The sequence below is a fragment of the Oncorhynchus keta genome, chromosome 4 (genome assembly GCF_023373465.1).
Source record: "Oncorhynchus keta strain PuntledgeMale-10-30-2019 chromosome 4, Oket_V2, whole genome shotgun sequence".
NCBI classification, from domain to species: Eukaryota; Metazoa; Chordata; class Actinopteri; order Salmoniformes; family Salmonidae; genus Oncorhynchus; species Oncorhynchus keta.
In genome coordinates, this window is record NC_068424.1 from 23,666 (window position 1) to 167,844 (window position 144,179).

At 48.5% G+C, this 144,179-nt stretch overlaps 1 protein-coding gene and 2 long non-coding RNA genes across 3 annotated transcripts; 2 read left to right on the forward strand and 1 right to left on the reverse strand.

Moving 5' to 3' along the window:
- Nucleotides 1–5,824: 5,824 nt before the first annotated feature.
- On the forward strand, nt 5,825–101,701 carry LOC118382476 (mitogen-activated protein kinase kinase kinase 3-like). Its single transcript, XM_052498110.1, has 19 exons — nt 5,825–5,965; nt 6,072–6,175; nt 34,136–34,338; nt 35,093–35,211; nt 39,880–39,917; nt 43,186–43,285; nt 57,811–57,915; nt 60,688–60,802; nt 60,954–61,087; nt 62,233–62,306; nt 64,705–64,977; nt 65,784–65,916; nt 75,426–75,468; nt 78,562–78,633; nt 83,675–83,842; nt 87,822–87,970; nt 88,058–88,189; nt 99,711–100,090; nt 101,571–101,701. The coding sequence occupies exons 3-18, from the start codon at nt 34,320–34,322 to the stop codon at nt 99,957–99,959; spliced, it is 1,923 nt and encodes a 640-aa protein (XP_052354070.1). The 5' UTR covers nt 5,825–5,965; nt 6,072–6,175; nt 34,136–34,319; the 3' UTR covers nt 99,960–100,090; nt 101,571–101,701.
- Nucleotides 101,702–104,339: 2,638 nt separating this feature from the next.
- On the forward strand, nt 104,340–110,674 carry LOC127916487 (uncharacterized). The gene is made up of 8 exons (XR_008095016.1): nt 104,340–104,706; nt 105,479–105,680; nt 105,841–106,236; nt 107,156–107,711; nt 108,195–108,624; nt 109,124–109,221; nt 109,510–109,801; nt 110,563–110,674. It is a non-coding gene; the product is annotated as an uncharacterized LOC127916487 (long non-coding RNA).
- Nucleotides 110,675–119,333: 8,659 nt separating this feature from the next.
- Nucleotides 119,334–120,906, reverse strand: LOC127916488 (uncharacterized). Its single transcript, XR_008095020.1, has 3 exons — nt 120,187–120,906; nt 119,974–120,142; nt 119,334–119,606 (listed from the first exon to the last, which is right to left on the reverse strand). It is a non-coding gene; the product is annotated as an uncharacterized LOC127916488 (long non-coding RNA).
- Nucleotides 120,907–144,179: the final 23,273 nt, after the last annotated feature.

Here is a 144,179-nt window from a genome sequence, read left to right on the forward strand (position 1 = left end):
GTTCGGGAAGGCATGTTCGGGAAGGCATGTTCGAGAAGGCATGGTTGAGAAGGCATGTTCGGGAAGGCATGTTTGAGAAGGCATGTTCGGGAAGGCATGTTCGGGAAGGCATGTTCAAGAAGGCATGTTCGGGAAGGCATGTTTGGGAAGGCATGTTCGGAAAAACATGTTCGGGAAGGCATGTTCGGGAAGGCATGTTCGGAAAGACATGTTCGGGAAGGCATGTTCGGGAAGGCATGTTCGGAAAGACATGTTCGGGAAGGCATGTTCGGGAAGGCATGTTCGGGAAGGCATGTTCGAGAAGGCATGTTCGGGAAGGCATGTACGGGAAGGCATGTTCGAGAAGGCATGTTCGGGAAGGCATGTTCGGAAAGGCATGTTCGGGAAGGCATGTTCGGGAAGGCATGTTCGAGAAGGCATGTACGGGAAGGCATGTACGGGAAGGCATGTACGGGAAGGCATGTACGGGAAGGCATGTTCGAGAAGGCATGTTCGGGAAGGCATGTTCGGAAAGGCATGTTCGGGAGGGCATGTTCGGAAAGACATGTTCGGGAAGGCATGTTCGAGAAGGCATGTTCGGGAAGGCATGTTCGGGAAGGCATGTTCGAGAAGGCATGTTCGGGAAGGCATGTTCGGAAAGGCATGTTCGGGAGGGCATGTTCGGGAAGGCATGTTTGAGAAGGCATGTTCGAGAGGGCATGTTCGGGAGGGCATGTTCGGGAAGGCATGTTCGGGAAGGCATGTTCGAGAAGGCATGGTCGAGAAGGCATGTTCGGGAAGGCATGTTCGGGAAGGCATGTTCGAGAAGGCATGTTCGAGAGGGCATGTTCGGGAGGGCATGTTCGGGAAGGCATGTTCGGGAAGGCATGTTCGAGAAGGCATGGTCGAGAAGGCATGTTCGGGAAGGCATGTTCGGGAAGGCATGTTCGAGAAGGCATGTTCGGGAAGGCATGTTTGGGAAGGCATGTTCGGAAAAACATGTTCGGGAAGGCATGTTCGGGAAGGCATGTTCGGAAAGACATGTTCGGGAAGGCATGTTCGAGAAGGCATGTTCGGGAAGGCATGTTCGGAAAGACATGTTCGGGAAGGCATGTTCGGGAAGGCATGTTCGGGAAGGCATGTACAGGAAGACATGTTCGGGAGGGCATGTTCGGGAAGGCATGTTCGAGAAGGCATGTTCGAGAAGGCATGTTCGGGAGGGCATGTTCGGGAAGGCATGTTCGGGAAGGCATGTTCGGGAAGGCATGTTCGGGAAGGCATGTTCGGGAAGGCATGTTCGGGAGGGCATGTTCGGGAGGGCATGTTCGGGAAGGCATGTTCGGGAAGGCATGTTTGGAAGGCATGTTCGGGAAGGCATGTTTGGGAAGGCATGTTCGTGAAGGCATGTTCGGGAAGGCATGTTCGGTAAGGCATGTTCGGGAAGGCATGTTCGGGAAGGCATGTTCGGTAAGGCATGTTTGAGAAGGCATGTTCGGGAAGGCATGTTTGGGAAGGCATGTTCGGGAAGGCATGTTCGGGAAGGCATGTTCGGTAAGGCATGTTCTGGAAGGCATGTTGACTGACTGGTTAGGGAAGGCATGTTCGGTAAGGCATGTTCGGGAAGGCATGTTCGGGAAGGCATGTTCTGGAAGGCATGTTCGGGAAGGCATGTTCGGGAAGGCATGTTCGGGAAGGCATGTTCTGGAAGGCATGTTCGGGAAGGCATGTTCGGGAAGGCATGTTCTGGAAGGCATGTTCGGGAAGGCATGTTGGGAAGTCATTTTTGCCCAAAAACTTTTTTCAGAGAACATTCCTAGAACATTACCAACATTTGAAATGAACCATGTTAGTAAACTGCTCTGTTGACTGACTGGTTAGTAGACTGCACTGTTGACTGGTAGACTGCTCTGTTGACTGACTGGTTAGACTGCAAGGTTGACTGACTGGTTGGTTAGACTGCAAGGTTGACTGACTGGTTAGACTGCTCTGTTGACTGACTGTTAGACTGCACTGTTGACTGACTGGTTAGACTGCACTGTTGACTGACTGGTTAGACTGCTCTGTTGACTGACTGTTAGACTGCTCTGTTGACTGACTGGTTAGACTGCTCTGTTGACTGACTGTTAGACTGCACTGTTGACTGACTGGTTAGACTGCTCTGTTGACTGACTGGTTAGACTGCTCTGTTGACTGACTGGTTAGACTGCACTGTTGACTGACTGGATAGTAAACTGATCTGTTGGATGACTGGTTAGACTGCTCTGTTGACTGACTGTTAGACTGCACTGTTGACTGACTGGTTAGACTGCTCTGTTGACTGACTGGTTAGACTGCTCTGTTGACTGACTGGTTAGACTGCTCTGTTGACTGACTGGGTAGACTGCTCTGTTGACTGACTGTTAGACTGTTCTGTTGGCTGACTGGTTAGAAGATTGGTCTGTTGACTGACTGGTTAGTAAACTGTTCTGTTGGCTGACTGGTTAGAAGATTGGTCTGTTGACTGACTGGTTAGTAAACTGCACTGTTGACTGACTGGTTACACTGCTCTGTTGACTGACTGGTTAGACTGCACTGTTGACTGACTGGTTTACAGTCTGTTTGTGGTCAAGAGGTGAACTGAAGTTGGTTCTGACCGGAGGGCGACCAGGTGCGGTCGTGTCCAGTCTGTGGGTCATGTTCAGCTGTTGCTTCGGCTTTAGAGGTCACCTTCAAGGTGAGAGACTGCTGACAATATGAATATTGACTTTGAACATTATATAGTGTTGATTTTTAAATGTTTTTTTTAATGTTCATTTTGTCAACCGACAACAGAAGCGATCAGGACATGCAGGTTAAAATATCAAAACGAACTCTGAACCAATTATATTAATTAGGGGCAGGTCGAAAAGCATTAAACATTTATGGCAATTTATCCATCTAGTTGCTGTTGCTGTTTTTTCTCAATGATCGGCTATGAAAAGCCAACTGACGTTTACTCCTGAGATGCTGACCTGTTGCACCCTCTACAACCACTGTGAGTATTATTATTTGACCCTGCTGGTCATCTATGAACATTTGAACATCTTGGCCATGTTCTGTTATAATCTCCACCCGGCACAGCCAGAAGAGGACTGGCCACCCCACATAGCCTGGTTCCTCTCTAGGTTTCTTCCTAGGTTTTGCTTATAGGGAGTTTATCTGAGCCACAGTGCTTCTACACCTGCATTGCTTGCTGTTTGGGGTTTTAGGATAGATTTCTGTACAGCACTTTGTGATTTTAGCTGATGTAAGAAGGGCTTTTTAAATAAATCATCATCTACCTGTTCACTACACCTGAACCATGGTGGGTCACCTACCTGTTTACTACACCTGAACCATGGTGGGTCATCTACCTGTTCACTACACCTGAACCATGGTGGGTCATCTACCTGTTCACTACACCTGAACCACGGTGGGTCACCTACCTGTTCACTACACCTGAACCATGGTGGGTCACCTACCTGTTTACTACACCTGAACTTATTTTCCACCATAATTTGCAAATAAATTCATAATTTTTTTTTTTCTAATTTTGTCTGTCATAGTTGAAGTGTACCTATGATGAAAATTACAGGCCTCTCTCATCTTTTTAAGTGGGAGAACTTGCACAATTGGTGGTTGACTAACTACTTTTTTGCCCCACTGTAGCTCTGGTTCATTCTACAGTCCACTTAGAAAATGATCTCATTCGTCCTAATTTTTCAGAAAATAAGCCTGAAACAATGTCTAAAGACTGTTGACATCTAGTGGAAGCCATAGGAACAGCAATCTGGGTCCTAACTCACACACACTATACAGGCATTCAATTGAAAACTACACACATCAAAAATATCCCACTTCCTGGATGGATTTTACTCAGGTTTTTGCCATTTCAGTTATTTTATACTCACAGACATTATTTTAACCGTTTTGGAAACTTTAGAGTGTTTTCTATCCAAATCTACCAATTATATATCCTAGCTTCTGGGCCTGAGTAACAGGCAGTTTACTTTGGGCACGCTTTTCATCCAGAAATACTACCCCCAAGACATAACAAGATAACTGATGAGAATTATTTTTGGTAAAATGGCCGGCACTTGATTATAAGGAATTCTTGCTCAGGTGTGCAGTAACAGGGTTGTTTGAGTAGTAGCATGCTGTAGTAGCATGCTGTAGTAGCATGCTGTAGCTTGTCAAAGACACATCATGGACTTTATGGCCTTTTAGGCTGCTGTGCGTCCTTTGGCCAATTAACAATCATTATGTCATTTTCCAATGACAATGTGTGTCTTCTCTCCAGCCCTGGATTAGACGATGTGTGTCTTCTCTCCAGCCCTGGATTAGACGATGTGTGTCTTCTCTCCAGCCCTGGATTAGACGATGTGTGTCTTCTCTCCAGCCCTGGATTAGACGATGTGTGTCTTCTCTCCAGCCCTGGATTAGACGATGTGTGTCTTCTCTCCAGCCCTGGATTAGACGATGTGTGTCTTCTCTCCAGCCCTGGATTAGACGATGTGTGTCTTCTCTCCAGCCCTGGATTAGAAGATGTGTGTCTTCTCTCCAGCCCTGGATTAGACGATGTGTGTCTTCTCTCCAGCCCCGGATTAGAAGATGTGTGTCTTCTCTCCAGCCCTGGATTAGACAATGGGTGTCTTCTCTACAGCCCTGGATTAGAAGATGTGTGTCTTCTCTCCAGCCCTGGATTAGAAGATGTGTGTCTTCTCCAGCCCTGGATTAGAAGATGTGTGTCTTCTCTCCAGCCCTGTATTCAGATTAGAAGATGTGTGTCTTCTCTCCAGCCCTGGATTAGAAGATGTGTGTCTTCTCTCTAGCCCTGGATTAGACGATGTGTGTCTTCTCTACAGCCCGGATTAGAAGATGTGTGTTTTCTCTCTCAGCCCTGGTATTTGAAGATGTGTGCCTCTCTCTACAGCATTTCACTGTGAGGTCTACTACACCTGTTGTATTCAACATTTCACTGTGAGGTCTACTATACCTGTTGTATTCAGCATTTCACTGAAAGGTCTACTACACCTGTTGTATTCAGCATTTCACTGTAAGGTCTACTACACCTGTTGTATTCAGCATTTCACTGTAAGGTCTACTACACCTGTTGTATTCAGCATTTCACTGTAAGGTCTACTACACCTGTTGTATTCAGCATTTCACTGTAAGGTCTACTACACCTGTTGTATTCAGCATTTCACTGTAAGGTCTACTACACCTGTTGTATTCAGCATTTCACTGTGGGGTCTACTACACCTGTTGTATTCAGCATTTCACTGTAAGGTCTACTACACCTGTTGTATTCAGCATTTCACTGTAAGGTCTTCTACACCTGTTGTATTCCGCTCATGTGACAAATATAATTTGATTTGATCAGTCCCAAATGTAAATGGGCAAGGCCAATAATTTATAGCATTTCAAATAAATAATATAAAGTGATCAAATGACTTGTTAGTCTAAACTTGAACTTGAATTAAAATGTTTGTCTGTCTCTACTCTGTCTGGGGCCCCATGCCATTCATTCACTGGAGGGCAGCAGATACCACAGTTTGTGGATTTTGTCCTCAAAGTGGATCCATCCACGTCGTCATTACACATTCATGTTCTTGCGGACATCAGGGGTGTATTCGTTACGGAAACCGTTTAACGAATCAGCAAGTCGGAATTTTCCTAATGTCCTAGTTCCAACTAGCATGTGAATGCGGCACGACTTGCTGCTCTGTGTTGTGAGAAAGGGAAGAGAACACAAGAGTTCTGTTTTTACCCCATCCAGTAGGTGGCGGCAATATACCGTTTCGGATGTAGTCCGCCAAAATAAAAGCTTTAAAAAGTAGAAGAAGAAGAGAAGACAAGCGGGGAGATACAGAAACTTTCTTCTCAAAGAGAGCTGATCTTTTGAAGCTTTCGAGGGACGTCCAGAGGTCACCAGTGGATTATTTATTTACCTGGGAGAGAGCACATTATATTTAAAGGTTTTACCAGGGTGAATAGAAGCTTTTTGTTTTGCAGTTTTATTCGATAACTGTACATGAACTGAGCGCAGCTTCCGGATGTAACTGTTTAGGGTTTGGGTCTTCTTCTCTCTGCAGGTTTTCGCCATTATTCCTGTCTGTCCATGGTGGTTTGTAACAGCAATACGATCGATAATCCTCATGAAGTGTTTTCAGAAGAATGAAGACACCCGGGTAACAAGGTGAGCATTCATGCTGAATAAAAACTGTAGCCTTTTGCAATATCCATCTTTCATGTCGCCTATTTGTTTAGTAAGTCTGGATGGAAATCAACCCTCCCAGTTTTTAGGGTCAGATTGCCCTCACCTCTCCTCCACAAGCCACGGACCAGTTGACTGTTGCCATTGGCTGTGGTTCTGTTCGATTTAGTTGTCATTGGCTGCTGTGTTCCCCAACCAATACCTGCCCTGTGGGGTTGTATTAAAAAAAAATATGTTCCAACTCTTCTCTTCTGTCTAACCCCTTTCATACTGTCTCCTCTCCTCACTGAGAACTGTCTAACCCCTTTCATACTGTCTCCTCTCCTCACTGAGAACTGTCTAACCCCTTTCATACTGTCTCCTCTCCTCACTGAGAACTGTCTAACCCTTTTCCTACTGTCTCCTCTCCTCACTGAGAACTGTCTAACCCTTTTCCTACTGTCTCCTCTCCTCACTGAGAACTGTCTAACCCTTTTCCTACTGTCTCCTCTCCTCACTGAGAACTGTCTAACCCCTTTCATACTGTCTCCTCTCCTCACTGAGAACTGTCTAACCCCTTTCATACTGTCTCCTCACTGAGAACTGTCTAACCCTTTTCCTACTGTCTCCTCACTGAGAACTGTCTAACCCTTTTCATACTGTCTCCTCTCCTCACTGAGAACTGTCTAACCCTTTCCTACTGTCTCCTCTCCTCACTGAGAACTGTCTAACCCCTTTCATACTGTCTCCTCTCCTCACTGAGAACTGTCTAACCCCTTTCATACTGTCTCCTCTCCTCACTGAGAACTGTCTAACCCTTTTCCTACTGTCTCCTCTCCTCACTGAGAACTGTCTAACCCTTTTCCTACTGTCTCCTCTCCTCACTGAGAACTGTCTAACCCCTTTCATACTGTCTCCTCTCCTCACTGAGAACTGTCTAACCCTTTTCCTACTGTCTCCTCACTGAGAACTGTCTAACCCTTTTCCTACTGTCTCTCCTCACTGAGAACTGTCTAACCCCTTTCCTACTGTCTCCTCTCCTCACTGAGAACTGTCTAACCCTTTCCTACTGTCTCCTCTCCTCACTGAGAACTGTCTAACCCTTTCCTACTGTCTCTCTCCTCACTGAGAACTGTCTAACCCTTTTCCTACTGTCTCCTCTCCTCACTGAGAACTGTCTAACCCTTTACCTACTGTCTCCTCTCCTCACTGAGAACTGTCTAACCCTTTACCTACTGTCTCCTCTCCTCACTGAGAACTGTCTAACCCTTTTCCTACTGTCTCCTCTCCTCACTGAGAACTGTCTAACCCCTTTCATACTGTCTCCTCTCCTCACTGAGAACTGTCTAACCCCTTTCCTACTGTCTCCTCTCCTTACTGAGAACTGTCTAACCCTTTTCCTACTGTCTCCTCTCCTCACTGAGAACTGTCTAACCCCTTTCATACTGTCTCCTCTCCTCACTGAGAACTGTCTAACCCTTTTCCTACTGTCTCCTCTCCTCACTGAGAACTGTCTAACCCTTTTCATACTGTCTCCTCTCCTCACTGAGAACTGTCTAACCCTTTTCCTACTGTCTCCTCTCCTCACTGAGAACTGTCTAACCCTTTTCATACTGTCTCCTCTCCTCACTGAGAACTGTCTAACCCTTTTCATACTGTCTCCTCTCCTCACTGAGAACTGTCTAACCCTTTTCCTACTGTCTCCTCACTGAGAACTGTCTAACCCTTTTCCTACTGTCTCCTCTCCTCACTGAGAACTGTCTAACCCTTTTCCTACTGTCTCCTCTCCTCACTGAGAACTGTCTAACCCTTTTCCTACTGTCTCCTCTCCTCACTGAGAACTGTCTAACCCTTTTCATACTGTCTCCTCTCCTCACTGAGAACTGTCTAACCCTTTTCCTACTGTCTCCTCTCCTCACTGAGAACTGTCTAACCCTTTTCCTACTGTCTCCTCTCCTCACTGAGAACTGTCTACCCCTTTTCCTAGTGTCTCCTCTCCTCACTGAGAACTGTCTAACCCTTTTCCTACTGTCTCCTCACTGAGAACTGTCTAACCCTTTTCCTACTGTCTCCTCTCCTCACTGAGAACTGTCTAACCCTTTTCCTACTGTCTCCTCTCCTTACTGAGAACTGTCTAACCCCTTTCCTACTGTCTCCTCACTGAGAACTGTCTAACCCCTTTCCTACTGTCTCCTCTCCTCACTGAGAACTGTCTAACCCTTTTCCTACTGTCTCCTCTCCTCACTGAGAACTGTCTAACCCTTTTCCTACTGTCTCCTCTCCTCACTGAGAACTGTCTAACCCTTTTCCTACTGTCTCCTCTCCTCACTGAGAACTGTCTAACCCTTTTCCTACTGTCTCCTCTCCTCACTGAGAACTGTCTAACCCCTTTCCTACTGTCTCCTCTCCTCACTGAGAACTGTCTAACCCTTTACCTACTGTCTCCTCTCCTCACTGAGAACTGTCTAACCCTTTTCCTACTGTCTCCTCTCCTCACTGAGAACTGTCTAACCCTTTTCCTACTGTCTCCTCTCCTCACTGAGAACTGTCTAACCCTTTCATACTGTCTCCTCTCCTCACTGAGAACTGTCTAACCCCTTTCCTACTGTCTCCTCTCCTCACTGAGAACTGTCTAACCCTTTTCCTACTGTCTCCTCTCCCTCACTGAGAACTGTCTAACCCTTTTCCTACTGTCTCCTCTCCTTACTGAGAACTGTCTAACCCTTTTCCTACTGTCTCCTCTCCTTACTGAGAACTGTCTAACCCTTTCATACTGTCTCCTCTCCTCACTGAGAACTGTCTAACCCTTTTCCTACTGTCTCCTCTCCTCACTGAGAACTGTCTAACCCTTTCCCTCTTCATACTGTCTCCTCTCCTCACTGAGAACTGTCTAACCCTTTTCCTACTGTCTCCTCTCCTCACTGAGAACTGTCTAACCCTTTTCCTACTGTCTCCTCTCCTCACTGAGAACTGTCTAACCCCTTTTCATACTGTCTCCTCTCCTCACTGAGAACTGTCTAACCCTTTTCCTACTGTCTCCTCACTGAGAACTGTCTAACCCCTTTCATACTGTCTCCTCTCCTCACTGAGAACTGTCTAACCCTTTTCCTACTGTCTCCTCACTGAGAACTGTCTAACCCTTTTCCTACTGTCTCCTCTCCTCACTGAGAACTGTCTAACCCTTTTCCTACTGTCTCCTCACTGAGAACTGTCTAACCCTTTTCCTACTGTCTCCTCTCCTCACTGAGAACTGTCTAACCCTTTTCATACTGTCTCCTCTCCTCACTGAGAACTGTCTAACCCTTTTCCTACTGTCTCCTCTCCTCACTGAGAACTGTCTAACCCTTTTCCTACTGTCTCCTCTCCTCACTGAGAACTGTCTAACCCTTTTCATACTGTCTCCTCTCCTCACTGAGAACTGTCTAACCCTTTTCCTACTGTCTCCTCTCCTTACTGAGAACTGTCTAACCCCTTTCCTACTGTCTCCTCTCCTCACTGAGAACTGTCTAACCCCTTTCCTACTGTCTCCTCTCCTTACTGAGAACTGTCTAACCCTTTTCATACTGTCTCCTCTCCTTACTGAGAACTGTCTAACCCTTTTCATACTGTCTCCTCTCCTTACTGAGAACTGTCTAACCCCTTTCATACTTTCTCCTCTCCTTACTGAGAACTGTCTAACCCTTTTCCTACTGTCTCCTCTCCTTTACTGAGAACTGTCTAACCCTTTTCCTACTGTCTCCTCTCCTCACTGAGAACTGTCTAACCCTTTACCTACTGTCTCCTCTCCTCACTGAGAACTGTCTAACCCTTTTCATACTGTCTCCTCTCCTCACTGAGAACTGTCTAACCCTTTTCCTACTGTCTCCTCTCCTCACTGAGAACTGTCTAACCCTTTTCATACTGTCTCCTCTCCTTACTGAGAACTGTCTAACCCCTTTCCTACTGTCTCCTCTCCTCACTGAGAACTGTCTAACCCTTTTCCTACTGTCTCCTCTCCTCACTGAGAACTGTCTAACCCTTTTCATACTGTCTCCTCTCCTCACTGAGAACTGTCTAACCCTTTTCCTACTGTCTCCTCTCCTCACTGAGAACTGTCTAACCCTTTACCTACTGTCTCCTCTCCTCACTGAGAACTGTCGTCCCCTTTTCCTACTGTCTCCTCTCCTCACTGAGAACTGTCTAACCCTTTTCATACTGTCTCCTCTCCTTACTGAGAACTGTCTAACCCCTTTCCTGCTGTGTCTCTGTAGGGACTGTGAGCCTGGCTATACTATACAGGACCAGTGCAAAGTTTGGACACATCTACTCATTCAAGGGTTTTTCTTTATTTTTACTATTTTCTACATTGTAGAATAATAGTGAAGACATCAAACTATGAAATAACACATATGGAATCATGTGTTCTAATTTTGGATTGGAGATGCTTAATGTGAGTCTGGAAGGAGAGTTTACAGTCTAACCAGACACCTATGTAATTGTTGTTGTCCACATATTCTAAGTCAGAACCGTCCAGTGTATTGATGCTAGTCGGGCGGGAGGGTGCGGACAGCGATCTGTTGAAGACTGACTTGTCTAGTTCAATAAAAAACAAGAGCCAGAGTAGTGATGCTGGTTAACTGTCCAGGATGGAGAGTTGAATTGTCAAACCGCCTCAGTCAAATGACATGACAACCAAAACAGTCCATTTAGCTGATAACAGTGGTAGGTCTGCAATTACACACTAGGACAGAGATGGAAACAGAGGTTTCTAGTGCTGTTTTGATGGATGAGGACAGTCCCCTACCCTCTGACCTCTACAGAGTCTCCCAGCAGGCCACACCTCTACCAAGATGGTGTTCTCTAGACTCCCTGGTCTCAGTGAGGTGGGGTTCTCCAGACTCCCTGGTCTCAGTGAGGAGGTGTTCTCCAGACTCCCTGGTCTCGGTGAGGAGGTGTTCTCCAGACTCCCTGGTCTCAGTGAGGAGGTGTTCTCCAGACTCCCTGGTCTCAGTGAGGTGGGGTTCTCCAGACTCCCTGGTCTCAGTGAGGAGGTGTTCTCCAGACTCCCTGGTCTCGGTGAGGAGGTGTTCTCCAGACTCCCTGGTCTCGGTGAGGAGGTGTTCTCCAGACTCCCTGGTCTCGGTGAGGAGGTGTTCTCCAGACTCCCTGGTCTCAGTGAGGAGGTGTTCTCCAGACTCCCTGGTCTCAGTGAGGTGGGGTTCTCCAGACTCCCTGGTCTCAGTGAGGTGGGGTTCTCCAGACTCCCTGGTCTCGGTGAGGAGGTGTTCTCCAGACTCCCTGGTCTCGGTGAGGAGGTGTTCTCCAGACTCCCTGGTCTCGGTGAGGAGGTGTTCTCCAGAATCCCTGGTCTCGGTGAGGAGGTGTTCTCCAGAATCCCTGGTCTCGGTGAGGAGGTGTTCTCCAGAATCCCTGGTCTCGGTGAGGAGGTGTTCTCCAGAATCCCTGGTCTCGGTGAGGAGGTGTTCTCCAGAATCCCTGGTCTCGGTGAGGTGTTCTCCAGAATCCCTGGTCTCGGTGAGGAGGTGTTCTCCAGACTCTGGTCTCGGTGAGGTGGGGTTCTCGAGGAGGGCAGACTAGCTCTAGGCTAGTTAATAGTTAGGACCTTGTCATCTTTTCTTGTTTAAACGAATGGCTGGACTTGACTCCGTTGTCCCTTCCCTGAACAAAAATATAAACGCATCATGTAAAGTGTTGGTCCCATGTTTCATGAGCTGAAATAAAAGATCCCAGAAATGTTTCAAATGCTCAAAAAAGCTTATTTGTCTAACATTTTGTGAACAAATTTGTTTACATCCCTGTTACTGAGCATTTTTCCTTTACCAAATAATCCATCCACCTGACAGGTGTGGTATATCAAGAAGCTGATTAAAGAGCATGCTCTTTACACAGGTTCACCTTGTGTTGGGGACAATAAAAGGCCATTCTCAAATGTGCAGTTTTGTCACAGATGTCTCAAGTTTTGATGAGCTGTGCATTTGGCATGCTGACTGCAGGAATGTCCACCAGAGCTGTTGCCAGATAATTGAATGCTCATTTCTCTACCATTAGCCGCCTCCAATGTCGTTTTGGAGAATTTAGTAGAACGTCCAACTGGCTTCACAACCACAGACCATGTGTATGGCGTCGTGTGTTTTGCTGATGTCAACGTTGTGAACAGAGTACCCCATGGTATGGTCAGGCATAAGCTACAGACAACACAATCGCATTTTATCGATGACAATTTGAATGCACATGACGAGATCTTGAGGTCCATTGTTCTGCCATTCATCCACCACCATCCTCTTATTTCAGCATAATAATGCACGGCCCCATGTCACAAGGATCTGGGCACAATTCCCAGAAGCTGAAAATGTCCCAGTTCTGGCCTGCATACTCAGACAGGTCACCCATTGAGCATGTTTGGGATGCTCTGGATCGACGTGTACGACAGCGTGTTCCAGTTCCCGCCAATATCCAGCAACTTCACACATCCATTGAAGAGGAGTGGGACATCGTTCCACAGGCCACAATCAACAGCCTGATCAACTCTATGAGAAGGAGATGTGTCGTACTGCATGAGGCAAATGGTCACACCAGATACTGACTGGTTGTCTGATCCACACCAGATACTGACTGGTTGTCTGATCCACACCAGATACTGACTGGTTTTCTGATCCACACCAGATACTGACTGGTTGTCTGATCCACACCAGATACTGACTGGTTGTCTGATCAACACCAGATACTGACTGGTTTTCTGATCAACATCAGATACTGACTGGTTTTCTGATCAACATCAGATACTGACTGGTTTTCTGATCACACCGGATACTGACTGGTTTTCTGATCAACATCAGATACTGACTGGTTGTCTGATCACACCAGATACTGACTGGTTTTCTGATCCACACCAGATACTGACTGGTTTTCTGATCCACACCAGATACTGACTGGTTTTCTGATCCACACCAGATACTGACTGGTTTTCTGATCACACCAGATACTGACTGGTTTTCTGATCAACACCAGATACTGACTGGTTTTCTGATCACACCAGATACTGACTGGTTTTCTGATCACACCAGATACTGACTGGTTGTCTGATCACACCAGATACTGACTGGTTTTATGATCCACACCAGATACTGACTGGTTGTCTGATCCACACCAGATACTGACTGGTTTTCTGATCCACACCAGATACTGACTGGTTTTCTGATCAACACCAGATACTGACTGGTTTTCTGATCCACACCAGATACTGACTGGTTGTCTGATCCACACCAGATACTGACTGGTTGTCTGATCCACACCAGATACTGACTGGTTTTCTGATCACACCAGATACTGACTGGTTTTCTGATCCACACCAGATACTGACTGGTTTTCTGATCCACACCAGATACTGACTGGTTTTCTGATCCACACCAGATACTGACTGGTTTTCTGATCCACACCAGATACTGACTGGTTTTCTGATCCACACCAGATACTGACTGGTTTTCTGATCCACACCAGATACTGACTGGTTTTCTGATCCACACCAGATACTGACTGGTTTTCTGATCCACACCAGATACTGACTGGTTTTCTGATCCACACCAGATACTGACTGGTTTTCTGATCCACACCAGATACTGACTGGTTTTCTGATCCACACCAGGTACTGACTGGTTTTCTGATCCACACCAGGTACTGACTGGTTTTCTGATCCACACCAGGTACTGACTGGTTTTCTGATCCACACCAGGTACTGACTGGTTTTCTGATCCACACCAGGTACTGACTGGTTTTCTGATCAACACCAGGTACTGACTGGTTTTCTGATCAACACCAGGTACTGACTGGTTTTCTGATCAACACCAGGTACTGACTGGTTTTCTGATCACACCAGATACTGACTGGTTTTCTGATCCACACCAGATACTGACTGGTTTTCTGATCCACACCAGATACTGACTGGTGTCTGATCCACACCAGATACTGACTGGTTGTCTGATCAACACCAGATACTGACTGGTTTTCTGATCAACATCAGATACTGACTGGTTTTCTGATCACCGGATACTGACTGGTTTTCTGATCAACACCAGATACTGACTGGTTTTCTGATCAACACCAGAACTGACTGGTTTTCTGATCAACACCAGATACTGACTGGTTTTCTGATCCACACCAGGTACTGACTGGTTTTCTGATCACACCAGATACTGACTGGTTTTCTGATCACACCAGATACTGACTGGTTTTCTGATCCACACCAGATACTGACTGGTTGTCTGATCCACACCAGATACTGACTGGTTTTCTGATCCACACCAGATACTGACTGGTTTTCTGATCCACACCAGGTACTGACTGGTTTTCTGATCCACACCAGGTACTGACTGGTTTTCTGATCCACACCAGGTACTGACTGGTTGTCTGATCCACACCAGGTACTGACTGGTTGTCTGACCCACACCAGATACTGACTGGTTTTCTGATCCACACCAGATACTGACTGGTTTTCTGATCCACACCAGATACTGACTGGTTTTCTGATCCACACCAGATACTGACTGGTTTTCTGATCCACACCAGATACTGACTGGTTTTCTGATCCACACCAGATACTGACTGGTTTTCTGATCCACACCAGATACTGACTGGTTGTCTGATCCACACCAGATACTGACTGGTTGTCTGATCAACACCAGATACTGACTGGTTTTCTGATCAACATCAGATACTGACTGGTTTTCTGATCACACCGGATACTGACTGGTTTTCTGATCAACATCAGATACTGACTGGTTTTCTGATCACACCAGATACTGACTGGTTGTCTGATCACACCAGATACTGACTGGTTTTCTGATCCACACCAGATACTGACTGGTTTTCTGATCCACACCAGATACTGACTGGTTTTCTGATCCACACCAGATACTGACTGGTTGTCTGATCACACCAGATACTGACTGGTTTTCTGATCAACACCAGATACTGACTGGTTTTCTGATCACACCAGATACTGACTGGTTTTCTGATCACACCAGATACTGACTGGTTGTCTGATCACACCAGATACTGACTGGTTTTATGATCCACACCAGATACTGACTGGTTGTCTGATCCACACCAGATACTGACTGGTTGTCTGATCCACACCAGATACTGACTGGTTTTCTGATCCACACCAGATACTGACTGGTTTTCTGATCCACACCAGATACTGACTGGTTGTCTGATCCACACCAGATACTGACTGGTTGTCTGATCCACACCAGATACTGACTGGTTTTCTGATCACACCAGATACTGACTGGTTTTCTGATCCACACCAGATACTGACTGGTTTTCTGATCCACACCAGATACTGACTGGTTTTCTGATCCACACCAGATACTGACTGGTTTTCTGATCCACACCAGATACTGACTGGTTTTCTGATCCACACCAGATACTGACTGGTTTTCTGATCCACACCAGATACTGACTGGTTTTCTGATCCACACCAGATACTGACTGGTTTTCTGATCCACACCAGATACTGACTGGTTTTCTGATCCACACCAGATACTGACTGGTTTTCTGATCCACACCAGATACTGACTGGTTTTCTGATCCACACCAGATACTGACTGGTTTTCTGATCCACACCAGGTACTGACTGGTTTTCTGATCCACACCAGGTACTGACTGGTTTTCTGATCCACACCAGGTACTGACTGGTTTTCTGATCCACACCAGGTACTGACTGGTTTTCTGATCCACACCAGGTACTGACTGGTTTTCTGATCAACACCAGGTACTGACTGGTTTTCTGATCAACACCAGATACTGACTGGTTTTCTGATCAACACCAGATACTGACTGGTTTTCTGATCAACACCAGATACTGACTGGTTTTCTGATCAACACCAGATACTGACTGGTTTTCTGATCAACACCAGAACTGACTGGTTTTCTGATCAACACCAGATACTGACTGGTTTTCTGATCCACACCAGGTACTGACTGGTTTTATGATCCACACCAGATACTGACTGGTTTTATGATCACACCAGATACTGACTGGTTTTCTGATCACACCAGATACTGACTGGTTTTCTGATCCACACCAGATACTGACTGGTTGTCTGATCCACACCAGATACTGACTGGTTTTCTGATCCACACCAGATACTGACTGGTTTTCTGATCCACACCAGGTACTGACTGGTTTTCTGATCCACACCAGGTACTGACTGGTTTTCTGATCCACACCAGGTACTGACTGGTTGTCTGATCCACACCAGGTACTGACTGGTTGTCTGATCCACACCAGATACTGACTGGTTTTCTGATCCACACCAGATACTGACTGGTTTTCTGATCCACACCAGATACTGACTGGTTTTCTGATCCACACCAGATACTGACTGGTTTTCTGATCAACACCAGATACTGACTGGTTTTCTGATCAACACCAGATACTGACTGGTTTTCTGATCCACACCAGATACTGACTGGTTTTCTGATCAACACCAGATACTGACTGGTTTTCTGATCCACACCAGATACTGACTGGTTTTCTGATCCACACCAGATACTGACTGGTTTTCTGATCCACACCAGATACTGACTGGTTTTCTGATCAACACCAGATACTGACTGGTTTTCTGATCCACACCAGATACTGACTGGTTTTCTGATCCACACCAGATACTGACTGGTTTTCTGATCCACACCAGATACTGACTGGTTTTCTGATCCACACCAGATACTGACTGGTTTTCTGATCCACACCAGATACTGACTGGTTTTCTGATCCACACCAGATACTGACTGGTTTTCTGATCCACACCAGATACTGACTGGTTTTCTGATCCACACCAGATACTGACTGGTTTTCTGATCCACACCAGATACTGACTGGTTTTCTGATCCACACCAGATACTGACTGGTTTTCTGATCCACACCAGATACTGACTGGTTTTCTGATCCACACCAGATACTGACTGGTTTTCTGATCCACACCAGATACTGACTGGTTTTCTGATCCACACCAGGTACTGACTGGTTTTCTGATCCACACCAGGTACTGACTGGTTTTCTGATCCACACCAGGTACTGACTGGTTTTCTGATCCACACCAGATACTGACTGGTTTTCTGATCCACACCAGATACTGACTGGTTTTCTGATCCACACCAGATACTGACTGGTTTTCTGATCCACACCAGATACTGACTGGTTTTCTGATCCACACCAGATACTGACTGGTTTTCTGATCCACACCAGATACTGACTGGTTTTCTGATCCACACCAGATACTGACTGGTTGTCTGATCCACACCAGATACTGACTGGTTTTCTGATCCACACCAGATACTGACTGGTTTTCTGATCCACACCAGATACTGACTGGTTTTCTGATCCACACCAGATACTGACTGGTTTTCTGATCCACACCAGATACTGACTGGTTGTCTGATCCACACCAGATACTGACTGGTTGTCTGATCCACACCAGATACTGACTGGTTGTCTGATCCACACCAGATACTGACTGGTTGTCTGATCCACACCAGATACTGACTGGTTGTCTGATCCACACCAGATACTGACTGGTTTTCTGATCCACACCAGATACTGACTGGTTTTCTGATCCACACCAGGTACTGACTGGTTTTCTGATCCACACCAGGTACTGACTGGTTTTCTGATCCACACCAGGTACTGACTGGTTTTCTGATCCACACCAGGTACTGACTGGTTTTCTGATCCACACCAGGTACTGACTGGTTTTCTGATCCACACCAGGTACTGACTGGTTTTCTGATCCACACCAGGTACTGACTGGTTTTCTGATCCACACCAGGTACTGACTGGTTTTCTGATCCACACCAGGTACTGACTGGTTTTCTGATCCACACCAGGTACTGACTGGTTTTCTGATCCACACCAGGTACTGACTGGTTTTCTGTACCAGGTACTGACTGGTTGTCTGATCCACACCAGGTACTGACTGGTTTTCTGATCCACACCAGGTACTGACTGGTTTTCTGATCCACACCAGGTACTGACTGGTTGTCTGATCCACACCAGGTACTGACTGGTTGTCTGATCCACACCAGGTACTGACTGGTTTTCTGATCCACACCAGGTACTGACTGGTTTTCTGATCCACACCAGGTACTGACTGGTTTTCTGATCCACACCAGGTACTGACTGGTTTTCTGATCCACACCAGATACTGACTGGTTTTCTGATCCACACCAGATACTGACTGGTTTTCTGATCCACACCAGATACTGACTGGTTTTCTGATCCACACCAGATACTGACTGGTTTTCTGATCCACACCAGATACTGACTGGTTTTCTGATCCACACCAGATACTGACTGGTTTTCTGATCCACACCAGGTACTGACTGGTTTTCTGATCCACACCAGGTACTGACTGGTTTTCTGATCCACACCAGGTACTGACTGGTTTTCTGATCCACACCAGGTACTGACTGGTTTTCTGATCCACACCAGATACTGACTGGTTTTCTGATCCACACCAGATACTGACTGGTTTTCTGATCCACACCAGATACTGACTGGTTTTCTGATCCACACCAGATACTGACTGGTTTTCTGATCACACCAGATACTGACTGGTTTTCTGATCCACACCAGATACTGACTGGTTTTCTGATCACACCAGATACTGACTGGTTTTCTGATCACACCAGATACTGACTGGTTTTCTGATCCACACCAGATACTGACTGGTTTTCTGATCCACACCAGATACTGACTGGTTTTCTGATCCACACCAGATACTGACTGGTTTTCTGATCCACACCAGATACTGACTGGTTTTCTGATCCACACCAGATACTGACTGGTTTTCTGATCCACACCAGATACTGACTGGTTTTCTGATCCACACCAGATACTGACTGGTTTTCTGATCCACACCAGATACTGACTGGTTTTCTGATCCACACCAGATACTGACTGGTTTTCTGATCCACACCAGATACTGACTGGTTTTCTGATTCACACCAGGTACTGACTGGTTTTCTGATTCACACCAGGTACTGACTGGTTTTCTGATCCACACCAGATACTGACTGGTTTTCTGATCCACACCAGATACTGACTGGTTTTCATGAGGTAAATGGCGATCACACCAGATTCTGACTGGTTTTCTGATCCACACCAGATACTGACTGGTTTTCTGATCCACACCAGATACTGACTGGTTTTCTGATCCACACCAGATACTGACTGGTTTTCTGATCCACACCAGATACTGACTGGTTTTCTGATCCACACCAGATACTGACTGGTTTTCTGATCCACACCAGATACTGACTGGTTTTCATGAGGTAAATGGCGATCACACCAGATTCTGACTGGTTTTCTGATCCACACCAGATACTGACTGGTTTTCTGATCCACACCAGATACTGACTGGTTTTCTGATCCACACCAGATACTGACTGGTTTTCTGATCCACACCAGATACTGACTGGTTTTCTGATCCACACCAGATACTGACTGGTTGTCTGATCCACACCAGATACTGACTGGTTGTCTGATCAACACCAGATACTGACTGGTTTTCTGATCAACACCAGATACTGACTGGTTTTCTGATCAACACCAGATACTGACTGGTTTTCTGATCCACACCAGATACTGACTGGTTTTCTGATCCACACCAGATACTGACTGGTTTTCTGATCCACACCAGATACTGACTGGTTTTCTGATCCACACCAGATACTGACTGGTTTTCTGATCCACACCAGATACTGACTGGTTTTCTGATCCACACCAGATACTGACTGGTTTTCTGATCCACACCAGGTACTGACTGGTTTTCTGATCCACACCAGGTACTGACTGGTTTTCTGATCCACACCAGGTACTGACTGGTTTTCTGATCCACACCAGGTACTGACTGGTTTTCTGATCCACACCAGGTACTGACTGGTTTTCTGATCCACACCAGGTACTGACTGGTTTTCTGATCCACACCAGGTACTGACTGGTTTTCTGATCCACACCAGGTACTGACTGGTTGTCTGATCCACACCAGGTACTGACTGGTTGTCTGATCCACACCAGGTACTGACTGGTTGTCTGATCCACACCAGGTACTGACTGGTTGTCTGATCCACACCAGGTACTGACTGGTTGTCTGATCCACACCAGGTACTGACTGGTTTTCTGATCCACACCAGGTACTGACTGGTTTCTGATCCACACCAGGTACTGACTGGTTGTCTGATCCACACCAGGTACTGACTGGTTTTCTGATCCACACCAGGTACTGACTGGTTTTCTGATCCACACCAGGTACTGACTGGTTTTCTGATCCACACCAGGTACTGACTGGTTTTCTGATCCACACCAGGTACTGACTGGTTTTCTGATCCACACCAGGTACTGACTGGTTTTCTGATCCACACCAGGTACTGACTGGTTTTCTGATCCACACCAGGTACTGACTGGTTTTCTGATCCACACCAGGTACTGACTGGTTTTCTGATCCATGCCAATGCCATTTTTTTAAAGGTGCATACCTGTATCACCAGTCATGTAAAACCCATAGTTTAGGGCCTAATTAATGCATTTAAATTAACAGATGTTCTTAAGAACTGTAACTCAGTGAAATCTTAAATGTTTCATTGCTATTTTTGTTCAGTATATTTCCAGGGTCTTTGACTAGATTTAGTCTTTCTAGAGACGCTGACACTAACTTAACACACTCATGGAAAAGTGCTGTTCTCCCCTAGAAACTCTCCTTTAGCCTTGCTATGAACTCTCACCACAATCTCCCCGTGGCTCCTGCGTGAGTAACCCTCTGATTCAGAGGAAGAGAGCGCTCTGAGGAGTTAGGATAGTCATGAGCTGGAGTGTTTAGGCTTCTGTCTCCGTGGTAACAGTGTTTAGTTCTACTGCGTGTCCCCGGTACTGTAGCCTCTCCTCTGGTGACATCACCGGAGTCTGATCGTCCCTAGTGACCAGACACCACCCCCACGGTACTGGCATTGCGCTGAGACACCAAACAAAAGACATTGATTTCAAAGTTTAACAAACCACACAACTCCATGCACAAGGACGACTTTTAACAATTTAAACATTTTACTAAAATACATTTTACTGGAATGCATTTACTTGAAGAACTGTGCGAATTCAAAGTTTGATAACAGAATTTCAGTCCATGTTTTCTAAAAACCCTGTTTAAATATTTGCTGCGAATTAAGATTCATTTAAAGATGTCTGCAGAAGTAATGGGGTGTCAGCTATGACACGACACCTTGACTCTAACTACAGTAAGAGAGGTGGATTTACACCCAGTAAAGGAATGTCATCATGGGTTCCTGATCTGTAGAGTTCAGCATCACATAATGATGGATATGAATGTCATCATGGGTTCCTGATCTGTAGTTCACAAAACATGACCACATTCACATAATGATTTGGATCCGGATGAATGTCATCATAGATGGTTATACAAGTTCCAGAGTTCTGCAGAGTTCAGTAGTTCACAGCTAATGATGGCACATAGTTCAGAATGTCATCAGTTCAGCACAGGTCCCTGATCTGCAGAGTTCAGCACAGCAGAGTTCAAACAGAGTTGACAGCAGAGTTCAGCACAGCAGAGTTCAGCACAGCAGAGTTCAGCACAGCAGAGTTCAGCACAGCAGAGTTCAGCACAGCAGAGTTCAGACCAGAGTTCAAAGCAGAGTTCAGCACAGCATAGATGTTTAGAGTTACAGCAGAGTTCAGCACAGCAGAGCAGCACAGCAGAGTTCAGCACAGCACAGCACAGCAGAGTTCAGCACAGCTCAGCACAGCAGAGTTCAGCACAGCAGAGTTCAGCACAGCAGAGTTCAGCACAGCAGAGTTCAGCTCAGCAGTTCAGCACAGCAGAGTTCAGCACAGCAGAGTTCAGCACAGCAGAGTTCAGCACAGCTCAGCAGAGTTCAGCAGAGTTCAGCACAGCAGAGTTCAGCAGAGTTCAGCACAGCTCAGTTCAGCACAGCTCAGTTCAGCACAGCTCAGTTCAGCACAGCTGAGTTCAGCACAGCAGAGTTCAGCACAGCAGAGTTCAGCACAGCAGAGTTCAGCACAGCAGAGTTCAGCACAGCAGAGTTCAGCACAGCAGAGTTCAGCACAGCAGAGTTCAGCACAGCAGAGTTCAGCACAGCAGAGTTCAGCACAGCAGAGTTCAGCACAGCAGAGTTCAGCACAGCAGAGTTCAGCACAGCAGAGTTCAGCACAGCAGAGTTCAGCACAGCAGAGTTCAGCACAGCAGAGTTCAGCACAGCAGAGTTCAGCTCAGCAGAGTTCAGCACAGCAGAGTTCAGCAGAGTTCAGCACAGCTCAGCTCAGCAGAGTTCAGCACAGCTCAGCTCAGCAGAGTTCAGCTCAGCAGAGTTCAGCAGAGTTCAGCACAGCTCAGCTCAGCAGAGTTCAGCACAGCTCAGCTCAGCAGAGTTAAACTATTTTTCAAGGAAAGCAGCAGCTGGTAGCTCCATTTGTCTCTAGATGACGCCATGACGTAATAGTGGTGTCATAACGTTCATTTGCGCTTGAAAACCCCAAGCTGTGGAGTCATTTAACCACAAGGAACCCATTTTTCTGTACATGAATTTCACTGCAGCAGCAGAGACTAGAGCCACAGACCATCTGTTATATTGGCCAGATACTCCATTGGCCGCTCTAACGATGAAAATAAATAGCTTCAGAAATGTAAGGCAGTCAGGTGGAGGCAAGATCAGGTGGGAGGAGGCAAGATCAGGTGGGAGGAGGCAAGATCAGGTGGGAGGAGGCAAGATCAGGTGGGAGGAGGCAAGATCAGGTGGGAGGGGGCAAGATCAGGTGGGACCATTCTAGCCAATGAGAGGGCTGATACAAGTGTGATAACAGGCACAACTCAGATATGAAGGTTTTTTTGTTTACCAGTAGACTGGTAACAACCTAATAATTTACAAAACATCTATTCGATCAAATAAGCCACAAGTAGAAAATAAGCCATTACATTTTTGTTAACCAAATTCAACACTCTCACATTGTCCTGTATAGAAAACTCCTATCTTACACGGAACCAAACCGGCTGCACGCGTGCTCATCATGCATACGTGTATTTTGTCCCCCCACACCAAATGCGATCACGACACCCAGGTTAAAATATCAAAACAAACTATGTTAATTTGGGAACGGTTCGAAAAACATTTATGGCAATTTAGCTAGTTAGCTTGCTGTTGCTAGATAATTTGTCCTGTTTAGCTAGCTTGCTGTTGCTAGCTAATTTGTCCTGTTTAGCTAGCTTGCTGTTGCTAGCTAATGTGTCCTGGGATATAAACATTGAGTGGTTATTTGACCTGAAATGCACAAGGTCCTCTACTCTGCCAATTGATCCACACATAAAACAGTCAACCAAATAGTTTCTAGTCACCTCTCCTCCTTCCAGGCTTTTTCATCTTTGAACTTATATGGTGATTGGCATCTAAACTTTCATAGTATTACCATGACTACCGGCAAAACGTCTTTTAATCACCCACGTGGGTATAACCAATGAGGAGATGGCACGTGGGTACCTGCTTCTGTAAACCAATGAGGTGATGGGAGAGGCAGGACTTAATTTTTAAACAGTATATATGAAGGGGAGGAGACAGGTTAAAGAAGGATGTTCAAGCCTTGAGACATTTGAGACATGGATTGTGTGTGTGCCATTCAGAGGGTGAATGGGCAAGACAAAGTGTTTAAGTGCCTTTGAACGAGTTATGGTAGTAGGTGCCAGGCGCACCGGTTTGTGTCAAGAACGGCAATGTTGCTGAGTTTTTAATGCTCAACAGTTTCCCGTTTTGTTTCAAGAATGGTCCACCAACCGAAGGACATCCAGCCAACTGCGGGCCAGAGGTCGAAACGGGTCATTGATGAAATACGACAAAGGAGTTGTTCAGAGCAACAGACGGGTTGCAGTTAGTCAACTTGACAGTTCAGCACAACATTGGTGCCCAAAGACCCATAAAAGAATGCTCAACTTGTCGTACCTTGAAACGAATAGAGAAAAGCACGTGTATATACATCCATCATGCCGCGTGTCAATGTTGCAGGCTGGTTGGTGGTGGTGTGGGGCGTGTTTTCATGGCACACATTGAGTCCCTTGATAAAAGTGGAGCAACGTGGTCTCCCAGCAGCGGTCTAAGGCACTGCATCGCAGCGTTTTGAGACGTCACTACAGACCCGCGGTCGATCTCCGGCTGTGTCACAACCGGTGGTGACCGGAGGTCCGATAGGGAGGCGCACAATGAGCCCAGCGTCGTCTGGGTTTGGGGAGGGTTTTGCCGTAGGCTCATCGTGCTCTAGCGACTCCTTGTGGCGGGTCGTGCGCCTGCAGGTTGAACCCCGGTTGTTAGTTGAACAGTGTTTCCTCCGACACATTAGTGCTTCCGGGTTAAGAAGCGCGGTTAGGAGCGTCATGTTCAGGAGGACGCATGACTCGACCTTCGCCTCTCCCGAGCCCGTTGAGGAGTAGCAGCGATGAGACCGTGTATAAGCCGCTGCAGTAGGGTCAATTCAAGAAGTGATTTTGAATTTAAACTTCATAAATGGACTTTTCAGTTTATTGAAAAGATTGAAAAAATATGGCGCTTTTTTAAAAAAATAATATTTTTTTTGAATTTGTTAACCTTCCTGAAATGACTCGAGGATGAAGATAACTTGTCCTAAGCTGGGTATTTTTCCATGGGGAATCTTTCAAAAATAAACCGACTCATGAGACTGTGCCGTTCCTAACTAGCATCTCTTGTCACTGGAATTTACCCAAGTCCTGCTCTGCATGACTTAATATGGGAGGAAGAACACAATGCATGTGTTTGTGATAACATGTCACCAACATCCTAGTGTAATGGAAAGAACAGCTCTAATCTATAGATGGCCTGTTAGCTTCATCTCAGGGAAAGATGTTTCTACTCAGCCAGAGCGATGGTAGACAGCAGGGTTCTATCAGGGGGAGAGATGTTTCTACTCAGCCAGAGAGATGGTAGACAGCAGGGTTCTATCAGGGAAAGATGTTTCTACTCAGCCAGAGATGGTAGACAGCAGGGTTCTATCAGGGGGGAAAGATGTTTCTACTCAGCCAGAGAGATGGTAGACAGCTGGGTTCTATCAGGGGGAGAGATGTTTCTACTCAGCCAGAGAGATGGTAGACAGCAGGGTTCTATCAGGGGGGAAAGATGTTTCTACTCAGCCAGAGAGATGGTAGACAGCAGGGTTCTATCAGGGGGGGAAAGATGTTTCTTCTCAGCCAGAGAGATGGTAGACAGCTGGGTTCTATCTGGGGAGATATGGTAGACAGCAGGGTTCTATCAGGGGAGAGATGGTAGACAGCAGGATTCTATCAGGGGGAAAGATGTTTCTACTCAGCCAGAGAGATGGTAGACAGCAGGGTTCTATCAGGGGGAAAGATGTTTCTACTCAGCCAGAGAGATGGTAGACAGCAGGGTTCTATCAGGGATAGATGTTTCTACTCAGCCAGAGAGATGGTAGACAGCTGGGTTCTATCAGGGGAGAGATGGTAGACAGCAGGGTTCTATCAGGGGAGAGATGTTTCTAATCAGCCAGAGAGATGGTAGACAGCAGGGTTCTATCAGGGGAGAGATGGTAGACAGCAGGGTTCTATCAGGGGGAAAGATGTTTCTTCTCAGCCAGAGAGATGGTAGACAGCAGGGTTCTATCAGGGGGAAAGATGTTTCTTCTCAGCCAGAGAGATGGTAGACAGCAGGGTTCTATCAGGGGGAAAGATGTTTCTACTCAGCCAGAGAGATGGTAGACAGCTGGGTTCTATCTGGGGGAGATATGGTAGACAGCAGGGTTCTATCAGGGGAGAGATGGTAGACAGCTGGGTTCTATCAGGGGAGAGATGGTAGACAGCAGGGTTCTATCAGGGGAGAGATGGTAGACAGCTGGGTTCTATCAGGGGAGAGATGGTAGACAGCAGGGTTCTATCAGGGGAGAGATGGTAGACAGCAGGGTTCTATCAGGGGAGAGATGGTAGACATACACTGGTAGGGTTCTATCAGGGATAGATGTTTCTACTCAGCCAGAGAGATGGTAGACAGCAGGGTTCTATCAGGGGAGAGATGGTAGACAGCTGGGTTCTATCAGGGGAGAGATGGTAGACAGCTGGGTTCTATCAGGGGAGAGATGGTAGACAGCAGGGTTCTATCAGGGGAGAGATGGTAGGCAGCAGGGTTCTACCAGGGATAGATGTTTCTACTCAGCCAGAGAGATGGTAGACAGCAGGGTTCTACCAGGGATAGATGTTTCTACTCAGCCAGAGAGATGGTAGACAGCAGGGTTCTAGTCAGGGGAGAGATGGTAGACAGCTGTGTTCTATCAGGGGGAAAGATGTTTCTACTCAGCCAGAGAGATGGTAGACAGCAGGGTTCTATCAGGGGGAGAGATGGTAGACAGCTGGGTTCTATCAGGGGGGAAAGATGTTTCTACTCAGCCAGAGAGATGGTAGACAGCAGGGTTCTATCAGGGTTTTCAGATCAATCTTCTCCTGTATCTGACTGGATAACGTCTGTGTGATTATTGTGAATGTGTCTGTTACTATGATGATCTGCTAGCCTACTAGGTTCCTTTGTTATTCCGTCTGCCTCTTGACAGATGGGTTTTACTCCAGTCTGAGTTTGTTTTCCTATGAATGCTGCGAGATTAACTATTGTGCCGTACAACTGAATTGGTCATCTAATATTTAGACTTGTAATATAGTATTAATCACTGTCTGTAATAATACACTGGTAGGGCTCCAGTCTGTAATACACTGGTAGTTGGTCACCGGTCTGTAATAATACACTGGTAGTAGGTCTCCAGTCTGTAATAATACACTGGTAGGTCTCCAGTCTGTAATACACTGGTAGTAGGTCTCCGGTCTGTAATACACTGGTAGGGCTCCAGTCTGTAATACACTGGTAGTTGGTCACCGGTCTGTAATACACTGGTAGTTGGTCACCGGTCTGGAATACACTGGTAGTTGGTCACCGGTCTGTAATAATACACTGGTAGTAGGTCTCCCGTCTGTAATACACTGGTAGTTGGTCTCCAGTCTGTAATACACTGGTAGTTGGTCTCCAGTCTGTAATACACTGGTAGTTGGTCTCCAGTCTGTAATACACTGGTAGTTGGTCACCGGTCTGTAATACACTGGTAGTTGGTCACCGGTCTGTAATACACTGGTAGTTGGTCTCCAGTCTGTAATACACTGGTAGTAGGTCTCCAGTCTGTAATACACTGGTAGTAGGTCTCCAGTCTGTAATACACTGGTAGTAGGTCACCGGTCTGTAATACACTGGTAGGTCTCCAGTCTGTAATACACTGGTAGGTCTCCAGTCTGTAATACACTGGTAGGTCTCCAGTCTGTAATACACTGGTAGTTGGTCACCAGTCTGTAATACACTGGTAGTAGGTCACCGGTCTGTAATACACTGGTAGTAGGTCTCCAGTCTGTAATACACTGGTAGGTCTCCAGTCTGTAATACACTGGTAGTTGGTCTCCAGTCTGTAATACACTGGTAGTAGGTCTCCAGTCTGTAATACACTGGTAGGTCTCCAGTCTGTAATACACTGGTAGGTCTCCAGTCTGTAATACACTGGTAGGTCTCCAGTCTGTAATACACTGGTAGTTGGTCTCCAGTCTGTAATACACTGGTAGGTCTCCAGTCTCTAATCCACTGGTAGTTGGTCTCCAGTCTGTAATACACTAGTTGGTCTCCGGTCTCTAATCCACTGGTAGTAGGTCTCCAGTCTATAATACACTGGTAGTAGGTCTCCCGTCTGTAATACACTGGTAGTTGGTCTCCAGTCTGTAATACACTGGTAGTTGGTCTCCAGTCTGTAATACACTGGTAGTTGGTCTCCAGTCTGTAATACACTGGTAGTTGGTCTCCAGTCTGTAATACACTGGTAGTTGGTCTCCGGTCTGTAATACACTGGTAGTTGGTCTCCGGTCTGTAATACACTGGTAGTTGGTCTCCGGTCTGTAATACACTGGTAGTTGGTCTCCGGTCTGTAATACACTGGTAGTTGGTCTCCAGTCTGTAATACACTGGTAGTTGGTCTCCAGTCTGTAATACACTGGTAGTTGGTCTCCAGTCTGTAATACACTGGTAGTTGGTCTCCAGTCTGTAATACACTAGTAGGTCTCCAGTCTGTAATACACTAGTTGGTCTCCGGTCTCTAATCCACTGGTAGTAGGTCGCCGCACTGTAATTTTTTCAGTGATGTCATCTGTATATAATGTCTTCATCGCAAAACTCTCTGGCATCACTACTGGCACTCCCAACAGAGGTCTGGTTTCATTGGTTAGCGTCAACTCTCTCTCTCTCTGTCTCTCTGTCTCTCTCTGGTGTGTTTGTGTGTTGCAGGCTGCCTTATTGGAGAATGGAAACAGAGTGTTCTGGAGTTGTGACAAACATGTTAACTTTTATAATCAGAATAGATGTGTGTTGTCTTGGCTCTGGAGAGAGGGGAGGATAGGAGATATGTGTTGTCTTGGCTCTGGGGGGTAGATGTTGTCTTGGTTTTGAAGGAGAGGAGAGTAGAGAGATGTTTTCTTGGTTCTGGAGGAGGGCAGGGAGGGTAGAGATGTTTTCTTGGTTCTGGAGGAGAGGAGAGTAGAGATGTTTTCTTGGTTCTGATGGAGGGGAGGGTAGGGAGGAGGGGAGGGAGGGAGGGGAGAGGTGTTTTCTTGGTTCTGGCGGAGAGGAGGCTAGAGAGGGGAGGAGAGATGTCTTGGTTCTGGAGGAGGATAAAGAGGGGAGGAGAGATGTCTTGGTTCTGGAGGAGGGGAGGGAGGGGAGAGGTGTTTTCTTGGTTCTGGAGGAGGGCAGGGAGGGGAGAGGTGTTTTCTTGGTTCTGGAGGAGGGCAGGGAGGGTAGAGATGTTTTCTTGGTTCTGGAGGAGGGCAGGGAGGGTAGAGATGTTTTCTTGGTTCTGGAGGAGGGCAGGGAGGGTAGAGATGTTTTCTTGGTTCTGGAGGAGGGCAGGGAGGGTAGAGATGTTTTCTTGGTTCTGGAGGAGGGCAGGGAGGGTAGAGATGTTTTCTTGGTTCTGGAGGAGGGCAAGGAGGGTAGAGATGTTTTCTTGGTTCTGGGGGAGGGCAGGGAGGGTAGAGATGTTTTCTTGGCTCTGGGGGAGGGAGATGAGAGATTTTCTTGGTTCTGGAGGAGGGGAGGGAGGGTAGAGATGTTTTCTTGGTTCTGAAGGAGAGGAGAGTAGAGATGTTTTCTTGGTTCTGGAGGAGGGCAGGGAGGGTAGAGATGTTTTCTTGGTTCTGGAGGAGGGGAGGGAGGGTAGAGATGTTTTCTTGGTTCTGGAGGAGGGCAGGGAGGGTAGAGATGTTTTCTTGGTTCTGGAGGAGGGCAGGGAGGGTAGAGATGTTTTCTTGGTTCTGGAGGAGGGCAGGGAGGGTAGAGATGTTTTCTTGGTTCTGGAGGAGGGCAGGGAGGGTAGATATGTTTTCTTGGTTCTGGAGGAGGGGAGGGTAGGGAGGAGGGGAGAGATGTCTTGGTTCTGGAGGAGGGGAGGGAGGGGAGAGATGTGTGTTGTCTTGGCTCTGGGGGAGGGAGAGGAGAGAATGGAGGAGATATGTTTTCTTGGTTCCTGAGGAGGGGAGGAGAGGTTTTCGTGTGGCTCCTTCTGAGAATAATTATGTAAACATGATGTCATGGTGTTCAGTGCTGGTGGGGGATGCAGTTAAAGAGAACTAACTTGTTCTTTCTTTGTCGGTCTCTCAATCTATCTCATCTCTCTCTCTGCCTTTTGTCTTGCTTTCTCTCTCTCTCTCTGCGCCTCTCTCTCTGCGCCTCTCCTCTCTCTGCGCCTCTCCTCTCTCTGCGCCTCTCCTCTCTCTCTGCGCCTCTCCTCTCTCTCTGCGCCTCTCCTCTCTCTCTGCGCCTCTCCTCTCTCTCTGCGCCTCTCCTCTCTCTCTGCGCCTCTCCTCTCTCTCTGCGCCTCTCCTCTCTCTCTGCCTCTGTGTGTGTGTGTGTGTCTGCCTCTCTGTCTGCCTCTCCACTGTTCTGCTCTGATGAGAGGAGTGGGGAAATACCCTGAGAGACAGATAAAGAAATGTTTATTTAATGAGTGATGTAAGAGAGCTGAAAGAATGTGTGTGTGTGTGTGTGTGTGTGTGTGTGTGTGTGTGTTGGTCACCGTGCGCATGCGTGCACCCATGCATTTGTGTATGTGAGTGTGAGGGATGTGTGTGTGAAACCTTTTTATCCCCCTCGATCAATCCCATGTGAATCTATTCACTTTTTACTTTACTTTCTCAGTCCTTTTAGAGGCTCTCATGTCCCGTAACAAAACCACTTTCTTCAAATGACAACTCATTCCAAGTGGTGATGTCATCCCCGGCTGTCGGAGTGCAGCGCGGAAGGAAGCAGTCGGTGTGTGAGGTAGTGGTGGTCGCCAGAGTTCTAACCACACCCCTTACTAATGATTCCATTACGTTCTCCAGCTCTCCTTCCCGGAAGTGAAGCCCACGCTGATGCAGATTAGCGTCACATCTGGGCGATTCCACACCAGCTGGAGATGGAAATATTTTTGGTATCTCAGATTGTTCTGGCAGTTCGCTCACAGAAACTTAATTGGGAGTAAAGGATGTTTGAAATGTCTTTTACATTTGTATCACAAACCATTTCAATCCGGATGAAAGTGGCCATTTTAGACCCTTCTAGACCTACATATGCTGTATTATATATATATACACAGATTACATCAGTGTCATTATACCTCATGATCTGTTAACTATGTACAGTGGGGCAAAAAAGTATTTAGTCAGCCACCAATTGTGCGAGGAGGAGGAGGAGGGGGGGTCATGTCTGGTAAGGAGGAGGAGGAGGGGGGTCATGTCTGGTAAGGAGGAGGAGGAGGGGGGGGTCATGTCTGGTAAGGAGGAGGAGGAGGGGGTGGTCATGTCTGGTAAGGAGGAGGAGGAGGGGGTGGTCATGTCTGGTAAGGAGGAGGAGGGGGTGGTCATGTCTGGTGAGGAGGGGGAGGAGGAGGGGGCATGTCTGGTAAGGAGGAGGAGGGGGCATGTCTGGTAAGGAGGAGGGGGGGGCATGTCTGGTAAGGAGGAGGAGGGGGGCATGTCTGGTAAGGAGGAGGAGGGGGCATGTCTGGTAAGGAGGAGGAGGGGGGCATGTCTGGTAAGGAGGAGGAGGGGGGGCATGTCTGGTAAGGAGGAGGAGGGGGGGCATGTCTGGTAAGGAGGAGGAGGGGGGGCATGTCTGGTAAGGAGGAGGAGGGGGGGCATGTCTGGTAAGGAGGAGGAGGGGGCATGTCTGGTAAGGAGGAGGAGGGGGCATGTCTGGTAAGGAGGAGGAGGGGGCATGTCTGGTAAGGAGGAGGAGGGGGGCATGTCTGGTAAGGAGGAGGAGGGGGGCATGTCTGGTAAGGAGGAGGAGGAGGGGGGCATGTCTGGAGGAGGAGGAGGGGGGCATGTCTGGTAAGGAGGAGGAGGGGGGCTCATGTCTGGTAAGGAGGCGGGGGGGTATGTCTGGTAAGGAGGAGGGGGGTTATGTCTGGTAAGGAGGGGGGGTTATGTCTAAGGAGGGGGAGGAGGAGGGGGGGCATGTCTGGTAAGGAGGAGGAGGGGGGCATGTCTGGTAAGGAGGAGGAGGGGGCATGTCTGGTAAGGAGGGGATGTCTAAGGGGGGCATGTCTGGTAAGGGGGGAGGTAAGGAGGAGGGGGCATGTCTGGTAAGGAGGAGGAGGGGGCATGTCTGGTAAGGAGGAGGAGGGGGCATGTCTGGTAGGAGGAGGAGGGGGGGCATGTCTGGTAAGGAGGAGGAGGGGGGGGGCATGTCTGGTAAGGAGGAGGAGGGGGGCATGTCTGGTAAGGAGGAGGAGGGGGGCATGTCTGGTAAGGAGGAGGAGGGGGGCTCATGTCTGGTAAGGAGGAGGAGGGGGTTATGTCTGGTGAGGGGGGCATGTCTGGTAAGGAGGAGGAGGGGGGCTCATGTCTGGTAAGGAGGAGGAGGGGGTTATGTCTGGTGAGGGGGGGCATGTCTGGTAGGAGGAGGAGGGGGTAATGTCTGGTAAGGAGGAGGGGGGCATGTCTGGTAAGGGGAGGAGGAGGAGGGGGGGGTAATGTCTGGTAAGGGAGGGGGGTAATGTCTGGTAAGGAGGAGGAGAGGGGTCATGTCTGGTAAGGAGGAGGAGGGGGTCATGTCTGGTAAGGAGGAGGACGGGGGGGGTCATGTCTGGTGAGGAGGACGATGGGGGGGGTCATGTCTGGTAAGGAGGAGGAGAGGGGTCATGTCTGGTAAGGAGGAGGAGAGGGGTCATGTCTGGTAAGGAGGAGGAGAGGGGTCATGTCTGGTAAGGAGGAGGAGAGGGGTCATGTCTGGTAGGAGGAGGGGGAGGAGGAGGAGGGGGTCATGTCTGGTAAGGAGGAGGGGGGGTCATGTCTGGTAAGGAAGAGGAGGGGGGGTTATGTCTGGTAAGGAGGCGGGGGGCTCATGTCTGGTAAGGAGGAGGGGGGGCTCATGTCTGGTAAGGAGGAGGGGGGGCTCATGTCTGGTAAGGAGGAGGGGGGGCTCATGTCCAGGAAAGGAGGAGGAGGGGGGGTCATGTCTGGTAAGGAGGAGGAGGGGGGGGTCATGTCTGGTAAGGAGGAGGAGGGGGTCATGTCTGGTGAGGAGGACGGGGGGGTCATGTCTGGTAAGGAGGAGGGGGGTCATGTCTAGTAAGGCGGAGGGGGGGGTCATGTCTGGTAAGGAGGAGGGGGGGTCATGTCTGGTAAGGAGGACGGGGGGTCATGTCTGGTAAGGAGGAGGACGGGGGGGGGTCATGTCTGGTAAGGAGGAGGACGGGGGGTCATGTCTGGTAGTAAGGAGGAGGGGGGGTCATGTCTAGTAAGGAGGAGGACGGGGGGTCATGTCTGGTAAGGAGGAGGTCATGTCTGGTAAGGAGGGGGAGGGTCATGTCTGGTAAGGAGGAGGACGGGGGGGTCATGTCTGGTAAGGAGGAGGACGGGGGGGGGTCATGTCTGGTAAGGAGGGGGACGGGGGGTCATGTCTGGTAAGGAGGAGGACGGGGGGTGTCATGTCTGGTAAGGAGGGGGGTGGGTCATGTCTGGTAAGGAGGAGGAGGGTCATGTCTGGTAAGGCGGAGGACGGGGGGGTCATGTCTGGTAAGGCGGAGGACGGGGGGTCATGTCTGGTAAGGAGGGGGGGGGGGGTCATGTCTGGTAAAGGAGGCGGGGGGTCATGTCTGGTAAGGAGGCGGGGGGCTCATGTCTGGTAAGGAGGGGGAGGGGGTTTATGTCTGGTAAGGAGGCGGGGGGGCTCATGTCTGGTAAGGAGGCGGGGGGGCTCATGTCCGGTAAGGAGGAGGGGGGTCATGTCCGGTAAGGAGGGAGGAGGGGGGTCATGTCCGGTAAGGAGGAGGAGAGGGGGGTCTTGTCTGGTAAGGAGGGGGGGGGGTCATGTCTGGTAAGGAGGAGGAGGGGGGTCATGTCTGATGAGGAGGAGGACGGGGGGGTCATGTCTGGTAAGGAGGAGGACGGGGGGGTCTGGGTCAGGGGGGTCATGTCTAGTAAGGAGGAGGGGGGTCATGTCTAGTAAGGATGGAAGGGGGGTCATGTCTGGTAAGGAGGAGGACGGGGGAGGGTCATGTCTGGTAAGGAGGAGGACGGGGGGGTCATGTCTGGTAAGGAGGAGGACGGGGGGTCATGTCTGGTAAGGAGGAGGACGGGGGGGGTCATGTCTGGTAAGGAGGAGGACGGGGGGTCATGTCTGGTAAGGAGGAGGACGGGGGGGTCATGTCTAGTAAGGAGGAGGGGGGTCATGTCTAGTAAGGACTAGTAACACAGTGTAGAGCCGAAGAACATCGACAGAGGACATGAGATGAGCATCCTATTGATAAAGACCCTTGTATTGTAATGTGGTCCATGTACTTTACACCTGTGGGTTTGTCCTTTCTCTCAGGGTGAAGACTTTACCCCACTGGAGGAGTTGAGCTCGGAGCCGACCGGAGGAGTTGAGCTCGGAGCCGACCGGAGGAGTTGAGCTCGGAGCCGACCGGAGGAGTTGAGCTCGGAGCCGACCGGAGGAGTTGAGCTCGGAGCCGACCGGAGGATTTGAGCTCGGAATTCAACAAGATCACTTCCTGATGATGACAGTAAACATGGGTGAGTAGCATGACAACAACATGTCCTACAACACACACACACACACACACACTCAGCCTGTTTCCCATGTTATCCCATGCAGCAGCACACGCACTCAACACAAACACGTCTGTGCTTCACGGCTGGGATGGTGTTCTTCGGCTTCCCCCTTTTTCCTCTAAACATAATGATGGTCATTATGGCCAAACAGTTTCATCAGACCAGAGGACATACTTGCTGACCGGCCTTTCAGGTTATGTCAATATAGGACTCGTTTTACTGTGGATATAGTTACTTTTGTACCCGAGTCTGAAGGTAGGCCTTGAAATACATCCACAGGTACACCTCCAATTGACTCAAATGATGTCAATTAGCCTATCAGAAGCTTCTAAAGCTATGACATCATTTTCTGTAATTTTCCAAGCTGTTTAAAGGCACAGTCAGCTTAGTGTATGTAAACTTCTGACCCACTGGAATTGTGATACAGTGAAATAATATGTCTAAAGAATTGTTGGAAAAATGACTTGTGTCATGCACAAAGTAGATGTCCTAACCGACTTATCCAAAACCATAGTTTGTTAACAAGACACTTGTGTAGTGGTTGAAAAACGAGTTTTAATGACTCCAACCTAAGTGTATGTAAACTTCTGACTTCAACTGTATGTATGTAGGACATCTCTATAACATGTCTGTCTGTCTATTTGTTCCCTAATTGATGTGACTCCGTAGTAGAGCGTTGTTTGTAACATGTCTCTGTCTCTCTGTGTTCCTCTAGATGACGAGGAGGCGCTGAACTCCATCATGAAGGACCTGGCAGCTCTGGGTCGATGCTACGCCCAGAAACACGACAGCAGCAGCCACAAACCCAAGCCCAGGACCTTGTTGTACAAACAGGTACATATCTTACGCCCTTACCTTAGGCTCTACCCTAGACCCTGCCCCTACCTTAGGCTCTACCCTAGACCCTGCCCTTACCTTAGGCTCTACCCTAGACCCTGCCCTTACCTTAGGCTCTACCCTAGACCCTGCCCTTACCTTAGGCCCTACCCTAGACCCTGCCCTTACCTTAGGCTCTACCCTAGACCCTGCCTTAGGCTCTACCCTAGACCCTGCCCTTACCTTAGGCTCTACCCTAGACCCTGCCCTTACCTTAGGCCCTACCCTAGACCCTGCCCTTACCTTAGGCTCTACCCTAGACCCTGCCCTTACCTTAGGCTCTACCCTAGACCCTGCCTTAGGCTCTACCCTAGACCCTGCCCTTACCTTAGGCTCTACCCTAGACCCTGCCCTTACCTTAGGCCCTACCCTAGACCCTGCCCTTACCTTAGGCTCTACCCTAGACCCTGCCCTTACCTTAGGCTCTACCCTAGACCCTGCCCTTACCTTAGGCCCTACCCTAGACCCTGCCCTTACCTTAGGCCCTACCCTAGACCCTGCCCTTACCTTAGGCTCTACCCTAGACCCTGCCCTTACCTTAGGCTCTACCCTAGACCCTGCCCTTACCTTAGGCTCTACCCTAGACCCTGCCCTTACCTTAGGCTCTACCCTAGACCCTGCCTTAGGCCCTACCCTAGACCCTGCCCTTACCTTAGGCCCTACCCTAGACCCTGCCTTAGGCCCTACCCTAGACCCTGCCTTAGGCCCTACCCTAGACCCTGCCTTAGGCCCTACCCTAGACCCTGCCTTAGGCCCTACCCTAGACCCTGCCTTAGGCCCTACCCTAGACCCTGCCCTTACCTTAGGCCCTACCCTAGACCCTGCCTTAGGCCCTACCCTAGACCCTGCCTTAGGCCCTACCCTGCCTTAGGCCCTACCCTAGACCCTGCCTTAGGCCCTACCCTAGACCCTGCCTTAGGCCCTACCCTAGACCCTGCCTTAGGCCCTACCCTAGACCCTGCCTAGGCCCTAGGCCCTGCCCTTACCCCTCCCCTAGACCCTGCCTTAGGCCCTACCCTAGACCCTGCCTTAGGCCCTACCCTAGACCCTGCCTTAGGCCCTACCCTAGACCCTGCCTTAGGCCCTACCCTAGACCCTGCCTTAGGCTCTACCCTAGACCCTTAGGCCCCTTAGACCTTAGGCTCTACCTAGACCCTGCCCTTACCTTAGACCCTGCCTAGGCCCCTAGACCCTGCCCTTACCTTAGGCTCTACCCTAGACCCTGCCCTTACCTTAGGCCCTACCCTAGACCCTGCCCCCTTACCTTAGGCCTCTACCCTAGACCCTGCCCTTACCTTAGGCCTACCTTAGGCCTAGACCCTGCCTTAGGCTCTACCCTAGACCCTGCCCTTACCTTAGGCTCTACCCTAGACCCTGCCCTTACCTTAGGCCCTACCTAGACCCTGCCCTTACCTTAGGCTCTACCCTAGACCCTGCCCTTACCTTAGGCTCTACCCTGCCCTAGACCCTGCCCTTACCTTAGGCCCTACCCTAGACCCTGCCCTAGACCCTACCTTAGGCCCTACCCTAGACCCTGCCCTTACCTTAGGCCTCTACCCTAGACCCTGCCCTTACCTTAGGCTCTACCCTAGACCCTGCCCTTACCTTAGGCTCTACCCTAGACCCTGCCCTTACCTTAGGCTCTACCCTAGACCCTGCCCTTACCTTAGGCCCTACCCTAGACCCTGCCTTAGGCCCTACCCTAGACCCTGCCTTAGGCCCTACCCTAGACCCTGCCTTAGGCTCTACCCTAGACCCTGCCTTAGGCCCTACCCTAGACCCTGCCTTAGGCCCTACCCTAGACCCTGCCCTTACCTTAGGCCCTACCCTAGACCCTGCCTTAGGCCCTACCCTAGACCCTGCCTTAGGCCCTACCCTAGACCCTGCCTTAGGCCCTACCCTAGACCCTGCCTTAGGCCCTACCCTAGACCCTGCCTTAGGCCCTACCCTAGACCCTGCCTTAGGCCCTACCCTAGACCCTGCCTTAGGCCCTACCCTAGACCCTGCCTTAGGCCCTACCCTAGACCCTGCCCCTACCTTAGGCCCTACCCTAGACCCTACCCCTACCGTAGGCCCTACCCTACCCCTACCTTAGGCCCTACCCTAGACCCTGCCTTAGGCCCTACCCTAGACCCTGCCCCTACCTTAGACTCTGCCTTAGGCCTTACCCTAGACCCTGCCTTAGGCCTTACCCTAGACCCTGCCCCTCCCTTAGACCCTACCTCAACCCTAGTCCCTACCCTAAGACCCTAGCCTCTATCCTCTACCCAACCCCATCCCCTACCCTACGATCCTAGCCTCTATCCTCTACCCTAGCCTCTAACCTAGGCCCTACTCTAAGACCCTAGACTCTACCCAACCCCGTCCCCTATCCTAGCCTCTAACCAACCCCGTCCCCTATCCTAGCCTCTACCCAACCCCGTCCCCTATCCTAGCCTCTACCCAACCCCGTCCCCTATCCTAGCCTCTACCCAACCCCGTCCCCTATCCTAGCCTCTACCCAACCCCGTCCCCTATCCTAGCCTCTACCCAACCCCGTCCCCTATCCTAGCCTCTACCCAACCCCGTCCCCTATCCTAGCCTCTACCCAACCCCGTCCCCTAACCAAACCTGTCCCTGCCCTACCCTAGGACCCTACCCACTACCGCTAGCCTAATATCCTAGCACCATAGCCTTTACCATTTCTTCTAACCTAGCCCCTCCCTACACCATATAGCTTTACAGCAACACAACAGCCATACACCCAGGACCCTGCTATACAAACAGGCCTATACCCCTAATATACAGGGCCATACTCCCAGGACCCTGCTATACAAACAGGCCTATACCCCTAATATACAGGGCCATACTCCCAGGACCCTGATATACAAACAGGCCTATACCCCTAATATACAGGGCCATACACCCAGGACCCTGCTATACAAACAGGCCTATACCCCTAATATACAGGGCCGTACTCCCAGGACCCTGATATACAAACAGGCCTATACTCCTAATATACAGGGCCGTACTCCCAGGACCCTGCTATACAAACAGGCCTATACTCCTAATATACAGGGCTGTACTCCCAGGACCCTGATATACAAACAGGCCTATACCCCTAATATACAGGGCCGTACTCCCAGGACCCTGATATACAAACAGGCCTATACCCCTAATATACAGGGCCATACTCCCAGGACCCTGCTATACAAACAGGCCTATACTCCTAATATACAGGGCCGTACTCCCAGGACCCTGATATACAAACAGGCCTATACCCCTAATATACAGGGCCGTACTCCCAGGACCCTGATATACAATGTTACTAGTGGTAATGGTGGTAGTAGAGATATTAGAGGTATAAATACTACTAGTGGTAATGGTAGAGATATTAGAGGTATAAATACTACTAGTGGTAATGGTGGTAGTAGAGATATTAGTGGTATAAATATTACTAGTGGTAATGGTAGTAGAGATATTAGAGGTATAAATACTACTAGTGGTAATGGTAGTAGTGATATTAGAGGTATAAATACTACTAGTGGTAATGGTGGTAGAGATAATAGAGGTAGTAATACTACTAGTGGTAATGGTAGTAGTAGAGATATTAGAGGTATAAATACTACTAGTGGTAATGGTAGCAGTAGAGATATTAGAGGTATAAATACTACTAGTGGTAATGGTAGCAGTAGAGATATTAGAGGTATAAATACTACTAGTGGTGAGCCTCTCACGAACACGGATATATTGATCTCCTATCAATCCCCCTGTAGCAGTTAAAAACATATATGGAAGTATACAGTATATGAAGACTGTATAGTGCCAAAAATACATCAGATGGAAATAACCAATGTTTCCTGGTCTTTCTGATGTCTTTCAGATATTGGACAGGCACTTCAGAACAAACTTCCTTTTTAAAGGGTCTGAAAATTCAAGATCAAATAGAAAAATTATCCTTGGTATGACCTTAAAACAATTCCATACACACCCCCCTTCCCTTCCTGACTTCGACTGTTTAGTGCCAAAAATAAGGGGTTAAATATACATCGTTGTTTATATAACAAATGTTACCTGATATTTCCTATATATCCCCGGCTGAGACTGTTACTGTTTGGTCCTTCTGTAGCTCAGTTGGTAGAGCATGGCGCTTGTAACGCCAGGGTAGTGGGTTCGATTCCCGGGACCACCCATACGTAGAATGTATGCACACATGACTGTAAGTCGCTTTGGATAAAAGCGTCTGCTAAATGGCATATATTATATATTATTTAATAGGCTTTCTTTGTAAAGTAGTAATCAACTGTGAACAACAGAAGGTCAGTAATAATATCGTCATAGTTAATAACATCCATTTGGTTCAATAACTCACCTCGGTGTGCCCTTGAGCAAGGCACTAACCCCTCAGTATTTCAGGGCTGCTGTTCAGCTCTGTTCCCAGCCTGGTGGCTGTCCGGTTGGGTATTGTGACGGGGGGGGAAAAAATGAAACAGTATCCGTGCAAACGGACAAATAAATGAAGTATTATATATTACTCCCACTTTATGTCTCTGTCCCTGGATAATCAACACAGACACCATCACATTTCTCCCACTTGATCTTTCCAACCTTCATAATCTTCTCTGTTGCCATGCTTCCTTTCAACAGGATCTAAGAGTCAAACTGGAGCATGAGAGGGAGAAACGGTGAGTTGCAACTTCCACTGGTTTTCTACTTCTCTTTCCAGGGAGGGGGAGAAGGGGGGGGGGGGGGTTGTTATATCATAACTGAGTTCTCATGTCCAGGGAGGGGGAGAAGGGGGGTGTTATATCATAACTGAGTTCTCATGTCCAGGGAGGGGAGAAGGGGGTGTTGTGTTATATCATGACTGAGTTCTCATGTCCAGGGAGGGGGAGAAGGGGGGTGTTGTGTTATATCATGACTGAGTTCTCATGTCCAGGGAGGGGAGAAGGGGGGTTGTGTTATATCATGACTGAGTTCTCATGTCCAGGGAGGGGGAGAAGGGGGGTGTTGTGTTATATCATGACTGAGTTCTCATGTCCAGGGAGGGGAAGGGGGGGTGTTATATCATGACTGAGTTCTCATGTCCAGGGAGGGGAGAAGGGGGTGTTGTGTTATATCATGACTGAGTTCTCATGTCCAGGGAGGGGAGAAGGGGGGTGTTGTGTTATATCATGACTGAGTTCTCATGTCCAGGGAGGGGAGAAGGGGGGGTGTTATATCATGACTGAGTTCTCATGTCCAGGGAGGGGGAGAAGGGGGTGTTGGTTATATCATGACTGAGTTCTCATGACCAGGGAGGGGGAGAAGGGGGGGGGGGTGTTATATCATGACTGAGTTCTCATGTCCAGGAAGGGGGGTGTTATATCATGACTGAGTTCTCATGTCCAGGGAGGTGGGGGGCGTGTTATATCATGACTGAGTTCTCATGTCCAGGGAGGGGGAGAAGGGGGGTGTTGTGTTATATCATGACTGAGTTCTCATGTCCAGGGAGGGGGAGAAGGGGGGGTGTTATATCATGACTGAGTTCTCATGTCCAGGGAGGGGGGGGGGGGGGGTGTTATATCATGACTGAGTTCTCATGTCCAGGGAGGGGGTGTTGTGTTATATCATGACTGAGTTCTCATGTCCAGGAGGGGGAGAAGGGGGGGGTGTTATATCATGACTGAGTTCTCATGTCCAGGGAGGGGAGAAGGGGGTTGTGTTATATCATGACTGAGTTCTCATGTCCAGGGAGGGGGAGAAGGGGGGTGTTGTGTTATATCATGACTGAGTTCTCATGTCCAGGGAGGGGGGGAGAAGGGGGGGGTGTTATATCATGACTGAGTTCTCATGTCCAGGGAGGGGAGAAGGGGGGGTGTTATATCATGACTGAGTTCTCATGTCCAGGGATGACTGGGGGAAGGGGTGTTGTGTTATATCATGACTGAGTTCTCATGTCCAGGGAGGGGAGGGGGGTGTTATATCATGACTGAGGTGTTATATCATGACTGAGTTCTCATGTCCAGGGAGGGGAGAAGTTCTCATGGGAAGGGGGGTGTTATATCATGACTGAGTTCTCATGTCCAGGAAGGGGGTGTTATATCATGACTGAGTTCTCATGTCCAGGGAGGAAGGGGGGTGTTGTGTTATATCATGACTGAGTTCTCATGTCCAGGGAGGGGAGAAGGGGGGTGTTATATCATGACTGAGTTCTCATGTCCAGGGGGGGAGAAGGGGGTGTTGTGTTATATCATGACTGAGTTCTCATGTCCAGGGGGTGTTATATCATGACTGAGTTCTCATGTCCAGGAAGGGGGGGGTGTTATATCATGACTGAGTTCTCATGTCCAGGGAGGAGAAGGGGGTGTTGTGTTATATCATGACTGAGTTCTCATGGGGGTGTTATATCATGACTGAGTTCTCATGTCCAGGGAGGGGAGAAGGGGGGTGTTATATCATGACTGAGTTCTCATGGGGGGGTGTTATATCATGACTGAGTTCTCATGTCCAGGGAGGGGGGGAAGTGTTATATCATGACTGAGTTCTCATGTCCAGGGAGGGGAGAAGGGGGGGGTGTTATATCATGACTGAGTTCTCATGTCCAGGGAGTTGTGTTATATCATGACTGAGTTCTCATGTCCAGGGGGGGTTGAAGGGGGGTGTTGTGTTATATCATGACTGAGTTCTCATGTCCAGGGAGGAGAAGGGGGGGTGGACTGAGTTCTCATGTCCAGGGAGGAGGGGAGAAGGGGGGGTGTTATATCATGACTGAGTTCTCTGAGTTATTCTAACTGAGTTCTCATGTCCAGGGAGGGGGAGAAGGGGGTGTTGTGTTATATCATGACTGAGTTCTCATGTCCAGGGAGGGGAGAAGGGGGGTGTTATATCATGACTGAGTTCTCATGTCCAGGGAGGGAGGTGTTATATCAGACTGAGGGTCCAGGGAGGGGAGAAGGGGGGGGTGTTATATCATGACTGAGTTCTCATGTCCAGGGAGGGGAGAAGGGGGTGTTGTGTTATATCATGACTGAGTTCTCATGTCCAGGGAGGGGAGAGGGGTGTTGTGTTATATCATGACTGAGTTCTCATGTCCAGGGAGGGGGAGGTGTTATATCATGACTGAGTTCTCATGTCCAGGGAGGGGAGAAGGGGTGGTGTTATATCATGACTGAGTTCTCATGTCCAGGGAGGGGGAGAAGGGGGGGTGTTATATCATGACTGAGTTCTCATGTCCAGGGAGGGGTGGGGGTGGTGTTATATCATGACTGAGTTCTCATGTCCAGGGAGGGGAGAAGGGGGGGGGTGTTATATCATGACTGAGTTCTCATGTCCAGGGAGGGGGAGAAGGGGGGTGTTATATCATGACTGAGTTCTCATGTCCAGGGAGGGGGAGAAGGGGGGGTGTTATATCATGACTGAGTTCTCATGTCCAGGGAGGGGAGAAGGGGGGTGTGTTATATCATGACTGAGTTCTCATGTCCAGGGAGGGGGGAGAAGGGGGGTGTTATATCATGACTGAGTTCTCATGTCCAGGGGGGGAGAAGGGGGTGTTGTTATATCATGACTGAGTTCTCATGTCCAGGGAGGGGAGAAGGGGGGGGTTGTGTTATATCATGACTCTGTCCCGGATCTCTGTCCCGGGGTCTCTGTGGGATCTCTGTCCCGGGGTCTCTGTCCCGGGTCTCTGTCCCGGGATCTCTGTCCCGGGGTCTCTGTCCCGGGGTCTCTGTCCCGGGGTCTCTGTCCTGGGATCTCTGTCCCGGGATCTCTGTCCCGGGGTCTCTGTGCCGGGGGTCTCTGTTCCGGGGGGTCTCTGTTCCGGGGGTCTCTGTCCCAGGGTCTCTGTCCCGGGGTCTCTGTCCCGGGGTCTCTGTCATGACTGCGTCTCTGTCCCGGGATCTCTGTCCCGGGGTCTCTGTCCCGGGGTCTCTGTCTGAACCTTCAGGATGACCTCTATCCTCTGTTCCGCAGCATCATCCCGTTCCAGCGACCTCTGAAAATCAAGGAGCTGCTCCAGAAGGTCACAGAGGCCTTTGGACAACAGATGGACCTCTTCTACACAGACAAAGAGGTAGACAAGACAACACAATAACACATCACACCACATGACATAATGGTGTCCCACCACAGCATGACATAATGGTGTCACACCACACCACAACATGACATAATGGTGTCACACCACAACATGACATAATGGTGTCACACCACACCACAACATGACATAATGGTGTCGCACCACAACATGACATAATGGTGTCACACCACACCACAACATGACATAATGGTGTCACACCACAACATGACATAATGGTGTCACACCACAACATGACGTAATGGTGTCACACCACAGCATGACGTAATGGTGTCACACCACAACATGACGTAATGGTGTCGCACCACAACATGACGTAATGGTGTCACACCACACCACAGCATGACGTAATGGTGTCACACCACACCACAACATGACGTAATGGTGTCGCACCACAACATGACAATGGTGTCACACCACACCACAACATGACATAATGGTGTCACACCACAACATGACGTAATGGTGTCACACCACAGCATGACGTAATGGTGTCACACCACAGCATGACGTAATGGTGTCACACCACACCACAGCATGACGTAATGGTGTCACACCACAACATGACGTAATGGTGTCACACCACAACATGACGTAATGGTGTCGCACCACAACATGACGTAATGGTGTCGCACCACAGCATGACATAATGGTGTCACACCACAACATGACATAATGGTGTCACACCACACCACAACATGACGTAATGGTGTCACACCACAACATGACATAATGGTGTCACACCACAACATGACGTAATGGTGTCACACAACATGACGTAATGGTGTCACACCACAACATGACATAATGGTGTCGCACCACAACATGACGTAATGGTGTCACACCACACCACAACATGACGTAATGGTGTCACACCACACCACAACATGACGTAATGGTGTCACACCACAACATGACGTAATGGTGTCACACCACAGCATGACATAATGGTGTCACACCACAGCATGACGTAATGGTGTCACACCACACCACAACATGACGTAATGGTGTCACGCCACAACATGACATAATGGTGTCACACCACAACATGACATAATGGTGTCACACCACAACATGACATAATGGTGTCACACCACAACATGACATAATGGTGTCACACCACAACATGACATAATGGTGTCGCACCACAACATGACATAATGGTGTCGCACCACAACATGACATAATGGTGTCACACCACAACATGACATAATGGTGTCACACCACACCACAACATGACATAATGGTGTCACACCACACCACAACATGACATAATGGTGTCACACCACACCACAACATGACATAATGGTGTCACACCACACCACAACATGACATAATGGTGTCGCACCACACCACAGCATGACGTAATGGTGTCACACCACAACATGACGTAATGGTGTCACACCACAACATGACATAATGGTGTCGCACCACACCACAACATGACGTAATGGTGTCACACCACAACATGACATAATGGTGTCACACCACACCACAACATGACGTAATGGTGTCACACCACAACATGGCGTAATGGTGTCGCACCACAACATGACATAATGGTGTCACACCACACCACAACATGACATAATGGTGTCACACCACAACATGGCGTAATGGTGTCGCACCACAACATGACATAATGGTGTCGCACCACAACATGACATAATGGTGTCGCACCACAACATGACATAATGGTGTCACACCACAACATGACATAATGGTGTCACACCACAACATGACGTAATGGTGTCGCACCACAACATGACATAATGGTGTCGCACCACAACATGACATAATGGTGTCGCACCACAACATGACGTAATGGTGTCACACCACAACATGACGTAATGGTGTCACACCACAACATGACATAATGGTGTCACACCACAACATGACATAATGGTGTCACACCACAACATGACGTAATGGTGTCGCACCACAACATGACGTAATGGTGTCGCACCACAACATGACGTAATGGTGTCGCACCACAACATGACGTAATGGTGTCGCACCACAACATGACATAATGGTGTCGCACCACAACATGACATAATGGTGTCGCACCACAACATGACATAATGGTGTCGCACCACAACATGACGTAATGGTGTCACACCACAACATGACATAATGGTGTCACACCACAGCATGACGTAATGGTGTCACACCACAACATGACGTAATGGTGTCACACCACACCACAACATGACGTAATGGTGTCACACCACAACATGACGTAATGGTGTCACACCACAACATGACGTAATGGTGTCACACCACAACATGACGTAATGGTGTCACACCACAACATGACGTAATGGTGTCACACCACAACATGACGTAATGGTGTCACACCACAACATGACGTAATGGTGTCACACCACACCACAACATGACGTAATGGTGTCACACCACAACACAACATGACGTAATGGTGTCACACCACAACACAAAATGACATAATGGTGTCACAACACAACATGACGTAATGGTGTCACACCACAACATGACGTAATGGTGTCACACCACAACATGACGTAATGGTGTCACACCACAACACAACATGACGTAATGGTGTCACACCACAACACAAAATGACATAATGGTGTCACAACACAACATGACGTAATGGTGTCGCGCCACAACATGACGTAATGGTGTCACACCACACCACAACATGACGTAATGGTGTCACACCACACCACAACATGACATAATGGTGTCACAACACAACATGACGTAATGGTGTCGCGCCACAACATGACGTAATGGTGTCACACCACAACATGACGTAATGGTGTCGCACCACAACATGACATAATGGTGTCGCACCACAACATGACGTAATGGTGTCACAACACAACATGACGTAATGGTGTCACACCACAACATGACGTAATGGTGTCACACCACAACATGACGTAATGGTGTCACACCACACCACAACATGACGTAATGGTGTCACACCACACCACAAAATGACATAATGGTGTCACACCACAACATGACGTAATGGTGTCACAACATGACGTAATGGTGTCACAACATGACGTAATGGTGTCACAACATGACGTAATGGTGTCACACCACAACATGACATAATGGTGTCACACCACAACATGACATAATGGTGTCACACCACAACATGACGTAATGGTGTCGCGCCACAACATGACGTAATGGTGTCACGCCACAACATGACGTAATGGTGTCACGCCACAGCATGACGTAATGGTGTCACACCACAACATGACGTAATGGTGTCACACCACAACATGACGTAATGGTGTCACACCACAACATGACGTAATGGTGTCACACCACAACATGACGTAATGGTGTCACACCACAACATGACGTAATGGTGTCACACCACAACATGACGTAATGGTGTCACACCACACCACAACATGACGTAATGGTGTCACACCACAACATGACGTAATGGTGTCACACCACACCACAACATGACGTAATGGTGTCACACCACACCACAACATGACGTAATGGTGTCACACCACACCACAAAATGACATAATGGTGTCACAACACAACATGACGTAATGGTGTCGCGCCACAACATGACGTAATGGTGTCACACCACAGCACAACATGACGTAATGGTGTCACACCACAACATGACGTAATGGTGTCGCGCCACAACATGACGTAATGGTGTCACGCCACAACATGACGTAATGGTGTCACGCCACAACATGACGTAATGGTGTCGCGCCACAACATGACGTAATGGTGTCGCGCCACAACATGACGTAATGGTGTCGCACCACAACATGACGTAATGGTGTCACACCACAACATGACATAATGGTGTCGCACCACAACATGACGTAATGGTGTCGCACCACAACATGACGTAATGGTGTCGCACCACAACATGACATAATGGTGTCGCACCACAACATGACGTAATGGTACCGCACCACAACATGACGTAATGGTGTCACACCACAACATGACGAAATGGTGTCACACCACAACATGACGTAATGGTGTCACACCACAGCATGACGTAATGGTGTCACACCACAGCATGACGTAATGGTGTCACACCACAGCATGACGTAATGGTGTCACACCACAGCATGACGTAATGGTGTCACACCACAGCATGACGTAATGGTGTCACACCACAGCATGACGTAATGGTGTCACACCACAACATGACGTAATGGTGTCGCACCACAACATGACGTAATGGTGTCGCACCACAACATGACGTAATGGTGTCGCACCACAACATGACGTAATGGTGTCACACCACACCACAAAATGACATAATGGTGTCACAACACAACATGACGTAATGGTGTCACAGCATGACGTAATGGTGTCGCACCACAACATGACGTAATGGTGTCACAACATGACGTAATGGTGTCACGCCACAACATGACGTAATGGTGTCACGCCACAACATGACGTAATGGTGTCACACCACAACATGACGTAATGGTGTCACAGCATGACGTAATGGTGTCGCACCACAGCATGACGTAATGGTGTCACACCACAACATGACGTAATGGTGTCACACCACAACATGACGTAATGGTGTCACAGCATGACGTAATGGTGTCGCACCACAGCATGACGTAATGGTGTCACACCACAACATGACGTAATGGTGTCACACCACAACATGACGTAATGGTGTCGCACCACAACATGACGTAATGGTGTCGCACCACAACATGACGTAATGGTGTCGCACCACAACATGACGTAATGGTGTCGCACCACAACATGACGTAATGGTGTCGCACCACAACATGACGTAATGGTGTCACACCACAACATGACGTAATGGTGTCACACCACAACATGACGTAATGGTGTCACACCACAACATGACGTAATGGTGTCACACCACAACATGACGTAATGGTGTCACACCACAACATGACGTAATGGTGTCACACCACACCACAACATGACGTAATGGTGTCACACCACACCACAACATGACGTAATGGTGTCACACCACACCACAACATGACGTAATGGTGTCACACCACAACATGACGTAATGGTGTCACACCACAACATGACGTAATGGTGTCACACCACAACATGACGTAATGGTGTCACACCACAACATGACGTAATGGTGTCACACCACAACATGACGTAATGGTGTCACACCACAACATGACGTAATGGTGTCACACCACAACATGACGTAATGGTGTCACACCACAACATGACGTAATGGTGTCACACCACAACATGACGTAATGGTGTCACACCACAACATGACGTAATGGTGTCACACCACACCACAACATGACGTAATGGTGTCACACCACACCACAACATGACGTAATGGTGTCACACCACACCACAACATGACGTAATGGTGTCACACCACAACACAACATGACGTAATGGTGTCACACCACAACATGACGTAATGGTGTCGCACCACAACATGACGTAATGGTGTCGCACCACAACATGACGTAATGGTGTCGCACCACAACATGACGTAATGGTGTCGCACCACACCACAGCATGACGTAATGGTGTCGCACCACACCACAACATGACGTAATGGTGTCACACCACAGCATGACGTAATGGTGTCACACCACAACATGACGTAATGGTGTCACACCACAACATGACGTAATGGTGTCACAGCATGACGTAATGGTGTCACACCACACCACAACATGACGTAATGGTGTCACACCACAACATGACATAATGGTGTCACAACACAACATGACGTAATGGTGTCACAGCACGTAATGGTGTCGCACCACAACATGACGTAATGGTGTCACAGCATGACGTAATGGTGTCACACCACAACATGACGTAATGGTGTCACACCACACCACAACATGACGTAATGGTGTCACACCACACCACAACATGACGTAATGGTGTCACACCACAACATGACATAATGGTGTCACACCACAACATGACGTAATGGTGTCACACCACAGCATGACATAATGGTGTCACACCACAACATGACGTAATGGTGTCACACCACAACATGACGTAATGGTGTCACACCACACCACAACATGACGTAATGGTGTCACACCACACCACAACATGACGTAATGGTGTCACACCACACCACAACATGACGTAATGGTGTCACACCACAACATGACGTAATGGTGTCACACCACAACATGACGTAATGGTGTCCCACCACAACATGACGTAATGGTGTCGCGCCACAACATGACGTAATGGTGTCACGCCACAACATGACGTAATGGTGTCACGCCACAACATGACGTAATGGTGTCACGCCACAACATGACGTAATGGTGTCACACCACAACATGACGTAATGGTGTCACACCACACCACAACATGACGTAATGGTGTCACACCACACCACAACATGACGTAATGGTGTCACACCACAACATGACGTAATGGTGTCACACCACAACATGACGTAATGGTGTCACACCACACCACAACATGACGTAATGGTGTCACACCACACCACAACATGACGTAATGGTGTCACACCACAACATGACGTAATGGTGTCACACCACATGACGTAATGGTGTCACACCACATGACGTAATGGTGTCACACCACAACATGACGTAATGGTGTCACACCACACCACAACATGACGTAATGGTGTCACACCACACCACAACATGACGTAATGGTGTCGCACCACAACATGACGTAATGGTGTCGCACCACAACATGACGTAATGGTGTCGCACCACAACATGACGTAATGGTGTCACACCACACCACAGCATGACGTAATGGTGTCACGCCACAGCATGACGTAATGGTGTCGCGCCACAACATGACGTAATGGTGTCGCGCCACAACATGACGTAATGGTGTCACACCACAGCACAACATGACGTAATGGTGTCACACCACAACATGACGTAATGGTGTCGCGCCACAACATGACGTAATGGTGTCACACCACAGCACAACATGACATAATGGTGTCGCACCACACCACAACATGACGTAATGGTGTCACACCACAACATGACGTAATGGTGTCACACCACACCACAACATGACGTAATGGTGTCGCACCACAACATGACATAAGCACCACAACATGACGTAATGGTGTCACACCACAACATGACGTAATGGTGTCACACCACAACATGACGTAATGGTGTCGCACCACAACATGACGTAATGGTGTCGCACCACAACATGACGTAATGGTGTCACACCACACCACAACATGACGTAATGGTGTCGCACCACAACATGACATAATGGTGTCACACCACAACATGACATAATGGTGTCACACCACAACATGACGTAATGGTGTCACACCACAACATGACATAATGGTGTCGCACCACAACATGACGTAATGGTGTCACACCACAACATGACATAATGGTGTCACATCACACCACAACATGACATAATGGTGTCACACCACACCACAACATGACGTAATGGTGTCACACCACCACAACATGACGTAATGGTGTCACACCACACCACAACATGACATAATGGTGTCACATCACACCACAACATGACGTAATGGTGTCACACCACACCACAACATGACATAATGGTGTCACACCACAACATGACATAATGGTGTCGCACCACAGCATGACGTAATGGTGTCACACCACAACATGACATAATGGTGTCGCACCACAACATGACGTAATGGTGTCACATCACACCACAGCATGACGTAATGGTGTCACACCACAGCATGACGTAATGGTGTCACATCACACCACAGCATGACGTAATGGTGTCACACCACAGCATGACGTAATGGTGTCACATCACACCACAGCATGACGTAATGGTGTCACACCACAACATGACGTAATGGTGTCACACCACAACATGACGTAATGGTGTCACACCACAGCATGACGTAATGGTGTCACACCACAACATGACGTAATGGTGTCACATCACACCACAGCATGACGTAATGGTGTGTCATCACACCACAGCATGACGTAATGGTGTCACACCACAGCATGACGTAATGGTGTCACATCACACCACAGCATGACGTAATGGTGTCACACCACAACATGACATAATGGTGTCACACCACAACATGACGTAATGGTGTCACACCACAACATGACGTAATGGTGTCACACCACAACATGACGTAATGGTGTCACACCACAACATGACATAATGGTGTCACACCACAACATGACGTAATGGTGTCACACCACAACATGACGTAATGGTGTCACACCACACCACAACATGACATAATGGTGTCGCACCACAACATGACGTAATGGTGTCACACCACAACATGACGTAATGGTGTCACACCACAACATGACGTAATGGTGTCACACCACACCACAACATGACGTAATGGTGTCACACCACACCACAACATGACGTAATGGTGTCACACCACACCACAACATGACGTAATGGTGTCACACCACAACATGACGTAATGGTGTCACACCACACCACAACATGACGTAATGGTGTCACACCACAACATGACGTAATGGTGTCACACCACAACATGACGTAATGGTGTCGCACCACAACATGACGTAATGGTGTCACACCACAACATGACGTAATGGTGTCACACCACAACATGACGTAATGGTGTCACACCACAACATGACATAATGGTGTCACACCACAACATGACATAATGGTGTCACACCACAACATGACGTAATGGTGTCACACCACAACATGACGTAATGGTGTCACACCACAACATGACGTAATGGTGTCACACCACACCACAACATGACGTAATGGTGTCACACCACAGCACAACATGACGTAATGGTGTCACACCACAGCACAACATGACATAATGGTGTCACACCACAGCATGACATAATGGTGTCACACCACAGCATGACATAATGGTGTCACACCACAGCATGACATAATGGTGTCACACCACAGCATGACATAATGGTGTCACACCACAGCATGACATAATGGTGTCACACCACAACATGACGTAATGGTGTCACACCACAACATGACGTAATGGTGTCACACCACAACATGACATAATGGTGTCACACCACAACATGACGTAATGGTGTCACACCACAACATGACGTAATGGTGTCACACCACAACATGACGTAATGGTGTCACACCACAACATGACATAATGGTGTCACACCACAACATGACATAATGGTGTCACACCACAACATGACGTAATGGTGTCACACCACACCACAACATGACGTAATGGTGTCACACCACACCACAACATGACGTAATGGTGTCACACCACAACATGACGTAATGGTGTCACACCACAGCATGACGTAATGGTGTCACACCACAGCATGACATAATGGTGTCACACCACAACATGACGTAATGGTGTCACACCACAGCATGACGTAATGGTGTCACACCACAGCATGACGTAATGGTGTCACACCACAACATGACGTAATGGTGTCACACCACAACATGACGTAATGGTGTCACACCACAACATGACATAATGGTGTCACACCACAACATGACGTAATGGTGTCACACCACAACATGACGTAATGGTGTCACACCACAACATGACGTAATGGTGTCACACCACAACATGACGTAATGGTGTCACACCACAACATGACGTAATGGTGTCACACCACAACATGACGTAATGGTGTCACACCACAACATGACGTAATGGTGTCACACCACAACATGACGTAATGGTGTCACACCACACCACAACATGACGTAATGGTGTCACACCACAACATGACATAATGGTGTCACACCACAACATGACGTAATGGTGTCACACCACAACATGACATAATGGTGTCACACCACAACATGACGTAATGGTGTCACACCACAACATGACGTAATGGTGTCACACCACAACATGACGTAATGGTGTCACACCACACCACAACATGACGTAATGGTGTCACACCACAACATGACATAATGGTGTCACATCACACCACAGCATGACGTAATGGTGTCCCACCACAACATGACATAATGGTGTCGCACCACAACATGACATAATGGTGTCACACCACAACATGACGTAATGGTGTCACACCACAACATGACGTAATGGTGTCACACCACAACATGACGTAATGGTGTCACACCACAACATGACGTAATGGTGTCACACCACAACATGACGTAATGGTGTCACACCACAACATGACGTAATGGTGTCACACCACAACATGACGTAATGGTGTCACACCACAACATGACGTAATGGTGTCACACCACAACATGACGTAATGGTGTCACACCACAACATGACGTAATGGTGTCGCACCACAACATGACGTAATGGTGTCGCACCACAACATGACATAATGGTGTCGCACCACAACATGACGTAATGGTGTCACACCACAACATGACATAATGGTGTCACATCACACCACAACATGACATAATGGTGTCACACCACACCACAACATGACGTAATGGTGTCACACCACACCACAACATGACGTAATGGTGTCACACCACACCACAACATGACATAATGGTGTCACATCACACCACAACATGACGTAATGGTGTCACACCACACCACAACATGACATAATGGTGTCACACCACAACATGACATAATGGTGTCACCACACATGACGTAATGGTGTCACACCACAACATGACATAATGGTGTCGCACCACAACATGACGTAATGGTGTCACATCACACCACAGCATGACGTAATGGTGTCACACCACAGCATGACGTAATGGTGTCACATCACACCACAGCATGACGTAATGGTGTCACACCACAGCATGACGTAATGGTGTCACACCACACCACAGCATGACGTAATGGTGTCACACCACAACATGACGTAATGGTGTCACACCACAACATGACGTAATGGTGTCACACCACAGCATGACGTAATGGTGTCACACCACAACATGACGTAATGGTGTCACACCACAACATGACGTAATGGTGTCACACCACAACATGACGTAATGGTGTCACACCACAACATGACGTAATGGTGTCACACCACAACATGACGTAATGGTGTCACACCACACCACAACATGACGTAATGGTGTCACACCACAACATGACGTAATGGTGTCACACCACAACATGACGTAATGGTGTCACACCACAACATGACATAATGGTGTCACACCACAACATGACGTAATGGTGTCACACCACAACATGACGTAATGGTGTCACACCACAACATGACATAATGGTGTCACCACACCACAACATGACGTAATGGTGTCACACCACAACATGACATAATGGTGTCACACCACATGACGTAATGGTGTCCCACCACAACATGACGTAATGGTGCACCACAACATGACATAATGGTGTCACACCACAACATGACGTAATGGTGTCACACCACAACATGACGTAATGGTGTCACACCACAACATGACGTAATGGTGTCACACCACAACATGACGTAATGGTGTCACACCACAACATGACGTAATGGTGTCACACCACAACATGACGTAATGGTGTCACACCACAACATGACGTAATGGTGTCACACCACAACATGACGTAATGGTGTCACAACATGACGTAATGGTGTCACAACATGACGTAATGGTGTCACAACATGACGTAATGGTGTCACAACATGACGTAATGGTGTCACAACATGACGTAATGGTGTCACAACATGACGTAATGGTGTCACACCACAACATGACATAATGGTGTCACACCACAACATGACATAATGGTGTCACACCACAACATGACATAATGGTGTCACGCCACAACATGACATAATGGTGTCACACCACAACATGACATAATGGTGTCACACCACACCACAACATGACATAATGGTGTCGCACCACACCACAACATGACATAATGGTGTCGCACCACACCACAGCATGACGTAATGGTGTCACACCACAGCATGACATAATGGTGTCACACCACAACATGACATAATGGTGTCACACCACAACATGACGTAATGGTGTCACACCACAACATGACGTAATGGTGTCACACCACAACATGACATAATGGTGTCACACCACAACATGACGTAATGGTGTCACACCACAGCATGACGTAATGGTGTCACACCACAACATGACGTAATGGTGTCACACCACAACATGACGTAATGGTGTCACACCACAACATGACATAATGGTGTCACACCACAACATGACATAATGGTGTCGCACCACAACATGACGTAATGGTGTCGCACCACAACATGACGTAATGGTGTCGCACCACAACATGACGTAATGGTGTCGCACCACAACATGACGTAATGGTGTCGCACCACAACATGACGTAATGGTGTCACACCACAACATGACGTAATGGTGTCACACCACAACATGACATAATGGTGTCACACCACAACATGACATAATGGTGTCACACCACAACATGACGTAATGGTGTCACACCACAACATGACGTAATGGTGTCACACCACAACATGACGTAATGGTGTCACACCACAACATGACATAATGGTGTCACACCACAACATGACGTAATGGTGTCACACCACAACATGACGTAATGGTGTCACACCACAACATGACGTAATGGTGTCGCACCACAACATGACGTAATGGTGTCACACCACACCACAACATGACGTAATGGTGTCACACCACAACATGACATGATGGTGTCACACCACAACATGACATAATGGTGTCACACCACAGCATGACGTAATGGTGTCACACCACAGCATGACGTAATGGTGTCACACCACAACATGACATGATGGTGTCACACCACACCACAACATGACATGATGGTGTCACACCACAACATGACATAATGGTGTCACACCACAGCATGACGTAATGGTGTCACACCACAACATGACGTAATGGTGTCGCACCGCACCACAACATGACATAATGGTGTCACACCGCACCACAACATGACATAATGGTGTCGCACCACAACATGACATAATGGTGTCGCACCACAACATGACGTAATGGTGTCACACCACAACATGACGTAATGGTGTCACACCACAACATGACATAATGGTGTCACACCACAACATGACGTAATGGTGTCACACCACAACATGACGTAATGGTGTCACACCACAACATGACGTAATGGTGTCACACCACACCACAACATGACGTAATGGTGTCACACCACAACATGACATAATGGTGTCACACCACAACATGACGTAATGGTGTCACACCACAACATGACATAATGGTGTCACACCACAACATGACGTAATGGTGTCACACCACAACATGACGTAATGGTGTCACACCACAACATGACATAATGGTGTCACACCACAACATGACGTAATGGTGTCGCACCACAACATGACATAATGGTGTCACACCACAACATGACGTAATGGTGTCACGCCACAACATGACATAATGGTGTCACACCACAACATGACATAATGGTGTCACACCACAACATGACGTAATGGTGTCACACCACAACATGACATAATGGTGTCACACCACAACATGACATAATGGTGTCACACCACAACATGACATAATGGTGTCACACCACAACATGACATAATGGTGTCACACCACAACATGACGTAATGGTGTCACACCACAACATGACGTAATGGTGTCACACCACACCACAACATGATGTAATGGTGTCACGCCACACCACAACATGACATGATGATGAAAGCACCTTGTCTCAGAATTACTAAGGACTTTGTCTCTTACTTAATAACGGTTGGTGTCTCGTCTCTGACTTAATAACGGTTGGTGTCTCGTCTCTGACTTAATAACGGTTGGTGTCTCGTCTCTGACTTAATAACGGTTGGTGTCTCGTCTCTGACTTAATAACGGTTGGTGTCTCGTCTCTGGTAAAACGGTTGGTGTCTTGTCTCTGACTTAATAACTGACTTAATAACGGTTGGTGTCTCGTCTCTGACTTAATAACTCTGACTTAATAACGGTTGGTGTCACACCGTCTCTGGTCTCTGACTTAATTGGTGTCTCGTCTCTGACTTAATAACGGTTGGTGTCTTGTCTCTGACTTAATAACGGTTGGTGTCTCGTCTCTGACTTAATAACGGTTGGTGTCTCGTCTCTGACTTAATAACGGTTGGTGTCTCGTCTCTGACTTAATAACGGTTGGTGTCTCGTCTCTGACTTAATAACGGTTGGTGTCTTGTCTCTGACGTGATCGCGGTTGGTGTCTCGTCTCTGACGTGATCGCGGTTGGTGTCTCGTCTCTGACGTAATAACGGTTGGTGGATCTGGATAATAATATAATAATAATAATATATGCCATTTAGCAAACGCTTTTATCCAAAGCGACTTACAGTCATGTGTGCATACATTCTACGTATGGGTGGTCCCGGGGATCGAACCCACTACCCTGGCGTTACAAGCGCCATGCTCTACCAACTGAGCTACAGAAGGACCACGATATAAGACTATAATGTTATATAAATGTCTCTCTGCAGCGTCTGGTTCCTCTAAAGAGCCAGGAGGATCTAGACAGAGCTGTGTTCAACGTGGGCTCTAGCAGCCTGCTCCGACTACTGCTGAAAACTCCCAAGAACAACCACGTGAGTCTATATATTCACACACACACACGCCTTAGAAGACATTGTCCAAGCATATAGTATACATGCAACAAATACGAAGCCTCTACAGACGTTATGTATAAAAAATACGCAAGCTGTCCCACCAGAGACTCTGGGTTCGCGCCCAGGCTCTGTCGTAACCGGCCGCGACCGGGAGGTCCGTGGGGCGACGCACAATTGGCCTAGTGTCGTCTGGGTTAGGGAGGGTTTGGCCGGTAGGGATATCCTTGTCTCATCGCGCACCAGCGACTCCTGTGGCGGGCAGGGCGTAGTGCGCGCTAACCAAGGTTGCCAGGTGCACAGTGTTTCCTCCGACACATTGGTGCGGCTGGCTTCCGGGTTGGATGGCGCCGTGTTAAGAAGCAGTGCGGCTTGGTTGGGTTGTGGATCGGAGGACGGCATGACTTTCAACCTTCGTCTCTCCCGAGCCCGTACGGGAGTTATAGCGATGAGACAAGATAGTAGCTACTAACAATTGGATACCACGAAATTGGGGAGAAAACAGGGTAAAATTCAACATTTTTAAATTTGATTTTTTAACACCCCTGTTCTCTCCACTGTTTTACCTCCATGATTTGTGTGTTATAATTGTGTGAGAAATGCGCTAATGCGTATTATTGTGATTACATGGACAGAGCAGTGGTCACCGACCTGAGTCAAGGTCACTCAGTCAAAATGCAAGACGAGATCTACCGCTCAGATTGTTTTTTAACATGACTTAAAAAACGTACGCCTTTGCAACATTAACCAATTAGAAACAGTTCTGTAGCAATGAGGTCTGTGCAGTAAGCTATAGGCCCAGTACATTATCACTGCATATTGGCTCTGCTCCAATGAGGTTTGTACAGTAAACTATAGGCAGAGGGAGAGAGCAGCAGACTGAGGGTCAGTCTCAGCAGAGGGAGAGAGCAGCAGACTGAGGGTCAGTCTCAGCAGAGGGAGAGAGCAGCAGATTGAGGGTCAGTCTCAGCAGAGGGAGAGAGCAGCAGACTGAGGGTCAGTCTCAGCAGAGTGAGAGAGCAGCAGGCTGAGGGTCAGTCTCAGCAGAGGGAGAGAGCAGCAGACTGAGGTTCAGTCTCAGCAGAGGGAGAGAGCAGCAGACTGAGGGTCAGTCTCAGCAGAGGGAGAGAGCAGCAGACTGAGGTTCAGTCTCAGCAGAGGGAGAGAGCAGCAGACTGATGTTCAGTCTCAGCGGAGGGAGAGAGCAGCAGACTGAGGGTCTGTCTCAGCAGAGGGAGAGAGCAGCAGACTGAGGGTCAGTCTCAGCAGAGGGAGAGAGCAGCAGACTGAGGTTCAGTCTCAGCGGAGGGAGAGAGCAGCAGACTGAGGGTCTGTCTCAGCAGAGGGAGAGAGCAGCAGACTGAGGGTCAGTCTCAGCAGAGGGAGAGAGCAGCAGACTGAGGGTCAGTCTCAGCAGAGGGAGAGAGCAGCGGACTGAGGTTCAGTCTCAGCGGAGGGAGAGAGCAGCAGACTGAGGGTCAGTCTCAGCAGAGGGAGAGAGCAGCAGACTGAGGGTCAGTCTCAGCAGAGGGAGAGAGCACCAGACTGCGGGTCAGTCTCAGCAGAGAGAGAGCAGCAGACTGACATACAAAGCTCAGATTTCTCACTTCCTGTTTTGATTTCTCCTCAGGTTTTTGCCTGCCAATATGACTTGTTATACTCACAGACATAATTCAAACAGTTTTAGAAACTTCAGAGTGTTTTCTATCCAATATTAATAATAATATGCATATATTAGCAACTGAAAGTGAGGAGCAGGCCGTTTACTCTGGGCACCTTATTCATCCAAGCTACTCAATACTGCCCCCCCAGCCATGAGAAGTTTTAAACATGGAGTCACTCATAAAAACAGCATCTCTTGGCTGTGTTTAAACATTGTGAAATCTCACAGTATTAACGAGGCTGTGTTCTTTGACAGTCTCTCTCTAGTCATGGTTGTGGATTTATTTTACACCTGCTACGTTTCTGCAGACACGGTCGTCTCAGCCATCCAATTAGCCAGCGGTCGACCTCAGTGCCCTTGCTGTCCGGTCCCACCGGGAAGGCAGAGTTTGTAATATAGTGCAGCCCACTACATTCCCACTATACAATGAGACCGGGAAGGCAGAGTTTGTAATATAGTGCAGCCCACTACATTCCCACTATACAATGAGACAGGGAAGGCAGAGTTTGTAATATAGTGCAGCCCACTACATTCCCACTATACAATGAGACCGGGAAGGCAGAGTTTGTAATATAGTGCAGCCCACTACATTCCCACTATACAATGAGAATAACCAGAGGATTTCCTTGATTCCAACAGTTCAGTTAACTAGAGGCCTCGATGTGTTTGCCCATATAGTTAAATAAATATATCATGCTGCTTGGCACAACGTGGAAATAATAAAACGCAGAAAATAATTTTAGTGTCAAAGTCTCATTGAAATCACTTATAATGTATGTGTTGCCACCCTAAGGTCATGAACTACTCAGAAAGCAGATCTACTACTTGTATTATTCATTTATATTAACCCCATCACCACTCCCCCCCCCTCTTCAGAGGATAAATATCTTGTTTATTTTTTACATATATATTTTAAACATAAATTGCCATCGCATACCGTCAAATGTGAAAAATATTGTGATATGATGTTTTGGCCTTATTGCCCAGCCCAACGTTATTTGTTGTGACGTGCACAGAGATTAACTAACTGACAACAGTTACTTCCTTAACTGTCCTTCACTTTCTCTCCCGTCCACTTCCTGTGTGTCTAGTTCCTACAGGTGGGCAGCTGGGACAAACAGAGCGAGCTTAGGTCGTCCCGTTCTCTAGGGGATCTGAAGGGTTGTACACTCAAGAGCTCAGAGAGGGTCCGAAAACACTCCACAGGTTAGTCAATACACACACACACACACACACACACACACACACACCTCGCACTACCTTTCAGTGCCAAGCAAGGCAGCGTTACACTCAATTTCTGTGACTTCCTGTACTCACATCCACCTCTATAGGAATGACACCCACCTCCCCTCTCCAGGTTCTCTCCATGCAGGTCGTAGGTCCCCCCCTCCAGGCTCGGTCCCAGAGGAGCAGCAGCAGATTGCCAGGCAGGGCTCCTTCACCTCTATCCACACAGAGGGAGAGTTTATACCTGAGGGCCTGGATCATAAGGTAAGAGACAACATAATATTCTCTGTCACTAAGAGACAGTTTATACCTGAGGGTCTGGATCAGAGACAACATAATATTCTGTCACTAAGGGACAGTTTATACCTGAGGGCCTGGATCAGAGACAACATAATATTCCCTGTCTCTGTCACTAAGGGACAGTTTATACCTGAGGGCCTGGATCAGAGACAACATAATATTCCCTGTCTCTGTCACTAAGGGACAGTTTATACCTGAGGGTCTGGATCAGAGACAACATAATATTCTCTGTCACTAAGGGACAGTTTATACCTGAGGGTCTGGATCAGAGACAACATAATATTCTGTCACTAAGAGACAGTTTATACCTGAGGGCCTGGATCATAAGGTAAGAGACAACATAATATTCTCTGTCACTAAGAGACAGTTTATACCTGAGGGCCTGGATCAGAGACAACATAATATTCTCTGTCACTAAGAGACAGTTTATACCTGAGGGCCTGGATCAGAGACAACATAATATTCTCTGTCACTAAGAGACAGTTTATACCTGAGGGCCTGGATCAGAGACAACATAATATTCTCTGTCACTAAGAGACAGTTTATACCTGAGGGCCTGGATCAGAGACAACATAATATTCTCTGTCACTAAGAGACAGTTTATACCTGAGGGCCTGGATCAGAGACAACATAATATTCTCTGTCACTAAGAGACAGTTTATACCTGAGGGCCTGGATCAGAGTCAACATAATATTCTCTGTCACTAAGGGACAGTTTATACCTAGTTATTATTACTCAGTACTGGTACCCTGTGTATATAACCTGTTCCCTCAGTCAAATGTGTCTCAGTCATAGTAAGGTTAACAATGTGATTATTCTGTTCTCTCGTACATCTCTGTCTCAGTCATAGTAAGGTTAACAATGTGATTATTCTGTTCCCTCGTACATCTCTGTCTCAGTCATAGTAAGGTTAACAATGTGATTATTCTGTTCCCTCGTACATCTCTGTCTCAGTCATAGTAAGGTTAACAATGTGATTATTCTGTTCCCTCGTACATCTCTGTCTCAGTCATAGTAAGGTTAATAATGTGATTATTCTGTTCCCTCGTACATCTCTGTCTCAGTCATAGTAAGGTTAACAATGTGATTATTCTGTTGTTTTCTTCAGTTGCTGGAGCCCTTTCGGAGTGCAGGCAACTCTCTGTCCAGCAGCTGTCAATCAATAGACCAAGCATTGGACAGGTGAGACCCTTACTTCTCTGCGATATGAAACATCTATGTATGTAAATTAGTTAAGTTTGTTGTCAATAATGTGGAGTGTGTAGTGATTATACTGTTCAGAAACACATGAGGGGGGAGAGGAGGAGGAGTGGAGGTGTGGAGGTAGGGAGGAGGTGTGGAGGTAGGGAGGAGGAGTGGAGGTAGGGAGGAGGAGTGGAGGTAGGGAGGAGGAGTGGAGGTAGGGAGGAGGAGTGGAGGTAGGGAGGAGGAGTGGAGGTAGGGAGGAGGAGTGGAGGTAGGGAGGAGGAGTGGAGGTAGGGAGGAGGAGTGGAGGTAGGGAGGAGGAGTGGAGGTAGGGAGGAGGAGTGGAGGTAGGGAGGAGCAGTGGAGGTAGGGAGGAGGAGTGGAGGTAGGGGGAGGTGGAGGTAGGGAGGAGCAGTGGAGGTAGGGAGGAGCAGTGGAGGTAGGGAGGAGGAGTGGAGGTAGGGAGGTGGAGGTAGGGAGGTGGAGGTAGGGAGGAGGAGTGGAAGTAGGGAGGAGGAGTGGAGGTAGGGAGGAGGAGATGAGGAGTGGAGGTAGGGAGGTGGAGGTAGGGATGAGGAGTGGAGGTAGGGATGAGCAGTGGAGGTAGGGAGGAGCAGTGGAGGTAGGGGGAGGAGCAGTGGAGGTAGGGAGGAGCAGTGGAGGTAGGGAGGAGCAGTGGAGGTAGGGAGGAGCAGTGGAGGTAGGGGGAGGAGGAGGGAGGTAGGGAGGAGGAGTGGAGGTAGGGAGGAGGAGTGGAGGTAGGGAGGAGGAGTGGAGGTAGGGAGGAGGAGTGGAGGTAGGGGGGGAGGAGGTGGAGGTAGGGAGGAGGAGTGGAGGTAGGGAGGAGGAGGTAGGGAGGAGGAGGTAGGGAGGTGCAGTGGAGGTAGGGAGGAGCAGTGGAGGTAGGGAGGAGGAGGAGGAGTGGAGGTAGGGAGGAGGAGGAGTGGAGGTAGGGAGGAGGAGGAGTGGAGGTAGGGAGGGGAGGAGGTGGAGGTAGGGAGGAGGAGGAGTGGAGGTAGGGAGGAGGAGGGGCGAGGGGAGGAGGAGTGGAGGGAGGGAGGAGGAGTGGAGGGAGGGAGGAGGGAGTGGAGGGAGGGAGGAGCAGTGGAGGTAGGGAGGAGGGAGTGGGCGAGGGAGGAGGAGTGGGCGAGGGAGGAGGAGTGGGCGAGGGGAGGAGGAGTGGGCGAGGGGAGGAGGAGTGGGCGAGGGGGAGGAGGAGGTGGGCGAGGGGGAGGAGGTAGGGAGGAGGAGGAGGTGGGCGAGGGAGGAGGAGTGGAGGTAGGGAGGAGGAGTGGAGGTAGGGAGGAGGTAGGGAGGAGGAGTGGGCGAGGGAGGAGGAGTGGAGGTAGGGAGGAGGAGTGGGCGAGGGAGGAGGAGTGGAGGTAGGGAGGTGGGCGTAGGGAGGAGGAGTGGAGGTAGGGAGGAGGAGTGGAGGTAGGGAGGAGGAGTGGGCGAGGGAGGAGGAGTGGAGGTAGGGAGGAGGAGTGGAGGTAGGGAGGAGGAGTGGAGGTAGGGAGGAGGAGTGGAGGAAGGGAGGAGGAGTGGAGGTAGGGAGGAGGAGTGGGGGAGGGGAGGAGGAGTGGAGGTAGGGAGGAGGAGTGGAGGTAGGGAGGAGGAGTGGGGGTAGGGAGGAGGAGTGGATGTAGGGAGGTGGATGTAGGGAGGTGGAGTGGAGGTAGGGAGGTGGAGTGGAGGTAGGGAGGTGGAGTGGGCGAGGGAGGAGGAGTGGAGGTAGGGAGGAGGAGTGGAGGTAGGGAGGAGGAGTGGATGTAGGGAGAGGAGGAGATGGGAGGAGGCTGGAGAGAGAGAGGGGACGACGAGGAGGAGGGGGGGTGGAGAAGGAGAGGAAGAGCTCTAAAGGGCAGAGGGAGAGAGCAGGACCAGTCTATTAACTATAGTCTGTTGACTGACTGGTTAGTAGACTGATCTGTTGACAGACTGAATATTGACTTTGACCATTATATAGTGTCCAGACCGCTCGTCCGCGTGCACCATCGCACGCATGTTGGTTTTGTTTTGCTTCGGCTTTAGAGGTCACCTTCAAGGTGAGAGACTGCTGACAATATGAATATTGACTTTGAACATTATATAGTGTTGATTTTTAAATGTTTTTTTTAATGTTCATTTTGTCAACCGAAACCAGAAGCGATCAGGACATGCAGGTTAAAATATCAAAACGAACTCTGAACCAATTATATTAATTAGGGGCAGGTCGAAAAGCATTAAACATTTATGGCAATTTATCCATCTAGTTGCTGTTGCTAGCTAATGTGTCCTGGGATATAAACATTGGGTTGTTATTTTATCTGAAATGCACAAGGTCCTCTACTCCTACAATTAATCCACAGATAAAAGGGTAAACAAAGTTTACTAGAAACAATCTCTCCTCCTTCAGGCTTCTTCTTCTTTGGACTTTATATGGCGGTTTGCAACCAACTTTAAGGTGCATTACCACCACCAACTGGACTGGAGTTTGGACCTCAGTTCATCTATCAATCACCCACGCGGGTCTCCTAAAAATCAATGAGGAGTTGGGAGAGGCAGGACTTGCAGTGTGTCGAGCGTCACAAATAGAAGTTTGGGACACGAGCGGTGTGGCCAGCATGTTACTGAGAGAGACAGAGACAGAGACACAGAGACCTCTACCTACACAAGTGTTATCTAGACAGTGGACAGGGGAACAATGACAGGATACGTTACTGGAACTTTCCCCTCCAGTGGGCGCCGTGCCCTCTCATCCTGGGTCTCGTCTGCCTCACGACACACTGGTTCAGACACACACACACAGGGTTAGATGTGTGTTTCCGGACATATTCAATCTCTCCCTATCCCAGTCTGCTGTCCCCACTTGCTTCAAGATGTCCACCATTGTTCCTGTACCCAAGAAGGCTAAGGTAACTGAGCTAAACGACTACCGGTAGTGGTAGCACTCACTTCCGTCATCATGAAGTGCTTTGAGAGTCTAGTCAAGGACCATATCACCTCCACCCTACCTGACACCCCAGACCCACTCCAATTTGCTTACCACCCCAATAGGTCCACAGACGACGCAATCGTAACCACACTGCCCTAACCCATCTGGATAAGAGGAATGCCTATGTGAGAATGCTGTTCATCGACTACAGCTCAGCATTTAACACCATAATACCCTCCAAACTCATCATCAAGCTCCAGACCCTGGGTCTCGACCCCGCCCTGTGCAACTGGGTGCTGGATTTCCTGACGGGCCGCCCGCAGGTGGTGAGGGTAGGTAACAACATCTCCACCCCGCTGATCCTCAACACTGGGGCCCCACAAGGGTGCGTTCTGAGCCCTCTCCTGTACTCCCTGTTCACTCATGGCAGCATGGCCACACACGCCTCCAACTCAATCAAGTTTGCGGACGACACTACAGCATGATTACCAACAACGACGAGATCATTACTCAGTGGCGGAGTGGTTCCTGGAAAATAACCTCTTCCTTGACGTCAACAGAATAAAGGAACTGATTGTGGACTTCAGGAGACAGCAGAGGAGGGAGCATGACCACATCCACATCAACAGGGCCGTAGTGGACAAGGTGGTAACCTACACTGGCAGTCTGAAATGTTCCATCCACACAGACATGGTGAAGATGGCACAACAGCGCCTCTTCAACCTCAGGAGGCTTTAAGAAATTCAGCTTGGCCCCTAAGATCCTCTCAAACTTCTACAGATAAACCAATGAGAGCATCCTGTCGGGCTGTATCACCGCTTGGTACGGCAATTAAACCGTCCGCAGCTGCAGGGCTCTCCAGGGGCTGGTGCTGTCTACAGTATAGCACCTAGTGTCAAGATTAGAGAATATTTGTAAATAAGGTATTTCTGTTTTTAATTTTTAATACATTTGCAAAAATGTTAACCTGTTTTCTCTTTGTTATTATGGGGTATTGTGATGTCATTATGGGGGTATTGTGATGTCATTATGGGGTATTGTGATGTCATTATGGGATATTGTGATGTCATTATGGGATAGTGTGATGTCATTATGGGGTATTGTGATGTCATTATGGGGTATTGTGATGTCATTATGGGGTATTGTGATGTCATTTATGGGGTAATTGTAATGTCATTATGGGGGTATTGTGATGTCATTATGGGGTCACACCTTGTGATGTCATTATGTTACAGGGTATTGTGATGTCATTATGGTTTATTGTGATGTCATTATGGGGTATTGTGATGTCATTATGGGGTATTGTGATGTCATTATGGGGTATTGTTTGTAGATCGATGAGGATTTTATTTCCTTTAACCCATTTCAGAATAAGTCCGTAAGGTAATAAAATATGGAAAAGGGGAAGAGGTCTGAATCCTTTCCAAATGCACTGTTCCTTCACACCTCTTGATTTATTCCACATTGTGTTACAGCCTGAATTTAAAATGGATTACGTTGGTTTTTTTCTCACGTATCTCAGTGCAATACCCCATAATGCCGTTTCTCTCTCTCTCTTCATCGTCTTTTCTTCACTCTCGTTTCTCTTGCTCTCGTTTTGAACCAGGGTTTTCTCTCAAAATGTTTGCAAATTGATTGAAAATAAAATACAGAAATAATCTAGTTTACATAAGTATTTATACCCCTGAATCAATACTTTATAGAATCCCCCTTGGGCAGTGATTAGAGCTGTGAGTTTTCTGGGTAAGTCTAAGAGTTTTCCACTCCAGGACTGTACAATATTTATATAAGGTTATTTTCTAAATTATTCATTCTGTCAGGGTTGCCTGTGCTTCATGTCTCAGTGTCTGGTGGAAAGCAGACTGAACCAGGGTTTCCTCTGTCTGTGCTTCATGTCTCAGTGTCTGGTGGAAAGCAGACTGAACCAGGGTTTCCTCTGTCTGTGCTTCATGTCTCAGTGTCTGGTGGAAAGCAGACTGAACCAGGGTTTCCTCTGTCTGTGCTTCATGTCTCAGTGTCTGGTGGAAAGCAGACTGAACCAGGGTTTCCTCTGTCTGTGCTTCATGTCTCAGTGTCTGGTGGAAAGCAGACTGAACCAGGGTTTCCTCTGTCTGTGCTTCATGTCTCAGTGTCTGGTGGAAAGCAGACTGAACCAGGGTTTCCTCTGTCTGTGCTTCATGTCTCAGTGTCTGGTAGAAAGCAGACTGAACCAGGTTTCCTCTACCTGTGCTTCATGTCTCAGTGTCTGGTGGAAAGCAGACTGAACCAGGGTTTCCTCTGTCTGTGCTTCATGTCTCAGTGTCTGGTGGAAAGCAGACTGAACCAGGTTTTCCTCTGTCTGTGCTTCATGTCTCAGTGTCTGGTGGAAAGCAGACTGAACCAGGGTTTCCTCTGTCTGTGCTTCATGTCTCAGTGTCTGGTGGAAAGCAGACTGAACCAGGTTTTCCTCTGTCTGTGCTTCATGTCTCAGTGTCTGGTGGAAAGCAGACTGAACCAGGGTTTCCTCTGTCTGTGCTTCATGTCTCAGTGTCTGGTGGAAAGCAGACTGAACCAGGTTTTCCTCTGTCTGTGGTTCATGTCTCAGTGTCTGGTGGAAAGCAGACTGAACCAGGGTTTCCTCTACCTGTGCTTCATGTCTCAGTGTCTGGTGGAAAGCAGACTGAACCAGGGTTTCATCTGTCTGTGCTTCATGTGTCTGGTGGAAAGCAGACTGAACCAGGTTTTCCTCTACCTGTGCTTCATGTCTCAGTGTCTGGTGGAAAGCAGACTGAACCAGGGTTTCCTCTGTCTGTGCTTCATGTCTCAGTGTCTGGTGGAAAGCAGACTGAACCAGGTTTTCCTCTACCTGTGCTTCATGTCTCAGTGTCTGGTGGAAAGCAGACTGAACCAGGGTTTCTCTACCTGTGCTTCATGTCTCAGTGTCTGGTGGAAAGCAGACTGAACCAGGTTTTCCTCTACCTGTGCTTCATGTCTCAGTGTCTGGTGGAAAGCAGACTGAACCAGGGTTTCTCTGTCTGTGCTTCATGTCTCAGTGTCTGGTGGAAAGCAGACTGAACCAGGGTTTCCTCTGTCTGTGCTTAGCTCTGAACCAGGGTTTCGTTTATTTGTTTTATCTTGAAACTCTCCAGTCGTTGCCGACGACAAGCATACCCATAACACACTCCTCCATACCCATAACACACTCCCTCCATACCCATAACACACTCCCTCCATACCCATAACACACTCCCTCCATACCCATAACGCACTGAACCCTCCATACCCATAACACACTCCCTCCATACCCATAACGCACTCCCTCCATACCCATAACACACTCCCCTCCATACCCATAACACACTCCCTCCATACCCATAACACACTCCCTCCATACCCATAACACACTCCCTCCATACCCATAACACACTCCCTCCATACCCATCCCTCCACTCCCTCTCCATACCCATAACGCACTCCCTCCATACCCATAACGCACTCCCTCCATACCCATAACGCACTCCCTCCATACCCATAACGCACTCCCTCCATACCCATAACGCACTCCCTCCATACCCATAACGCACTCCTCCATACCCATAACGCACTCCCTCCATACCCATAACGCACTCCCTCCATACCCATAACGCACTCCTCCATACCCATAACGCACTCCCTCCATACCCATAACACACTCCCTCCATACCCATAACGCACTCCCTCCATACCCATAACGCACTCCCTCCATACCCATAACGCACTCCCTCCATACCCATAACGCACTCCCTCCATACCCATAACGCACTCCCTCCATACCCATAACGCACTCCCTCCATACCCATAACGCACTCCTCCATACCCATAACGCCTCCTCCATACCCATAACGCACTCCCTCCATACCCATAACGCACTCCCTCCATACCCATAACGCACTCCCTCCATACCCATAACGCACTCCCTCCATACCCATAACGCACTCCCTCCATACCCATAACGCACTCCCTCCATACCCATAACGCACTCCCTCCATACCCATAACGCACTCCCTCCATACCCATAACGCACTCCCTCCATACCCATAACGCACTCCCTCCATACCCATAACGCACTCCCTCCATACCCATAACGCACTCCCTCCATACCCATAACGCACTCCCTCATACCCATAACGCACTCCCTCCATACCCATAACGCACTCCTCCATACCCATAACGCACTCCCTCCATACCCATAACGCACTCCCTCCATACCCATAACGCACTCCTCCATACCCATAACGCACTCCCTCCATACCCATAACGCACTCCTCCATACCCATAACGCACTCCCTCCATACCCATAACGCACTCCCTCCATACCCATAACGCACTCCCTCCATACCATAAGGCACTCCTCCATACCCATAAGGCACTCCCTCCATACCCATAAGGCACTCCCTCCATACCCATAAGGCACTCCCTCCATACCCATAAGGCACTCCCTCATACCCATAAGGCACTCCCTCCATACCCATAACGCACTCCCTCCATACCCATAACGCACTCCCTCCATACCCATAACGCACTCCCTCATACCCATAACGCACTCCCTCCATACCCATAACGCACTCCCTCCATACCCATAACGCACTCCCTCCATACCCATAACGCACTCCCTCCATACCCATAACGCACTCCCTTCATACCCATAACGCACTCCCTCCATACCCATAACGCACTCCCTCCATACCCATAACGCACTCCCTCCATACCCATAACGCACTCCCTCCATACCCATAAGGCACTCCCTCCATACCCATAACGCACTCCCTCCATACCCATAGCGTTGTCTTTTTTTGCAGTATAACTTTAGTGCCTTGTTGCAAACAGGGTGCATTTTTATGAATATTTTTTATTCTGAACAGGCTTTATTCATTTCACTCTGTTATTTAGGTCAGTATTGTGGAGTAGCTACAGTGTTGATCCATCCACAGTTGTCTCCTATCACATCCATTTAACTGTAACCATTGGAAAGTCACCATTGGCCTCATTGTTGAAACCCTGAGCGGTTTCCTTCCTCTCTGGCAACTGAGTTAGGAAGGACACCTGTATCTCTGTAGTGACTGGGTGTATTGATACACCATCCAAAGTGTAATTAATAACTTCACCATGTTCAAATGGATATTCAATGTATTATTTTTTTTTTACCCATCTACCAATAGGTGCCCTTCTTTTCGAGGCATTGGAAAACCTCCTGGTCTTTGTGGTTGAATCTGTGTTTGTAGTTCACTGCTCGACTGAGGGACCTTACAGATAATAGTATGTGTGGAGAACAGAGATCAAATGTTAAACACTGTTATTGCACAGAGTCCATATGCAAATTGTGACTTGTTAAGGGACTTATTTTCCTTTTTATTATTTTGTAAACATTCTAAAAACATTATTCCACTTTGACATTTAATCCATTTTAAATTCGGCCTGTTTATTTTTTATTTTATTTAACCTTTTATTTAAACTAGGCAAGTCAGGGCGGCAGGTAGCCTAGTGGTTAGTGGTGCCAGTAACCAGCAGGTAGCCAGGCAGCCTAGTGGTTAGGCAGGTAGCCTAGTGGTTAGAGCAGGTAGCCTAGTGGTTAGTGTTGTGCCAGTAACCAGCAGGTAGCCTAGTGGTTAGGGGCTAGTGGTTAGTGTTGTGCCAGTAACCAGCAACTAGTGGTTAGAGCAGGTAGCCTAGTGGTTAGAGCAGGTAGTGGTTAGTGTTGTGCCAGTAACCAGCAGGTAGCCTAGTGGTTAGAGCAGGTAGCCTAGTGGTTAGTGTTGTGCCAGTAACTAGCAGGTAGCCTAGTGGTTAGGCAGGTAGCCTAGTGGTTAGAGCAGGTAGCCTAGTGGTTAGAGCAGGCAGCCTAGTGGTTAGGGCGTTGGGCCAGTAACTAGCAGGTAGCCTAGTGGTTAGAGCGTTGGGCCAGTAACCAGCAGGCAGCCTAGTGGTTAGGGGGCGTTGGGCCAGTAACTAGCAGGTAGCCTAGTGGTTAGGCATTGGGCCAGTAACCAGCAGGTAGCCTAGTGGTTAGAGCGTTGGGCCAGTAACCAGCAGGTAGACTAGTGGTTAGAGCAGGTAGCCTAGTGGTAAGGGCGTTGGGCCAGTAACTAGCAGGTAGCCTAGTGGTTAGAGCGTTGGGACAGTATCCAGCAGGTAGTCTAGTGGTTAGAGCGTTGGGCCATAGCCTAGTGGGCCAGTAACCAGCAGGTAGCCTAGTGGTTAGAGCGTTGGGCCAGTAACCAGCAGGTAGCTAGTGGTTAGAGCTAGTGGTTAGGTCTTGGGCCAGTAACCAGCAGGTAGCTAGTGGTTAGTGGGGTTCCAGCAGGAGCCTAGTGGTTAGAGCGTTGGGACAGTAACCAGCAGGTAGACTAGTGGTTAGAGCAGGTAGTTTAGTGCAGTGGTTAGGGCAGGTAGCCTAGTGGTTAGGGGCAGGTAGCCTAGTGGTTAGAGCATTGGGCCAGTAACCAGCAGGTAGCCTAGTGGTTAGATCGTTGGGCCAGTAACTGAAAGGTTGCTGAATTGAATCCTCGAGCTGACAAGGTCAAAATCTGTCGTTCTGCCCCTGAACAAGGCAGTTAACCCACTGTTCCCCGGTAGGCCATCATTGTAAATGAGAATTTGTTCTTAACTGACTTGCCTAGTTGTAAAAGTTGTACCCACCCCGGCCAAACCAGGACGACGCTGGGCCAATTGTGCGCCGCTCTTATGGAACTCCCAATCACGGCCGGTTGTGATACAGCCTGGATTCGAACCAGGGTGTCTGTAGTGACGCCTCGAGCACTGCGATGCAGTGCCTTAGACCGCTGCGACACTCGAGAGCCCAACAAAATATGGAAAAAGTCAAAGGGTGTGAATACCTTCTGAAGGCGCTGAATCATCTGTTTTATATTCAACAAAAGGATGTGAATACCTTCTGAAGGTGCTGAATCATCTGTTTTATACTCAACAAAAGGGTGTGAATACCTTCTGAAGGCGCTGAATAGTCTGTTTTATACTCAACAAAAGGGTGTGACTACCTTCTGAAGGCGCTGAATAGTCTGTTTTATACTCAACAAAAGGGTGTGAATACCTTCTGAAGGCGCTGAATAGTCTGTTTTATACTCAACAAAAGGGTGTGAATACCTTCTGAAGGTGCTGAATAATCTGTTTTATACTCAACAAAAGGGTGTGAATACCTTATGAAGGTGCTGAATAATCTGTTTTATATTCAACAAAAGGGTGTGAATACCTTCTGAAGGTGCTGAATAATCTGTTTTATACTCAACAAAAGGGTGTGAATACCTTCTGAAGGCGCTGAATAGTCTGTTTTATACTCAACAAAAGGGTGTGAATACCTTCTGAAGGTGCTGAATAATCTGTTTTATACTCAACAAAAGGGTGTGAATACCTTCTGAAGGTGCTGAATAATCTGTTTTATACTCAACAAAAGGGTGTGAATACCTTCTGAAGGTGCTGAAGTCATCTGTTTTATATTCAACAAAAGGGTGTGAATACCTTCTGAAGGTGCTGAATAATCTGTTTTATATTCAACAAAAGGGTGTGAATACCTTCTGAAGGTGCTGAATAATCTGTTTTATATTCAACAAAAGGGTGTGAATACCTTCTGAAGGTGCTGAATAGTCTGTTTTATATTCAACAAAAGGGGAATACCTTCTGAAATGCGCTGAATAATGTTTTATATTCAATCAAATGATAAACCTTCTAAGGCGCTGAATAATCATTTTATATTCAACAAAGGGTGTGAATACCTTCAAAATTGGCGCATTTCAATAACTGTTTTATACAGAAAAGGGTGTTTTACCTTCAGGTGCTGAATCATCTGCAGGGTGTGAATTTCTGGGAATCATCTGTTTTATACTCAACAAAGGGTGTGAATACCTTCTGAAGGTGCTGAATAATCTGTTTTATATTCAACAAAAGGGTGTGAATACCTTCTGAAGGTGAATAATCGGTTTATAAAACGTGGGAAACCTTTAAGGCGAAATAATTCTGTTTTATAAACGTTCTGGGAATACCTTCTAAAGAACTGAATCATCTGTTTTATACTCAACAAACGTTCTGGAACCTTTAAAGTGCTGAATAATCTGTTTTATATAAAACGGGTGGAATACCTTTGAAAGAACAGAATAATCTGTTTTATCAAAAAGGGTGTGAATACCTTTTAAAGAGCAGATGAATCATCTGTTTTATACTCAAAAACGTTCTGGAATACCTTTAAGGCGCTGAATCATCTGTTTTATACTCAACAAAAGGGTGTGAAAACCTTCTGAAGGTGCTGAATAGTCTGTTTTATATTCAACAAAAGTGTTATAAACCTTCTGGGAGCGCTGAATAATCTGTTTTATATTCAACAAAAGGTGTGAATACCTTCTGAAGGCGCTGAATAATCTGTTTTATATTGTGAATACCTTCTACAAAGGTGCTGAATAATCTGTTTTATATTCAACAAGTTTTTTTTTGAAATGCTTTCTAAATGTAGTAGCAATCAAATGATAAATAACTGAGATTTCACCATTCTTACTAGTCATCATACGTAGTGACTGTACAAAATTGGCACCATTTCATATAACTGATGACAGAAAATGTTTTGCCCAGTGCAGAACTGGACTGTTTTGGGAACATAGCTTTATGATGTCCCCACCAGACTGTTATAAAACGTTCTGGGAGCCTTTTAAAGAACAGATTACAATTGTTATAAAACGTTCTGGGAACCTTTTTAAAGAGCAGATTAGAAGTGTTATAAACGTTCTGGGAACCTTTTAAAGAACAGATTACAAGTGTTATAAAACGTTCTGGGAACCTTTTAAAGAGCAGATTACAAGTGTTATAAAACGTTCTGGGAACCTTTAAAGAACAGATTACAAGTGTTATAAAACGTTCTGGGAGCCTTTTAAAGAACAGATTACTTTGTGTTATAAAACGTTCTGGGAACCTTTTAAAGAGCAGATTACAAGTGTTATAAAACGTTCTGGGAACGGTTTTTTTAAAGAACAGATTACAAGTGTTATAAAATGTTCTGGGAGCCTTTTAAAGAACAGATTACAAGTGTTATAAAACGTTCTGGGAACCTTTTAAAGAACAGATTACAAGTGTTATAAAACGTTCTGGGAACCTTTAAAGAGCAGATTACAAGTGTTATAAAACGTTCTGGGAACCTTTTAAAGAGCAGATTACCTCCTTATAAAACGTTCTGGGAACCTCTTTTGAACAGATTACCAGTGTTATAAAACCTTCTGGGAACCTTTTTAAAGAACAGATTCACCTCCTCCTTATCTCCGTTCTACCTTTAAAGAGCAGATTCCCCATCAAGTGTTATAAAACGTTCTGGGAACCTTTTAAAGTCAGATTACTTGTTTCCAAGTGTTATCTACGTTCTGGGAGCCTTTTCCCCATCTAGATTCCTTGTCTCCCGTTCTGGGAACCTCTTTAAAGAACAGATTACAAGTCCTTGTCTCCCCATCTACCTCCTTGTCTCCCCATCTACCTCTTACAAGTGTTATAAAACCTCTCCTTGTCTCCCCTCTACAGAGCCTCCTTGTCTATAAAACCTCTCCTCTGGGAGCCTTTTAACCTCTCCTTGTTCTCCCCTCTACCTTTTCCTGTCTCGTTCTACCTTTTGTCTCCCCATCTACAAGTCCTCCTTGTCTCCCTGGGAACCTCTTTGTCTCCCCTCTAGATTCCTTGTTATCTACCTTCTTGTCTCCCCTTTAAAGAACAGATTACAAGTGTTATGTCGTTCTACCTCCTCCTTGTTCAAGTCTATAAACGTTCTCACCTTTTCCTTGTTATAAAACGTTACCTGTCTCCCCCATCTACCTCTCCTTGTCTCCAGATTACTACCTCTGTTCTCCCCCATCTGGGAACCTCTCCTTGTCAGATCTACCTCTCCTTGTCTGGGAACCTTCTACAGATCTCCTTGTCTCCCCATCTACCTCTCCTGTGTTCTACCCCATTCTCTACCTCCTCCTTGTTTTCCCATCTACTCTCCTTGTCTCCCTCTGAATGTTCTTGTTTCACCTCTACCATTCCTTGTTTCTCTCTCTCCTCCTTGTCTCCTCCTCTACCTCTCCTTGTCTCTCTCTCTCATTTCTCTCTCTTGTCTCCCCTCTACCTCTCCTTGTCTCCCTCTACCTCTCTCTTGTTTCTCATCTACCTCTCCTTGTTTCCCTCTACCTCTCCTTTTCCTTCTCACCCCTCCTTTTTCCCAGAACTACCGAGACTCCTTGTCTGAGCCCAACTCTAGGACTCCAGGTATGGGTTCCCATCTACCTGCTCAATGTCTCCCCATCTACCTCCTCCTTGTCTTATATGATCTAATTGTCTCCCCTGACTACCTCTCCTTGTTTGATGCTATTCTCCTTGTCTCTCTTGGAGAATAGGTTTTAATCTCAATGATCTACCTCTCCTTGTCTCCCCATCTACCTCTCCTTGTCTCCCCCTCTACCTCTCCTTGTCTCCCCATCTACCTCTCCTTGTCTCCCCATCTACCTCTCCTTGTCTCCCCATCTACCTCTCCTTGTCTCCCCATCTACCTCTCCTTGTCTCCCCATCTACCTCTCCTTGTCTCCCCATCTACCTCTCCTTGTCTCCCCATCTACCTCTCCTTGTCTCCCCATCTACCTCCTCCTTGTCTCCCCATCTACCTCTCCTTGTCTCCCCCTCTACCTCTCCTTGTCTCCCCCTCTACCTCTCCTTGTCTCCCCCTCTACCCTCCTTGTCTCCCCCTCTACCTCTCCTTGTCTCCCCATCTACCTCTCCTTGTCTCCCCATCTACCTCTCCTTGTCTCCCCCTCTACCTCTCCTTGTCTCCCCCTCTACCTCTCCTTGTCTCCCCATCTACCTCTCCTTGTCTCCCCATCTACCTCTCCTTGTCTCCCCATCTACCTCTCCTTGTCTCCCCATCTACCTCTCCTTGTCTCCCCCTCTACCTCTCCTTGTCTCCCCCTCTACCTCTCCTTGTCTCCCCATCTACCTCCTCCTTGTCTCCCCATCTACCTCTCCTTGTCTCCCCATCTACCTCTCCTTGTCTCCCCATCTACCTCTCCTTGTCTCCCCATCTACCTCCTTGTCTCCCCCTCTACCTCTCCTTGTCTCCCCCTCTACCTCTCCTTGTCTCCCCATCTACCTCCTCCTTGTCTCTTGTCCCCATCTATCTCCTCCTTGTCTCCCCTCTACCTTCTCCTTGTCTCCCCCTCTACCTCTCCTTGTCTCCCCCTCTACCTCTCCTTGTCTCCCCCTCTACCTCTCCTTGTCTCCCCCATCTACCTCCTCCTTGTCTCCCCATCTACCTCTCCTTGTCTCCCCATCTACCTCTCCTTGTCTCCCCATCTACCTCTCCTTGTCTCCCATCTACCTCTCCTTGTCTCCCCCTCTACCCTCCTTGTCTCCCCCTCTACCTCTCCTTGTCTCCCCCTCTACCTCTCCTTGTCTCCCCATCTACCTCCTCCTTGTCTCCCCTCTACCTCTCCTTGTCTCCCCCTCTACCTCTCCTTGTCTCCCCATCTACCTCTCCTTGTCTCCCCATCTACCTCTCCTTGTCTCCCCCTCTACCTCTCCTTGTCTCCCCCTCTACCTCTCCTTGTCTCCCCCTCTACCTCTCCTTGTCTCCCCTCTACCTCTCCTTGTCTCCCCATCTACCTCTCCTTGTCTCCCCCTCTACCTCTCCTTGTCTCCCCATCTACCTCTCCTTGTCTCCCCATCTACCTCTCCTTGTCTCCCCATCTACCTCTCCTTGTCTCCCCCTCTACCTCTCCTTGTCTCCCCCTCTACCTCTCCTTGTCTCCCCATCTACCTCTCCTTGTCTCCCCCTCTACCTCTCCTTGTCTCCCCATCTACCTTCTCCTTGTCTCCCCATCTACCTCTCCTTGTCTCCCCTCTACCTCTCCTTGTCTCCCCATCTACCTCTCCTTGTCTCCCCATCTACCTCTCCTTGTCTCCCCATCTACCTCCTCCTTGTCTCCCCTCTACCTCTCCTTGTCTCCCCATCTACCTCTCCTTGTCTCCCCATCTACCTCTCCTTGTCTCCCCATCTACCTCCTCCTTGTCTCCCCATCTACCTCTCCTTGTCTCCCCATCTACCTCTCCTTGTCTCCCCATCTACCTCCTCCTTGTCTCCTCCTTGTCTCCCCATCTACCTCTCCTTGTCTCCCCATCTACCTCTCCTTGTCTCCCCATCTACCTCTCCTTGTCTCCCCCTCTACCTCTCCTTGTCTCCCCCTCTACCTCTCCTTGTCTCCCCATCTACCTCCTCCTTGTCTCCCCCTCTACCCTCCTTGTCTCCCCCTACCTGTCTTGTCCCCATCTACCTCCTCCTTGTCTCCCCCTCTACCTCCTCCTTGTCTCCCCATCTACCTCCTCCTTGTCTCCCCATCTACCTCCTCCTTGTCTCCCCATCTACCTCTCCTTGTCTCCCCATCTACCTCTCCTTGTCTCCCCATCTACCTCTCCTTGTCTCCCCATCTACCTCCTCCTTGTCTCCCCCTCTACCTCCTCCTTGTCTCCCCATCTACCTCTCCTTGTCTCCCCCTCTACCTCTCCTTGTCTCCCCCCCTCTACCTCTATCTCAGCATTTCACCCCATCTACTACACCTGTTGTCTCCCCATCTATTTCACTGTGAGGTCTACTACACCTGTTGTATTCAGCATTTCACTGTGATCTACCTACACCTGTTGTCTCCATTTCACAGGTCTACTACACCTGTTGTATTCCCCATCTACCACCTGTTATATTCCATTACTCCTCCTTGTCACTGTGAGGTCTCTACACCTGTTGTATTCCATTTCACTGAGGTCCCCATCTACACCTCCTTGTCTCCCCATCTTCACTGTGAGGTCTCCCCATCTACCTGTTGTCTCAGCATTTCACTGTGAGGTCTCTACACCTGTTGTATTCAGCATTTCACTGTAAGGTCTACTACACCTGTTGTATTCAGCATTTCACTGTGAGGTCTACTACACCTGTTGTATTCAGCATTTCACTGTGAGGTCTACTACACCTGTTGTATTCAGCATTTCACTGTGAGGTCTACTACACCTGTTGTATTCAGCATTTCACTGTGAGGTCTTCTACACCTGTTGTATTCAGCATTTCACTGTGAGGTCTACTACACCTGTTGTATTCAGCATTTCACTGTGAGGTCTACTACACCTGTTGTATTCGGCACATGTGACTAATAAAACATGATTTGATGTGTCATCTCAGCTCTCCAGGATGTTAGGCTTCATAACATTATTTCAGCAATACGTTCTCCCTCCTTCCTCCTGCCTTCAACTAATCATTAGTAGGACATGACTGGCTGACTGACCAGCTGGCTGACTGACTCTCTGTCTCTGCTCCCCCTGCAGGGCGCCACAGTAAAGGAGGAACTTTCCCTCGTCAATTCCACTTGTCCAATGGCAGCAAAGACTACAGCGATGGTAAGAGGGCTTTCTCCTGAACGATGCTGCACTGTCGTTACACAGTAAGAGGGCTTTCTCCTGAACGATGCTGCTCTGTCGTTACAGTAAGAGGGCTTTCTCCTGAACGATGCTGCTCTGTCGTTACAGTAAGAGGGCTTTCTCCTGAAAGATGCTGCTCTGTCGTTACAGTAAGAGGGCTTTCTCCTGAACGATGCTGCTCTGTCGTTACAGTAAGAGGGCTTTCTCCTGAACGATGCTGCTCTGTCGTTACAGTAAGAGGGCTTTCTCCTGAACGATGCTGCTCTGTCGTTACAGTAAGAGGGCTTTCTCCTGAACGATGCTGCTCTGTCGTTACAGTAAGAGGGCTTTCTCCTGAACGATGCTGCTCTGTCGTTACAGTAAGAGGGCTTTCTCCTGAACGATGCTGCTCTGTCGTTACAGTAATAGGGCTTTCTCCTGAACGATGCTGCTCTGTCGTTACATTTACATTACATTTAAGTCATTTAGCAGACGCTCTTATCCAGAGCGACTTACAAATTGGTGCATTCACCTTATGACATCCAGTAGAATAATCACTTTACAATAGTGCATCTAAATCTTAAAAGGGGGTGAGAAGGATTACTTATCCTATCCTAGGTATTCCTTGAAGAGGTGGGGTTTCAGGTGTCTCCGGAAGGTGGTGATTGACTCCGCTGTCCTGGCGTCGTGAGGGAGTTTGTTCCACCATTGGGGGGCCAGAGCAGCGAACAGTTTTGACTGGGCTGAGCGGGAACTGTACTTCCTCAGTGGTAGGGAGGCGAGCAGGCCAGAGTAAGAGGGCTTTCTCCTGAACGATGCTGCTCTGTCGTTACAGTAAGAGGGCTTTCTCCTGAACGATGCTGCTCCATCACTCCCAGATAGAAGATATGTTTCAACCTCTAACACAATAATAGTTATGATGACATCTAGTGCTAGGATCCATATAGGCTTACTACTCCAAATTACTCTTCGGACTTTTGATGATTTTTACACTGATAAACAACAGGACACTTCAGCCATACTTCAGGTATACACCACCAGAACAGTACAATTAGTTACACTGCTTCCTGTCTCCCCTCCCCTGATTGGACTAACAGTTATACTGCTTCCTGTCTCCCCTCCCCTGATTGGACTAACAGTTATACTGCTTTCTGTCTCCCCTCCACTAGCAACCCTCCCCTGATTGGACTAACAGGCTAATAGTTATACTGCTTCCTGTCTCCCCTCCCCTAATTGGACTAACAGTTATACTGCTTCCTGTCTCCCCTCCACTAGCAACCCTCCCCTGATTGGACTAACAGACTAATAGTTATACTGCTTCCTGTCTCCCCTCCCCTAATTGACTAACAGTTATACTGCTTCCTGTCTCCCCTCCCCTGATTGGACTAACAGTTATACTGCTTCCTGTCTCCCCTCCCCTGATTGGACTAACAGGCTAATAGTTATACTTCTTCCTGTCTCCCCTCCCCTAATTGGACTAACAGACTAATAGTTATACTGCTTCTTGTCTAGCCTTCCCCTGATTGGACTAACAGTTATACTGCTTCCTGTCTCCCCTCCCCTGATTGGACTAACAGTTATACTGCTTCCTGTCTCCCCTCCACTAGCAACCCTCCCCTGATTGGACTAACAGGCTAATAGTTATACTGCTTCCTGTCTCCCCTCCCCTGATTGGACTAACATACTAATAGTTATACTGCTTCCTGTCTCCCTCCCTGATTGGACTAACAGTTGTACTGCTTCCTGTCTCCCCTCCACTAGCAACCCTCCCTGATTGGACTAACAGGCTAATAGTTATAGTGCTTTCTGTCTCCCTCCACTAGCAACCCTCCCCTGATTGGACTAACAGGCTAATAGTTATACTGCTTCCTGTCTCCCCTCCCCTGATTGGACTAACATACTAATAGTTATACTGCTTCCTGTCTCCCCTCCCCTGATTGGACTAACCGACTAATAGTTATACTGCTTCCTGTCTCCCCTCCCCTGATTGGACTAACAGACTAATAGTTATACTGCTTCTTGTCTAGCCTTCCCCTGATTGGACTAACATACTAATCATAATACTGCTTCCTGTCTCCCCTCCACTAGCAACCCTCCCCTGATTGGACTAACAGACTAATCGTTATACTGCTTCCTGTCTCCTCCCTAGCAACCCTCCCCTGATTGGACTAACAGGCTAATAGTTATACTGCTTCCTGTCTCCCCTCCCCTAGCAACCCTCCCCTGATTGGACTAACTGTTATACTGCTTCTTTTTCAAAATCGTAAAATGTATCAGTTTCACAGCGATACTGTATAATATTCTAGTCAGTTGGGGACAGGTCTTTGATGTCCCAATACCTTGGCATCGGGTCTATGAACTGACGTATAACAGACACGTCAATCCATCCGTTTAAATGGAAGCTGTTATATAAGATACTTGCTACAAAAAGAATGCCCAATATATGAGGCATTGAACAGTCAGCCTTGTGCAGACTCTGCCGTGATGAAACAGAATTTATAGAACGGATTTTTTTTTTTCGTTCTCGTTTACAAATAATATACCCTTGTACATTTTTTCCTGTCTTTTGTTTTGTTTTGTCGCTGTCAGTATATTAGATTTCAGCCATATGATTTGCTGTGTGTCTGTCAGTATATTAGATTCCAGCCATATGATTTGAAATATGAAACCTGAGAGAACTAGAGAATGAATCAGGGTAGAGCCATGAATAAACATGTAACCTGAGAGAACTAGAGAATGAATCAGGGTAGAGCCATGAATAAACATGTAACCTGAGAGAACTAGAGAATTAATCAGGGTAGAGCCATGAATAAACATGTAGGCTGAGAGAACTAGAGAATGAATAAGGGTAGAGCCATGAATAAATATGAAACCTGAGAGAACTAGAGAATTAATCAGGGTAGAGCCATGAATAAACATGTAACCTGAGAATTAATCAGGGTAATATTCCCAGAAATGTGTTTACCTGTCCACAGTTAAAAAATGATATATATTTTGCTGAGTTTTCTATCAAAGTTTTCCAGCATGATGTACACCAGGCACATCGACTTCACCATCTGCCCATTTAATCGGGAGACCAATTCTTTTAGAGACCCAAACCATACCTGGCTTATCCGTAGTTGGGTTTTAGTCCAGAGAAACTGGAGAAATTATCCAAGTCTCCTCCGCTTTGAGTCATGAGAGATTTACATGCATATTATTCATGTTCGCTCTCCGTGTACATTTAAGTGCCAGCTGTGCTGCCCTGTTCTGTGGCCTGTAGGACCTGCCTTGTTGATAGTGTTGTTAAGGCAGAGCATCGCTTTATTATGGACAGACTTCTCCCCATCTTAGATACTGTTGCGTCAATATGTTTACAATCCAGGGTTACTAGTTTAGTCACCTCAACTTGCTCAATTTCTACATTATTTATTACAAGATTTAGTTGAGGTTTAGGGTTTAGTGAATGAATTGTCCCAAATTCAATGCTTTTAGTTTTATTCCTTATTCCTTGCCACCCGTTCTGAAACTGACTGCATCTCTTTGTTAAGTGTTGCAGTAGTAGCTGACGTGTATAGTGTTGAGTCATCCGCATACATAAACACACTGGCTTTAGTCAAGGCCAGTGGCATGTCATTAGTAAAGATTGAAAAAGGTAGTGGGCCTAGACAGCTGCCTTGGGGAATTCCTGATTATACATGGATGATGCTTCTATTAAATAACACCCTCTGTGTTCTGTTAAACATGTAACTCTTTATCCACAAAATAGCAGGGGATATAAAGCCAGAACACACACACTACCGTTCAAATGTTTGGGGTCACTTAGAAATTCCTTGTTTTTGAAAGCAAAGAAATTTCTTTTGAAACTCGACAGTCTATTCTTGTTCTGAGAAATGAAGGCTATTGATGGTTGGAGTGATGGTTGCTGATAATGGGCCTCTGTACGCCTAAGTAAATATTCCATTTTAAAAAATCTGACGTTTCCAGCTATCACTAGTCATTTACAACATGAACAATATCTACACTGTATTTCTGATCAATTTGATGTATTTTAATGGACAAAAAAAAAATGTGTAGTGACCCCAAACTGTTGATCGGTAATGTTTTTCCAGCAGCAGACGAGGATCAATAATGTCTAACAGCCCCCACAATCATTTTATCATCAATTTCTCTCAGCCAATCATCCTTCATTTGAGTAGTCTGCTTGTTGAATGTCCTTCCCTATGCGTGTGCTGACATTCTGTTGTCAATTTGTTTACAGTAAAATAGCATTTTATCTGGTCAAACATAATTTTCCCAAAAGGTATAAGGGTTGGTAACAGGCTGATTGGTCAGGTATTTGAGTCAGTACAAGGGGCTTTACTATTCTTAGGTAGCATAATGACTTTAGCTTCCCTCCAGGCCTGAGGGCACACAACTCTCGTTGGTTTAGATTGAAGATGTGGTAAGTTTGTTTCATAGTATAGTTTCTTCCTCATTTTATTACGTTTAGTCACATTATTTCTCAATTTGCAGTACATTTGCCAATTGAGTCTTTGAATGAAGAGATTGAGATAAAACTGTCCAGTTTGAGTGTTTGTTGCAGCTCGTTCCAGTCACTAGCTGCAGCGAACTGAAACCTTTAACAGAATGTGACTGTCAGAATAGGTGTTGTACGTGGAGGATGAGGGCTGCAGTAGATATCTCAGATAGGCCTCACTTCCCCTAACAGGCTGACTACACTGCTCGCGTTGTGGGCGTTGCAAAATAAATGTAGAAATCTATATTATTGAATTATTGCGCACGCCAACGAGCGTCTGTGTTGCTGAAGGCTAAAATAGAAGTCGGTTCTATTTGTGATGCAGATCGCACTGCAAGCCTCTCCCATCTCCTAATTAAGCCGCCTCCAAGGTTTTTAAGCCTCCAAATATCCATCAGTTCCAACATGTCCATAATATGCGTAATCTCTTTCATCATCAGAGGGAGATAGTTAGTAGTGTGCTTGCTTTTACATCCATTGACGTACTTAGAACTGTGTGTGTTTGCGTGTTATGCATAAAAATGAACGTGTGTGTGTGTCTAGGTCGGAGGACGTTCCCTCGGAGCTTCATGCCTCAGGAGAACCTGTTTCAGCTGGTTCCATCCAGTCAGACCCGGAGTTACAACGGAGACAGCACTCTACAGTACAGCGACCTCCGTACGCTGGGCCGAGTCCCAGAGAAGAGCTGCCCCCACAGGGAAGTACCCAGATGTGAGTTACACCCCAATATAGACCCCTGGTGACATTCAGACATACCAGGTCCTCTAACCACCTCCTGGTGACATTCAGACATACCAGGTCCTCTAACCACCTCCTGGTGACATTCAGACATACCAGGTCCTCTAACCACCTCCTGGTGACATTCAGACATACCAGACATACCAGGTCCTCTAACCACCTCCTGGTGACATTCAGACATACCAGGTCCTCTAACCACCTCCTGGTGACATTCAGACATACCAGACATACCAGGTCCTCTAACCACCTCCTGGTGACATTCAGACATACCAGGTCCTCTAACCACCTCCTGGTGACATTCAGACATACCAGGTCCTCTAACCACCTCCTGGTGACATTCAGACATACCAGACATACCAGGTCCTCTAACCACCTCCTGGTGACATTCAGACATACCAGGTCCTCTAACCACCTCCTGACATTCAGACATACCAGACATACCAGGTCCTCTAACCACCTCCTGGTGACATTCAGACATACCAGGTCCTCTAACCACCTCCTGGTGACATTCAGACATACCAGGTCCTCTAACCACCTCCTGGTGACATTCAGACATACCAGGTCCTCTAACCACCTCCTGGTGACATTCAGACATACCAGGTCCTCTAACCACCTCCTGGTGACATTCAGACATACCAGGTCCTCTAACCACCACCTGGTGACATTGACATACCAGGTCCTCTAACCACCTCCTGGTGACATTCAGACATACCAGGTCCTCTAACCACCTCCTGGTGACATTCAGACATACCAGGTCCTCTAACCACCTCCTGGTGACATTCAGACATACCAGGTCCTCTAACCACCTCCTGGTGACATTCAGACATACCAGGTCCTCTAACCACCTGGTGACATTCAGACATACCAGGTCCTCTAACCACCTGGTGACATTCAGACATACCAGGTCCTCTAACCACCTGGTGACATTCAGACATACCAGGTCCTCTAACCACCTGGTGACATTCAGACATACCAGGTCCTCTAACCACCACCTGGTGACATTCAGACATACCAGGTCCTCTAACCACCTCCTGGTGACATTCAGACATACCAGGTCCTCTAACCACCACCTGGTGACATTCAGACATACCAGGTCCTCTAACCACCTGGTGACATTCAGACATACCAGGTCCTCTAACCACCTCCTGGTGACATTCAGACATACCAGGTCCTCTAACCACCTCCTGGTGACATTCAGACATACCAGGTCCTCTAACCACCTCCTGGTGACATTCAGACATACCAGGTCCTCTAACCACCTCCTGGTGACATTCAGACATACCAGGTCCTCTAACCACCTCCTGGTGACATTCAGACATACCAGGTCCTCTAACCACCTCCTGGTGACATTCAGACATACCAGGTCCTCTAACCACCACCTGGTGACATTCAGACATACCAGGTCCTCTAACCACCTCCTGGTGACATTCAGACATACCAGGTCCTCTAACCACCTCCTGGTGACATTCAGACATACCAGGTCCTCTAACCACCTCCTGGTGACATTCAGACATACCAGGTCCTCTAACCACCTCCTGGTGACATTCAGACATACCAGGTCCTCTAACCACCTCCTGGTGACATTCAGACATACCAGACATACCAGGTCCTCTAACCACCTCCTGGTGACATTCAGACATACCAGGTCCTCTAACCACCTCCTGGTGACATTCAGACATACCAGGTCCTCTAACCACCTCCTGGTGACATTCAGACATACCAGGTCCTCTAACCACCTCCTGGTGACATTCAGACATACCAGGTCCTCTAACCACCTCCTGGTGACATTCAGACATACCAGGTCCTCTAACCACCTCCTGGTGACATTCAGACATACCAGGTCCTCTAACCACCTCCTGGTGACATTCAGACATACCAGGTCCTCTAACCACCTCCTGGTGACATTCAGACATACCAGGTCCTCTAACCACCTCCTGGTGACATTCAGACATACCAGGTCCTCTAACCACCTCCTGGTGACATTCAGACATACCAGGTCCTCTAACCACCACCTGGTGACATTCAGACATACCAGGTCCTCTAACCACCTCCTGGTGACATTCAGACATACCAGACATACCAGGTCCTCTAACCACCTCCTGGTGACATTCAGACATACCAGGTCCTCTAACCACCTCCTGGTGACATTCAGACATACCAGGTCCTCTAACCACCTCCTGGTGACATTCAGACATACCAGGTCCTCTAACCACCTCCTGGTGACATTCAGACATACCAGGTCCTCTAACCACCTCCTGGTGACATTCAGACATACCAGACATACCAGGTCCTCTAACCACCACCTGGTGACATTCAGACATACCAGGTCCTCTAACCACCTCCTGGTGACATTCAGACATACCAGGTCCTCTAACCACCTCCTGGTGACATTCAGACATACCAGACATACCAGGTCCTCTAACCACCTGGTGACATTCAGACATACCAGGTCCTCTAACCACCACCTGGTGACATTCAGACATACCAGGTCCTCTACCTCCTGGTTACATTCAGACATGTCCCTCTAAACCGGGTTACTCCTGGTGACATTCAGACATACCAGGTTCTAACCACCTCCTGTGACATTCAGACGGAGGGTTCTAACCAGACATGACCAGGTTCTCCTGGTTGATCAGACCAGGGTTCTCCTGACATTGATGACATATCTAACCAGACATGACAGACATACCAGGTCCTCTAACCACCTCCTACATTCAGATGACCGGAGGTTCTAACCACCTCCTGGTGACATTCAGACATACCAGGTCCTCTAACCACCTCCTGGTGACATGACGCAGACATACCAGGTCCTCTAACCACCTCCTGGTGACATTCAGACATACCAGGGTTCTCCTAACCACCTCCTGGTGACATTCAGACATACCGGAGGTCCTCTAACCACCTCCTGGTGACATTCAGACATAGGGTCCTCTAACCACCTCCTGGTGACATTCAGACATAGGGTTCTCCTAGTCCTGATGATTCAGACATACGGAGGGTTCTAACCACCTCCTGGTGACATTCAGACGGACCAGGTCCTCTAACCAGTTGGTGACATTCAGACATACCAGGTTCTCCTAGACCATGACGCCGGAGGTCCTTCTCCTAGTTGATTCAGACATACCGGAGGTTCTAACCAGTCCTGATGACATTCAGACGGACCAGGTTCTCCTAGTCCTGATGACATTCAGACATGAGGGTTCTCCTAGGTGATGACAGACATAGGAGGGTTCTCCTCCTGGTTGATTGAGACATACCAGGTTCTAACCCTCCTGGTGACATTGACATACCGGAGGGTTCTCCTCCTGGTTGATGACATACCGGAGGTTCTAACCACCTCCTGGTGACATTCAGACGGAGGGTTCTAACCACCTCCTGGTGACATTGACATACCGGAGGTCCTTCTCCTAGTTGATTGACGCATACGGAGGGTTCTCCTAGTTGATGACATTCAGACGGAGGTTCTAACCTAGTTGATGACATTCAGACGGAGGGTTCTCCTAGTTGATGACATTCAGACGGAGGTTCTAACCACCTCCTGATGACATTCAGACGGAGGGTTCTAACCACCTCCTGGTGACATTCAGACGGAGGGTTCTCCTCGTTGATGACATACGGAGGGTTCTCCTCGTTGATGACATACCGGAGGGTTCTCCACCGTTGATGACGCGCGGAGGTCCTCTGATGACCGGAGGGTTCTCCTAGTTGATGACGCGCGGAGGGTTCTCCTAGTTGATGACGCGCGGAGGGTTCTCCTAGTTGATGACGCGCGGAGGGTTCTCCTCGTTGATGACGCGCGGAGGGTTCTCCTCGTTGATGACGCGCGGAGGGTTCTCCTCGTTGATGACGCGCGGAGGGTTCTCCTCGTTGATGACGCGCGGAGGGTTCTCCTCGTTGATGACGCGCGGAGGGTTCTCCTCGTTGATGACGTGTGGTGTGTTCTGTCTCATAGCTCCGCAGGCGCCGGTGAACTGGCGTCAGGGGAAGCTGCTGGGTCGTGGGGCGTTTGGGGAGGTATACCTCTGTTACGACGCAGACACCGGACGGGAGCTGGCCGCCAAACAGGTGCCCTTTGACCCAGATTGTCAGGAAACCAGCAAGGTGAGTGGGAGGGATCAGATTTACCTGTCCGAACAGGTTACCTGAGAACACAGATTTACCTCTCTCCCCCCCTTCTCCCCCGTGTAGGAGGTAAATGCTCTGGAGTGTGAGGTCCAGCTGTTGAAGAACCTGCATCATGAGCGGATCGTTCAGTACTACGGGTCTTCCAGGGACCTGGAGAAGAGGAAACTCACCATCTTTGTTGAGTTCATGCCTGGGGTGCGTAAGAGGCATCTGGGGTGGGTAGGGAGCATCTGGGGTGGGTAGGGAGCATCTGGGGTGTGTAGGGGGCAGCTGGGGTGCAGTAGGAGGCAGCTGGGGTGCAGTAGGAGCAGCTGGGGTGCAGTAGGAGGCAGCTGGGGTGCAGTAGGAGGCAGCTGGGGTGGGTAGGAGGCAGCTGAGGGTGCAGTAGTTGATGTCAGCTGGGGTGCAGGAGGCAGCTGGGGTGCAGCAGGAGCAGCTGAGGGTGTCCAGTTGATGACGCAGCTGGGGTTCTGTAGGAGCCAGCTGGGGCGCAGTAGGGGCAGCTGGGGTGCGTAGGGGCAGCTGGGGTCGTAGGGGCAGCTGGGGTGCGTATACCTCAGCTGGGGTGCGACAGGGTCAGCTGGGGTGCAAACAGGTGCAGCTGGGGTGACCCAGATTGTCAGAAACCAGGGGTGAGTGGGAGGGATCAGATTCACCTGGGGTTGCAGTAGATTGCTCTCTCCCCTTCTCCCCGTGTAGGAGGGAAGCAGCTGGGGTGCAGTAGGAGGCAGCTGGGTGGCAGTGAGGTCAGCTGTTGAAGGTGCATCATGAGGGGCAGTACTGGGGTCTTCCAGGGGTGCAGCTGGGAAATACCATCTTTGTTGAGGGCATGCCTGGGGTGCGTAGGAGGCAGCTGGGGTGCAGTAGGGAGCAGCTGGGGTGCAGTAGGGGGCAGCTGGGGTGCAGTAGGGGGCAGCTGGGGTGCGTAGGGGCAGCTGGGGTGCAGTAGGGGGCAGCTGGGGTGCAGTAGGGGGCAGCTGGGGTGCAGTAGGGGGCAGCTGGGGTGCGTAGGAGGCAGCTGGGGCGTAGGGGTCAGCTGGGGTGCAGTAGGGGGCAGCTGGGGTGCAGTAGGGGCAGCTGGGGTGTGTAGGGGGCAGCTGGGGTGCGTAGGAGGCAGCTGGGGTGCAGTAGGGGGCAGCTGGGGTGCGGTGGGGGCAGCTGGGGTGCGTAGGGGCAGCTGGGGTGCAGTAGGGGGCAGCTGGGGTGCAGTAGGGGGCAGCTGGGGTGCAGTAGGGGGCAGCTGGGGTGCAGTAGGGGGCAGCTGGGGTGTGTAGGGTGCAGTCGGGGGCAGCTGGGGTGCAGCTGGGGTGCGTAGGGGGCAGCTGGGGTGCAGTAGGAGGCAGCTGGGATACAGTAGGGGGCAGCTGGGGTGCAGTAGGGGGCAGCTGGGGTGCAGTAGGGGGCAGCTGGGGTGTGTAGGGGGCAGCTGGGGTGCAGTAGGGGGCAGCTGGGGTGCAGGGGGCAGCTGGGGTGCAGTAGGGGCAGCTGGGGTGCAGTAGGGGCAGCTGGGGTGCAGTAGGGGGCAGCTGGGGTGCAGTAGGGGGCAGCTGGGGTGCAGTAGGGGGCAGCTGGGTGCGTAGGGGGCAGCTGGGGTACAGTAGGGGCAGCTGGGGTGCGTAGGGGGCAGCTGGGGTGCAGTAGGGGGCAGCTGGGGTGCAGTAGGGGCAGCTGGGGTGCAGTAGGGGCAGCTGGGGTGCAGTAGGGGCAGCTGGGTGCAGTAGGGGGGGCAGCTGGGTGGGGTGCAGTAGGGGGCAGCTGGGGTGCAGTAGGGGCAGCTGGGGTGCAGTAGGGGCAGCTGGGGTGCGTAGGGGGCAGCTGGGGTGCAGTAGGGGCAGCTGGGGTGCGTAGGGGGCAGCTAGGGGGCAGCTGGTGCAGTAGGGGGCAGCTGGGGTGCAGTAGGGGCAGCTGGGGTGCAGTAGGGGGCAGCTGGGGTGCAGTAGGGGCAGCTGGGGTGCGTGGGGGCAGCTGGGGTGCAGTAGGGGCAGCTGGGGTGCAGTAGGGGGCAGCTGGGGTGTGTAGGGGGCAGCTGGGGGCAGTAGGGGCAGCTGGGGGGCAGCTGGGGTGCGTAGGGGGCAGCTGGGGTGCGTAGGGGCAGCTGGGGTGCAGTAGGGGCAGCTGGGGTGCAGTAGGGGCAGCTGGGGTGGGTAGGGGGCAGCTGGGGTGCAGTGGGAGTGCAGCTGGGGTGCAGTAGGGGCAGCTGGGGTGCAGTAGGGGCAGCTGGGGTGCAGTAGGGGGCAGCTGGGGTGCAGTAGGAGGGGCAGCTGGGGTGCAGTAGGGGCAGCTGGGGTGCAGGGGGGGCAGCTGGGGTGCAGTAGGGGCAGCTGGGGTGTGTAGGGAGCAGCTGGGGTGCAGTAGGGGGCAGCTGGGGTGCAGTAGGGGGCAGCTGGGGTGCAGTAGGGGCAGCTGGGGTGCAGTAGGGGCAGCTGGGGTGCAGTAGGGGCAGCTGGGGTGCAGTAGGAGGCAGCTGGGGTGCAGGCAGCTGGGGTGCAGTAGGGGCAGCTGGGGTGCAGTAGGGGGCAGCTGGGGTGCAGTAGGAGGCAGCTGGGTGCAGTAGGGGCAGCTGGGGTGCAGTAGGGGCAGCTGGGGTGCAGTAGGAGGCAGCTGGGGTGCAGTAGGGGCAGCTGGGGTGCAGTAGGGCAGCTGGGGTGCAGTAGGAGGCAGCTGGGGTGCAGTAGGGCAGCTGGGGTGCAGTAGGGGGCAGCTGGGGTGCAGTAGGAGGCAGCTGGGGTGCAGTAGGAGGCAGCTGGGGTGCAGTAGGAGGCAGCTGGGGTGCAGTAGGGGCAGCTGGGGGGTGCAGTAGGGGCAGCTGGGGTGCAGTAGGGGGCAGCTGGGGTGGAGTGGGAGGCAGCTGGGGTGCAGTAGGGGGCAGCTGGGGTGCAGTAGGGGCAGCTGGGGTGCAGTAGGGTGCAGTAGGGGGCAGCTGGGGTGTAGGGGGCAGCTGGGGTGCAGTAGGGAGCAGCTGGGGTGCAGTGGGGGCAGCTGGGGTGCAGCTGGGGCAGCTAGGGGGCAGCTGGGGTGCAGTAGGGTGCGTAGGGGGCAGCTGGGGTGCAGTGGGGACAGCTGGGGTGCAGTAGGGAGCAGCTAGGATGCGTAGGGGGCAGCTGGGGTGCAGTAGGGGGCAGCTGGGGTGCAGTGGGGAGCAGCTGGGGTGCAGTAGGGGCAGCTGGGGTGCAGTGGGGGCAGCTGGGGGCAGTAGGGGTGCAGCTGGGATGCAGTGGGAGCAGCTGGGGTGCAGTGGGGGCAGCTGGGGTGCAGTAGGGGGCAGCTGGGGTGCAGGGGCAGCTGGGGTGCAGTAGGGAGGCAGCTGGGGGTGCTGGGGTGCAGTAGGGGGCAGCTGGGGTGTGTAGGGGGCAGCTGGGGGGGTGGGGGCAGTGGGGGAGGGCAGCTGGGGTGCAGTAGGGGGCAGCTGGGGTGCAGTGGGGGGTGCAGCTGGGGTGTGTGGGGGCAGCTGGGGTGCAGTAGGGAGCAGCTGGGGTGCAGTAGGGAGCAGCTGGGGTGCAGTAGGGAGCAGCTGGGGTGCAGTGGGGGCAGCTGGGGAGCAGATGGGGGTGTGGGGAGCAGCTGGGGGCAGCTGGGGTGTGTAGGGGGCAGCTGGGGTGCAGTAGGGGCAGCTGGGGTGCAGCTGGGGTGCAGCTGGGGTGCTAGGGTGCAGCTAGGGGGCAGCTGGGGGTGCAGTAGGGGGCAGCTGGGTGCAGCTGGGGTGCAGTGGGGTGCAGTGCGTGGGGGCAGCTGGGATGTGTGGGGGCAGCTGGGTGCAGCTGGGGGCAGCTGGGGCAGTGGGGGGGCAGCTGGGGTGCAGATGGGGGCAGCTGGGGTGCAGTAGGGGGCAGCTGGGGGCAGCTGGGGTGCGTGGGGGCAGCTGGGGTGCAGATGGGTTGTGGGGGGGCAGCTGTGTAGGGGCAGCTGTGTAGGGAGCAGCTGGGATGCGTGGGGAGCAGCTGGGGTGCAGTAGGGGGCAGCTGGGGTGCAGTGGGGAGGGGTGCAGTAGGGAGCAGCTGGGGGTGGGGAGCAGCTGGGGTGCAGATGGGGTGCAGTGGGGGCAGCTGGGGTGCAGTAGGGAGCAGCTGGGGTGCAGTAGGGGCAGCTGGGGTGTAGGAGCAGCTGGGGGTGTGGGGCAGCTGGGGAGCTGGGGTGCAGTATGGGGGGCAGCTGGGGTGCAGTAGGGGGCAGCTGGGGTGTGTAGGGGGCAGCTGGGGTGCGTGGGGGCAGCTGGGGTGCAGTAGGGGCAGCTGGGGTGCAGTGGGATGCAGCTGGGGTGCAGTAGGGGGCAGCTGGGGTGCAGTAGGGGGCAGCTGGGGTGCAGTGGGGCAGCTGGGGTGCGTGGGGGCAGCTGGGGTGCAGTGGGGGGCAGCTGGGGTGCAGGGGGCAGCTGGGGTGCAGTAGGGAGCAGGGGTAGGGGCAGCTGGGGTGCAGCTGGGGTGCAGTAGGGAGCAGCTGGGGTGGGGGGCAGTGGGGTGCAGTGGGGGCAGCTGGGGTGCAGTGGGGGCAGCTGGGGTGCAGTAGGGAGCAGCTGGGGTGCAGTTGGGAGCAGCTGGGGTGCAGTAGGGGGCAGCTGGGGTGCAGTAGGGAGCAGCTGGGGTGCAGGGGTGCAGCTGGGAGCAGCTGGGGTGTGTGGGGCAGCTGGGTGCAGTGGGGGCAGCTGGGGTGCAGTAGGGGGCAGCTGGGGTGCAGCTGGGGTGTGTAGGGGGCAGCTGGGGTGTGTAGGGGCAGCTAGGGTGCGTGGGGAGCAGCTGGGGTGCAGTGGGGAGCAGCTGGGGTGCAGTATAGGGGGCAGCTGGGGTGCAGTAGGGGGCAGCTGGGGTGCAGTAGCTGGGGGCAGCTGGGGTGCAGTGGGTGCAGCGTGGGGGCAGCTGGGGGGCAGCTGGGTGCAGCTGGGGTGCAGCTGGGGTGCAGTGGGGGCAGCTGGGGTGCAGTAGGGGGCAGCTGGGGTGCAGTGGGGGCAGCTGGGGGTGTGTAGGGAGCAGCTGGGGGCAGATGGGGTGTGTGGGGGCAGCTGGGGTGCAGTAGGGGCAGCTGGGGTGCAGTAGGGGGCAGCTGGGGTGCAGTAGGGAGCAGCTGGGGGCAGCAGCTGGGGTGTGTAGGGAGCAGCTGGGGGTGTAGGGGGCAGTGGGGAGCAGCTGGGGTGCAGTAGGGGGCAGCTGGGGTGCAGTAGGGGGCAGCTGGGGTGTGTAGGGGGCAGCTGGGGTGCGTTGGGAGCAGCTGGGGTGCAGGGGGCAGCTGGGGTGCAGTAGGGAGCAGCTGGGGTGCAGTAGGGGGCAGCTGGGGTGCAGTAGGGGGCAGCTGGGGTGCAGTGGGGGCAGCTGGGTGGTGGGGGCATCTGGGGTGCAGTAGGGAGCAGCTGGGGTGGTAGGGAGCAGCTGGGGTGCAGTAGGGGGCAGCTGGGGGTAGGGGGCAGCTGGGGTGCAGTAGGGAGCAGATGGGGTGCTTTGGGAGCAGCTGGGGTGCAGTAGGGGGCAGCTGGGGTGCGTGGGGTGCAGTAGGGAGCAGCTGGGGTGTGTGGGGAGCAGCTGGGGTGCAGATGGGGTGTGGGGGGGAGCAGCTGGGGGCAGCTGGGGTGTGTAGGGGGCAGCTGGGGTGTGTAGGGAGCAGCTAGGATGCGTGGGGAGTAGCTGGGGTGCAGCTGGGGGGCAGCTGGGGTGCAGTATTGGGCAGCTGGGGTGCAGTAGGGGGCAGCTGGGGTGCAGTAGGGTGCAGCTGGGGGGCAGCTGGGATGCGTGGGGGGCAGCTGGGATGCGTGGGGGCAGCTGGGAGCTGGGGTGCAGTAGGGGCAGCTGGGGTGCAGCACTGGGGGCAGCTGGGGGCAGTGGGGGGCAGCTGGGGTGCGTGGGGGCAGCTGGGGTGTGTGGGGGCAGCTGGGGTGTGTGGGGAGCAGCTGGGGGGTAGGGAGCAGCTGGGGGCAGCTGGGGTGCGTGGGGGGCAGCTGGGGTGCAGATGGGGTGCGTAGGGGGCAGCTGGGGTGTGTAGGGAGCAGCTGGGGGGCAGGTGGGGTGCAGATGGGGTGCGTAGGGGGCAGCTGGGGTGTGTAGGGAGCAGCTGGGATGCGTGGGGAGCAGCTGGGGTGCAGTAGGGGGCAGCTGGGAAGCGTGCAGTAGGAGTCAGCTGGGGTGCAGTAGGAGGCAGCTGGGGTGCAGTAGGAGGCAGCTGGGGTGCAGTAGGAGGCAGCTGGGGTGCAGTAGGAGTCAGCTGGGGTGCAGTAGGAGGCAGCTGGGGTGCAGTAGGGGGCAGCTGGGGTGCAGTAGGGGGCAGCTGGGGTGCAGTAGGGGGCAGCTGGGGTGCAGTAGGGGGCAGCTGGGGTGCAGTAGGAGGCAGCTGGGGTGCAGTAGGGGCAGCTGGGGTGCAGTAGGGTGCGTAGGGGGCAGCTGGGGTGCAGTAGGGGACAGCTGGGGTGCAGTAGGGGGCAGCTGGGGTGAGGGGGCAGCTGGGGTGCAGTAGGGGGCAGCTGGGGTGCGTAGGGGGCAGCTGGGGTGCAGTAGGAGGCAGCTGGGGTGCAGTAGGGGGCAGCTGGGGTGCATAGGGGGCAGCTGGGGTGCAGTAGGGGCAGCTGGGGTGCAGTAGGGAGCAGCTGGGGTGCAGTAGGGGCAGCTGGGGTGCAGTAGGAGGCAGCTGGGGTGCAGTAGGGGGCAGCTGGGGTGCATAGGGGGCAGCTGGGGTGCAGCTGGGGGGCAGCAGCTGGGGTGCAGTGGGGGCAGCTGGGGTGCAGTAGGGGCAGCTGGGGTGCAGTGGGGGCAGCTGGGGTGCGTAGGGGGCAGCTGGGGTGCAGTAGGGGGCAGCTGGGGGCAGCAGTAGGGGGCAGCTGGGGTGCAGTAGGGGCAGCTGGGGTGCAGATGGGGTGCGTGGGGGCAGCTGGGGTGCAGCTGGGGTGCAGTAGGGGGCAGCTGGGGTGCAGCTGGGGGCAGCTGGGGTGCAGGGCAGCTGGGGGCAGTGGGGGGCAGCTGGGGGTGCAGCTGGGGGCAGCTGGGGTGCAGCTGGGGGCAGCTGGGGTGCAGTGGGGGCAGCTGGGGTGCAGCTGGGGGCAGCTGGGGTGCAGTAGGGGCACCTGGGGGCAGCTGGGGGGGCAGTAGGGTGCAGTGGGGGGCAGATGGGGGGCAGCTGGGGTGCAGTAGGGGGCAGCTGGGGTGTGTAGGGTGCAGCTGGGGGGTGCTGGGGTGCAGCTGGGGTGCGTGGGGGCAGCTGGGGTGTGTGGGGGCAGCTGGGGTGCAGCTAGGGAGCAGCTGGGGTGCAGATGGGGTGCGTAGGGAGCAGCTGGGGTGCAGTAGGGGGCAGCTGGGGTGCAGTGGGGTGCGTGGGAGCAGCTGGGGTGCGTGGGGGCAGTAGGGAGCAGCTGGGGTGCAGTGGGGAGCAGCTGGGGGCAGCTGGGAGCAGTGCAGGGGGCAGCTGGGGTGCAGCAGGGAGCAGCTAGGATGCAGTGGGGTGCGAGCTGGGGCAGCAGGGGCAGCAGGGGGCAGCTGGGTGCAGCTGGGGAGCAGCTGGGGTGCAGCTGGGGCAGCAGCTGGGGAGCAGCTGGGGTGCAGTAGGGGCAGCTGGGGTGCAGTAGGGGGCAGCTGGGGTGCAGCTGGGGGCAGCTGGGGTGCGTAGGGGGCAGCTGGGATGCAGCTGGGGGCAGCTGGGATGCGTGGGGGCAGCTGGGGTGCAGTAGGGGGCAGCTGGGGTGCAGCTGGGGTGCAGATGGGGGCAGCTGGGGTGCAGTAGGGGGCAGCTGGGGTGCAGATGGGGTGCAGTGGGGGCAGCTGGGGTGCGTGGGGGCAGCTGGGGTGTGTAGGGAGCAGCTGGGATGCGTGGGGAGCAGCTGGGGTGCAGTAGGGGGCAGCTGGGGAGCAGCTGCAGATGGGCGTGCGGGGAGCAGCTGGGGTGCAGTAGGGGGCACCTGGGGGCAGCTGGGATGCGTGGGGGCAGCTGGGGTGCAGATGGGGGCAGCTGGGGGCAGCTGGGGCAGCGGGGTGCGTGGGGGCAGCTGGGGTGCAGATGGGGGCAGCTGGGGTGCAGTAGGGAGCACCTGGGGTGCAGCTGGGGGAGCAGCTGGGGTGCGTGGGGAGCAGCTGGGGTGCAGTGGGGGGCAGCTGGGGAGCAGCTGGGTGCGTGGGAAGCAGCTGGGGTGCAGTAGGGGGCAGCTGGGATGCGTGGGGGGCAGCTGGGGTGCAGCTGGGTGCAGTAGGGAGCAGCTGGGGTGCAGTAGGGGCAGCTGTGGTGCAGTAGGGGGCAGCTGGGGTGCGTAGGGGGCAGCTGGGGTGCAGTAGGGGCAGCTGGGGTGCAGTAGGGGCAGCTGGGGTGCAGTAGGGAGCAGCTGGGGTGCAGTAGGGGGCAGCTGGGGTGCAGTAGGGGGCAGCAGGGGTGCAGTAGGGAGCAGCTGGGGTGCAGTAGGGGCAGCTGGGGTGCAGTAGGGAGCAGCTGGGGTGCAGTAGGGAGCAGCTGGGGTGCAGTAGGGAGCAGCTGGGGTGCAGTAGGGGGCAGCTGGGGTGCAGTAGGGAGCAGCTGGGGTGCAGTAGGGGGCAGCTGGGGTGCAGTAGGGAGCAGATGGGGGCAGTAGGGAGCAGATGGGGAGCAGTAGGGAGCAGTAGGGGGCAGCTGGGGTGCAGTAGGGAGCAGATGGGGAGCAGTAGGGAGCAGTAGGGGGTGCAGAGGGAGCAGCTGGGGTGCAGTAGGGGCAGCAGCTGGGGTGCAGTAGGAGCAGATGGGGGCAGTAGGGAGCAGTAGGGTGCGTGGGGGCAGATGGGGTGCGTGGGGGTGCGTAGGCAGTAGGGAGCAGGGATGGTGTCTGTTAGATTTGGACTGTTGATGTGGTGCGTAATGTTAACATGAAGACCAGCAGACTTTAAAACAGACTGGTTTACCATCTGAACACTGACTACAATAGAAGTAGACGAGTTTCCTTCAGGCAAAAGCATCGGAGACAGAAAGTTTTATCTGCCAAACCCAAAATCAACCCACGACACACCGCAGTGTCACCAGCTCTCATATACAGTCATTCCTGTCAGCAGAACACCATGGTTTATGAGGTCATGTTCTCTGGAAACCAGGGAACTAAATGAGTAGCAGTCACCCTCCCTCCTCTTTACCCCAGTCCCAGTCCTTCCTACCCCAGTCCGTTCTACCCCTCTTTACCCCAGTCCCAATTCTTTCTTTAACCAGTCCTCTCTACCCCCTCCCCATACTGTCCCAGTCCTCTCTGCCCCCTCCCCATACTGTCCCAGTCCTCTCTGCCCCCTCCCCATACTGTCCCAGTCCTCTCTGCCCTAGTGGCCCCTGTTATTAATATCCCAGCTGTTACTGAGGCGGTGTCGAGGTTAAGTGTCTTAGTCACACATTGTCTGGTCGTGGGACATGTTTATACTTCTCTGAGGTTAGCTGGCAGAGAGGGGAAAGGGTGTTGGTCAGTGGCCTGGGGCCAAGTCAGTGTGTCTGGTCTGGCTACGTTGCTGGATCCTATCAGCCTCTGAAAGGAGTGGAGGGGTGGAGGGATGGAGGGGTGGAGGGGGACTGGCACCAGCCAGGGAGTAATCGATCCGTCTTACCAAAAGTGTGAAGAGGAAAGGGAGAACGGAGCAGGACGGAGCAGAGGGGAGCAGGCGGAGCAGAGGGGGGCAGGACGGAGCCGAGGGGGGCAGGACGGAGCAGAGGGGGGCAGGACGGAGCAGAGGTGGGCAGGACGGAGCAGAGGGGGCAGGCAGCAGAGGGGGGCAGGACGGAGCAGAGGGGGGCAGGACGGAGCAGAGGGGGGCAGGACGGAGCAGAGGGGGGCAGGACGGAGCAGAGGGGGGCAGGACGGAGCAGATGGGGGGGGGCAGGACGGAGCAGAGGTGGGGGGCAGGGCAGGACGGAGCAGAGGGGGGCAGGACGGAGCAGAGGTGGGCAGGACGGAGCAGAGGGGGCAGGACGGCAGCAGAGGTGGGCAGGACGGAGCAGGAGCAGAGGTGGGCAGGACGGAGCAGAGGTGGGCAGGGCAGAGCAGAGGTGGGCAGGGAGCAGAGGTGGGCAGAGGTGGGCAGGAGGGGGCGGAGCAGAGGTGGGCAGGTGGGCAGGACAGAGGGGGAGCAGAGGTGGGCAGGACGGAGCAGAGGTGGGCAGAGGTGGGCAGGACGGAGCAGAGGTGGGCAGGACGGAGCAGAGGTGGGCAGGACGGAGCAGAGGGGGGCAGGACGGAGCAGAGGGGGGCAGGACGGAGCAGAGGGGGGCGGGACGGAGCAGAGGGGGGCGGGACGGAGCAGAGGGGGGCGGGACGGGGCAGGACAGAGGGAGCAGACGGAGCAGGGGCAGGACGGAGCAGAGGGGGCAGGACGGAGCAGAGGGGGCAGGACGGAGCGGAGGGGGGGCAGAACGTTTCCCCTCAGAGGACTGAAAACAGGAAGAGAAGGGAATGCTGCCAGGCGACGGTGTTAAGGACTGAAAACAGGAGAAATGCTGCCAGCCCTCTGAGGGCATTCTGAAACAATAAACTGCTCAAAATGGGCCCTGATGTCCAAGCAGTACACAGACAAAATGACTGTAAACAACACCTATCATACTACTATGACTGACCCTGTACAACATCACCTATCATACTACTATGACTGACCCTGTAAACAACACCTATCATACTACTATGACTGACCCTGTAAACAACACCTATCATACTACTATGACTGACCCTGTAAACAACACCTATCATACTACAGGATGACTGACCCTGTAAACAACACCTATCATACTACTATGACTGACCCTGTAAGGAAAAACAGAAATCATACTACTGATGACTGACCCTGTACAACATGGGCCCTGATCATACAGTACATGACTGACCCTGTAAACAACACCTATCATACTACTATGGCTGACCCTGTAAAACAACACCTATCATACTACTATGACTGACCCTGTAGAACAACACCTATCATACTACTATGACTGACCCTGTAAACAACACCTATCATACTACTATGACTGACCCTGTAAAACAACACCTATCATACTACTATGACTGACCCTGTAAAACAACACCTATCATACTACTATGACTGACCCTGTAAAACAACACCTATCACACTACTATGACTGACCCTGTAAAACAACACCTATCATACTACTATGACTGACCCTGTAAAACAACACCTATCATACTACTAACATATAGTTAACACACAGTTAACTGGTCACCTGTCTGGTCTCTCTGTCGATCGGTTTGGTCCCCCCGTTGGTCGGTCGGTCGGTCTGGCCTCTCTGTCGGTCTGGCCTCTCTGTCGGTCTGGCCTCTCTGTCGGTCTGGCCTCTCTGTCGGTCTGGCCTCTCTGTCGGTCTGATCTCTCTGTCGGTCTGATCTCTCTGTCGGTCTGATCTCTCTGTCGGTCTGATCTCTCTGTCGGTCTGATCTCTCTGTCGGTCTGATCTCTCTGTCGGTCTGATCTCTCTGTCGGTCTGATCTCTCTGTCGGTCTGGCCTCTCTGTCGGTCTGATCTCTCTGTCGGTCTGATCTCTCTGTCGGTCTGGCCTCTGTCGGTCTGGCCTCTGTCTGTCTGGTGTCTGTGGTCGTCTGTCTATTCGGTATCTCTGTCCCATCTCTCCATCTGGTCTGACCAGTTTCTCTGTCTATTCTGTGTGTCTGTCTGGTCGTCTGTCTGGTCGTCTGTCTGGTCTGACCAGTTTCTCTGTCTATTCGGTGTGTCTGTCTGGTCGTCTGTCTGTCTATTCGGTATCTCTGTCCCGTCTCTCCGTCTGGTCTGACCAGTTTCTCTGTCTATTTCAGGGTTCCATTAAGGACCAGTTGAAGGCATATGGGGCGCTGACAGAGAAGGTGACGCGGCGCTACACCAGACAGATCCTCCAGGGACTCTTCTACCTTCACAGCAACATGATCGTACACAGAGATATCAAAGGTCTGGTCATATTGACACAGAGCAACATGATCGTACACAGAGATATCAACGGTCTGGTCATATTGACAGACTTACAGGATGGTGTGTATCTGTCAAATCAAATCCCATTTTATTGTTGAACAACCGGTGTGGAGTGAAATGCTTCCTGAAGGTCTGTCCGGTCTGAGACAACAACATAGGAGAATATACTGAACAAAATCAATGGCATGCCAATGGGCCTAAGGATCTCTGTGCAAAGTGGAGCTTTATGGTATGGGACTGTAGGTGGAGGTATAGAGGTATGGGACTGTAGGTGGAGGTATAGAGGTATGTGACTGTAGGTGGAGGTATAGAGGTATGTGACTGTAGGTGGAGGTATAGAGGTATGTGACTGTAGGTGGAGGTATAGAGGTATGGGACTGTAGGTGGAGGTATAGAGGTATGGGACTGTAGGTGGAGGTAAAGAGGTATGGGACTGTAGGTGGAGGTATAGAGGTATGGGACTGTAGGTGGAGGTATGGGACTGTAGGTGGAGGTATGTGACTGTAGGTGGAGGTAAAGAGGTATGTGACTGTAGGTGGAGGTAAAGAGGTATGTGACTGTAGGTGGAGGTAAAGAGGTATGTGACTGTAGGTGGAGGTGAAGAGGTATGTGACTGTAGGTGGAGGTAAAGAGGTATGTGACTGTAGGTGGAGGTAAAGAGGTATGTGACTGTAGGTGGAGGTAAAGAGGTATGTGACTGTAGGTGGATTGTGAAGAGGTATGTGACTGTAGGTGGAGGTATAGAGGTATGGGACTGTAGGTGGAGGTATAGAGGTATTGACTGTAGGTGGAGGTAAAGAGATATGGGACTGTAGGTGGAGGTAAAGAGGTATGGGACTGTAGGTGGAGGTATAGAGGTATGGAGGTATGTGACTGTAGGTGGAGGTATAGAGGTATGTGACTGTAGGTGGAGGTATAGAGGTATGTGACTGTAGGTGGAGGTATAGAGGTATGGGACTGTAGGTGGAGGTAAAGAGGTATGGGACTGTAGGTGGAGGTATAGAGGTATGGGACTGTAGGTGGAGGTATGGGACTGTAGGTGGAGGTATGTGACTGTAGGTGGAGGTAAAGAGGTATGTGACTGTAGGTGGAGGTAAAGAGGTATGTGACTGTAGGTGGAGGTATAGAGGTATGGGACTGTAGGTGGAGGTGAAGAGGTATGTGACTGTAGGTGGAGGTAAAGAGGTATGTGACTGTAGGTGGAGGTAAAGAGGTATGTGACTGTAGGTGGAGGTAAAGAGGTATGTGACTGTAGGTGGAGGTGAAGAGGTATGTGACTGTAGGTGGAGGTATAGAGGTATGGGACTGTAGGTGGAGGTATAGAGGTATGGGACTGTAGGTGGAGGTAAAGAGGTATGTGACTGTAGGTGGAGGTAAAGAGGTATGTGACTGTAGGTGGAGGTAAAGAGGTATGTGACTGTAGGTGGAGGTGAAGAGGTATGTGACTGTAGGTGGAGGTATAGAGGTATGTGACTGTAGGTGGAGGTATGGGACTGTAGGTGGAGGTATAGAGGCATGTGACTGTAGGTGGAGGTATAGAGGTATGTGACTGTAGGTGGAGGTATAGAGGTATGTGACTGTAGGTGGAGGTATAGAGGTATGTGACTGTAGGTGGAGGTATAGAGGTATGTGACTGTAGGTGGAGGTAAAGAGGTATGTGACTGTAGGTGGAGGTAAAGAGGTATGTGACTGTAGGTGGAGGTAAAGAGGTATGGGACTGTAGGTGGAGGTATAGAGGTATGGGACTGTAGGTGGAGGTATAGAGGTATGGGACTGTAGGTGGAGGTATAGAGGTATGTGACTGTAGGTGGAGGTATAGAGGTATGTGACTGTAGGTGGAGGTATAGAGGTATGTGACTGTAGGTGGAGGTAAAGAGGTATGTGACTGTAGGTGGAGGTATAGAGGTATGTGACTGTAGGTGGAGGTATAGAGGTATGTGACTGTAGGTGGAGGTATAGAGGTATGTGACTGTAGGTGGAGGTATAGAGGTATGTGACTGTAGGTGGAGGTATAGAGGTATGTGACTGTAGGTGGAGGTAAAGAGGTATGTGACTGTAGGTGGAGGTAAAGAGGTATGTGACTGTAGGTGGAGGTAAAGAGGTATGTGACTGTAGGTGGAGGTATGTGACTGTAGGTGGAGGTATAGAGGTATGTGACTGTAGGTGGAGGTAAAGAGGTATGTGACTGTAGGTGGAGGTAAAGAGGTATGTGACTGTAGGTGGAGGTAAAGAGGTATGTGACTGTAGGTGGAGGTATAGAGGTATGGGACTGTAGGTGGAGGTAAAGAGGTATGTGACTGTAGGTGGAGGTATGACTGTAGGTGGAGGTATAGAGGTATGTGACTGTAGGTGGAGGTATAGAGGTATGTGACTGTAGGTGGAGGTATAGAGGTATGGGACTGTAGGTGGAGGTATAGAGGACATGTGACTGGAGGTGGAGGTAAAGAGGTATGTGACTGTAGGTGGAGGTAAAGAGGTATGTGACTGTAGGTGGAGGTATAGAGGTGGATGTATAGAGGATGGACTGTAGGTGGAGGTATAGAGGTATGTGACTGTAGGTGGAGGTATAGAGGTATGGGACTGTAGGTGGAGGTAAAGAGGTATGTGACTGTAGGTGGAGGTATAGAGGTATGTGACTGTAGGTGGAGGTATAGAGGTATGTGACTGTAGGTGGAGGTATAGAGGTATGGACTGTAGGTGGAGGTAAAGAGGTATGTGACTGTAGGTGGAGTGTAAAGAGGTATCTGACTGTAGGTGGAGGTATAGAGGTATGGGACTGTAGGTGGAGGTGGACTAGAGGTATGTGACTGTAGGTGGAGGTATAGAGGTATGTGACTGTAGGTGGAGGTAAAGAGGTATGTGACTGTAGGTGGAGGTAAAGAGGTATGTGACTGTAGGTGGAGGTAAAGAGGTATGTGACTGTAGGTGGAGGTATAGAGGTATGGGACTGTAGGTGGAGGTATAGAGGTATGGGACTGTAGGTGGAGGTATAGAGGTATGGGACTGTAGGTGGAGGTATGGGACTGTAGGTGGAGGTATGTGACTGTAGGTGGAGGTAAAGAGGTATGTGACTGTAGGTGGAGGTAAAGAGGTATGTGACTGTAGGTGGAGGTAAAGAGGTATGTGACTGTAGGTGGAGGTAAAGAGGTATGTGACTGTAGGTGGAGGTGAAGAGGTATGTGACTGTAGGTGGAGGTATAGAGGTATGGGACTGTAGGTGGAGGTAAAGAGGTATGTGACTGTAGGTGGAGGTAAAGAGGTATGTGACTGTAGGTGGAGGTATAGAGGTATGTGACTGTAGGTGGAGGTATAGAGGTATGTGACTGTAGGTGGAGGTAAAGAGGTATGTGACTGTAGGTGGAGGTAAAGAGGTATGTGACTGTAGGTGGAGGTAAAGAGGTATGGGACTGTAGGTGGAGGTATAGAGGTATGGGACTGTAGGTGGAGGTATAGAGGTATGGGACTGTAGGTGGAGGTATAGAGGTATGGGACTGTAGGTGGAGGTATAGAGGTATGTGACTGTAGGTGGAGGTATAGAGGTATGTGACTGTAGGTGGAGGTATAGAGGTATGGGACTGTAGGTGGAGGTATGTGACTGTAGGTGGAGGTAAAGAGGTATGGGACTGTAGGTGGAGGTAAAGAGGTATGTGACTGTAGGTGGAGGTAAAGAGGTATGTGACTGTAGGTGGAGGTATAGAGGTATGTGACTGTAGGTGGAGGTATAGAGGTATGGGACTGGAGGTGGAGGTATGTGACTGTAGGTGGAGGTATAGAGGTATGTGACTGTAGGTGGAGGTATAGAGGTATGTGACTGTAGGTAGAGGTATGTGACTGTAGGTGGAGGTAAAGAGGTATGTGACTGTAGGTGGAGGTAAAGAGGTATGTGACTGTAGGTGGAGGTAAAGAGGTATGTGACTGTAGGTGGAGGTGAAGAGGTATGTGACTGTAGGTGGAGGTAAAGAGGTATGGGACTGTAGGTGGAGGTATAGAGGTATGTGACTGTAGGTGGAGGTATAGAGGTATGGGACTGTAGGTGGAGGTATAGAGGTATGTGACTGTAGGTGGAGGTAAAGAGGTATGTGACTGTAGGTGGAGGTAAAGAGGTATGTGACTGTAGGTGGAGGTAAAGAGGTATGTGACTGTAGGTGGAGGTATAGAGGTATGGGACTGTAGGTGGAGGTATAGAGGTATGGGACTGTAGGTGGTAGGTGGAGGTATGGGACTGTAGGTGGAGGTATGTGACTGTAGGTGGAGGTATGTGACTGTAGGTGGAGGTATGTGACTGTAGGTGGAGGTAAAGAGGTATGTGACTGTAGGTGGAGGTAAAGAGGTATGTGACTGTAGGTGGAGGTAAAGAGGTATGTGACTGTAGGTGGAGGTAAAGAGGTATGTGACTGTAGGTGGAGGTATAGAGGTATGTGACTGTAGGTGGAGGTATAGAGGTATGTGACTGTAGGTGGAGGTAAGAGGTATGTGACTGTAGGTGGAGGTATAGAGGTATGTGACTGTAGGTGGAGGTATAGAGGTATGTGACTGTAGGTGGAGGTATAGAGGTATGTGACTGTAGGTGGAGGTAAAGAGGTATGTGACTGTAGGTGGAGGTAAAGAGGTATGTGACTGTAGGTGGAGGTAAAGAGGTATGGGACTGTAGGTGGAGGTATAGAGGTATGGGACTGTAGGTGGAGGTATAGAGGTATGGGACTGTAGGTGGAGGTATAGAGGTATGGGACTGTAGGTGGAGGTATAGAGGTATGTGACTGTAGGTGGAGGTATAGAGGTATGGGACTGTAGGTGGAGGTATGGGACTGTAGGTGGAGGTATGTGACTGTAGGTGGAGGTAAAGAGGTATGGACTGTAGGTGGAGGTAAAGAGGTATGTGACTGTAGGTGGAGGTAAAGAGGTATGTGACTGTAGGTGGAGGTATAGAGGTATGTGACTGTAGGTGGAGACTGTATAGAGGTATGGGACTGAGGTGGAGGTATGTGACTGTAGGTGGAAGTAAAGAGGTATGTGACTGTAGGTGGAGGTATAGAGGTATGTGACTGTAGGTAGAGGTATGTGACTGTAGGTGGAGGTAAAGAGGTATGTGACTGTAGGTGGAGGTAAAGAGGTATGGGACTGTAGGTGGAGGTATAGAGGTATGTGACTGTAGGTGGAGGTGAAGAGGTATGTGACTGTAGGTGGAGGTAAAGAGGTATGGGACTGTAGGTGGAGGTATAGAGGTATGTGACTGTAGGTGGAGGTATAGAGGTAGACTGTAGGTGGAGGTATAGAGGTATGGGACTGAGGTGGAGACTGTAGGTATAGAGGTATGTGACTGTAGGTGGAGGTATAGAGGTATGTGACTGTAGGTGGAGGTAAAGAGGTATGTGACTGTAGGTGGAGGTAAGAGGTATGTGACTGTAGGTGGAGGTATAGAGGTATGTGACTGTAGGTGGAGGTATAGAGGTATGTGGGACTGTAGGTGGAGGTAAAGAGGTATGGGACTGTAGGTGGAGGTAAAGAGGTATGTGACTGTAGGTGGAGGTAAGAGGTATGTGACTGTAGGTGGAGGTATAGAGGTATGTGACTGTAGGGAGGTATAGAGAGGTATGTGACTGTAGGTGGAGGTATAGAGGTATGTGACTGTAGGTGGAGGTAAAGAGGTATGTGACTGTAGGTGGAGGTAAAGAGGTATGTGACTGTAGGTGGAGGTAAAGAGGTATGGGACTGTAGGTGGAGGTAAAGAGGTATGTGACTGTAGGTGGAGGTATAGAGGTATGGGACTGTAGGTGGAGGTATAGAGGTATGGGACTGTAGGTGGAGGTATGGGACTGTAGGTGGAGGTATGTGACTGTAGGTGGAGGTATAGAGGTATGTGACTGTAGGTGGAGGTAAAGAGGTATGTGACTGTAGGTGGAGGTAAAGAGGTATGTGACTGTAGGTGGAGGTAAAGAGGTATGTGACTGTAGGTGGAGGTGAAGAGGTATGTGACTGTAGGTGGAGGTATGTGACTGTAGGTGGAGGTAAAGAGGTATGTGACTGTAGGTGGAGGTAAAGAGGTATGTGACTGTAGGTGGAGGTATAGAGGTATGTGACTGTAGGTGGAGGTATAGAGGTATGTGACTGTAGGTGGAGGTATAGAGGTATGTGACTGTAGGTGGAGGTATAGAGGTATGGGACTGGAGGTGGAGGTATGTGACTGTAGGTGGAGGTATAGAGGTATGTGACTGTAGGTGGAGGTAAAGAGGTATGTGACTGTAGGTGGAGGTATAGAGGTATGTGACTGTAGGTGGAGGTATAGAGGTATGTGACTGTAGGTAGAGGTATGTGACTGTAGGTGGAGGTATAGAGGTATGGGACTGTAGGTAGAGGTAAAGAGGTATGTGACTGTAGGTGGAGGTGAAGAGGTATGTGACTGTAGGTGGAGGTAAAGAGGTATGGGACTGTAGGTGGAGGTAAAGAGGTATGTGACTGTAGGTGGAGGTGAAGAGGTATGGGACTGTAGGTGGAGGTATAGAGGTATGGACTGTAGGTGGAGGTATAGAGGTATGGGACTGTAGGTGGAGGTAAAGAGGTATGTGACTGTAGGTGGAGGTGGAGGTATGTGACTGTAGGTGGAGGTAAAGAGGTATGGGACTGTAGGTGGAGGTATAGAGGTATGTGACTGTAGGTGGAGGTATAGAGGTATGTGACTGTAGGTGGAGGTATAGAGGTATGGGACTGTAGGTGGAGGTATAGAGGTATGGGACTGGAGGTGGAGGTATGTGACTGTAGGTGGAGGTATAGAGGTATGTGACTGTAGGTGGAGGTAAAGAGGTATGTGACTAGGTGGAGGTAGAGGTATGTGACTGTAGGTGGAGGTATAGAGGTATGTGACTGTAGGTGGAGGTAAAGAGGTATGTGACTGTAGGTGGAGGTAAAGAGGTATGTGACTGTAGGTGGAGGTAAAGAGGTATGTGACTGTAGGTGGAGGTATAGAGGTATGTGACTGTAGGTGGAGGTATAGAGGTATGTGACTGTAGGTGGAGGTATAGAGGTATGGGACTGTAGGTGGAGGTAGAGGTATGGGACTGGAGGTGGAGGTATGTGACTGTAGGTGGAGGTATAGAGGTATGTGACTGTAGGTGGAGGTATAGAGGTATGGGACTGGAGGTGGAGGTATGTGACTGTAGGTGGAGGTAAAGAGGTATGTGACTGTAGGTGGAGGTAAAGAGGTATGTGACTGTAGGTGGAGGTGAAGAGGTATGTGACTGTAGGTGGAGGTGAAGAGGTATGTGACTGTAGGTGGAGGTGAAGAGGTATGGGACTGTAGGTGGAGGTGAAGAGGTATGTGACTGTAGGTGGAGGTGAAGAGGTATGTGACTGTAGGTGGAGGTAAAGAGGTATGTGACTGTAGGTGGAGGTATAGAGGTATGGGACTGTAGGTGGAGGTATGGAGGTATGTGACTGTAGGTGGAGGTATAGAGGTATGTGACTGTAGGTGGAGGTATAGAGGTATGGGACTGTAGGTGGAGGTATAGAGGTATGGGACTGTAGGTGGAGGTATAGAGGTATGGGACTGTAGGTGGAGGTATAGAGGTATGTGACTGTAGGTGGAGGTATGTGACTGTAGGTGGAGGTATGTGACTGTAGGTGGAGGTATAGAGGTATGTGACTGTAGGTAGAGGTATGTGACTGTAGGTAGAGGTATGTGACTGTAGGTGGAGGTATAGAGGTATGGGACTGTAGGTGGAGGTAAAGAGGTATGTGACTGTAGGTGGAGGTAAAGAGGTATGTGACTGTAGGTGGAGGTGTAGAGGTATGTGACTGTAGGTGGAGGTATAGAGGTATGGGACTGTAGGTGGAGGTATAGAGGTATGGGACTGTAGGTGGAGGTATAGAGGTATGTGACTGTAGGTGGAGGTATAGGTGGAGGTATAGAGGTATGTGACTGTAGGTGGAGGTATAGAGGTATGTGACTGTAGGTGGAGGTATAGAGGTATGTGACTGTAGGTGGAGGTAAGAGGTATGTGACTGTAGGTGGAGGTAAAGAGGTATGTGACTGTAGGTGGAGGTAAAGAGGTATGTGACTGTAGGTGGAGGTAAGAGGTATGGGACTGTAGGTGGAGGTATAGAGGTATGGGACTGTAGGTGGAGGTATAGAGGTATGGACTGTAGGTGGAGGTATAGAGGTATGTGACTGTAGGTGGAGTTAAAGAGGTATGGGACTGTAGGTGGAGGTATGTGACTGTAGGTGGAGGTAAAGAGGTATGGGACTGGAGGTGGAGGTGGAGGTAAAGAGGTATGTGACTGTAGGTGGAGGTAAAGAGGTATGTGACTGTAGGTGGAGGTATAGAGGTATGTGACTGTAGGTGGAGGTATAGAGGTATGGGACTGGAGGTGGAGGTATGTGACTGTAGGTGGAGGTATAGAGGTATGTGACTGTAGGTGGAGGTATAGAGGTATGGGACTGTAGGTGGAGGTATGTGACTGTAGGTGGAGGTAAAGAGGTATGTGACTGTAGGTGGAGGTAAAGAGGTATGTGACTGTAGGTGGAGGTAAAGAGGTATGTGACTGTAGGTGGAGGTATAGAGGTATGTGACTGTAGGTGGAGGTATAGAGGTATGGGACTGTAGGTGGAGGTATAGAGGTATGGGACTGTAGGTGGAGGTATAGAGGTATGGGACTGGAGGTGGAGGTATGTGACTGTAGGTGGAGGTATAGAGGTATGTGACTGTAGGTGGAGGTATAGAGGTATGGGACTGGAGGTGGAGGTATGTGACTGTAGGTGGAGGTATAGAGGTATGTGACTGTAGGTGGAGGTAAAGAGGTATGTGACTGTAGGTGGAGGTATGTGACTGTAGGTAGAGGTATGTGACTGTAGGTGGAGGTATAGAGGTATGTGACTGTAGGTGGAGGTGAAGAGGTATGTGACTGTAGGTGGAGGTGAAGAGGTATGTGACTGTAGGTGGAGGTGAAGAGGTATGTGACTGTAGGTGGAGGTAAAGAGGTATGTGACTGTAGGTGGAGGTATAGAGGTATGGGACTGTAGGTGGAGGTATGGAGGTATGTGACTGTAGGTGGAGGTATAGAGGTATGTGACTGTAGGTGGAGGTATAGAGGTATGGGACTGTAGGTGGAGGTATAGAGGTATGTGACTGTAGGTGGAGTATGTGACTGTAGGTGGAGGTATGTGACTGTAGGTGGAGGTAAAGAGGTATGTGACTGTAGGTGGAGGTATAGAGGTATGTGACTGTAGGTGGAGGTAAAGAGGTATGTGACTGTAGGTGGAGGTAAAGAGGTATGTGACTGTAGGTGGAGGTAAAGAGGTATGGGACTGTAGGTGGAGGTATAGAGGTATGGGACTGTAGGTGGAGGTATAGAGGTATGGGACTGTAGGTGGAGGTATAGAGGTATGTGACTGTAGGTGGAGGTATAGAGGTATGGGACTGTAGGTGGAGGTATGTGACTGTAGGTGGAGGTAAAGAGGTATGTGACTGTAGGTGGAGGTAAAGAGGTATGTGACTGTAGGTGGAGGTAAAGAGGTATGTGACTGTAGGTGGAGGTATAGAGGTATGTGACTGTAGGTGGAGGTATAGAGGTATGTGACTGGAGGTGGAGGGTAGGTGGAGGTATAGAGGTGACTGTAGGTGGAGGTGGATGTGGTAAAGAGGTATGTGACTGTAGGTAGAGGTATGTGACTGTAGGTGGAGGTAAAGAGGTATGTGACTGTAGGTGGAGGTAAAGAGGTATGTGACTGTAGGTGGAGGTAAAGAGGTATGTGACTGTAGGTGGAGGTAAAGAGGTATGTGACTGTAGGTGGAGGTATAGAGGTATGGGACTGTAGGTGGAGGTATAGAGGTATGGGACTGTAGGTGGAGGTATAGAGGTATGGGACTGGAGGTGGAGGTATGTGACTGTAGGTGGAGGTATAGAGGTATGTGACTGTAGGTGGAGGTATAGAGGTATGGGACTGGAGGTGGAGGTATAGAGGTATGACTGTAGGTGGAGGTATAGAGGTATGTGACTGTAGGTGGAGGAGGTATGTGACTGTAGGTGGAGGTATGTGACTGTAGGTGGAGGTATGTGACTGTAGGTGGAGGTGAAGAGGTATGTGACTGTAGGTGGAGGTGAAGAGGTATGGGACTGTAGGTGGAGGTGAAGAGGTATGTGACTGTAGGTGGAGGTGAAGAGGTATGTGACTGTAGGTGGAGGTAAAGAGGTATGTGACTGTAGGTGGAGGTATAGAGGTATGGGACTGTAGGTGGAGGTATGGAGGTATGTGACTGTAGGTGGAGGTATAGAGGTATGTGACTGTAGGTGGAGGTATAGTAGGTATGGGACTGTAGGTGGAGGTATAGAGGTATGGGACTGTAGGTGGAGGTGGAGGTATGTGACTGTAGGTGGAGGTATGTGACTGTAGGTGGAGGTATGTGACTGTAGGTGGAGGTATGTGACTAGGTGTAGGTAAAGAGGTATGTGACTGTAGGTAGAGGTATGTGACTGTAGGTGGAGGTAAGAGGTATGTGACTGTAGGTGGAGGTAAAGAGGTATGTGACTGTAGGTGGAGGTATAGAGGTATGGGACTGTAGGTGGAGGTAAGAGAGGTATGTGACTGTAGGTGGAGGTATAGAGGTATGTGACTGTAGGTGGAGGTATAGAGGTATGGGACTGTAGGTGGAGGTATATGGTGACTGTAGGTGGAGGTATAGACTGTGACTGGAGGTGGAGGTACTGTAGGTGGAGGTATGTGACTGTAGGTGGAGGTATAGAGGTATGTGACTGTAGGTGGAGGTATAGAGGTATGTGACTGTAGGTGGAGGTAAAGAGGTATGTGACTGTAGGTGGAGGTAAAGAGGTATGTGACTGTAGGTGGAGGTAAAGAGGTATAAAGAGGTATGTGACTGTAGGTGGAGGTATAGAGGTATGTGACTGTAGGTGGAGGTATAGAGGTATGTGACTGTAGGTGGAGGTATAGAGGTATGGACTGTAGGTGGAGGTAAAGAGGTATGTGACTGTAGGTGGAGGTAAAGAGGTATGTGACTGTAGGTGGAGGTAAAGAGGTATGTGACTGTAGGTGGAGGTAAAGAGGTATGTGACTGTAGGTGGAGGTAAAGAGGTATGTGACTGGAGGTAAAGAGGTATGTGACTGTAGGTGGAGGTATGTGACTGTAGGTGGAGGTATGTGACTGTAGGTGGAGGTAAAGAGGTATGTGACTGAAGGTGGAGGTATGTGACTGTAGAGGTATGTGACTGTAGGTGGAGGTATGTGACTGTAGGTAGAGGTATGTGACTGTAGGTGGAGGTAAAGAGGTATGTGACTGTAGGTGGAGGTAAAGAGGTATGTGACTGTAGGTGGAGTGTAGGTATGTGACTGTAGGTGGAGGTATGTGACTGTAGGTGGAGGTAAAGAGGTATGTGACTGTAGGTGGAGGTATGTGACTGTAGGTGGAGGTATGTGACTGTAGGTGGAGGTATGTGACTGTAGGTGGAGGTAAAGAGGTATGTGACTGTAGGTGGAGGTAAAGAGGTATGTGACTGTAGGTGGAGGTATGTGACTGTAGGTAGAGGTATGTGACTGTAGGTGGAGGTATAGAGGTATGGGACTGTAGGTGGAGGTAACCCCTACCTACATGTACTCTCTGTTTATTATCTATACATAGTCACTTTACCCCTACCTACATGTACTCTCTGTTTATTATCTATACATAGTCACTTCACCCCTACCTACATGTACTCTCTGTTTATTAACTATACATAGTCACTTTACCCCTACCTACATGTACTCTCTGTTTATTAACTATACATAGTCACTTTACCCCTACCTACATGTACTCTCTGTTTATTAACTATACATAGTCACTTCACCCCTACCTACATGTACTCTCTGTTTATTAACTATACATAGTCACTTCACCCCTACCTACATGTACTCTCTGTTTATTAACTATGCATAGTCACTACCTACATTTACAAATGACCTCGACTAACCTGAACCCCACACATTGAACCGGTACAGGTAACCCCTGTATATAGCCTCATTACTAACCTGAACCCCGCACATTGACTCAGTACCGGTAACCCCTGTATATAGCCTCATTACTAACCTGAACCCCGCACATTGAATCGGTACAGGTAACCCCTGTATATAGCCTCATTACTAACCTGAACCCCGCACATTGACTCAGTACTGGTACCCCCTGTATATAGCCTATGTATTGTTATTTTATTGGGTAACTCTTTATTTTTTACTGTAGTTTATTTAGTTATTTGGTAAATATTTTATCTTTCTTGAACTGCATTGTTGGTTGTAGGTCTACATCTATTGTATTCGGCGCATGTGACAACGTTTGATTTGTTTTGAGAGATGAGCAAAAGAGAGGCCTCGGGGCTGAGTAGTAGTATTACATTATATAGTGGTAGTATTATAATAGTATTATATAGTAGTAGTATTACATTATATAGTGGTAGTATTATAGTAGTATTATATAGTAGTAGTATTATATTATATAGTGGTAGTATTATAGTAGTATTACATTATATAGTGGCAGTATTATAGTAGTATTATATAGTAGTAGTATTATATTATATAGTGGTAGTATTATAATAGTGTTATAATATATAGTGGTAGTATTATAGTTGTATTATATAGTAGTAGTATTACATTATATAGTGGTAGTATTATAATAGTGTTATAATATATAGTTGTAGTATTATAGTAGTATTATAGTAGTAGTATTACATTATATAGTGGTAGTATTATAATAGTGTTATAATATATAGTGGTAGTATTATAGTAGTATTATATAGCAGTAGTATTACATTATATAGTGGTATTACATTATAGTAGTATTATATTATAGTAGTATTATAATATATAGTAGTAGTATTACATTATATAGTGGTAGTATTATAGTAGTATTATAATATATAGTAGTAGTATTACATATATATTATATTATAATAGTAGTATTACATTATATAGTGGTAGTATTATAGTAGTATTATATTATATAGTAGTATTACATTATATAGTAGTAGTATTACAGTAGTATATATAGTAGTATTATTACATTATATAGTAGCAGTATTACATTATATAGTGGTAGTATTATAGTAGTATTATAATATATAGTAGTAGTATTACATTATATAGTGGTAGTATTATAATAGTGTTATAATATATATTGGTAGTATTATAGTAGTATTATAATATATAGTGGCAGTATTATAGTAGTATTACATTATATAGTGGTAGTATTACATTATATAGTGGTAGTATTATAGTAGTATTATATAGTAGTAGTATTACATTATATAGTAGTAGTATTACATTATATAGTGGTAGTATTATAATAGTGTTATAATATATAGTGGCAGTATTATAGTAGTATTATATAGTAGTAGTATTACATTATATAGTGGTAGTATTATAACAGTGTTATAATATATAGTGGTAGTATTATAGTAGTATTATATTATATAGTGGTAGTATTACATTATATAGTGGTAGTATTATAGTAGTATTATATAGTAGTAGTATTACATTATATAGCAGCAGTATTACATTATATAGTGGTAGTATTATAGTAGTATTATATAGCAGCAGTATTACATTATATAGCGGTAGTATTATAGTAGTATTATAATATATAGTAGTAGTATTACATTATATAGTGGTAGTATTATAATAGTGTTATAATATATAGTGGTAGTATTATAGTAGTATTATAATATATAGTGGTAGTATTATAGTAGTATTACATTATATAGTGGTAGTATTACATTATATAGTGGTAGTATTATAGTAGTATTATATAGTAGTAGTATTACATTATATAGTAGTAGTATTACATTATATAGTGGTAGTATTATAATAGTGTTATAATATATAGTGGTAGTATTATAATAGTATTATATAGTAGTAGTATTACATTATATAGTGGTAGTATTATAGTAGTATTATATAGTAGTAGTATTATATTATATAGTGGTAGTATTATAATAGTGTTATAATATATAGTGGTAGTATTATAGTAGTAGTATTACATTATATAGTGGTAGTATTATAGTAGTATTATAGTAGTATTATATAGTAGTAGTATTACATTATATAGTGGTATTATTATAATAGTGTTATAATATATAGTGGTAGTATTATAGTAGTATTATATAGTAGTAGTATTACATTATATAGTGGTAGTATTATAGTAGTGTTATAATATATAGTGGTAGTATTATAGTAGTATTATATAGTAGTAGTATTACATTATATAGTGTACATTGTATAGTGGTAGTATTATAATAGTGTTATAATATATAGTGGTAGTATTATAGTAGTATTATATAGTAGTAGTATTACATTATATAGTGGTAGTATTATAATAGTGTTATAATATATAGTGTTAGTATTATAGTAGTATTATATAGTAGTAGTATTACATTATATAGTGGTAGTATTATAATATATAGTTGTAGTATTATAGTAGTATTATATAGTAGTAGTATTACATTATATAGTGGTAGTATTATAATAGCGTTATAATATATAGTGGTAGTATTATATTATATAGTAGTAGTATTATAGTAGTAGTATTACATTATATAGTGGTATTATTATAGTAGTATTATATAGTAGTAGTATTACATTATATAGTGGTAGTATTATATAGTAGTAGTATTACATTATATAGTGGTAGTATTATAGTAGTATTATATAGTAGTAGTATTACATTATATAGTGATAGTATTATAATAGTGTTATAATATATAGTGGTAGTATTATAGTTGTATTATATAGTGGTAGTATTATAGTTTTATATAGTGGTAGTATTATAGTATTATATAGTAGTAATATTATATTATATAGTGGTAGTATTATAATAGTGTTATAATATATAGTGGTAGTATTATAATAGTGTTATAATATATAGTGGTAGTATTATATTATATAGTGGTAGTATTATAGTAGTATTATATAGTAGTAGTATTATATTATATAGTGGTAGTATTATAATAGTGTTATAATATATAGTGGTAGTATTATAGTAGTATTATATAGTAGTAGTATTACATTATATAGTGGTAGTATTATAATAGTGTTATAATATATAGTGGTAGTATTATAGTTGTATTATATAGTGGTAGTATTATAATAGTGTTATAATATATAGTGGTAGTATTATAGTAGTATTATATAGTAGTAGTATTACATTATATAGTGGCAGTATTATAATAGTGGTAGTATTATAGTTGTATTATATAGTGGTAGTATTTTTCTTCATACTCTCCGTTGTCCTCTAGGTGCCAACATCCTGAGAGACTCCACTGGCAACATAAAGCTGGGGGACTTTGGGGCCAGTAAACGCATCCAGACCATCTGTATGTCAGGAAGTGGCATTAAATCCGTCACCGGCACACCGTACTGGATGAGCCCAGAAGTAATCAACGGAGAAGGATACGGACGCAAAGCTGATGTCTGGTAAAAATACTTTTTTTTAGTGCCATTCACACTTTTACAAGAACATTTTGCGATATCAAATTGTGAAACAAATTCCTGATTTTCTTGCCTTGTTTAAGAATATACACTAATGTTAAAGGTGATTTTATTTCTCATGTTTGTCTCCTGATGTACTAGATGAAGTGGTTCTGTCTCCATAAAGTGTTTTGTCTGTCAGGTCTGTGGCGTGCACAGTGGTGGAGATGCTTACCCAGAAGCCTCCCTGGGCGGAATACGAGGCCATGGCAGCTATCTTTAAGATAGCCACGCAGCCCACCAAGCCCTTCCTCCCTGAGGGTGTTTCCGAGGCCGCCCGGGACTTTGTGCGCCAGGTGTTCATAGAGGAGAAGTGGCGTCCCACGGCCGAGAACCTCCTCTCACACCCCTTCGTCCAAGGGGGGTTCTGACCCTGACCTCTAGCACCCCCAGGGCCACCCTGCCTCCCAGGCCTCTCCAGTCCTCCAGGCTTCCAGGGCCCAGCACCATGATGCCAGACCTGATCATAACCTGAGCCCTAATCTCTCCTATATTTTGTCTGTCTTGTGGTCACCTTCTCTATATTCTGTTAGGTTAAGAGCAAACTCTGAAAATACATCCCATCTGTCAGGACTGTAAGTTAGTCATCTAGTGTCCCTGTTGTCTTTCAGTAATATTCTGCTTCAAAGGCGATTGTGAACAATTTTTGTAATACATCCTAGATGAACACTTGCAGTTACCTTTAACAGTTGATGTCGTATACTTTGACCTGAGATATGTACATTTGGTTTTGTCTGAATTGCCAAACGCCTTAGAATGACGATTTGTAAAATAGCATTCATGTACGTTTACAGAATGACCCTGTTTCTACATCATATCTTTCTCATTCGGAAAGAGACTGTTGCACATTTTATAGCATGTATTCAGTTGGTGCCCCATTGCAGGATAATCAACAGGAAAAAAATAGATGCTGTAAATATATTTGACATTTTTATAATTTCATAATGAGAGAAATGTTTTTTTTTTTTTTTTTTTTTTTTTTCATTTCACTGTTTGGAGAAAAATACCAAACATTTGTATTGTTGTGAATGGTTACTCGCCGTGTATAAGCAAGCAATTCTCCTACGCTGACCAGCCTGTTTAAATCCACATATGTGCCATGTTTCGTTCTATCCCAGTGTATTGTTCACCAGCACAGACAGTTCACTCCTTGTTCTTCCCAGAGTTGGAAACAAAAATAACTCTCCCATCTAGAACATTTAGAGCATTTCTTAGCCAGTGAATCAGTCCTCAGCCTGAAATCCAGAACATGTTTTGTGATAACTTTCAACTCCATGTACAGCTGAAGTCTGAAGTTTACATACACCTTAGCCAAATACATTTAAACTCAGTTTTTCACAATTCCTGACATTTAATCCTTGTAAAGATTCCCTGTTTTAGGTCAGTTAGGATTTATTTTAAGAATGGGAAATGTCAGAATAATAGTAGAGAGAATGATTTATTTCAGCTTTTATTTCTTTCATCACATTCCCAGTGGGTCAGAAGTTTACATACAGTCAATGAGTATTTGCTAGCATTGCCTTTAAATTGTTTAACTCGGGTCAAATGTTTCGGGTAGCCTTCCACAAGCTTCCCACAATAAATTGGGTGAATTCTGGCCCATTCCTCCTGACAGAGCTGGTGTAACTGAGTCAGGTTTGTAGGCCTCCTTGCTCGCACACACTTTTTCAGTTCTGCCCACACATTTTCTATAGGATTGAGGTCAGGGCTTTGTGATGGCCACTCCAATACCTTGACTTTGTTGTCCTTAAGCCATTTTGCCACGGCTTTGGAAGTATGCTTGGGGTCATTGTCCATTTGGAAGACCCATTTGCGACCATCAGTCAGGTTTAACTTCCTGACTGATGTCTTGAGATGTTGCTGCAATATATCCACATAATTTCCCTCCCTCATGATGCCATCTATTTTGTGAAGTGCACCAGTCCCTCCTGCAGCAAAGCACCCCCACAACATGATGCTGCCACCCCCGTGCTTCATGGTTGGGATGGTTTTCTTCAGCTTGCAAACCTCCCCCTTTTTCCTCCTAACATAAGGTCATTATGGCCAAACGGTTCTATTTTTGTTTTATCAGACCAGAGGACATTTCTCCAAAAAATACGATCTTTGTCCACAAACTGTAGTCTGGCTTTTTTATGTCGGTTTTGGAGCAGTGGCTTCAGGTTATGTAGATATAGGACTCGTTTTACTGTGGATATAGATACTTTTGTACCGGTTTCCTCCAGCATCTTCACGAGGTCCTTTTCTGTTGTTCTGGGATTGAATTGCACCAAAGTACGTTCATCTCTAGGAGACAGAACGCGTCTCCTTCCTGAGCGGTATGATGGCTGCGTGGTCCCATGGAGTTTATACTTGCGTACTATTGTTTGTACAGATGAACGTGGTACCTTCAGGGGTTTGGAAATTGCTCCCAAAGATTAACCAGACTTGCAAAGCAAAGAGGCACTGAGTTTGAAAGTAGGCCTTGAAATACATCCACACTCAAATGATGTCAATCAGCCTATCAGAAGCTTCTAAAGCCATGACATCATTTTCTGGAATTTTCCAAGCTGTTTAAAGGCACAGTCAACTTAGTGTATGTAAACTTCTGACCCACTGGAATTGTGATACAGTGAATTGTAAGTGAAATAGTCTGTCTGTAAACAATTGCACAAAGTAGATGTCCTAACTATAGTTTTTTATCAAGAAATTTGTGGACTGGTTGAAAAACGAGTTTTAATGACTCCAACCTAAGTGTATGTCAACTTCCATCTTCAACTGTACTCTGTTGTTTGGAATGACAATGCGTAGAAAGTAAGTGTAACCCGAGTGGTTGTGTGATACTTACTCTTCAGCCTGAAGAGATTAGCGATTAGCTAGCTTTTCACATGGCGCCGACTGGTAAGATGCTTCAGGAGTGCGGTCGGTCACGCGTGCTAGCAAGGCAGAGGTCCCGAGTTCAGTCCAGGTATGGGCCAAGTCGGGACGAGGAGTTACTCGCTAAGCAAGCAGCATGACGTCCTTTACATTACCACAAATAGAACGTGGATTTCTCAGCCACTTTATCACTCCAGGACCTACCCCTCTGCTGTAGATGGAAGTCTCCCTGTACCGAGGACCTTCCTCTCTGCTGTAGATGGAAGTCTCCCTGTACCGAGGACCTCTACCCCTCTGCTGTAGATGGAAGTCTCCCTGTACCGAGGACCTTCCTCTCTGCTGTAGATGGAAGTCTCCCCCTGACCTACCTGTAGATGGACCTCCGAGGACCCCTCTGCTGTAGATGGAAGTCTCCCTGTACCGAGGACCTTCCCCTCTGCTGTAGATGGAAGGACCTCTACCCCTCTGCTGTAGATGGAGTCTCCCTGTACCTCTACCCTCTGCTGTAGATGGAAGTCTCCCTGTACCGAGGACCTCCGAGGACCCTACCCTCTGCTGTAGATGGAAGTCTCCCTGTACCGAGGACCTAATCCTCTGCTGTAGATGGAAGTCTCCCTGTACCGAGGACCTACCGAGGACCCCTCTGCTGTAGATGGAAGTCTCCCTGTACCGAGGACCTCTACCCCTCTGCTGTAGATGGAAGTCTCCCTGTACTGCTGTAGAGGACCTCTACCCTCTACCCCTCTGCTGTAGATGGAAGTCTCCCTGTACCGAGGACCTAATCCTCTGCTGTGATGGAAGTCTCCCTGTACCGAGGACCTCTACCCCTCTGCTGTAGATGGAAGTCTCCCCCCTCTGCTGTAGATGGAAGTCTACCCCTCCTGATACCGAGGACCTCTACCCCTCCCCTCTGCTGTAGATGGAAGTCTCCCTGTACCGAGGACCTACCCCTCTGCTGTAGATGGAAGTCTCCTGTACCGAGGACCTCTACCCCTCCTGTAGGACCTCTACCCCTCTGCTGTAGATGGAAGTCTCCCTGTACCGAGGACCTCTACCCTCTGCTGTAGATGGAAGTCTGCTGTAGATGGAAGTCCTGTACCCCTCTGCGATGGACCTGTACCGAGGACCTCTACCCCTCTGCTGTAGATGGAAGTCTCCCTGTACCGAGGACCTCTACCCCTCTGCTGTAGATGGAAGTCTCCCTGTACCGAGGACCTCTACCCCTCTGCTGTAGATGGAAGTCTCCCTGTACCGAGGACCTCTACCCCTCTGCTGTAGATGGAAGTCTCCCTGTACCGAGGACCTCTACCCCTCTGCTGTAGATGGAAGTCTCCCTGTACCGAGGACCTAATCCTCTGCTGTAGATGGAAGTCTCCCTGTACCGAGGACCTCTACCCTCTGCTGTAGATGGAAGTCTCCCTGTACCGAGGACCTACCCCTCTGCTGTAGATGGAAGTCTCCCTGTACCGAGGACCTCTACCCCTCTGCTGTAGATGGAAGTCTCCCTGACCTCTACCGATGGACCTAATCCTCTGCTGTAGATGGAAGTCTACCCCTCCTGATACCGAGGACCTCTACCCCTCTGCTGTAGATGGAAGTCTCCCTGTACCGAGGACCTAACCCTCTGCTGTAGATGGAAGTCTACCCTCCTGATGGAAGTCTCCCGAGGACCTCTACCCCTCTGCTGTAGATGGAAGTCTCCCTGTACCGAGGACCTACCCCTCTGCTGTAGATGGAAGTCTCCCTGTACCGAGGACCTCTACCCTCTGCTGTAGATGGAAGTCTCCCTGTACCGAGGACCTCTACCCCTCTGCTGTAGATGGAAGTCTCCCTGTACCGAGGACCTCTACCCCTCTGCTGTAGATGGAAGTCTCCCTGTACCGAGGACCTCTACCCCTCTGCTGTAGATGGAAGTCTCCCTGTACCGAGGACCTCTACCCCTCTGCTGTAGATGGAAGTCTCCCTGTACTGAGGACCTCTACCCCTCTGCTGTAGATGGAAGTCTCCCTGTACCGAGGACCTCTACCCCTCTGCTGTAGATGGAAGTCTCCCTGTACCGAGGACCTACCCCTCTGCTGTAGATGGAAGTCTCCCTGTACCGAGGACCTCTACCCCTCTGCTGTAGATGGAAGTCTCCCTGTACCGAGGACCTCTACCCCTCTGCTGTAGATGGAAGTCTCCCTGTACCGAGGACCTCTACCCCTCTGCTGTAGATGGAAGTCTCCCTGTACCGAGGACCTCTACCCCTCTGCTGTAGATGGAAGTCTCCCTGTACCGAGGACCTCTACCCCTTTGCACTCCCACTCGCCAAGTGCCCTTTTGGGTGGTGGCATAATCATTATTTTTATATACAGTTGTTGTTCTGAACCCACTTGCCCCCAAGTTGGTGTACTTCTTTCATTTTGAGCACCTTCCCCCTGGAAGGTCTGGACACGGCCCGGTCTGGACACGGCCCTGCTGTAGGTTGTCCTCAGATGTTGACTGGCAGCTTGGTGCAAACTGTAGGCTAGTGTGCTAGACTTGCTACCGCATGGGACCTAATGGGAATGTGATGTAAAGACTGTTCTGAATGTTTTAATAGCTTGTCTGGTTGAGCAGCAACATCTCACAGGTCCAGGCGTTGCACCATATCAAACCAAACATTATTCAATACTGTCACCATATTGCCTTGGATTCAGTCGTCAGCATGATTCACTAGACTGCGTCGGGTGGTTCACTCACTAGACTGCGTCGGGTGGTTCATTCACTAGACTGCGTCGGGTGGTTCACTCACTAGACTGCGGGTGGTTCACGGGTGGTTCACTCACTAGACTGCGTCGGGTGGTTCACTCACTAGACTGCGTCGGGTGGTTCGCTCACTAGACTGCGTCGGGTGGTTCATTCACTAGACGGGTGGTTCGCTGCTCACTAGACTGCGTCGGGTGGTTCATTCACTAGACTGCGTCGGGTGGTTCGCTCACTAGACTGCGTCGGGTGGTTCGCTCACTAGACTGCGGCGGGTGGTTCATTCACTAGACTGCGTCGGGTGGTTCATTCACTAGACTGCGGCGGGTGGTTCACTCACTAGACTGCGGCGGGTGGTTCGCTCACTAGACTGCGTCGGGTGGTTCGCTCACTAGACTGCGTCGGGTGGTTCACTCACTAGACTGCGTCGGGTGGTTCACTCACTAGACTGCGTCGGGTGGTTCATTCACTAGACTGCGTCGGGTGGTTCGCTCACTAGACTGCGTCGGGTGGTTCGCTCACTAGACTGCGTCGGGTGGTTCGCTCACTAGACTGCGTCGGGTGGTTCGCTCACTAGACTGCGTCGGGTGGTTCGCTCACTAGACTGGTTCATTCACTAGACTGCGCGGGTGGTTCGCTCACTAGACTGCGTCGGGTGGTTCATTCACTAGACTGCGTCGGGTGGTTCGCTCACTAGACTGCGGCGGGTGGGTGGCATCACCATAACAGGCTACTGCGTCGGGTGGTTATCAGGCAGCATCACCATAACAGGCTATATCAGGCAGCGGGTGGTTCTCACTAGACTGCGTCGGGTGGTTCATTCACAGGCTATATCAGGCAGCATCACCATAACAGGCTATATCAGGCAGCATCACCATAACAGGCTATATCAGGCAGCATCACCATAACAGGCTATATCAGGCAGCATCTCCATAACAGGCTATATCAGGCAGCATCACCATAACAGGCTATATCAGGCAGCATCACCATAACAGGCTATATCAGGCAGCATCACCATAACAGGCTATATCAGGCAGCATCACCATAACAGGCTATATCAGCCAGCTATGGTCTCCACAACAGGCTATATCAGGCAGCATCACCACAACAGGCTATATCAGCCAGCTATGGTCTCCACAACAGGCTATATCAGGCAGCATCTCCATAACAGGCTATATCAGACAGCATCACCACAACAGGCTATATCAGGCAGCATCACCATAACAGGCTATATCAGCCAGCTATGGTCTCCACAACAGGCTATATCAGGCAGCATCACCACAACAGGCTATATCAGGCAGCATCACCATAACAGGCTATATCAGGCAGCATCACCATAACAGGCTATATCAGCCAGCTATGGTCTCCATAACAGGCTATATCAGACAGCATCACCACAACAGGCTATATCAGGCAGCATCACCATAACAGGCTATATCAGGCAGCATCACCACAACAGGCTATATCAGGCAGCATCACCATAACAGGCTATATCAGGCAGCATCACCACAACAGGCTATATCAGGCAGCGTCACCATAACAGGCTATATCAGGCAGCATCACCATAACAGGCTATATCAGGCAGCATCACCACAACAGGCTATATCAGGCAGCGTCACCATAACAGGCTATATCAGGCAGCATCACCATAACAGGCTATATCAGGCAGCGTCACCATAACAGGCTATATCAGGCAGCATCACCACAACAGGCTATATCAGGCAGCATCACCACAACAGGCTATATCAGGCAGCATCACCAAACAGGCTATATCAGGCAGCATCACCACAACAGGCTATATCAGGCAGCATCACCAAACAGGCTATATCAGGCAGCATCACCATAACAGGCTATATCAGGCAGCATCACCAAACAGGCTATATCAGGCAGCATCACCATAACAGGCTATATCAGGCAGCATCACCAAACAGGCTATATCAGGCAGCATCACCACAACAGGCTATATCAGGCAGCATCACCAAACAGGCTATATCAGGCAGCATCACCACAACAGGCTATATCAGGCAGCATCACCACAACAGGCTATATCAGGCAGCGTCTCCACAACAGGCTATATCAGGCAGCATCACCATAACAGGCTATATCAGGCAGCGTCTCCATAACAGGCTATATCAGGCAGCATCACCACAACAGGCTATATCAGGCAGCATCTCCACAACAGGCTATATCAGGCAGCATCTCCACAACAGGCTATATCAGGCAGCATCACCACAACAGGCTATATCAGGCAGCATCACCATAACAGGCTATATCAGGCAGCATCACCATAACAGGCTATATCAGGCAGCATCACCATAACAGGCTATATCAGGCAGCATCTCCATAACAGGCTATATCAGGCAGCATCACCATAACAGGCTATATCAGGCAGCGTCACCATAACAGGCTATATCAGGCAGCATCACCATAACAGGCTATATCAGGCAGCATCACCATAACAGGCTATATCAGGCAGCATCACCATAACAGGCTATATCAGACAGCATCACCATAACAGGCTATATCAGGCAGCGTCTCCACAACAGGCTATATCAGGCAGCATCACCATAACAGGCTATATCAGGCAGCATCACCACAACAGGCTATATCAGGCAGCATCACCATAACAGGCTATATCAGGCAGCATCACCAAACAGGCTATATCAGGCAGCATCACCACAACAGGCTATATCAGGCAGCATCACCAAACAGGCTATATCAGGCAGCATCACCACAACAGGCTATATCAGGCAGCGTCACCACAACAGGCTATATCAGGCAGCGTCTCCACAACAGGCTATATCAGGCAGCATCACCATAACAGGCTATATCAGGCAGCGTCTCCATAACAGGCTATATCAGGCAGCATCACCACAACAGGCTATATCAGGCAGCATCACCACAACAGGCTATATCAGGCAGCGTCTCCACAACAGGCTATATCAGGCAGCATCACCACAACAGGCTATATCAGGCAGCATCACCATAACAGGCTATATCAGGCAGCATCACCATAACAGGCTATATCAGGCAGCATCACCATAACAGGCTATATCAGGCAGCATCTCCATAACAGGCTATATCAGGCAGCATCACCACAACAGGCTATATCAGGCAGCGTCACCATAACAGGCTATATCAGGCAGCATCACCATAACAGGCTATATCAGGCAGCATCACCATAACAGGCTATATCAGGCAGCATCACCATAACAGGCTATATCAGACAGCATCACCATAACAGGCTATATCAGGCAGCGTCTCCATAACAGGCTATATCAGGCAGCATCACCATAACAGGCTATATCAGGCAGCATCACCATAACAGGCTATATCAGGCAGCATCACCACAACAGGCTATATCAGGCAGCATCACCATAACAGGCTATATCAGGCAGCATCACCAAACAGGCTATATCAGGCAGCATCACCATAACAGGCTATATCAGGCAGCATCACCATAACAGGCTATATCAGACAGCATCACCATAACAGGCTATATCAGGCAGCATCACCACAACAGGCTATATCAGGCAGCGTCTCCATAACAGGCTATATCAGGCAGCATCACCATAACAGGCTATATCAGGCAGCGTCTCCACAACAGGCTATATCAGGCAGCATCACCACAACAGGCTATATCAGGCAGCGTCACCACAACAGGCTATATCAGGCAGCATCACCACAACAGGCTATATCAGGCAGCATCACCATAACAGGCTATATCAGGCAGCATCACCATAACAGGCTATATCAGGCAGCATCACCATAACAGGCTATATCAGGCAGCATCTCCATAACAGGCTATATCAGGCAGCATCACCACAACAGGCTATATCAGGCAGCGTCACCATAACAGGCTATATCAGGCAGCATCACCATAACAGGCTATATCAGGCAGCATCACCATAACAGGCTATATCAGGCAGCATCACCATAACAGGCTATATCAGACAGCATCACCATAACAGGCTATATCAGGCAGCGTCTCCACAACAGGCTATATCAGACAGCATCTCCATAACAGGCTATATCAGACAGCATCACCATAACAGGCTATATCAGGCAGCATCACCATAACAGGCTATATCAGACAGCATCTCCATAACAGGCTATATCAGACAGCATCTCCATAACAGGCAGCATCACCACAACAGGCTATATCAGGCAGCATCACCACAACAGGCTATATCAGGCAGCATCACCACAACAGGCTATATCAGGCAGCATCACCATAACAGGCTATATCAGACAGCATCTCCATAACAGGCTATATCAGGCAGCATCACCACAACAGGCTATATCAGGCAGCATCACCACAACAGGCTATATCAGGCAGCATCACCACAACAGGCTATATCAGGCAGCATCACCACAACAGGCTATATCAGGCAGCATCACCATAACAGGCTATATCAGGCAGCATCACCATAACAGGCTATATCAGGCAGCATCACCATAACAGGCTATATCAGGCAGCATCTCCATAACAGGCTATATCAGGCAGCATCACCACAACAGGCTATATCAGGCAGCATCACCATAACAGGCTATATCAGGCAGCATCACCATAACAGGCTATATCAGGCAGCATCACCATAACAGGCTATATCAGGCAGCATCACCATAACAGGCTATATCAGGCAGCATCACCATAACAGGCTATATCAGGCAGCGTCTCCACAACAGGCTATATCAGGCAGCATCACCATAACAGGCTATATCAGGCAGCATCACCATAACAGGCTATATCAGGCAGCATCACCATAACAGGCTATATCAGGCAGCATCACCACAACAGGCTATATCAGGCAGCATCACCACAACAGGCTATATCAGGCAGCATCACCACAACAGGCTATATCAGGCAGCATCACCATAACAGGCTATATCAGGCAGCATCACCACAACAGGCTATATCAGGCAGCGTCACCATAACAGGCTATATCAGGCAGCATCTCCATAACAGGCTATATCAGGCAGCGTCACCATAACAGGCTATATCAGGCAGCATCACCAAACAGGCTATATCAGGCAGCATCACCATAACAGGCTATATCAGGCAGCGTCACCATAACAGGCTATATCAGGCAGCATCACCAAACAGGCTATATCAGGCAGCGTCACCATAACAGGCTATATCAGGCAGCATCACCAAACAGGCTATATCAGGCAGCATCACCATAACAGGCTATATCAGACAGCGTCTCCATAACAGGCTATATCAGACAGCATCTCCATAACAGGCTATATCAGGCAGCATCACCATAACAGGCTATATCAGGCAGCATCACCATAACAGGCTATATCAGGCAGCATCACCACAACAGGCTATATCAGGCAGCATCACCATAACAGGCTATATCAGGCAGCATCACCAAACAGGCTATATCAGGCAGCATCACCACAACAGGCTATATCAGGCAGCATCACCAAACAGGCTATATCAGGCAGCATCACCACAACAGGCTATATCAGGCAGCATCACCACAACAGGCTATATCAGGCAGCATCCACAACAGGCTATATCAGGCAGCATCACCATAACAGGCTATATCAGGCAGCATCACCACAACAGGCTATATCAGGCAGCATCACCACAACAGGCTATATCAGGCAGCATCACCACAACAGGCTATATCAGGCAGCATCACCATAACAGGCTATATCAGGCAGCATCACCACAACAGGCTATATCAGGCAGCATCACCATAACAGGCTATATCAGGCAGCATCACCATAACAGGCTATATCAGGCAGCATCACCATAACAGGCTATATCAGGCAGCATCTCCATAACAGGCTATATCAGGCAGCATCACCACAACAGGCTATATCAGGCAGCATCACCATAACAGGCTATATCAGGCAGCATCACCATAACAGGCTATATCAGGCAGCATCACCATAACAGGCTATATCAGGCAGCATCACCATAACAGGCTATATCAGACAGCATCACCATAACAGGCTATATCAGGCAGCATCACCATAACAGGCTATATCAGGCAGCATCACCATAACAGGCTATATCAGGCAGCATCACCATAACAGGCTATATCAGGCAGCATCACCATAACAGGCTATATCAGGCAGCATCACCACAACAGGCTATATCAGGCAGCATCACCACAACAGGCTATATCAGGCAGCATCACCACAACAGGCTATATCAGGCAGCATCACCACAACAGGCTATATCAGGCAGCGTCTCCACAACAGGCTATATCAGGCAGCATCACCATAACAGGCTATATCAGGCAGCGTCTCCATAACAGGCTATATCAGACAGCATCACCACAACAGGCTATATCAGGCAGCATCACCACAACAGGCTATATCAGGCAGCGTCTCCATAACAGGCTATATCAGGCAGCATCACCACAACAGGCTATATCAGGCAGCATCACCATAACAGGCTATATCAGGCAGCATCACCATAACAGGCTATATCAGGCAGCATCACCATAACAGGCTATATCAGGCAGCATCACCATAACAGGCTATATCAGGCAGCATCACCACAACAGGCTATATCAGGCAGCATCACCATAACAGGCTATATCAGGCAGCATCACCATAACAGGCTATATCAGGCAGCATCACCATAACAGGCTATATCAGGCAGCATCACCATAACAGGCTATATCAGACAGCATCACCATAACAGGCTATATCAGGCAGCATCTCCACAACAGGCTATATCAGGCAGCATCACCATAACAGGCTATATCAGGCAGCATCACCATAACAGGCTATATCAGGCAGCATCACCATAACAGGCTATATCAGGCAGCATCACCACAACAGGCTATATCAGGCAGCATCACCACAACAGGCTATATCAGGCAGCATCACCACAACAGGCTATATCAGGCAGCATCACCATAACAGGCTATATCAGGCAGCATCACCACAACAGGCTATATCAGGCAGCATCACCATAACAGGCTATATCAGGCAGCATCACCATAACAGGCTATATCAGGCAGCATCACCATAACAGGCTATATCAGGCAGCATCGCTATATCAGGCAGCATCACCATAACAGGCTATATCAGGCAGCGTCACCATAACAGGCTATATCAGGCAGCATCACCAAACAGGCTATATCAGGCAGCGTCACCATAACAGGCTATATCAGGCAGCATCACCAAACAGGCTATATCAGGCAGCATCACCATAACAGGCTATATCAGGCAGCATCACCATAACAGGCTATATCAGGCAGCATCACCACAACAGGCTATATCAGGCAGCATCACCATAACAGGCTATATCAGGCAGCATCACCATAACAGGCTATATCAGGCAGCATCACCATAACAGGCTATATCAGGCAGCATCACCATAACAGGCTATATCAGGCAGCATCACCATAACAGGCTATATCAGGCAGCATCACCACAACAGGCTATATCAGGCAGCATCTCCATAACAGGCTATATCAGGCAGCATCACCATAACAGGCTATATCAGGCAGCATCACCATAACAGGCTATATCAGGCAGCATCACCATAACAGGCTATATCAGGCAGCATCACCACAACAGGCTATATCAGGCAGCATCACCATAACAGGCTATATCAGGCAGCATCTCCATCAGCATCACCATAACAGGCTATATCAGGCAGCATCACCACAACAGGCTATATCAGGCAGCGTCTCCACAACAGGCTATATCAGGCAGCATCACCATAACAGGCTATATCAGGCAGCATCACCATAACAGGCTATATCAGGCAGCATCACCATAACAGGCTATATCAGGCAGCATCACCACAACAGGCTATATCAGGCAGCATCACCATAACAGGCTATATCAGGCAGCATCACCATAACAGGCTATATCAGGCAGCATCACCACAACAGGCTATATCAGGCAGCATCACCATAACAGGCTATATCAGGCAGCATCACCATAACAGGCTATATCAGGCAGCATCACCATAACAGGCTATATCAGGCAGCATCACCATAACAGGCTATATCAGGCAGCATCACCATAACAGGCTATATCAGGCAGCGTCTCCATAACAGGCTATATCAGGCAGCATCACCACAACAGGCTATATCAGGCAGCATCACCATAACAGGCTATATCAGGCAGCATCACCATAACAGGCTATATCAGGCAGCATCACCATAACAGGCTATATCAGGCAGCATCACCATAACAGGCTATATCAGGCAGCATCACCATAACAGGCTATATCAGGCAGCATCACCACAACAGGCTATATCAGGCAGCATCTCCATAACAGGCTATATCAGGCAGCATCACCATAACAGGCTATATCAGGCAGCATCACCATAACAGGCTATATCAGGCAGCATCACCATAACAGGCTATATCAGGCAGCATCACCACAACAGGCTATATCAGGCAGCATCACCATAACAGGCTATATCAGGCAGCATCTCCATAACAGGCTATATCAGACAGCATCACCATAACAGGCTATATCAGGCAGCATCTCCACAACAGGCTATATCAGACAGCGTCTCCACAACAGGCTATATCAGGCAGCATCACCATAACAGGCTATATCAGGCAGCATCACCATAACAGGCTATATCAGGCAGCATCACCATAACAGGCTATATCAGGCAGCATCACCACAACAGGCTATATCAGGCAGCATCACCATAACAGGCTATATCAGGCAGCATCACCATAACAGGCTATATCAGGCAGCATCACCACAACAGGCTATATCAGGCAGCATCACCATAACAGGCTATATCAGGCAGCATCACCATAACAGGCTATATCAGGCAGCATCACCATAACAGGCTATATCAGGCAGCATCACCATAACAGGCTATATCAGGCAGCATCACCATAACAGGCTATATCAGGCAGCATCTCCATAACAGGCTATATCAGGCAGCATCACCACAACAGGCTATATCAGGCAGCATCACCATAACAGGCTATATCAGGCAGCATCACCATAACAGGCTATATCAGGCAGCATCACCATAACAGGCTATATCAGGCAGCATCTCCATAACAGGCTATATCAGGCAGCATCACCACAACAGGCTATATCAGGCAGCATCACCATAACAGGCTATATCAGGCAGCATCACCATAACAGGCTATATCAGGCAGCATCACCATAACAGGCTATATCAGGCAGCATCTCCATAACAGGCTATATCAGACAGCATCACCATAACAGGCTATATCAGGCAGCATCACCATAACAGGCTATATCAGGCAGCATCTCCATAACAGGCTATATCAGGCAGCATCACCATAACAGGCTATATCAGGCAGCATCACCATAACAGGCTATATCAGGCAGCATCTCCATAACAGGCTATATCAGGCAGCATCACCATAACAGGCTATATCAGGCAGCGTCACCATAACAGGCTATATCAGGCAGCGTCTCCATAACAGGCTATATCAGACAGCATCTCCATAACAGGCTATATCAGGCAGCATCGCTATATCAGGCAGCATCACCATAACAGGCTATATCAGGCAGCATCACCATAACAGGCTATATCAGGCAGCGTCTCCATAACAGGCTATATCAGGCAGCATCACCATAACAGGCTATATCAGGCAGCATCACCATAACAGGCTATATCAGGCAGCATCTCCATAACAGGCTATATCAGGCAGCATCACCATAACAGGCTATATCAGGCAGCATCACCACAACAGGCTATATCAGGCAGCATCACCACAACAGGCTATATCAGGCAGCGTCACCATAACAGGCTATATCAGGCAGCATCACCACAACAGGCTATATCAGGCAGCATCACCATAACAGGCTATATCAGGCAGCATCACCATAACAGGCTATATCAGGCAGCATCACCACAACAGGCTATATCAGGCAGCATCACCACAACAGGCTATATCAGACAGCATCTCCACAACAGGCTATATCAGGCAGCGTCTCCACAACAGGCTATATCAGGCAGGTCTCCATAACAGGCTATATCAGGCAGCGTCTCCATAACAGGCTATATCAGGCAGCGTCTCCATAACAGGCTATATCAGACAGCGTCTCCACAACAGGCTATATCAGGGCATCACCATAACAGCCTATATCAGGCAGCATCACCATAACAGGCTATATCAGACAGCATCTCCACAACAGGCTATATCAGGCAGCATCACCATAACAGGCTATATCAGGCAGCGTCACCATAACAGGCTATATCAGGCAGCGTCACCATAACAGGCTATATCAGGCAGCATCACCATAACAGGCTATATCAGGCAGCATCACCACAACAGGCTATATCAGGCAGCGTCTCCATAACAGGCTATATCAGGCAGCATCACCATAACAGGCTATATCAGGCAGCATCACCATAACAGGCTATATCAGGCAGCATCTCCATAACAGGCTATATCAGGCAGCATCACCATAACAGGCTATATCAGGCAGCATCACCACAACAGGCTATATCAGGCAGCATCACCATAACAGGCTATATCAGACAGCATCACCATAACAGGCTATATCAGACAGCATCACCACAACAGGCTATATCAGACAGCATCACTATATCAGACAGCATCACTATATCAGACAGCATCACTATATCAGACAGCATCACTATATCAGACAGCATCACTATATCAGACAGCATCTCCATAACAGGCTATATCAGGCAGCATCTCCATAACAGGCTATATCAGGCAGCATCTCCATAACAGGCTATATCAGGCAGCATCTCCATAACAGGCTATATCAGGCAGCATCTCCATAACAGGCTATATCAGGCAGCGTCACCACAACAGGCTATATCAGGCAGCGTCTCCATAACAGGCTATATCAGGCAGCATCACCATAACAGGCTATATCAGGCAGCATCACCATAACAGGCTATATCAGGCAGCATCACCATAACAGGCTATATCAGGCAGCATCACCATAACAGGCTATATCAGGCAGCATCACTATATCAGGCAGCGTCTCCATAACAGGCTATATCAGGCAGCATCTCCATAACAGGCTATATCAGGCAGCATCACCATAACAGGCTATATCAGGCAGCATCTCCATAACAGGCTATATCAGGCAGCATCACCAAACAGGCTATATCAGGCAGCATCACCATAACAGGCTATATCAGGCAGCATCACCATAACAGGCTATATCAGGCAGCATCACCATAACAGGCTATATCAGGCAGCATCACCATAACAGGCTATATCAGGCAGCATCACCATAACAGGCTATATCAGGCAGCATCACCATAACAGGCTATATCAGGCAGCATCACCATAACAGGCTATATCAGGCAGCATCACCATAACAGGCTATATCAGGCAGCATCACCATAACAGGCTATATCAGGCAGCGTCACCATAACAGGCTATATCAGGCAGCATCACCAAACAGGCTATATCAGGCAGCATCACCATAACAGGCTATATCAGGCAGCATCACCACAACAGGCTATATCAGGCAGCATCACCATAACAGGCTATATCAGGCAGCATCACCATAACAGGCTATATCAGGCAGCATCACCACAACAGGCTATATCAGGCAGCATCACCATAACAGGCTATATCAGGCAGCATCACCATAACAGGCTATATCAGGCAGCATCACCATAACAGGCTATATCAGGCAGCATCACCACAACATGCTATAATCAGGCAGCATCGCTATATCAGGCAGCATCACCATGTCACTGTCATGAACACGACCTCCTTATAACAGTGTTACTAAGTTATGAGCAAACTGATGGATCAACAGTATTCACCATGGCACTGCCTTGTCTCACACTGCTCTTAGTTCAGGAAACAATCGCTTTACCTGACTGGAACACGTTTAATATACGACCTGACTGGAACACGTTTAATATACGACCTGACTGGAACACGTTTAATATACGACCTGACTGGGGAACACGTTTAATATACGACCTGACTGGAACACGTTTAATATACGACCTGACTGGAACACGTTTAATATACGACCTGACTGGAACACGTTTAATATACGACCTGACTGGAACACGTTTAATATACGACCTGACTGGAACACGTTTAATATACGACCTGACTGGAACACGTTTAATATACGACCTGACTGGAACACGTTTAATATACGACCTGACTGGAACACGTTTAATATACGACCTGACTGGGGAACACGTTTAATATACGACCTGACTGGAACACGTTTAATATACGACCTGACTGGGGAACACGTTTAATATACGACCTGACTGGAACACGTTTAATATACGACCTGACTGGGGAACACGTTTAATATACGACCTGACTGGGGAACACGTTTAATATACGACCTGACTGGAACACGTTTAATATACGACCTGACTGGGAACACGTTTAATATACGACCTGACTGGGGAACACGTTTAATATACGACCTGACTGGGGAACACGTTTAATATACGACCTGACTGGAACACGTTTAATATACGACCTGACTGGAACACGTTTAATATACGACCTGACTGGGGAACACGTTTAATATACGACCTGACTGGGGAACACGTTTAATATACGACCTGACTGGAACACGTTTAATATACGACCTGACTGGGGAACACGTTTAATATACGACCTGACTGGAACACGTTTAATATACGACCTGACTGGGGAACACGTTTAATATACGACCTGACTGGAACACGTTTAATATACGACCTGACTGGAACACGTTTAATATACGACCTGACTGGAACACGTTTAATATACGACCTGACTGGAACACGTTTAATATACGACCTGACTGGGGAACACGTTTAATATACGACCTGACTGGGGAACACGTTTAATATACGACCTGACTGGAACACGTTTAATATACGACCTGACTGGAACACGTTTAATATACGACCTGACTGGGGAACACGTTTAATATACGACCTGACTGGAACACGTTTAATATACGACCTGACTGGGGAACACGTTTAATATACGACCTGACTGGGGAACACGTTTAATATACGACCTGACTGGAACACGTTTAATATACGACCTGACTGGGAACACGTTTAATATACGACCTGACTGGAACACGTTTAATATACGACCTGACTGGGGAACACGTTTAATATACGACCTGACTGGAACACGTTTAATATACGACCTGACTGGAACACGTTTAATATACGACCTGACTGGAACACGTTTAATATACGACCTGACTGGAACACGTTTAATATACGACCTGACTGGAACACGTTTAATATACGACCTGACTGGGGAACACGTTTAATATACGACCTGACTGGAACACGTTTAATATACGACCTGACTGGAACACGTTTAATATACGACCTGACTGGAACACGTTTAATATACGACCTGACTGGAACACGTTTAATATACGACCTGACTGGAACACGTTTAATATACGACCTGACTGGGAACACGTTTAATATACGACCTGACTGGGGAACACGTTTAATATACGACCTGACTGGGGAACACGTTTAATATACGACCTGACTGGAACACGTTTAATATACGACCTGACTGGAACACGTTTAATATACGACCTGACTGGAACACGTTTAATATACGATGGAACACGTTTAATATACGACCTGACTGGGAACACGTTTAATATACGACCTGACTGGGGAACACGTTTAATATACGACCTGACTGGAACACGTTTAATATACGACCTGACTGGGGAACACGTTTAATATACGACCTGACTGGAACACGTTTAATATACGACCTGACTGGAACACGTTTAATATACGACCTGACTGGGGAACACGTTTAATATACGACCTGACTGGAACACGTTTAATATACGACCTGACTGGAACACGTTTAATATACGACCTGACTGGAACACGTTTAATATACGACCTGACTGGAACACGTTTAATATACGACCTGACTGGAACACGTTTAATATACGACCTGACTGGAACACGTTTAATATACGACCTGACTGGAACACGTTTAATATACGACCTGACTGGGGAACACGTTTAATATACGACCTGACTGGAACACGTTTAATATACGACCTGACTGGGGAACACGTTTAATATACGACCTGACTGGAACACGTTTAATATACGACCTGACTGGAACACGTTTAATATACGACCTGACTGGAACACGTTTAATATACGACCTGACTGGGGAACACGTTTAATATACGACCTGACTGGGGAACACGTTTAATATACGACCTGACTGGAACACGTTTAATATACGACCTGACTGGAACACGTTTAATATACGACCTGACTGGGGAACACGTTTAATATACGACCTGACTGGAACACGTTTAATATACGACCTGACTGGAACACGTTTAATATACGACCTGACTGGAACACGTTTAATATACGACCTGACTGTGGAACACGTTTAATATACGACCTGACTGGGAACACGTTTAATATACGACCTGACTGGAACACGTTTAATATACGACCTGACTGGAACACGTTTAATATACGACCTGACTGGGGAACACGTTTAATATACGACCTGACTGGGAACACGTTTAATATACGACCTGACTGGAACACGTTTAATATACGACCTGACTGGGGAACACGTTTAATATACGACCTGACTGGGGAACACGTTTAATATACGACCTGACTGGGGAACACGTTTAATATACGACCTGACTGGAACACGTTTAATATACGACCTGACTGGAACACGTTTAATATACGACCTGACTGGAACACGTTTAATATACGACCTGACTGGGGAACACGTTTAATATACGACCTGACTGGGGAACACGTTTAATATACGACCTGACTGGGGAACACGTTTAATATACGACCTGACTGGGGAACACGTTTAATATACGACCTGACTGGAACACGTTTAATATACGACCTGACTGGAACACGTTTAATATACGACCTGACTGGGGAACACGTTTAATATACGACCTGACTGGGAACACGTTTAATATACGACCTGACTGGAACACGTTTAATATACGACCTGACTGGAACACGTTTAATATACGACCTGACTGGAACACGTTTAATATACGACCTGACTGGAACACGTTTAATATACGACCTGACTGGAACACGTTTAATATACGACCTGACTGGAACACGTTTAATATACGACCTGACTGGAACACGTTTAATATACGACCTGACTGTGGAACACGTTTAATATACGACCTGACTGGGGAACACGTTTAATATACGACCTGACTGGAACACATTTAATATACGACCTGACTGGAACACGTTTAATATACGACCTGACTGGAACACGTTTAATATACGACCTGACTGGAACACGTTTAATATACGACCTGACTGGAACACGTTTAATATACGACCTGACTGGAACACGTTTAATATACGACCTGACTGGGGAACACGTTTAATATACGACCTGACTGGAACACGTTTAATATACGACCTGACTGGAACACGTTTAATATACGACCTGACTGGAACACGTTTAATATACGACCTGACTGGAACACGTTTAATATACGACCTGACTGGAACACGTTTAATATACGACCTGACTGGGGAACACGTTTAATATACGACCTGACTGGAACACGTTTAATATACGACCTGACTGGAACACGTTTAATATACGACCTGACTGGAACACGTTTAATATACGACCTGACTGGAACACGTTTAATATACGACCTGACTGGAACACGTTTAATATACGACCTGACTGGAACACGTTTAATATACGACCTGACTGGAACACGTTTAATATACGACCTGACTGGGGAACACGTTTAATATACGACCTGACTGGGGAACACGTTTAATATACGACCTGACTGGAACACGTTTAATATACGACCTGACTGGGGAACACGTTTAATATACGACCTGACTGGGGAACACGTTTAATATACGACCTGACTGGAACACGTTTAATATACGACCTGACTGGGGAACACGTTTAATATACGACCTGACTGGGGAACACGTTTAATATACGACCTGACTGGGGAACACGTTTAATATACGACCTGACTGGAACACGTTTAATATACGACCTGACTGGAACACGTTTAATATACGACCTGACTGGAACACGTTTAATATACGACCTGACTGGGGAACACGTTTAATATACGACCTGACTGGGGAACACGTTTAATATACGACCTGACTGGGGAACACGTTTAATATACGACCTGACTGGAACACGTTTAATATACGACCTGACTGGAACACGTTTAATATACGACCTGACTGGAACACGTTTAATATACGACCTGACTGGAACACGTTTAATATACGACCTGACTGGGAACACGTTTAATATACGACCTGACTGGAACACGTTTAATATACGACCTGACTGGAACACGTTTAATATGACCTGACTGGAACACGTTTAATATACGACCTGACTGGGGAACACGTTTAATATACGACCTGACTGGAACACGTTTAATATACGACCTGACTGGGGAACACGTTTAATATACGACCTGACTGGAACACGTTTAATATACGACCTGACTGGGGAACACGTTTAATATACGACCTGACTGGGGAACACGTTTAATATACGACCTGACTGGGGAACACGTTTAATATACGACCTGACTGGAACACGTTTAATATACGACCTGACTGGAACACGTTTAATATACGACCTGACTGGAACACGTTTAATATACGACCTGACTGGAACACGTTTAATATACGACCTGACTGGAACACGTTTAATATACGACCTGACTGGGGAACACGTTTAATATACGACCTGACTGGAACACGTTTAATATACGACCTGACTGGGGAACACGTTTAATATACGACCTGACTGGAACACGTTTAATATACGACCTGACTGGAACACGTTTAATATACGACCTGACTGGAACACGTTTAATATACGACCTGACTGGGGAACACGTTTAATATACGACCTGACTGGAACACGTTTAATATACGACCTGACTGGAACACGTTTAATATACGACCTGACTGGGGAACACGTTTAATATACGACCTGACTGGAACACGTTTAATATACGACCTGACTGGAACACGTTTAATATACGACCTGACTGGAACACGTTTAATATACGACCTGACTGGGGAACACGTTTAATATACGACCTGACTGGAACACGTTTAATATACGACCTGACTGGAACACGTTTAATATACGACCTGACTGGAACACGTTTAATATACGACCTGACTGGGGAACACGTTTAATATACGACCTGACTGGGGAACACGTTTAATATACGACCTGACTGGGGAACACGTTTAATATACGACCTGACTGGAACACGTTTAATATACGACCTGACTGGAACACGTTTAATATACGACCTGACTGGAACACGTTTAATATACGACCTGACTGGAACACGTTTAATATACGACCTGACTGGAACACGTTTAATATACGACCTGACTGGAACACGTTTAATATACGACCTGACTGGAACACGTTTAATATACGACCTGACTGGAACACGTTTAATATACGACCTGACTGGGAACACGTTTAATATACGACCTGACTGGAACACGTTTAATATACGACCTGACTGGAACACGTTTAATATACGACCTGACTGGGGAACACGTTTAATATACGACCTGACTGGAACACGTTTAATATACGACCTGACTGGAACACGTTTAATATACGACCTGACTGGGAACACGTTTAATATACGACCTGACTGGGAACACGTTTAATATACGACCTGACTGGGGAACACGTTTAATATACGACCTGACTGGAACACGTTTAATATACGACCTGACTGGGGAACACGTTTAATATACGACCTGACTGGGGAACACGTTTAATATACGACCTGACTGTGGAACACGTTTAATATACGACCTGACTGGAACACGTTTAATATACGACCTGACTGGGGAACACGTTTAATATACGACCTGACTGGAACACGTTTAATATACGACCTGACTGGAACACGTTTAATATACGACCTGACTGGAACACATTTAATATACGACCTGACTGGAACACGTTTAATATACGACCTGACTGGAACACGTTTAATATACGACCTGACTGGAACACGTTTAATATACGACCTGACTGGAACACGTTTAATATACGACCTGACTGGAACACGTTTAATATACGACCTGACTGGGGAACACGTTTAATATACGACCTGACTGGGGAACACGTTTAATATACGACCTGACTGGGGAACACGTTTAATATACGACCTGACTGGAACACGTTTAATATACGACCTGACTGGGGAACACGTTTAATATACGACCTGACTGGAACACGTTTAATATACGACCTGACTGGGGAACACGTTTAATATACGACCTGACTGGGAACACGTTTAATATACGACCTGACTGGGAACACGTTTAATATACGACCTGACTGGAACACGTTTAATATACGACCTGACTGGAACACGTTTAATATACGACCTGACTGGAACACGTTTAATATACGACCTGACTGGAACACGTTTAATATACCTGACTGGGGAACACGTTTAATATACGACCTGACTGGAACACGTTTAATATACGACCTGACTGGAACACGTTTAATATACGACCTGACTGGGGAACACGTTTAATATACGACCTGACTGGAACACGTTTAATATACGACCTGACTGGAACACGTTTAATATACGACCTGACTGTGGAACACGTTTAATATACGACCTGACTGGAACACGTTTAATATACGACCTGACTGGGGAACACGTTTAATATACGACCTGACTGGAACACGTTTAATATACGACCTGACTGGGAACACGTTTAATATACGACCTGACTGGAACACGTTTAATATACGACCTGACTGGAACACGTTTAATATACGACCTGACTGGAACACGTTTAATATACGACCTGACTGGAACACGTTTAATATACGACCTGACTGGGAACACGTTTAATATACGACCTGACTGGAACACGTTTAATATACGACCTGACTGGGAACACGTTTAATATACGACCTGACTGGAACACGTTTAATATACGACCTGACTGGAACACGTTTAATATACGACCTGACTGGAACACGTTTAATATACGACCTGACTGGAACACGTTTAATATACGACCTGACTGGAACACGTTTAATATACGACCTGACTGGGGAACACGTTTAATATACGACCTGACTGGAACACGTTTAATATACGACCTGACTGGAACACGTTTAATATACGACCTGACTGGGAACACGTTTAATATACGACCTGACTGGAACACGTTTAATATACGACCTGACTGGGGAACACGTTTAATATACGACCTGACTGGAACACGTTTAATATACGACCTGACTGGGAACACGTTTAATATACGACCTGACTGGGGAACACGTTTAATATACGACCTGACTGGAACACGTTTAATATACGACCTGACTGGGGAACACGTTTAATATACGACCTGACTGGGAACACGTTTAATATACGACCTGACTGGAACACGTTTAATATACGACCTGACTGGGGAACACGTTTAATATACGACCTGACTGGAACACGTTTAATATACGACCTGACTGGGGAACACGTTTAATATACGACCTGACTGGAACACGTTTAATATACGACCTGACTGGGGAACACGTTTAATATACGACCTGACTGGGGAACACGTTTAATATACGACCTGACTGGAACACGTTTAATATACGACCTGACTGGGGAACACGTTTAATATACGACCTGACTGGAACACGTTTAATATACGACCTGACTGGAACACGTTTAATATACGACCTGACTGGGAACACGTTTAATATACGACCTGACTGGAACACGTTTAATATACGACCTGACTGGAACACGTTTAATATACGACCTGACTGGAACACGTTTAATATACGACCTGACTGTGGAACACGTTTAATATACGACCTGACTGGGGAACACGTTTAATATACGACCTGACTGGAACACGTTTAATATACGACCTGACTGGGGAACACGTTTAATATACGACCTGACTGGAACACGTTTAATATACGACCTGACTGGGGAACACGTTTAATATACGACCTGACTGGGGAACACGTTTAATATACGACCTGACTGGGGAACACGTTTAATATACGACCTGACTGGAACACGTTTAATATACGACCTGACTGGGGAACACGTTTAATATACGACCTGACTGGGGAACACGTTTAATATACGACCTGACTGGAACACGTTTAATATACGACCTGACTGGGGAACACGTTTAATATACGACCTGACTGGAACACGTTTAATATACGACCTGACTGGAACACGTTTAATATACGACCTGACTGGAACACGTTTAATATACGACCTGACTGGAACACGTTTAATATACGACCTGACTGGGGAACACGTTTAATATACGACCTGACTGGGGAACACGTTTAATATACGACCTGACTGGAACACGTTTAATATACGACCTGACTGGAACACGTTTAATATACGACCTGACTGGAACACGTTTAATATACGACCTGACTGGAACACGTTTAATATACGACCTGACTGGGGAACACGTTTAATATACGACCTGACTGGAACACGTTTAATATACGACCTGACTGGAACACGTTTAATATACGACCTGACTGGAACACGTTTAATATACGACCTGACTGGGGAACACGTTTAATATACGACCTGACTGGAACACGTTTAATATACGACCTGACTGGAACACGTTTAATATACGACCTGACTGGGAACACGTTTAATATACGACCTGACTGGGGAACACGTTTAATATACGACCTGACTGGGGAACACGTTTAATATACGACCTGACTGGAACACGTTTAATATACGACCTGACTGGAACACGTTTAATATACGACCTGACTGGAACACGTTTAATATACGACCTGACTGGAACACGTTTAATATACGACCTGACTGGAACACGTTTAATATACGACCTGACTGGAACACGTTTAATATACGACCTGACTGGAACACGTTTAATATACGACCTGACTGGAACACGTTTAATATACGACCTGACTGGAACACGTTTAATATACGACCTGACTGGGAACACGTTTAATATACGACCTGACTGGGGAACACGTTTAATATACGACCTGACTGGGGAACTGGGGAACACGTTTAATATACGACCTGACTGGGGAACACGTTTAATATACGACCTGACTGGAACACGTTTAATATACGACCTGACTGGAACACGTTTAATATACGACCTGACTGGGAAACACGTATAATATACGACCTGACTGGAACACGTTTAATATACGACCTGACTGGAACACGTTTAATATACGACCTGACTGGGGAACACGTTTAATATACGACCTGACTGGAACACGTTTAATATACGACCTGACTGGGGAACACGTTTAATATACGACCTGACTGGGGAACACGTTTAATATACGACCTGACTGGGGAACACGTTTAATATACGACCTGACTGGAACACGTTTAATATACGACCTGACTGGAACACGTTTAATATACGACCTGACTGGGGAACACGTTTAATATACGACCTGACTGGAACACGTTTAATATACGACCTGACTGGAACACGTTTAATATACGACCTGACTGGGGAACACGTTTAATATACGACCTGACTGGAACACGTTTAATATACGACCTGACTGGAACACGTTTAATATACGACCTGACTGGAACACGTTTAATATACGACCTGACTGGGGAACACGTTTAATATACGACCTGACTGGAACACGTTTAATATACGACCTGACTGGGGAACACGTTTAATATACGACCTGACTGGAACACGTTTAATATACGACCTGACTGGAACACGTTTAATATACGACCTGACTGGAACTGGAACGTTTAATATACGACCTGACTGGAACACGTTTAATATACGACCTGACTGGAACACGTTTAATATACGACCTGACTGGGGAACACGTTTAATATACGACCTGACTGGGGAACACGTTTAATATACGACCTGACTGGGGAACACGTTTAATATACGACCTGACTGGAACACGTTTAATATACGACCTGACTGGAACACGTTTAATATACGACCTGACTGGAACACGTTTAATATACGACCTGACTGGAACACGTTTAATATACGACCTGACTGGGGAACACGTTTAATATACGACCTGACTGGGGAACACGTTTAATATACGACCTGACTGGAACACGTTTAATATACGACCTGACTGGGGAACACGTTTAATATACGACCTGACTGGAACACTGACCTGGAACACGTTTAATATACGACCTGACTGGAACACGTTTAATATACGACCTGACTGGGGAACACGTTTAATATACGACCTGACTGGGGAACACGTTTAATATACGACCTGACTGGGGAACACGTTTAATATACGACCTGACTGGGGAACACGTTTAATATACGACCTGACTGGGGAACACGTTTAATATACGACCTGACTGGAACACGTTTAATATACGACCTGACTGGAACACGTTTAATATACGACCTGACTGGGGAACACGTTTAATATACGACCTGACTGGGGAACACGTTTAATATACGACCTGACTGGAACACGTTTAATATACGACCTGACTGGAACACGTTTAATATACGACCTGACTGGGGAACACGTTTAATATACGACCTGACTGGAACACGTTTAATATACGACCTGACTGGAACACGTTTAATATACGACCTGACTGGAACACGTTTAATATACGACCTGACTGGGGAACACGTTTAATATACGACCTGACTGGGGAACACGTTTAATATACGACCTGACTGGAACACGTTTAATATACGACCTGACTGGGGAACACGTTTAATATACGACCTGACTGGAACACGTTTAATATACGACCTGACTGGAACACGTTTAATATACGACCTGACTGGAACACGTTTAATATACGACCTGACTGGAACACGTTTAATATACGACCTGACTGGGGAACACGTTTAATATACGACCTGACTGGGGAACACGTTTAATATACGACCTGACTGGGGAACACGTTTAATATACGACCTGACTGGGGAACACGTTTAATATACGACCTGACTGGAACACGTTTAATATACGACCTGACTGGGGAACACGTTTAATATACGACCTGACTGGAACACGTTTAATATACGACCTGACTGGAACACGTTTAATATACGACCTGACTGGGGAACACGTTTAATATACGACCTGACTGGAACACGTTTAATATACGACCTGACTGGAACACGTTTAATATACGACCTGACTGGGGAACACGTTTAATATACGA

Excerpts from the sequence above, each read along its gene's own strand:
- LOC118382476 (XM_052498110.1), top strand. Across the intron at positions 62,307-64,704 it reads ATAGACCAAGCATTGGACAG|GCTTCTTCTTCTTTGGACTT; the intron begins GTGAGACCCTTA and ends CTCCTCCTTCAG. Across the intron at positions 83,843-87,821 it reads CCACAGGGAAGTACCCAGAT|CTCCGCAGGCGCCGGTGAAC; the intron begins GTGAGTTACACC and ends TCTGTCTCATAG.